At 40.1% G+C, this 114,593-nt stretch overlaps 2 protein-coding genes across 3 annotated transcripts; one reads left to right on the top strand and one right to left on the bottom strand.

The window, feature by feature from the left end:
* The first annotated feature begins 6,082 nt into the window (after positions 1 to 6,082).
* melk (maternal embryonic leucine zipper kinase) lies at positions 6,083 to 19,180 on the top strand. 2 transcript variants are annotated; one of them, XM_084715410.1, is made up of 19 exons: positions 6,083 to 6,238; positions 6,520 to 6,636; positions 6,719 to 6,804; positions 8,061 to 8,177; positions 8,274 to 8,417; positions 8,557 to 8,625; positions 9,520 to 9,612; positions 9,877 to 9,975; positions 11,572 to 11,640; positions 11,955 to 12,053; positions 12,396 to 12,482; positions 12,668 to 12,799; positions 12,989 to 13,153; positions 14,375 to 14,666; positions 16,685 to 16,781; positions 17,862 to 18,018; positions 18,111 to 18,214; positions 18,302 to 18,496; positions 18,928 to 19,180. In XM_084715410.1, exons 2-18 carry the CDS (start codon positions 6,558 to 6,560, stop codon positions 18,477 to 18,479), a joined length of 2,067 nt encoding a protein of 688 aa, XP_084571536.1. In that variant the 5' UTR covers positions 6,083 to 6,238; positions 6,520 to 6,557; the 3' UTR covers positions 18,480 to 18,496; positions 18,928 to 19,180. The 2 variants fall into 2 exon arrangements, with proteins under 2 accessions (XP_084571536.1, XP_084571535.1); XM_084715409.1 differs by having other exon boundaries at positions 18,302 to 19,180.
* Positions 19,181 to 41,584: 22,404 nt separating this feature from the next.
* pax5 (paired box 5) lies at positions 41,585 to 102,518 on the bottom strand. The gene is made up of 11 exons (XM_084715408.1): positions 101,248 to 102,518; positions 89,571 to 89,736; positions 83,972 to 84,169; positions 83,240 to 83,304; positions 78,224 to 78,349; positions 68,613 to 68,713; positions 57,229 to 57,361; positions 51,928 to 52,029; positions 46,639 to 46,725; positions 44,807 to 44,893; positions 41,585 to 42,537 (listed from the first exon to the last, which is right to left on the bottom strand). Exons 1-11 carry the CDS (start codon positions 101,288 to 101,290, stop codon positions 42,455 to 42,457), a joined length of 1,191 nt encoding a protein of 396 aa, XP_084571534.1. The 5' UTR covers positions 101,291 to 102,518; the 3' UTR covers positions 41,585 to 42,454.
* Between the last annotated feature and the right edge of the window lie 12,075 nt (positions 102,519 to 114,593).

Raw genomic sequence — 114,593 nt, 5'->3', positions numbered from 1 at the left:
CTGAATGTTTTAGTTCTGGGCAGAGGACTGTTTTAGTCCTCTAAACACACAATGTAGTGCAGCTTGCCTGGCTTGACTTTCCACTGTTTTATGGGGGGGGAGTGAGAAGAGATCAGAGTTGTAAATATCAGAAACTACTACAAATGTTATCTGTGACTTAGTGTCTTATTGTGGAGAAAGGTAGAGGGATGGAGCAGAGATGATGTGTTTTTACTACCTGTTTTGTGTTTGTATGGAGTGGCAGAAACCACATTTTAGATCTCAAACAGCATTTGATTGCGAGCTGATTGACACCACAGCTGTTCACAACATGAGTGTGAAATTACCAGGGCTGAGAATTTCACAACTTTTCTCAGAACCTCTGTTTCTGTCTGATTAAAGGGACAGTTCACCCCAAAATCAAATTAGGTATTCTTCCCCTTACTACTATATATCCATCTCGGTTGTTTGGATGTGATTTGCTGAGTTTTGGAGATTTCGGCCACAGAGATGTCTACCTTCTCTTGAGTGCAATGTAACTAGATGGCACTTGGCTTGTGGTTTGAAAAACACAACAGCAATGTTACTTTCCAGAAGCGTTATGCCTTGGTCAAGGGGAACCTCTTGCATAACATGAGGTATTGCTCCCCCATTCTTCCCACTCCCAAGGAAGGCCAGCAGCACAAGTGAGCACAATTCAAAGCAGCAGCTTTTATTTTAAACTCAGAGAGAGCAGTGCCCAAAACAACAAACAGAGCTTCCTTAATGAACCCTACTCTTTCCTGTGCAAAAAACAAAGAAAGCAGGAGAAAAGGCGGACCAAAACAAAAAGGGCTTTTCACTCCTACTAACTGCTAATTTTAAATACAATATTTACAAGGTACCAGTGGTTATTTACGTTACTTACTTTATCAAGATCTCAACTGATCTATCTAACTTAAGTTACAAAGTATATCAAAAACGTCCACAAAGCTCTCCTAGGAGGCTTTTTACTTTACTCACATATGTCAAGCAATCTACAAACAACAAGCTCGCACTTTCTTTCACTTTCCAGCGAATGCTGGAGAGGAGACAGAGTGCTGTAAGCTGGAGCCTCAAGTAGTCCTCCCCCTGACCAATTCTATGGCAGCCATAATGCTGGATGGGCCCATCATTGGGCCCCACCTGTTCATAATTTCACAGATGCTCCTCAGTGCAGAGAGAGGAGAGAGAAAACTCCAGCAAAATGACAAACATAAATTTACAAATGATGCAGGATCATAACAGAAGTCATGACCTGATTACTCAAAGCCATTTCACGTAGGAACAATTTTATTTCTACCGAACTACAACTGCCAGTCCTGTAACAGCAAGTATGCATCCACTCACGGAAGAGAGGATTTCATTAATGTTTACATCCTGTGCTGTCGTAAGCATGAGCCTCTCTTCCATGAGTGGATGCACACTTCCTTCTGCATGGTGAAAGAAGAAAATAGAAGAAAATAGTTACAACCTGAAACTGCTCACAACAAGGTCTGTGGATGATCTGAATTAACCGGGTCATGATTTCTGGGAAGAGCAGCCTGTTCTCATTGTTGTTCTCATTCTCAACTTGTTAAATACTTGTCACCACCCCTCAGTAACTCATACAACACACACAATAACCGTTAGCGGCTGAAAGGGATTTACCAGGCTGTTCAAGTGACTTGAATGTTTAACCACCCACAACTGTATGTGGCGCACCAGTCTTTTGACATAGGATGAAGAAGGAGAAGTCTGCATTAGGAGAAGGAGGGGTGGATAGGTGGCCCAGACAAACACAGGACTTTCACCCAGGACAGTGAGGTTCATGTCCCATGTGAAAACCTAAATGTTAATAAAAGGTTTAAGGTACATTGCATTACATGCATCATGTGACTTTTATCATGTGACTTTTGTCTTGCTAGTCCCTTCAGTGGCATCATTTGACCTACATAAAGTACTTATTGTAACCCCAAACATGGTCTTATCCCAAACCTACCAACGTAGTTTTAGTGTGTAACACAGTGGTGCCCAAAAGCTCATCATCAAGCCTCTGCAGAAGCCTGACAACAGCCTGATCATTTGATTCGGTGTGTTGGAGCAGGGAAACATCTAAAACATGCAGGACAGGGGATCTTGAGGACCAGGGTTGGGCACCACTGGTGTAACACAATGATTATCCAGGAATGGGACGTCTGTGCCATGGTACTGATCAGTCCCCCATACTGAGAGCGTTTTGTCTGTGCGATTATGTTCACTTGCTCAGATTTTGTTGATCTGGTCATTTTTCCTTGCTTTTCGTGCTTCTACTGTTGGTAGGTATGTTATGTATTAAAATTGATTCTTTTTTGTCTGTTTTTATGATTGCAGGTCTGCATGGGGTGTTGTGTTGTATCTGACTTCCTGCCTGGTTGATCTGAGCAGAATGGACGGCCATTTCTGGGACATGCTGCAGTGTATCTAGTGGAATCACAAGCATTGTCTAGAATGGCTGCAATCAGCTCCAGTGGATGTGGTGCAGCTGTGATGCGATGCAGCCAGGCCTGGTGGAATCAAGCTGTAAGCTCACGCAAACCACGAAGGTTTCACAATGTTAACCACGTGGTCAAAAGGCTTCCTGGCAGAGCCTCACACGGCTGCTAAAGGCTACCTTGTGCATCAGTATGAGATGCTGAGGAACAGTGACAAAACATCAATATGTGACAAGTTGGGATGAGAGTGGGTTAGAGAGAGACAGATTTTTAAAATGTATTCTTTGGCCCGTTCAGCACCACAAGCTCAGTGCCAATTCTTCCATTATATGGCTGAAATCTCCAAAACTTGGCAACTCGCACAAAAACAATCTAAATAGATAAATAGCCCTACAGGTAAGAGGAAACATATGTATGGTTGAGTTTGGGGAGAACTGTCCCTTTAAGTGTGTGTGCTTGTGCATGTGTTTGTGTGTGGACCCCACAAAGATATATGAGTCACATATGTGTGGATAAATGATACAATGTCCTTAATACACGGTGAATCAATGTCACCGTGAAAGCAGCATTAATGTGAGAGAGACAAACAGACTGTGATCCCGCAAAGCTGTGAAGCCTCATGAGGACGCTGTAAGCCGTAAGGAGAGGGATGACGCCAGCGTATCGTTTCCTCTGACTTTATGCCTCTGTCTGCGTCTGTCTGTCTGTGTGTGAGTGTTTGGCACTGTGGCCTTTGACCCGACACAAAGAAACACACAATGTCCTCCAACACAACCCATTATTATGGCATAAGGCAACATCTAAACACACTAAAACATACATGCTTCTCTCTCTGGCACACAGCCAGATCTAAGACGCCGGTCCCCTGCAGTGAATACCCGGTAGTCACTGAGCTATGACACAGGCATTCTGGGAGCCTCCAAAAGTCTGTCAGGGAATACTGGGAATTCTGTCCAAGACAGACGCTGTTAGGGCTACGACGTCTGTTTTCCACTGTGACAGCTTAATAGCTGCCATGTCTGATTACAGACACACTATGAGTGCATGAGAGCGGCTGGAAATGGCACAGCAGCTCCTTAACACACAAATCTGCTCAAGCACTGACACCACCTAGCCAGTGTTCCAGTTATCATCTTTTGCAGCTTCTAGTGCAATTACACTGGGATTTAGGGTAATGACGGTGAGTATGCCTGACCACTATGATTCACTACTGAAGCTTGTATATATGAAACTTAACTGGCAAACCCTCACGCAAACGCAGGCTGGCCGTGGCTAAGGAAGGCCTGTGCTGTCTGTTAAACCCATTGACTGTAACAGAACTTTCCCTCAAAAGCATTACAACCATTTTTTTGTTTTTTATTCACGACAGAAAAAAAATGTTTCTCTTGAGTTGCATCTTATAAAAGGACCCAAAAGGGGGGGAACACCCACTGGCTTACAGTATGTTACAGTACATTGAAAATATGTTTTAATGTGCAGTAAAATTGTGAGCTCATGCAGATTTGGGAATGAAGGAGCCCTTACTGATAGATTTCCTGAGAATCAACCATATGTGACTATTTAAAATGTGTTTTAGTCAGTCTTTCTCTGTATTGTCAGTAATCCGATGTGTGTGTGAGCTCTAACCGGCCACATTGACCACAAAAAACAAAGACAAAAAGAAGACAAAATGGTAAAAGACAGTGAGGATGAATAATACAGTCGACAGAAATTTAGCTCAACAACGAAAGTAAGACTTCTCTCCCTTCTCCATTTCACTCTCATCATCCTCTGCTCCATTTTCCCCTCTCCTTACACTTGCCTTCCCCTCTCTTTTCCTGCAGCTGTGGGTTGTTTGATGTCGCTCTATCCCGTCCTGGCCAGCTGCCCCAGAAGCGAAATGAGGGGTTCTGTCATCCCGCTGACACCTGGACGTCCCCTAACCACCAGTTACTTCCCTAACGACCAACTCCTTCCCTAACGACCATGAGAAACATGGGGCGAACACTGATCAGTCACAGAAATTCTTCTGCAGATGTCTGTCAGTCTTGGCTAACTGTTAGGGTGTAATAGTTTTACTCTGTAAACATGTTTTTCTTACATTTTACAGGCTAATGCATGACTGGGATGACCTGTTACAAGAAGTGTAATGTCTTGTTCCTTAGAGTTTTTAGCGCTAAAATGTCCTTAACTGACTAGAACAGGTGCAGCAAGCTGTCATTTTCTAATGCATTTAATGTAGAACCAAGAGAGAAATGGTTAGTGTGGCATACAGCCCAACAAGAAAGCTGCGACAGTGAGAGTGGTTGTATACAGTCATTATAGAAGTAGACAGGGGTCTGTTAAAATGCATCCAGTGGTCTTTGAGCTCACCTCTCACCTTTTCCTAATTACAGGCTTGAAAAGTGCAGGTGAAGGCACACACAACTCCTGACACCATAAATACACCTCTCTGGTCAGCTAATGCAACCACATACCTACGGGGTCAAGCAGAATGGTTTACACACGGGATGTTTTCCATCCTAAAGGTTGCAGATACCTGCCCATGAATGCACATGAACGCATGTTTGCAGGTAAATTTCACAGCTTGCTACTAGCTTTCAGAAAGGTGTTACCGTACATGTACGATAGTCACTTCATTACCTCACAAGGATGAAACAGTTACTGCTTTCACAATAAACCATGATAAAATTCACAGTGATTAGGATTACTTTAAAAGTGTTTGATTACTGAACTTTGAAAAACTCTCAGCCAATCCTAGAGATGTTCCAATACAGAGCAGTGACACAATACCAGTGTGTTAAGAAATGTATTAACAGCTGTATACTACCAACTAAAATCACAATAATATACTTTTTCGTATTTATAAATGGAAAAAATGGTGTTAGGTCATAAAAGGGCTAACATTTCGTGTCTGAGCTCCAGATGGAAAAAATTATGCTAAAAATAATTTTGTATGTGCACAGACACTATGCAGTGGTCAGCAAGAAATGAATTGCAGTATGTAGTATACAGATGAAGATGCAATTTCGTTAAACATTAGATGTTGACAAAGAATGATAAGTCAAAGCTCTGTTGTTAAAATGGCATTTTGTGAAGATTCTGACTTGTTAAGAGTTCCAAGAGACTTAAGTGAAAAGACTTTAGCAAGGTTATTAAAGCTAACTAAAATTAAGCTAATAATTAAAACCTATGTGAAAAAACATTTTACATAAAAATAAAAACTAGACAAAAATGAAAACTAACTGAATTATATTTTTAAACAATAAACTGGAAGGAGGAAATTTTTAAAAAGGAAATAAAAATAACAACTCAATAAAAATACAACCCCATAATAACTCTGGACTTGATACTTACTTGCAAAACAATGAATGACTTGGTCCCACCTTAGAAGCTCAGTTGCTACTTAATAAAAACTTTTGACCGCAGATCAAAATCAGTCCTCTTTGGTTGCTTGTCAAAAAGTTTTGCTTTCAAGTCCAACTGGATGTAATGGGGCTGTTTATTATTGTATTAAAAGACATAAAAAATAACTTCATAAACCACAGCCTTCAAAATATCTATGAAGTTGTAATCAACTCCTGTCTAAAACAGCCATGCTTTTTTTAAATGGCCGAAGTACTAACATTTACCACAAGGGGGCGCAAGAAGCACAAAGCGGAAGCAGGAAGTGAAGTCGACGTCATGACGTTGACGTGCGAAATTCAAACTTCTGTAACAAAACATCTCTGCCACGGGGGCTTTTCTATATGCCATATGGTTGTTAACTAATTTTACCTTCTTCATCTCCCAATTTCATACAAATTCAGGTAATTTCCTAGTGTCGAGAGACAGTTAACTCGTAGCATCGCAGGTTTTATTAAATTTCCTGGTATGAGTTTTAATCGTTTTAACGATTTTTGTGGGCTGCGGTCCTTTTTTTTTTTTTAGCCTTAATTGAGGTTAGCATAGCTCGGTAGAAAATGTTAGCGACATACTAGCCTTAATTTGAACTCCGAGAGAGTTATATGTGTTATATAGTTTGGCTAGTTGAAATTTTAGCGAGTTGAGTGTTACGACTCCTGCTGTAAACGACTTTCTGTCCCCGCAGGGAGGTCCATCATCGTCCAGGCGGCTGAAGCAGGGAGGATGCCTGTGGAAAGAAGTGAGCACCGCGGAGCCGACGAGCTCTACAAATACTATGAAGTTTATGAGACCATCGGCTCAGGTAATGACAGTGTTAATGTTTTTAATAAACGAGTCTCTGTCAGTGCCAAACCCTCTCTGATGTGTGTTATGAACCTGTTCAGGAGGCTTCGCTAAAGTCAAGCTGGGTCGACACATCCTGACAGGAGAGAAGGTTGCCATTAAAATCATGAACAAGAAGGATCTAGGGGTGAGTCCGTTGTAAATGTTTGCATTAAACAGCAACCTGACGCAAAAACTTTGAAACAAAGTCATAAAAAATGTTTATATCAAAGCAACAGCAACAGTTATTTTCATCATCAGCAATCAGTTTGATAAGCCTATAAAATTACCGCTGCAACTAACGAGTCTATTAATTATCTGTTCCTCGATTAATTAGTTGTTTGGTCAATCAGTAAATTGTAAAATATGTTGATCAGTGTTTCCCAAAGCCCAAGATTTCATATTCAAATGAATTGTTTTGTTTGCAACCCAAAGATATTCAGTCTGCTGTCATAGAGGAGGAAAAAAAAACAGAACATCTTCATATTTAAGAAGATGGAATCAGAAAATTTGAACTTTTTTTTCCCCTAAAAAATGTACTCATAATGATTAATCAATAATAAAAAATAGTTGGTTAATTACAATTAATTGTTGTAGCTGGTTGTAAAGTGTAAAACGTATCGTAAGTTACCACACCCCATTGTGATGAGTGGCTAAACTGAGGAGTGCAGTGATGTGAATGATGAAAGGCAAACAAATCCTGAATTTGAGAAGTGACTGGCTATTATACCATATAAATGTTCAAAATTGTCCGCTATTATTTGTGTAGGATTTATTAGTATCTAGTGGTAAGTTTGAAGATTGCAAATGCCTCACCTCATTCCCTACCAAGCGTGGAAAGAGGCCAGAACTTACAATATAAGGCTTCTGCGTGTTTTACCAGGAAATCCTGTAAATCTTACACATTGCACCTTTAACGCTGGATGAAATCTTAAAATCAACATGGCAATTACAACAATCAGCATTTTCTCAACATTGCTATAGCTTGTATATCAGCATATAGCAAATGGATACAAGATGACACTGTATGATCAAAACAGTTAACAGTCAGTCCACTGTTATGCATTGCATCAGACTAATCACAAATGGTTAAAATATAAACTTGAACAAAACATTGTTTTAGTTATAGTTCAGTTTTGCCAAAGCTTATTATTTGCATGACAGAATTTTGTAAAATGACTTAATATGTTCATATCATCACAATATGATTCCACTGAAAGTTGATAATATCAAATATTCTCCAACCTTTTATGGAACTACTTACTCAGTAATCGTACTTGCCTTTTGTTTTGTTCTTTATTTATTGTTCTTTATACATCTGGATGCCCACAGAATTTAAAACTTACAGAGAATAAATTAAAAATTATAAATCAGAAACCAATATCAAACTGTTTGTCACCCCAGGATGACCTGCCCCGAGTGAAGGTGGAGATTGAGGCCATGAAGAACTTGAGTCATCAGCACGTCTGTCGTCTCTACCATGTCATAGAAACCTCCACCCAGATCTTCATGGTGCTGGAGGTAAGCACACATGCACAGACACAATGTGTGAATGTGAATTTGACATTGTGACAATAATTTGCATCTTTCTCTCCCGCTGTCCTTTCTTCTTCTCAGTACTGTCCAGGCGGGGAGTTGTTTGACTACATCATAGCAAAGGACCGTCTGTCAGAGGAGGAGACCAGAGTGTTTTTCAGACAGATAGTGTCTGCGATGGCCTACGTCCATAGTCAAGGATACGCACACAGGGACCTCAAACCGGTAAAAACAACCACTTGATTGCACATGAAAGAGTGACACATGAGGCAAACTACAGTAACTACAAAACTGTGTTCTCTTGTCTGTGATATTGTTCATATTAATTTTAATGTCTGCTGCAATGCTTGTCTCTGAACTGTAGGAGAACTTATTGATTGACGAAGACCACAATTTGAAGCTCATAGATTTTGGATTGTGCGCCAAACCAAAGGTACATCAACACATTCCCTGTCTCATTGTGTTTGTGTCAAATGTGTTAGATCTTTTAGCTGTTTTTCCTAGTAATGGGGGATAAATAAACATCTTTTTTGGGTCGAGACAAATCCTTTTTCAATTGTGAAACACTGCATTTTTATTTTGTTTTTTTTATATTTATATTCCAAATGTTTAAGTTGCTTACGTTTAAGTTGTTGCCCACCACAAGAACGATTACAATAACAATAACTCTAAATATATCATTTTAAAAGTTGTTGTAACTCAAGTCGATGGTGGAGTCTGCATGACAACTATAATGACAATGTCAGTGACTTGTATTGTTCACCTTCAGAGCAATTCGATAAACGATAGGAGTTATTTTCTGACACTTTCACAGTGATTATGGTCAAATCACACTAGTTTTGGGTAAACTTAAGCTGTCAATTTGTTAAGTATAGCCTACAACTTTAAACACTTATATTAGGCTGCAGATTACACGCATACATTTTACCTGAGACATATTGCCAATGTTCTGAGGTGCTTTGTCTCTCAGGTTTGCTGGTCCTTACTGATTTCCTTTTTGACAGTCATCAGGATACCATTAAATTGTTGTTAACTCATACTAAAGTTTGAACAAAAACTCTTCACAAGACAACAGAAGTATTTGAACTCCCCTCATCTTGAGTGAACCCATGTGTTTCTGGTTTTCTTTTCGTTTCTCTGTGCAACGTACAGCAGATAACAGCTGGAGCACACAGCGAGTACTTGGTACCGCTGTTTACAGAGCAACAAGTTATTGATCATTGGTGTTGATGCTCACATCCTTATCACTGTTGTTACAGTCATCGTTTTTGGTGTGGGTGAACTTGTGGTTTTTGGTCTGACTATCATGTGGTTGTCTCTCTCCCAGGGAGGTTTGGGTTATGAGTTGATGACGTGTTGTGGGAGCCCTGCATACGCTGCTCCTGAACTCATCCAGGGAAAAGCTTATATTGGTTCAGAGGTGAGAGATCCGTGCTGCTGTGAGCTTTTACAACTCCTGGAACCATCAGGGTTATGATTTAAAGATTTGTCCTTATTTAAACCCACAAAAGTTTGCATTTGTTTTTCAACTAAAAGTCATGATTACCTGCCTGTTCCACAATTCTGCTTTTTCATGCTGTCCTGATCATATTCGCTGGTGCATGACTCAGTGCAACTGAGCTGTGAAATCCCAACTGTAACACTTGAAGCTGAAATTCTGCTGTGCGATGTGTGTAACCTCCAGGCTGATGTGTGGAGTATGGGAGTGCTGCTGTTCGCTCTGCTCTGTGGATACCTGCCCTTTGATGACGACAACTGCATGGTCCTCTACAGGAAGATTTCAGTAAGACATTTTCCCAGCAGCCTTGTGCTTCTGAAAATGAATTGTTAGATTCTGATCCCCAACTATGTAAAGCAAAGCATTATTTAATTCTGTTTACAGGGTTTGTACAAAGTCTTTAAAGTTTGGAAAGCACTTAATTTTAACTACTACTGTTATGTTAATAAGGTTAGGAACATGCTTGTATTTAATTACACTCCTTGTGCTTGATGTTCAGCACAGTCCGGTGTTTCATCTACACAATCACTCATGGAAACCAAAAATCTTTTCATATTTGAAATGAAACAATCCCATCGTTATATATTTTTTTGTCATTCACAGTTAGATAGGTCCTCTCTTGATCACTAACTCTGGGAATTTACAAACATTAAATAATCATGATTAAAACAGACAATCAAAGTTCATACGAACAGCTGGTAAAATAAACAAAGTGACAATATAGAATGGTTGCTATAAATACATTCTGCGAACTTTATTTTTTGCATTCATAGTAATAATTTAGATGTGATAATAAAGGCCTTGAGAGTCTGGAATTTTTTTTTTGAGTAACTTGAAATTGCTTGGATTTTACTCAAAAAAGCCGTATGAACCATGTATTTATTGTTTTATTACATTCATCGTCTTGTTTATTTGAATGTTCATAAAACATATTTAAGGAGAATAATATAATAGTGCTGAGGTACAGACAGATAATTAGAGAATACACAACTACAACAGGGCTCAACAATAAGGTTTGCCTACTAGCCCAGGGCAAGAAAAATACCATGTTGGGCTATTAAATCTGGCAACTCACTTGCCCAACTGGGCAAGCTGTGAAAAAAACAAACAAACTGAATATCATTGAGTTTTAGACTGACAAAGTGAGACATTAAGACATCACCTTGGACTTTGAAACACTGGCAAGGACATTTTTTACATTGTCTTCTTTTTTCTTTTTTTTTCCCTTTACATTGCAGCCCTAGATCACACCTGACAATTACCATTAGTCTTTCTCATCATTTACTAACTACTGATAAAACAATTTGTACAGGGGCAGTAAAAATTGACTTCAGACAAGCAGATTTCTGACCCACTTGCCCCCCTGGGCAAGTGAAAAAGAAAACATCAATGTTGAACCATGTAAAATCATCAAAGCAAGCTCGGAGGTGGGAATAAAGGAAGGATGCAAGACTAAAACAAAGTGAAATTAACAATGTTTAAAGGTAAAGGTGCATGAATTGACAAGACAAATAAATAAACAATAAGAGCAATTAAAAACTTAAAAGCAGTAACCATTCCAATCAATAAAATTGGCAATTAAACCCTGGAATTGTCTTAGCAGTATTAATGAGGACATATTTTAAGTCTTTTTTTTTTTTTTTCAGGCCAAGAATGTGTAGCACAATAACACACAGCAGATCTTCCTATAATCTGACCTTTGAAAAAAACTGGATACTATATGAATTTGTAAACTATGTTCCTAAGCTGCTCTTAAATATCATGTGCTTTTTCTCCATTTCTCTTAATGTGATAATACTGCCATCTAAAACCAGGGATCCCTGAGAGATGTTTGTTTCTAATGTATTAATGTTTCATAATTTGCTTTTTTGTCTTCTTTAGAGAGGTAAATATGATAACCCCCGGTGGCTCTCTCCAGGCAGCATCCTTCTCCTCAACCAGATGATGCAGGTACATAAACAGTACTGTCTTCCCTCACTCCCTTTGCCTTCCTTCTAGTTACTTCATTCAATAAGTAACCAATTAATTACACACTGTTTCTCATTGCACAACAATAGAACTCAGTTAGCTTTGGTGTATCTGTCAGATCAACTTATCATAATACAACAGTCAAGGAAAATTTGAGTTTGTGATAAGATGGAAAAAAACTTGATTAGAATATTATTTTAATCTGTACAAAATGTACAATACTTTAGATACACTGTAGATTGTTTCATGTGTCGCCTCTTGCATCGTGAGTTGTAGTTTCCGTGTGTGTCCTGTAGGTGGACCCCAAGCGGCGTGTTAGTGTTCGACAGCTGCTGGACCATCCCTGGGTGATGAAAGACTACAACAGCCCCGTGGAGTGGCACAGCAGGCAGCCGGTATACACACACACACACACACACACACACACACACTCACACACTTATACATGACAGAACTGTATTACAGACACAAAGATAAACATATATAAACAGAACTGCAACCACCACATTGCCCTTCAACTGTTTATGGGCGTTATTTTACTTTGGCATGTTTCTGTTGATTTCAAACTGCAAATCTGAGGATTTTGCTATCAGTCACCACTCATTTCCCTCAAACAATTCCATAATCCTTGATAGGAAGATTGTTTTTTAACAATTGTTGTTTAAGTGTTCAAATATAAACGTGTTTTTAAAGAAGAATCATCTGTCTTAGATTTTGTGTTGTTTTTTTTTTTGTAGCTTGGTCACATAGATGTGGACTGTATCACTGAGATGGCTGTCAGGCTGAAGCGATCGAGGGAGAGCACCACAGCGCTGGTCAAGGAGGTGTGTGTCTGTACTCACATTTCAGTTTTTGATATTGATGTTTATTATGCTGATCAGATCGTAATCAGTTGTTTCTTGTGTTATGCATATGTCAATCATTGTTGTGCCCTTTGTATTTTGTATAAATATAATATTTTCCACACCGCCTATTTGATAGAGAGTCTAACACATCTTAACTCCTACAGTGGCGGTATGACCACACCACAGCCACCTACCTGCTGCTGCTGTCAAAGAAGCAGAGGGGCAAGCCTGTCCGTCTGCGCCCTGAACCAACAGTCTGTGAGGACTCCTGCTCGCCACTGCACCAGGGAATACAGGTCAGACTCAGGACCACAACTCCCAGAAGGCTTTGTTCTTTGTTCTGGGCTACTGACTGACTAACCCTTTAGAGCTGCATGTTCTGGTTTGGTCTTTACCCTCGTTCCTCACTTACTGTTTCCCAGTGTTTTTATGAATCTTTTTGTCTTCTTGTTTTTTTCCTTTCTTATTTTCTCTCTCATGCTCAGACCAGGGACACACTTCACTTCAGCGAGGATGAAGACGCTGTGATTGTGGGTTCTCTGGACCTTTGCTCAGAATATATTGATGATTGCCCATGGGTTTCAGTCACACAGTATACACCTCAGGGGGTCAGAGGTCAGCCAGATGGATCCGCAAACAGCAAAGACACAGTATGTGTAATTTTTGACAAATGTATATTTCGCCAGTCTTATACATCCTTACTGTTTAAGTTTGGATTAAAAACCTAGAGCTGGTTGCACAAAACACCTCAACTTTTCTTCTTTACTATGACACTTAAGGCTTAATTTCTCCTGTGCTGAGCGACTTGCCGAAGGGTGTGGCACATAAACCTTTGAAAGTTTTCTTTCCCTAAGAAAAATTCTCAGTTTTCTGTGTTGTAAGAGATTTTACAGCGGTAAAATTCTACAGTTACCATGCAGACTGTTCGTGTGCTTGTGATGTGCGACCTGTTATCACCTCAATCCAGGAGGTCCAAAAAATTACAACAGCAAGTTGGTTCTGGCCAAAAAAGAGATCACCAATTACAGGAAGAAATTCAAGAAAACTGATAAGAATCACTTTAAGTTAAGTTACAGCTTACTTAAAGTAGCCATGAAGGTTAGGCTAACTGTCATCTTATATATGGTCGACAGCAAAAGAAATCTCTGTATAGAAGTCGTTCTTAAAAAAGATGACATCTTGATCTAACAAGTAATTTATTAGATTAGATATAAACTAGACACTGACTGTACCGTTAGGTAATGTTTTAGCCAAGGCTTAACTAGTCATGTTGTGGATAAGATAGAGAAACGACTTGATTCCACCCGACACGGCTGTGGCACTGTCTCACAGACGCCAGACAGAATCTGGTCAGTTTTCAAAATAAAACCCTATGCAGACTCACGATCATAAAAACAGACAAACAGTTGAACTATGTAGCAAGTCAACATAATCAGGCACACAAAATGCTGCTAAAATGCTGCTGTTGGGACATTCAGCTGTGCGGAGGATGGATCAAAACTGAGGGGCAGACCATCCGTGCCCAGTGGAATCAACTAAATCTAAATGTAAAATCTGTTGTATCAGCTCCCAGATGTACGTCGCTTTGGATAAAAGCGTCTGCTAAATGAAACTGTAAGACTGTACTTAAATGAAGATTTTAAAGACACCTAAAGGAGAAGACTTAAGAGTGTTTGTGGGAACCAATTTTATTTTTTCTGTGTTTATTTAAGTAAAACCTTAACTCAGACTGTAAGGAAAATCTTAAATTCAGGTGTTTTGTCCTGTGTCTTTGTCTTTAGGCTTGTTAGCAGCAGTAGGTTAGGGCCATGGCTCTTGTCTTCCAGAGAAATTCACTCGTTCCACATTTGTCTCTTCTTTAATTTCTAAAGCGACTGATCTCTCCATCAGTGGAGAAAAGATGTGCTTACAGCCCGACCCCAGAGAGGGGGCGAACAACGACGCCACACCGCCAGGAGAGGAGGGACAGAGACCAAGAACGAGCCAGTGAGAACAAGGAGAATATTACTGTGCAGGACAAAGATGTTGACATATTTGCATTGCCTCCACCTCGAACCCCTGTGTCCAGTAAGAAGAATGCACGGCCCAACAAGAACGTCTTGACCACACCCAACCAAAATGCAAGCGTCAATGGCACTAAAACCAACGCAGTCACACCTAAAGGTAAGAGGATTCTCTCAGTCTCTCAACTGGAGGTGCAGACAGTGCAGCATTTCAGTCCATCATACAGTTTATTTGTATACTGTAATTGTTTTTTGTTCCAAACAAGGGCTTTGAAGTACAATCTCTATTAGATTATTTGCATTAGCCAACTGCCCCTCTCCACGTTGCTCTCTTTCATTTATCTGTCCCTCGCTCCGTCTTCATGCTGCTCTCATAATCACAAGTGCCACATCCACATGCCACACATTTGCAAGTAAATTGTCTTCTGGTAATAAACTCATTTACTGGGCCTGTTTTTATCCCAAAGCCACTCATATTTCTATGATTTAGCTGTCATTGTGCCACTGAAAAATGGACATACACACACACTCACTCACATACACTCTTATTATCACTGTCAACTCAAAGGTGAGGTTATTATCAGAAAGCTAATTCTGTTCACTTATCTATAAATGAAGGACACTAATATGAATGGAGAATCATTAAAGTCTTAATTATTTGTCAAAGTGAATTCTCTACCCAGACGTCCGGCCTCATTAGTTTCCTCTTTAAACTTGGCCACAACGTGCTGCAGCTGACCCAGTTGGTGTTAAACCTTTTGGAATCTGGCTCGGTCCTACTCCCTTTACAGCCCCTTGTTCTCTAAGCTACAGTGCAGACATGCTGCCTCTGACACACGCACACACACACACACACACACACACACACACAGTGTGGTCTGTGTGTGTCTGTCCCTAGGCGTGTGCTGTGACAGGTGTAGCTGTCTCTTTCCTCTGCTCACTGTCCCACGTGGGCTGTAGTGACATGTGTTCTCTTGCCACTAAAGCCTAGCCTCTCTCTTTGTGTGTGTGTGTGTGTGTGTGTGTGTGTGTGTGTGTGTGTGTGTGCATGTCAGGCTTCTTGTTTCTGTGTATACCAAAGCCTTTGTGTTCATAACTCCAATGTCAAAGCCAGCCACTTCCATGCATAAGAGCACAGGGATTTACTGGTCACTTTCTCATTTAACCCCATCCGGTTTTCCCATTTTATTTCCTCTCAAGAGGCTTTGAGGTTTGGAAAAATCATCTAATTCCATATCAGCTGGATAGTATCACCTATACATTTTCCTAGTTTATGTTGAAGTTACAAGGGTCAGAGTGACACTAAGTGAAATATTTAAACATGCTTTTTGTTTTTCAGTTGTTACACCATTCCATCAGATAGAAATATGCTGTTGGGCTTCAACTAACAATTATTTTTGTTATTGATTAACCAGTTCATTATTTTCTCAATTAATCAATTAGTTGTTTGAATATATTGTCCCTGTCTTGTGCACCATCTACTTAAAATTTTACTGCAACTAACAATTATTTTCAGTTAATCTGGCGATTATTTTCTTGATTAATCATTTGGTCTAGAAAACATTTAAAAACAGTGAAAAATGCCCACTGCAGTTTCGTAGACCCTAAAGTGACCTCATCAAATGCCTTGTTTTGTCCAATCCAGTCAAAACCCAATGTTAGGCCTCCATTATAATATATAGTTATAATGTTAATTATAATGTAAGACCAAGCAATGCAGTTGAAGCTTATCAACATAGTTGCTAATCCATTTTAGTTGATTGATGAATTGACCTCAGGGCTGCAATTAAGGATTATTTTCACTGTTAATGAGTCTATTGAGCAGATTATTTTGACAATCTATAAGATGTCAAAAAAAGTTAAAAATGCTCATTACAATTTCCTGGAACCCAAAGTGACATCTTCAGATTTCTTCTTTTGTCAAATCAAAGTCCAAAACCCAAAAACTCTTTGTTTACTAGCATAAATGACAAAGAAAAGCAGCAAATCCTTACATTTAAGAAGTTTGAACAACCAAATCTTTGACATACATTTTTTTATCAACTAATCATTGGAGCTATAATAGATCAGTCATACATATTTACATATTAAATATCTTTAAGTATGTGTGGGGTGTATGAAACGACTGTGTGCGTATTCATTTTTGAACCAAAGTGTGTATTCCTGTGTGTGTTGTAGGTGGAGGCAGTGCATCTAAAGAGCACAATAAGAAGCGAGCAGCAGAGAACAAGGACCCTCCAAACATTGAAATTCTGGCCTTCAGTCCTGAGCGAAGGTGAGTGGCCTGCAGGACGGCCGGAGGTCAGGATTACGTTTTGGCTAAAGAGACTGAGCCCCATTTAAAAAGTGATGGGTTTCACTCCAAAAATATTAATGCTTGTCCATTAACAGCTTTGCTCACTTATTCAGTTTAATAAGATAGTAATTTAGATTATTAAAGAATTGTGTAATAATTGTAAATGGCACATTATAGTTTATTTTTTGTGATCATTTTTTATTGAAATTTAAACAAAGTTAGCATTTAGTCCTCCAGAGACATCTGTGGTCCAAGTTAGAGCGGACATTAAGTCACAAGACTTCCAGCAAGTAAGGAATTGTTTTGGATTGATTGATCGATTGCAACTCTGAAACCCTCTTTCAGAACTCTGCAACCCTTGACTCATTCACCATGTGAAAAAAGGTACCCAGTGCATTTTTACTGCATAGGGGGCAGTTTGGTGATGGTAAAGCTTTCATTGTATGCAGTGTGTGCAGGGTGAGGTATGTTCTGTGTATCAAATTAAAATGTATAACTTGATAGTTGTGGTTCCTGGAAGGTAGTTGCATGTTCTCCCAGATTAGTTTCCAATTAGAGTTTGAGCTTGTTGGAGAGAAGTCTGCTTTCCACAGTCTGTCAATAGGTAAAGGGCTTACAGGGCGCCTTATGTTAAATAGAATATACAGTCTGCAGTGGTCCGCAGTGGTTAGCACTGCTGCCTCACAGCAAGAAGGTCCTGAGTTCGAATTCCCCAGCCGGTTGGGGCGCTGGGGAGTTTGTGGCTTGGGCAGGGAGTGTATGGAGTTTGCCTGTTCTCCTTGTGTCTGTGTGGGTTCTCTCCGGGTACTCCAGCTTCCTTCCACAGTCCAAAGACATGCAGCATAATGGATTAACTGTGACTCTAAATTGCCCATAGATGTGACTGTGAGAGTAAATGGTTGTTTGTCTCTGTGTGTCAGCCTTTCGATGAACTGGCAACTTGTCCAGGGTGAATCCCGCCTCTCCCCCAATGTCAGCTCGGATAGACTCCAGCCACCCACGACCCTTCAATGACAAGCTGTTGCAGACAATGAATGAATGAACCTTTTCTCATTCAAGGTCTCGGTCTCTGGACATGGCTGTAACGGGAGACAGCGGGAAGAAGAAGAGAGGAGGAAAGGTGTTCGGTTCCCTGGAGAGAGGCCTGGATAAGGTGATCACCATGCTCACTCCCAGCAAGAGACGAGCCCTGCGGGACGGCCCACGCAAGATCAAGGTATACAGAGGTCACACACCTCGTCACCTGTTCTATGTCACACCTGAAGTATTTTACACGTCACAACGTTTGTGTCTGTCTCTTTCCTGTAGGCGCAGTATAACGTTACTCTGACCAGTCAGACAAACCCAGACCAGGTTCTTAACCAGATCCTCTCCATCCTGCCAGAGAAAAACGTTGATTTCACACAGAAAGGGTAATAAGACGCGTCTATTTTCCATTCTCTGATAAGGCAGTCCAGTCTCTGATCCGATTCTCATTGTCTTCTCCACCCTTCATTCAGGTACACCCTGAAGTGTCAGACCTGGGGTGACTTTGGGAAGGTAACCATGGCGTTTGAGCTGGAGGTGTGCCTGCTGCAGAGGCCGGAAGTCGTTGGGGTCCGCCGCCAACGGCTGAAGGGAGACGCTTGGGTCTACAAACATCTGGTGGAGGACATCCTCTCCACGTCCAGTATCTAAATAATGCACTTTTCCAGGCAAGTTAATGGACACTGGCCTTTTCATGTCAGCAACATGATTCTATGTCCAAGAATAAAGAATGATTGATTAGCAATTGACGCACAGATTCAGACATAGGATCGTGTCTTAGCCAATTAATGATCGGTCCTTCATTATTCATTGTGAATATTTAAAGTTGCCCATAGGCCAGGCTTCAATCCCCTAGAGTACATGTTACATTAAATCTATGAGCTTTACATGTCAGAATCCTATACAGCCTATCTTGTTTTATGTAGAATATTGTTTTTTTACTTCCCTTCTTCAAAGGCTGAACAGGATCTCTGTCAATCCTCTGGAGATGAATGTGTGTATGTTTGAAATGTAACTATTAACTATATGCTATTTACAGCATTCCTTCTGGCTACTTATTAACATATTTATGTCTTGATGTTGTTATTCTCCCCTGTAGGTGCTAAACTTGATTGAATAACATAAAGAAGAAGCAGAACATTATTAATTTACTGTCATTGTTTTTTTATGTACATGTGTTTACAATTCTTCCACCATGATGGTTTTTTTTGCATGGTTGTCTTGTATGAAGTGTCTGCTTTTATTTCTTATCCTTGCTTTTTGTCTAGTTTTAAACTGTCTGTCACATTGTGTCCGTAAGATTTCCACTGGCATCTAAAAGGAGCAAAATAAATGGTTTCTGGTTAATGTAATATGTTTATGTTTATGGGGACAGATGATTGAGATGAATTTATCCACTTCCTTGACATCAGATTTTTTTTTTTTTATTCATTCAGCAGTTTGATGAAGCAGTGGTGTGTTTTACACTCTGTCAGCATCCTTCTGTTCGTCTTCTAGAGGCTTCACTCCTCTTAAGTACAAAGATTGATGGTGATAGTTTAGCTTAGTGACAGCATTCCCACCAGTATAATGACTGATGAAAGGTGTCAAATATCTATAATATTTCATCATCTTAAATACTTTAGGTTGTGAGCTGTTCTTACATGTTAAATAGACTCGTTTTGATCTTAGAAGCTACAAACTATTCAAGTATTCAGGGTTCAACGTTGTTCAATGTATTTTTTCACATGCCCAGTCTGACGAGCGGGTTAGAAATCTACTTGCTGAAAGTCAGTTTTTACTTTCCCCTATACAAATTGTTTTTTATCTACTAGTGGTTATCAAATAATGCCTTCAACAAACCATGTTGCTGTGGTACTGTTTACCTGGGTCAATCCCATTGTCTCGAAGAGCAGTCACGCTGGAATGTGATTTTTTTTTCATGATATTCTTTGGTAATCAGTTTTGTGACTACCTGAATTATCTCGGTGTTGATGTTTTGTACAAGCACGTGTCAGCAGCCCTCCTAGCTGAGATGCTGTCAGCACTTGTTATTGTAATTCAGAGACTTTTGGAAACTGGATGTGCCCAGCAAATTTTGCACTACCTACTTGGTGTTTCTCATCCTCAAACATGACCTTCTAACTTCCTGTTTCCGGGATAATTGAAGGCTCGCTGGCACTTGAGTTAACTAATGTTTTCTTTCCCTGCTGGAATTTTCTCGTGAGTGCACTATCGGTACTCCACATATGCAACTCTCAACAGAGATGAGAAGAAAGCAGGAAGGCTCACTCCCTGGTATTTTACTTGCCCAAGGTAAGCAGGCAACCCATACTGTTAAGCCCTGGTATTGCCAAAGCTATGACATATTTTATCCTTGTGTTAAAGCAACAATAAGAGAAACTGTTTGCTCAACCCAAGGATTACATTTTAAAGCAAAATGTTTTTATTTACAGTTGATGCAATATGTTAACCAAAACTATGAGAGTCTGCCATAATGAACAGAAGGATGAAGTCTGGGCCAGAGATAGATTTATTTACTATTATACGTTACAGTTGTACAGCAAGATTTAAATGTAGTTCCCTCTTTACTATTTACTACTTCACTTCACCCTCTCCTTTCAAGCATGTAGAAGAACCTACTGGGGCCATGAAAAACACGAAAGGCCCACTTTACAGCCAGTGTTTGGTTTGTCCATTCTGGGCTACTGTAGAAACACAACAGTGCAACATGACAGCCTCCATGGAAGAGGATCCATGGCCGATGTTGATATAAACGCCTCATTCTAAGGTAAAGAAAACAAAAACATTCATATTTTAAGGTGACTATAGACTGGACCTTTATACTGGATATACTGGACCTTTAAATATGGAGCAGGGCCACTAATCATCCCAATGAGGAGCACCTGAGAGGGAAGGGAAGACGGAGAACAATACAAGAAGGGGGCGTGTATAACACCTTGAAAAATAAAACTTTTCTTCATTATTCTCAAGTAAATGCAATAAACTAATGAAGGATAATGATTCAGCTTTGATGCTCAAAATGGTGGATGATCATCGTTATGGCAGAAATGGCTGTAGGAGCGTGATTGTTATGACTGACTGAATGACTAAATAATGATGATCATTGCCGGCAACATCTGAACAGGGTAAAACAGGAGAGTCGAAGGGCTCCTCTCCCCTCCCTGTTCCCAGACAAGATGCCACTTAGTCAAACAGCGCTGCAGCTGATTGGCATTTACTTCTGGCAGGTTCTCCTTGGCGTCTCAGCAGGGAAGCGAAGGGTAATGGTGGGTTGAGAGGATGATAAGGGGGGTTTAACCTTAATAGAGTCTGAGAGAGGATGGGTGGTGGGGATGATAATTTAAGACAGGGGTGAAGGTTGGAGTTGGAGTGATACAGAAAAAAAACATCCTCCTCAGCCCCGTATCATCCACATTATTCCAGTGGTGGTAATGACTCCTGCTGGGCTGAGGTTGGAGGATCAGAGCTGTGTGTGTGTGTGTGTGTGTGTGTAGACAACAGCTGGACTTTAAAGCCAGCTGTCACCTTTCTCACATATAGGAGAGACTCTCCTCTCCTTTCTGGCCATTCCCGATTTTCTCCTCACAAAAACAGCCACATGAGCTGGATAGACATTTGATTTTTCTATGAAATATTTTGGTTCTATGTGATAAATTTTGTTCCTCATATTGTTTAATTTTCTCCAACCTCAGGAGGAACAGAGGAGGTTGATGATTCAGGGTTTTCTGCTTGTAAAAAGAACCTTAAAGGGATAGTTCAGGTTTTTCAAAGTGAGGTTGTATGAGATACTTTTCCATACTCAATATATTTATCTACAGTAAGAGTACAGTTGTAGGAAACTAAGCACTGTACTTCAGTGGACGGGGTCTGCAGCAAAATGTATTTACGACACCGAAAAAGGCTTACCATAAACAACAATATCACTTTATGTGCATGCTATATTTACAATATTTTCACTACTTTGGGGTGCAGATGGGCTTTTCCACTGGCACTGTTGGCGAACCGTGCAGCACTGATTTGCACTTCTGTTACCATTTATGTGCCAATTCATACCAGAAATGGAGCCTCTCTGGGGTGGGGCCAAAGCTTTCAGGTATCTGCTGTATTTTACTGTCATGTTCACTTTCAGCTTTATAGAAGTCTTGTCAGGTTACCTCTGATGAAAACTGAAAATTTCCTGGTTCTGCTGCTTCATAATAAAAACCTTTGAATAACACCATAACACAGAACTTTTAGCGTGAAGAATTTCTGCAAAGTTCTGTTTTTATTCACTGTTTTACAACTGCTGGACTTAAGCTGAGGTCTTCTTCGGTTAAAAACACACCTTCAAGTGAGTAGCTCTGTTGTAATGGAATTACAAATCCCTGCCAAGCTGGGCTGACGTGCTGAGTCAAACTGAGTCAAGCCGAGCCAGCACATGAATACAAGGAGTAAAACAGCCTTTTCCAATGGGAAACTGCTGCCGTATGAGCCAAATAATGCTCTCTCCAAACAAGTCAGACTCCAATGGCAAAATCAGTATTTTTGCCTCGCAAAAAGAGTTTTTGGTCTGCTGCTGCCTCGATCAGATATTTTGTCTGTGTAATTGTGTGACTTTGGTGGTGTAAAAGGTCATTTTTAGGTGGTTAAAATACATTTTGCTGCTGACCCTACCTACACCTGCTGCTTCTACAAACCGGGGGCGTGCTGACTGCCATCTCCTGTAGCTAATACACTGACTGTGGATAAGTCCCTCATACAGCCCCAGTTCAAACACTCTGAACTATCCCTTTAAATCCTGTCATGATCTTGTGCATAAAATGATTCTTGTCATTGTCCTGCCACTCAAACAGGTGGCGCTGAAAAAGCCTCACACTCTTAAGCTGTGCAGTTCAGTCCACTTTGATTTGAAAACTAGAGCAACAGAGCAGCATGTCTTGCACAACGTCCTGAGCAGGATTACTGAATTAAAGCTGAGACATTTAGCAAAACATAGAGCAGTGTGCAGCAAAGTGAGCTAGCACTCAGTAAACACAGTTTGGGAGCAGTTTTGGGTAAGTAAAAATGACAATCTATGATAGACTGCTGTGATCAAGTTATTAAAATGTGCTGTTGTTGTCACTGAATCATGTGAATGCTGGAACAGATTAGAGCAGCTCAGTGTTTAACTGGTTTGTTTGTTTGTTTTCAAGTTTGTGGGTGCAAAGGCGTTCAGGAGAAATGAGGCTTCTGCTGGCACTTGCTCTCAGTCTCCTTTTCCTGTGTGAGTTTATGTTTCTAGAGAAATATTATTATACCGATATGGTCCAACAATTTTGCTTGCTGTTTTTTTTTGTGAGGCAGCTGCATGACACATCCATTTCTTTTTGTTCTTCTGTCTGCATATCTGTACATTTTCAGGGCTTTACAAGGCGCAGACGTCTCATGGCACCTTGCATGGAAATGCTTGTGAGGTAGGTTGGCGCAGTAGTCAGTCACTTGTGATATGATACGGTGCTTCCCTGGTCAAAAGGTGGATAGGATAATTTAAAAAAAGATTAGACTTACCCACAGTTTAGTTTTCTCTAAATTTCTTTTTTTATTTTTTGTGAAATACTGGACACTACTAAAACCTTGCTGCACTTGCAGAACACTATGAGCACAGTCAGTAACTTATATCAACTATTTTACAGAGAAGAAGTCAAAGGCATAGTTCAACCAAATTGGAAATTCAGTCTTTATCTACTCACCCTCATGCCGATGGAAGGTTGGGTTCAGTTTTTTTGTCCACAACACGCAGAAAACAATGTCACAGAATCTCAGAAACAACGTAAGTGAATGGTGACCAGTTTTCAAACGGAAAAAACAACCAAAAAAACCCAAACACTGAATGCCTCTGTACTACTCGTCTGGTGTAATCTGAGTCTCCTAAAGCCCTGACATGCCGTTCACTTAGGCACATGTGTGGTCACACCACACAAACCCTGTTCAGACAGTGTGCGTTAATGTGACTCCAAGCTGAAGGATCTACAGTGAAGATTTAGGCTAAAAGCATGAAAAATGACATCTTTCAAGTCAACTTGGCTTGTTGGGGCTTTAATAGACTTGAATTACACCAGATGAGCTGTATGGAAGCATTTCTTTTTTTTTGTTTTTGGTTATTTTTTGCGTTTGAAAACAGATAATGGTGCTCCATGTCTGCTTGATGTCATAGATAGGCAAATAGTGTGCAAACGTACTTCATCAACGTTAAAAGGGATAATATGTTGGTGTTGGGTAAGCCTAGGGTTGGTGCTAATGGACGATGGCCTTGCAATGACTAACAGTCATCAACCACTTCGGTCTCTACCATTGTAACATGGTGATTTAAAAGCCTTCTGTATTTGAGGTAGTGTGTCCCCTCAAAATTGCCATAGAGTTGTTGCCTGTTTTAGGTCGGTGAGAAAATAAAAAGAAGCTGTTGCTGCTGTTCATTGCACTGTGTGTTCATCTTGTGTTTATTATTTTCTTTTTCAATTCAGCTAAGCCACAGACAAGCAGTGACAAGATGAAGACTATTTTAGACCCAGCAATGATATCGTCCATCAGCCAGACATAGCCCAACCCTAATTTCCATGTTGGATTTTTATCTTTTAGGCAGTATCCATGAGCGAGGCAGCAGCGTCTCTTCTCTTGTCTCCTCTGTCTCTGTACATCTGGCTCACCTCCACCCTGCTCAGACTCGTCCTGTCCATCCCAACTCTTGTCCTCAGCTCCGCCTATCACTCCCTGCTGCTGCTCCTGGCCTGGCCCTGGTGCATTGCCTGCGTCTGTGTCTCCCTGCTGCTGACTTGTCTCCACGTAACCCTGTACCTGCTTCACCTGGCACTGGTGGTTGGGGTCGTGGCCATTTCGACCCTCACGCAGCACAAAATGGCTAACAGTGGCACCACCAGTAAGAAAATGTTGTACTATCAGAAGAAAGTGGAGAAGCATCACCCGATAACCAGGCTGAGGATGTTTGGTCGTAGAGTTGGACAGCAAGGCTGAGCTCTGCTGTAAAATGATCTTACTGTGCGTTTCTTTGAGTAAAAATCCACCTCAATTTGTTTGGAGCTGCTTTAACCTTCATTTATTTAATGAACATACGACTGTGGTTGATTTTTACACAGATTCTGTGTTTAAATTGGCTTTGTAGGAATCAACAAGAGAGAAAAAAAGACTGATTAGTGTGTGTCCTCGTGATCTAAATGAGGGTGAAAATATATCTGCTAGTTCCTACTTTAACAAACAGCACGCAGTTGTCCATTTATCTTTCTCTCTCATTTCCTCTCTCCTTGTCTTTAAATGTGGCCGCCCAATTATCTGCGGATTGTTGTGCTGTTTTCTTCCCATCTGAAGATGTTATCATTAGACATGTCTGTCAAATGGAGATGAGCGGATAAGAGAAAAAGAGAGAGAAATAAGAGAATATTTTCTGCATTCATTGTGCCTCTAAATGTGTGTTTATGCAGTGCAGTCCAGCAGCGCAGCGCATGCAAACCACATTCCTGAAAAACACTAATAAAGGGAGTTAACAGGGAGAGAAACTACATGTGGTATAGGCGTTGAGCCAAGGCAGCGAATGCTTGGCCAACCAGTAAACAGTGTGTGCTGACACGCTGTGGCTCTCAGATCTCAGGGAAGCATTAAAAATTGCATGAAAAAACAATTTTATCAAAACTATTAACACTCCAGCCTAAGGGTGCAGCCATAAAAAGTAATGGTTGAACTTTCTGTGCCGTTGTAAATGTGTGTGAGTGTGTGTGAAAGAGACAGACAGAGAGACAGAGGGGAAATGAGGCTGGATCATAGAGATTTATTACATGGCCGTGGCATCCTAATTAGCATAAAGACTGGACCGGCCCACTCAAGCAGAGAATTAAAAACCTTAATTGTGCTGTCAGCCTTCCTCTCTCTTTCTCACTGTTGACTCTACTTCATTCCACTCGCATTCGTCTCCTCCCGCTCTCCTCTCCGCTTATGAAGTAGCCTCCGTCCATGCTGTTTAATTGTTAGTGATAAATGGGAAGCGGGATGTTTGTAATTGTCTCAGAGATGGGGAGAGGACGACAGAGTAGAGATCGTCTGGAGGAAAGAGAGGTGGTGTAGAGGAGGAGGAGGAGGAGGAGGACAGGGAGAGTTTTCCTTTTTTAGCAGAGGAGAGTCAGGAGGAGGCCATTTATCAAATGTTTGTTTGAAGGAGGAAAATTAGCTTGGCAGACACAGCCGAGGAAGCGTTCGTGGGATTTGATCCCAGGCCAGACTGGGCCAACATGGGCAGCCAAAGTTTTCCAGTATAATGCAATGATCACATCATGTGGAATGGATGGTAGTGATGGGAAAGGGTCTCATGTTCATGACTTCCAAATGTTGCAGTAATCAGACCCCTATAATTTTGGGTTTAATTCCCTCAAACAGCTATCTAAATGTTATGTGTGAAATGTTAAAGTGGCAATTAACAAAATATGTTGTGTTTAGCAGACAAAATAGTTTGCCAGGATAATCTTTTTAAGTTTCTTAACTTCTTTTGAATCTGTGAAATGGTTGGGAGTTGAAAAAACATTTTTCCAGGATCATTTTTCTGTTACTTTTTTCATCTGTGAATACAGGTGAAAAAGGTTTGGCAGATGAAATTTCTTGTGTTTGCTGTTATTATACTTATGTCCCAACCCATGTCCTAATAGCTAGCCACTTGGGCTAATGCTAATGGTAGATTAACACCAATTAAAATGCATTTCTAGCCAAAAGAAGACATCAAAATAATGTTATATAACTTGGTTAGACACAATAAATATACCATGTGTTTAGTGTGCATGGAAATTGCATCAAGTTAGCATGAATTTACACTAAACTCTTGCCTTGCCTCTCAGGTTTTTTGTATGTACCACCTGCAAAGAAACACACAAACTATCTTAACCCTCAGTGCTTTTTCTTATTAGCCAGCTAATTGCTTGTTAACACGACAACTGCCTTGCTTTATTAAATAGCTTACTCATGACCTGCTTTAGTTCAGTATCAGTTTTCTGTTGGTGGGGATGTGACACTGAGTGATGAGGAAAGATGTAGCACTGCCACATTGTGCCAAGCCAGGGTTGCCAGGTCTGTGAGAAAACCAGCCCAACAGCAGATCAAAACCAGCCCAAAAGCCAACAGCACATCATAATTGTGTGTATTTATGTGTGTGATATGTGCCAGTTCTGTGCATTTTCACGCTTATCTAGTCAGTTTGGTGGGATTTAGATATGAACAATATTTCATTTAAAATATGGATGTGTATTATAGATATTATTAATGTAATTTGCATGCAAAATATGTTCATCTCATCAGCAGACAAAAAAAAAAATCATCCTGCAGCAACACTTCAAAAGTCGCAGACCTGGCAATCCTATACCAAGCTCATGGTAAGGAGTACATAAGTTTTCTTTAAATATTTTCTATTTCATTTTCGTTTTCTTCGCAGGTTGACTATCAGTGCTAATGCTAACTACACTGGCCTTCCTCTATTGATATTGCGGCCAGAAACAGAAAACATGACTGGATGCCAGCAGATTTTATCCAGCAAAGACCAATTAGAAACAGAGAAGGTATTTTAAATCACTTCTTGTTCAATTAAAGCTGGGGCAGTCACTTTATTGTTGGCATCACTGGGTAGTGAGTTGGTAGCTGCCATCCCAAAGTGTCAGTATTTGACGACATAATATGTTATAAGATGATAAAACACAAGTCAATAACAGTAATAAAAAAGAAAAAATAACATAAAATGAAATCAAATGACATGTACCATTTTCCACACTCTTTGATTGAGGAGATCTCTGGGAAATGTAGTCTAAAAACACAACAGTGAAAGCCAATATTAGCAATCATCCAGAGAGGCCTACAAGCACACGTTAGTCCATTTATTTATATTAAAAAGTATCACTTAAACTTAATGTGTTAGTTCAACTTGGTGGACAAAGGATCTGGGCTGTTAACACAATCAGGACTAACAGAATAATTAGCTGGAAGAAGGAGGGATAAGGAAGATGTGGAAGAAGGAGTGCAGCAGTGAAAGGTTTCTCTGGAGGAGGAGGAGGAGGAGGAGGAGGAGGAGGAGGAGGAAGTGTTTTGTGAGGGTCAGTCCTGTTTGTGCGTCTCTGCTGTCAAAGCCTCTCCTGCAGCAGAAGATGAGGTTAAGACTTAAGAGGCCAGCCCCTCTCACACTGCCTCTCCCTCAGCACTGACAGCTCGCCCCCTCACACACACACACACACGTAGACAACAGTACTCCCAACATACATTGTCTTAAACTTTCCTCTTTACCCCAATCCTCCTACCTCCTTCTTAACCTATCTGCCTTTCCTCTCGATCTCTTCTTTCCCCTCCCTGTCTCTTCTTCTCCCTCTGCTTCAGTTTCTCTCATTGTTTTTCTGTTCCTATCTTTTCTTCTTCTTTTTCTTCTTCTTCTCTCTAATTGGTCTCTGCTAGGTTAGCTGAGACAGGCCTATTCATCATAGCACCATCCTCAGAGACAAACCCTCAGGGAGCGAGGTGGAGATAGACGGAGTCAGACGGGAGGGCGAGAGGGTCTGCCGCTTGTCAACGCACTCTTCTCCCCCTTTTTTCCCTCCTCTCTCCCTTTTCTGCCTCCCTCCGTCCTCGGTTCATAGATGTCAGTTTTGCGGAGGGAAGAGGGGGTGAGGGAGGTGAGGGGGGAGGGAGGGAATGTAGACACATTAGTTAGGCTATTAGTTCAACAAGCTGCTTCCATGCCTGTCAATGGTCCGACATCCACACACTGACACACATGTACACACACGCACACACACACGCACACACACACACACACACACACACACACACCCACTATACTCACGTCTGACATTTGTTACATGTAGTATCTGTGTGGGGAAATGATTGTGAGTGACGGGCTGAGGGCGGGAGAAAAAACTTTACATGGAACTACATGTCTCGTCATTTCTGGTGTCCGGGGGGCTTTAATGACCGAAACACAGCACATAAGCACTCTGCACAAGCCTCGCTCATCTTTACCACTGTCACTGTGTAACCATCATCTCTGTGACTTCAGTGTGTGTGTGTGTGAGAGTGTGTGTGAACACGGACGCTGCTGTAAAGGGCAATGAGAAGCATGTAAAGGCTGATTCTGTGAGGTCCAAATGTCTTCTGTGATAAGGTCAAACCACATTTTTTCACTGTGAGTCTGTCAGAGAGTTTCTGTTCATTTGATGAGCCAACCGTCAGACCAGCAGATGACTGACTTGCTTCTCTCTGGCTCTGAATTTTTAACAGACTTGCTAGAGTTGCACGTAATAAAACCAAATGATGAAAGGCGATGATAGAAACTGGTGGCATGCAATTACCTGCAAAAGTCAGATTAAGACTTCCTTGTGACTCATTAAAGCTGGGATAGGCAGTTTATTTTCTGTGTTATTTGGCAAATTCCGTTATAACCTTTCAGCATAATGTAATTCAAGTGGTCTATGTGAAAACTAGACTTCTGCTCCTCCTCTTGGCTCTCTTTTCAGACTTTAGAGAATCTACCCTGTGATGGACACTTGGGGAAATCACCTGTCGGTAAAATTTGGTCAGTAAACTGATTGCTGAATCTCATTCCCAAAACATCAGAATTTCATGATTTGGGAACGTGGCTCAACAATCAACTGTCTTTCTCAAGAATCGCTTACTGCATCTTTTAAATGAAGCAATGTCAGCTGCAGTCCCTCATCGCTGTTTGCAAATGTCAGTGGGTGATGGCTAGTTCAACAAGAGTGATTTTTTTTCTTCTCAGACTGTTTAATTCCAAACTTTTCAGTGGTTTTTGATTAGTATTGATTTATTGGCACTGATGTTAAAAAATTAAAAATTAAAAAATAACATTATTTTGACCATCAGGTTGGATACTATTGCTTTAAAACATTATAACATTTCATCTCAAAACTAGGAGATCTTCATCAGGCAGCTTGAAAGGAATAATCAGATGTAACCCCTTTGTAATCACAAACATTTTGATTAGTTACTGCTGTTCACACATAAAACATAGTTTTTTTTCTCATCTATAAATTATTAGAATTACATTTATTTTGAAATTTATTTACATGGAACTTATTTGTAATTTAATTAAATTTGCCTAGTTACTCCCCAAACACTGCCAGTAGATCTATGTTATACTGTATGCATGTTTTTCAAGGTTTTTCAAAAACTGAGGCTCGCCAGAACCACGAGAAATCCTTAAGCTTTTTTTTTTTACAGGGGAGTACAGAAGACTGATAGAAAGCTGAACATTATGATGTCACAGTGTAGTTGACCTTTGACCTTTTGGATATAAAATGTCACAACCTTATTATTTTATCCTTTTAGATATTTGTGTTCAATTTGTGACCTGCAATTAATATTTGCCTTCTTATTAATTGTAACCACAATCTATTCCGAACCAAGTGTTTTAGTTGCCGAAAAGGTCCATTGTGTAGCATTTATAGGGCTTTATTGACAGAATACAGCAGAAATGGAATATGGTATTCATAAGTATGTTTTCATTAGTGTATTATCACCTGAAAATAGGAATGGTTGTATTTTTGTTATCTCAGAATGAGCCGTTATATCTACAGAGGATGTGGGCACCGTCATGCTTCTACCATAGCACAAAACAGACAAAACAAACACTGACTCTAGATCTGGCCTAGAGACAATGGGCCTAATGCTACTAACATTAACTATTAACACTTTCACACGCCATGTCAAATGCAACAAACGCTCGTAACTTCAGATAACTGTGTAAATTATCCACCGGTGCATATTTGAGTGCATGTGCATGAAACTTGTAAATTAGCATAATTAGCATCCAAATAATACCATATATGGCTGTGTTTCCTGCCCCATATGTCAGGAAGTGTTCATTTATAAAAATGAGAAGAAGATGAGAAGAAAAAATAAAAACTTAGTTTGGAGTTTGACTTTCTGCTTTCAGAGATCTATAAAGGAAAATCAGTCATTTAAACAGCATCAGCAGAAGAATTAAAAGACTTGCTAAAGCAAAGAAATGGGAAAAGCAAATGGTGTAATGTTGTGTTACCGGAGGGTCAGACTGTCAGAAATAAAGAAGAAATGTCACGATATGAAAATGACTTAGAGAAAAAACACTCGCCACAGCCACAGTAAGGAGGAATCAATAACTGCAGCAAGAGGAGAGGGTTAAGTCTTCATCACAGAGACAGAGGTCAGAATAAGTGAGAATGTTCATCTGGACAGACTTCATAAACCTGCATGAGCAAATATACGGCTGAAACACCTGACAGCATGTGATAATAGATCATTGAATGAAGGACAGGTTTATATGTGAATTTACAATTATATTATGATTTCAAATGAAGTCAAATGAAGCGTAATTTATTTTTCAAACTCAAAATATCATCAAACTAATAAAATGTGCAGTCATTGCTGAAAAACTTCGGTCTGGATACCAGCAGACTGACTGCATATGACCCTATGACAGGTCTGGACTACTTGGAAACTGCGTTTGTATGTGAAAGAAAATTTAAAATCTGAGAAAATTAGCGAATGCGACACATTCGCCTACATCACTCGTATGCACCACTTAAGAACAAATCTGTTTGTGCGAGTGATTCTTGCATGAGGCCCAATTAGTTTACAATATGCAAGATCATTGCTAGTATATCTTTATTATTATTATTATTCGCCAGGGTGGAAATTTGTCTTTGGCTCATCAGACAGAGGGAACAGCAACATAAAAAACATCTGTTGATGTGGTTGTTAAATTCTGAATGATCATCTGTACGCTTGTGTTTCTTTCTCTGTCTGACTTCTTCATGAATGTTGCCATGTTCCCAGATCTCAACAATGAACTTACTGAGTACAGTATTGTAACTACTGGGAATGATGGGAAGAGAGGTTTAACAAGAGCAAAAGCTTTCACACGCCAGTCATACATCTTCAGTGATGTTTCCACTCCTAAACACAACATCTGAATACAAGATAAATACACTTGTTGCAGTAAACAGTATAGAGTAGAGAAGGCAAACACAGCAGCAGTCATGAATATGCAGCACCTGCATTAGCACACTCTCTGCTACATCCTTTTCTTCTGTATGTTTTGTCAGTTTCTCTCTTCTTCTCCTCCTGTTTGATTCAAAGGCCCTGCTCTCTCACTTCTAATATCTCCTCAGCATCTCCTCTTCTCATCCCCCTCTCTCTCCTGCATGAGCCCCTCTCCACTAATCAGCTGAGGCCCAATTATACTCAGTTGGCCCCACACCTCCTCCCTACAGGGGCTCTGGAGGGCCAAAAAATACTGATGCTGACTGACGTTAATTTGCATGACTTCTTGGCCTCCATAAGTACCACTGTTGTCTGTCTCCTGCTCTCATATAAAAAGGAGGAGGAGGAGGAGGGGTGGGGGAGGGGAGGTAGAACATGTCAGTACCTAGTCATGTTATGTAATCTGAAGCAATAGGAGGAGAGTAAAGAGGGCAGAGGGTGTGGCACTGTTGTCTAACTAACTCAACACTGTCAAACCCTCATTCTTCTAGCAGACATTGATCTGACAGATGCTACAGCAGCTCTGCACCTGTCAGACAAACACTGTTACTAACAGTGAATGTTTGGCCAAATTTCAGCATAGCTTTATTAGGTCCATCTATACCTTAATCGTCATCCTACCAACATATTTAATATACAAGGACTACTGACTGGGATCCCTGAGAACCTTGAGAATGACTAAGAGACAACCATCATTGCAAAACTTATTTTTTCTCAAAACATTATTATTTGTGCAATTGCCATCTGAAGAAACACTATTATCATTTCAGGGAAGTTACAGTTAACAAATATTGTGTAAAATGAAAATAGGTAAAAAACAAAAACATGAAGAAATGTGTCTGTCTCCTTAAAAATGACTAACAGAGGGACTCTATACCCTAGTGTGTGATAGTTTAAATTAGTACCCAATGCAAACATGGACTTAATAAATAAATAGTTCCCCCTATTAAAACTGTATAGGTAGGTGGGTGATTTGCTGAAAATCATTGAATCTCACAATTATTATAATGCAACTCAGTTGTCAATGAGTGGGTTTTTGATTATATGCCTGAAATAAGGACTGTGGTTAACACATAATATTTTGTATTTTGTATTAAGTATGTCAGTAAATACCCTCTTGTTAATTTTGAGGCTTTTACATGTCTTAAAATAAGCAGTTGCTTATAAGTGGCTAACTCAGACTGCAGAGGTTGTTGGGTACATTAAACGCCATCACGCAGAACACTAGTCACTTACTGGTGGTTACCAGCGGTGTAACATTAGCTATACCGATTTCATTCACGCTTCAAAATCCAAAAAAAGTGGTGTTTGTAAGTGAAGGGTGATAAACTTTTGCTTGTCACAGAGTTTATTTTCTGCAATAATCCAAAATCCAATCTAGAAATCCCATTTTCTTTTTGTGGAGGGAACCATGTGAGTGATGCTAACTTCCGGTTTGGTCTGCAAAAATGTCATCATCCCTGCAGCAGCCCACATCTTTCAAGCAACATCCTCCACCAGTGTTTTTCAGACCTGGCAAAGCTTCCACCAGAGGTACAGATAACATTTTCACAGATGATTTCGCAGGCTGTGTTGTACCTCCCATGACCAGTAAATTGACTTCAACATGTACAGTAAAATTGGAGAAATGTCCCTTTAAATAAGGTAGTTTGTAATCAAACTGTTACAAACTAACTGACAGTGTAAACCTGTGAAATGGAAGTATGTCAGTGTGGTAATACTGGTTAGTTTCTGGAACTTTAGTTGAACAAATGGGATGGAGAAATGTGTGTGGACGGGCCCCTTCAGCAGGTTAATCCAGCCCTGATTACTGGCATAAAACAGTGATTGTTAGCTTTCAGCAACTGTTTATACTTACAATACGATTCATTCTTAAACAACCTTACCGGGCTGTTTTTAGTTGGCAGGTAACCAAAAGCTTGGACACGCACACACACATGCACACACAAAAGCACACTGTGGCATTCTTGCGTCCTGGGCAGGCACCCAAGCTGTGGACAGCCCGGCCAGTGTCTCAAGCTGGGTTTGTGCTGTTTTCTGTGTGTGTGGCGTGTTGTCGCCATGTCGTGGCTTGTGTCCTATTATCACCCCTCTCCCCCCGTCCTCCTCCCCCTTTCTCCTCCTTTTCCTTTCCTCCACACACACGCACACACACACACGAACACAAGCACATATACACACACACCTCTGCCCCCTCCTAGACTCGGCCAGCAGCCAAGACTGCAGCACTGGGACACTCACATTCACGCAGAGTGGTGGGGTGAGGAGAAGGAGGGGGTTTAGTTGTGTCCCCCACCTCCTCACCTCCAGACAGACGCTCGAGATGAGATCAGTGTCCCCAGGATAAAAGCTGCGCTGCGGGGTCACACTGAGACACAAACAACCTCCTGCTCTGGAAGTCTCTGGCTGTCCAGGATGATGCTGGATGCTGAGGAATGTGTCACCAGTGATAAATGTGTGTATTGTTAAAGGGGCAATATCCAACAATTCTACCTCCGAAAATTAGTACTGCAGTCCAAATAGTGAGTCAGAGCCATAGATGGTATATTAAATACATCCTCTTAAATATATGACCTATGGTTGAAGTAAGTTGTTTCCCCCCTGCCCCCTCCTCCCCAGACTCAAGGAAGCTCAGGCAGGCTGCAGGAACACTGCAGGAGTGCAAGACAAGTGCAAAATTACAATTTAACAAAAAACAAGCAATGGCAAGTTCTACGCTGTAAGCGGATCAGCTGTGTCAGTAGTCTGTCGATGTAAAATTCAGCCTTATCCTAAAGACCCGCTACTCTGAAAATACACACTCGGGAGTTCAGCGGCTGCCTGTCTCACTGCCTGCCAGACTCCATTAACATATTGCTCAATTTAACTGCTATAAATTTCTACTCCTTCTAAAAGATTATCAATGATTTCTTATGACTCATAAACAGACACTTGCTCATTCGAGGAACATTCAACATTCATTTTAGCTCTAATAAACATGAAACAAGCAAACATTAACATCTGGATTTGAAGTTTCAAAGGAGGACACTGCAACTGTAGCATTATTGTCAGAGAAGCAAGTATTTTAACTTAGTACGTTTCACACATCTGTGATCATGGTCATTTTATTGTTTAGTACAGTAAATATATTAGATATTTTTCCTTTAAGTGTATAAGTACTGACACAGAACCTTTAACTTCCAAAAAATTATTTTTTATTCTGAAGGACCAATAAAATTATGGCAAATATTTACAAATAATTACTTCTTAGCTTCACATTACAGGTACATAAATGGAATAATTCACCAACAACAGTCACTCAGGTGGACGGATGGACAGGTACACAGACTGAGTATGAAGAGATGCATCAAGCAAACTGCAATTTAATATTTCACAGTAAACTCAAAACCAAGAAAATAAAATATCAATAATATTAACAATAGAAATATGAAAAATAAGCATAATATCAAATTCACCATTTATTTCCAGTTTTCTGAACAAAAGTTGGTCACAATTCAGGAACAAAAAAAGACAAAGAAACAAAAAATAAAGGAGAGAAATCAAGTGATATGATATCTTTGGCAAATTCGCACTGCAGTAAAATACATTCAAATATTAAGACAACACACAACACACAAAGAGAAAAAACACCAAGTTTTGTTTGCAACTACTAGAAAATCGAATAAAAAACATACACATTTTCTTAAAGAAGCATTTCTTTTTACTTTTTTTTAAATCCTCCCCTCCAGAATATTTGAAGGCATTTCTTTATCTTCATTTTGTGTTTGTATCTGTAAGTCTTTTCTGCTATTTTATATGTTTTTGTACAAGAATCTATCATTTAAAACAGGCATCACAGGCTTTGGTGAATGTTACAGATATGTTTTTCTTTTTGTCGCGTTTTGATTTTGAAGAATAGAGCAAGCTGAATTGTTAGAACCTAATTTTGTCTTTGCATCTGTCTGTCTTTGCATTTCTTTCGGTCTTGTGTTTGTTCATTATTTTTTTTTTTTACCAAAACATTACAGATATAAAGATCTCTTCAACACCCCAGATAGGAAGCCATGGACACAAAAAAACTCCAGATTGTTACACGAAAGGCCACAGTAAGGTGAAAAATCATGTTATCTTATTTTTTTTTTCCTCTTTTGATTGAAACATCTGCTTAAAAAGCACAGTTGATTTTTGTAGGCTGAGTCCTGTGTGTTTCTCCTCTTCCACAGTTGAATAATATTAAGATGTACAGAACATTGTAACACTTCAGTATGAGATCTGTCGAGAGCCTAGTTATATCAGCAAGCATGAAACAGATTGTGCCACTAATTGCTGTCAAGATGTGATGCTGAAATCCCCTCAGGTTTTACTGAGGCAGTAGCCATCTTCATGGATTCATATTGAGATACAGTCAGGCGGTGCACACTTGGTGAGAAATCATAATAAAGGGAAAAAAAACTCATTTGCATTTATTTCAGTTTCCTATTTGATTTGCTGGGATAAAAAAATCATGATGCAATTGTATTTTCATGGACAGTAAACTGTAGCGAAGCTGGAAATGAAACGTCTTTGTTTGAGCTGAAACTCGCGCTTCTTTGTGTTTTAACTGCAGATACGATGTGATACGATCTTGCAGAATATTCGTGGCCAAATAAAGATACCGGCAGCAATATTGCCATTGAAATGACCTCGCTTTGGCACAAAACACCACGGCTTCATCTCTATGCAGGATTTCTGACAGGACAGTGAGCATCACGTCTGAATAGTCAAAGAGAAAAGTAAGAATAGAGAGGGGGGGAAAAAGGATTAATAATAGGGCTGTCTGAAGAAAAGAGGGAGGACTTTTTGAGGAAGGTCACAGGCCTGAAATCAACAGAATAGTTTTAATATTCTTAATCCTGGTGGTGTGGCAGTGCTACAGGAGAGGAGGAGGAGGGAAGACGAGTGCGTGAGATATGATGAGATTAGGGCTGAGGGAGGGGGAGAGAAAAGACGGGATGAGCTTCTGATGGCACAGCAGGTTTGGCCTCCCCTGGGGAACACAGGGGCATGAGAGGAGGGGCGATCACCACTCCGCAAAGGACAAAAGGAGGGAGACGATGTGTGTCTGTGTACTTACATTTATATGTGTGTGTGTGTGTGTGTGTGTGTGTGGCCTCTGCCCACCATGCTTCCTACAGTACCACCCACAATGACAGTCCCCCCTCATCGCTGCAGTCAATGTCACGGCTGCCAATCGAAACGACTACGGGCCAATAAGAGCCCATTCTCTCCCCATGTGAACCAATTAGGTCAAAGCAATGGCAAGGCAAGCTGTGTCACTATGAGATGCATAGTTAACAAATAATCCTGTTAATGTATCGCTGGATTCTTGGCTACGCTGGAGAACGGGTGTTTGAATTCGGCCAGTTTGGTGGAGGCACGGCTGGATTCACCTCCTCAAGGAGAACGACTCTCAATCAATATTTCTGCATGTTTACAGTTGTGTGTGGGGGTGGGTGGGTGTAAGGGTGTAATTCATTTATAGGACGCTCTGGTTGAATAAAAAAAGCAATATTAATGAACAGACTTGTAATATATCTGTCACTTACTTGGCTTTTTTTTTTAATATTTTGTGCCTTTTTTCAGTGTTCGTGCATGGTCAAGCCAGTAGGTCCTGTTTTGCTTTGATCTAGGGCCTTAAATCACATATCACGGTCCTGCATAGATGTCTCTCAGAACATTTCAGCCAACGAACCATTCAGAAAATGTGCTGAATGGTTAGTTGCATCAGGGGAGCGTTAATCTCAGAATGCATCGGCTATCGTCTGACAATGATTTAGCCTCTGGGCGGAACAACCAAGGTTTTGGGGCTTCCGGTGTATATTCAGTTGACAGCTAACAGGTATTCGTTCCAAGACTTCCTCTTCGGTGCACCAGTCATTGTTTACAGTCCGAATAACAACTTGAGATGCGAGATTTCTAATCTCTATAAACAGATGTCTGCGTATGAAGGCAGAAAAATTTGAAAAAGCCAAATCATCGGGTACAGGTTCTGAGATTGCATTTCAGCTAATGTGTTCCGCCTCTTTGCACAAACAGCTTGTCACCAAACTGCTCGAACGTGATTAGTCAATACTAGTTGGACTACAATGTAAACTTCTGATATCAAAACCTTGTCCCTTCTCTACAAATTCTGTATTTATATACAGATATCTGTTCAAATATTAGGGGATCATGAAAATAATTTTCTGGGAACCATTAATGTCAGTATGAAACTTTATTCCAATCCATGCTGTTGTTGTAATCACTGGATCAGTGCAAATAATGACCTTCCACTCAAGGAAAACTCAGGGTATCACCACCTAAGTCATTAAGATTCATCCTCTGGGGACCATGAATGTTTAGACCAAATTTCATGGCAATCCATGAAATAGTTGCATGGCTGAACATAATTTATTCCATCAGAGAGAGGACTCAGAGTTGACTGGAGTGCACAAGTGATCAAAACTGCAGCGTTAATTTACACATATTCAGGCTCTTGTCTTTGATTTTACATTACTTATATTGACATGTTGACACTGACTAATGAAACAGACCTGGCTTGAATTTTTTTTGTTATTTTCCAGCCGTCTCATGTCATCTGTGGATTGCTAAGAGGATTTTCCTTCAGGTGAGTTAGTTTTCAACATTGTCCCTGTTACAAATTGCATGAGTGAATCTGTGAGTGAAATATCCATGTTATAGAATAAATCAATGCAGAACCGTGATGTGTAAATACAGAGGGGTTGATCAGGGCTAAGTCCTGTTATCAGAGGTGCATTGTTACTGTTGGTACAGTATTTAATTATTAACTGAAGTTGTTATTGAAATTGCTGACTGCTACTTATTTGTGAAAGGCTTTAAATAATCTACAACCCTGTGTTTGCATGGGCAGATAGGCAGAGTTTAGTTTAAGGAGTTGCTGGGAGGGACGCTAAATCTTGTTTTAGTGATGCGTGGTCAGGTCAGGGGGGTGTGGACATATAAAACTAAAGGCACTGTCCTTGTTTTCAGCTGGTGTGGTTCAGGTTCAATAATGCCTCAGAAAGATCAAGAGAGAAAGACAGAAATAAGGAAAGGCTCCTGCTGCGGTGCACGCCAGCAGCACAGCAGGCGAGCCGTCATAAGGATCTTCTTTAGAGTTGTGTGCGCACAACTTTTAAGGTCTACAAATGTAAAAGGATCCACTCTATCACTATTTCAAAACCCAGAAACAACAAAGATTGAGAAACTAACAGCTTTGTTCAGAGTTTATAAGTATATGTTTATATAGCTATATTTTATGTCTCACGCTGCAGATTTGGTGCCTCCGAATCTGTTAGCTAGTAAAACTACACAGTAGCAATGAAGCGCTACGGTCAGCCACGCACACCCCAAACAAACAAACAAACAAACAAACAAAAGATATGTAAACACTTGCAGACGATGGCTAAAACAACACCACACATCTCTTAAGTCTTTTTATCGTAAAGAAAGCTTCATCACTAAAATCTAAATTTAAATGTGAATAATTGAAATTGCTATTGACATTGTGACTTCTCTTCTCATTCACTGATTACTGTACAAATCTTGTATGGACAGAAGTGAGACAGGAAGCTACGTACAGGTTTAAGGAAGATGTTGCCCCCTCGCCAGATCAACACCGTGGGCCCCTCAAGCATTTGAGAGGGACAACACTGATTTTAAGATCAGTGCTCGAGGGCAACTCTGTCCTGCTCTGTCTGATCATGATGGGTAAGGCCTCGACCCTGGTGTCATACATTGTCACAGCGCAGAACTGATGCAGGAGACAAATAAAAAATAAGAAAACAGTTTTGTTTTTTTCACGAAAGCAATGTTTTTATAGAAATAATTTCAAACAGCACAAGGACAAGCACTCAAAAGGGGGAGAAGAAGAAGAAGAAGAAGAAGAAGAAGTAGAAGAAGTACTTGATGGTTCTGAAAGGAAGTCAAAAAAGTAAAATGGCGCCTTTAAATGATGATTGAGTCTCTTTGTGCTTTTGTAGTTAGTCAGCCGATCCACTTGGGGGGGCCATCTTTGGGGAGTTTAAAGAGAGAAATAGAAAGAGAGCGAAGAGAGAGAGGAAGAGAGGGTGCCGCCGCTCCCTGGTTCTTCTTTTCAATATTCAGGAAGCGGATAAAAATGGCGTCTTATTCAGTGGCACCTGTGTCAACTGATACCAGGCAACAAACTATAAACAGGAAAATCGCAATCTGATCATATTTATAAACAAAGACTTCTTTTCATATTGAAAGTTTTTAAGATTTCATATTTCACTGCATCATCGTCATCATCGTCATCATCATCATCATCATCAACACTATTCTAGCACAACAGCGTGACACATATTATAAATCATTACAGGCATTCACTCTCATCACGGAGTGCAGCGCAGAAAAGCTTCTTAATATATTACTCTGTGTCTCCTCCATTATAAATAGCTCTTGATCAGGACTAAATCTTGGCTGGGGAGGTTGGATAGCACCTTCCTGTACAATAAACACTCCCTGGTGAGTTTGATTTTGGTCTGATGTGAACATGTACATTGTTCAGTTTACAGTAGAGGGCTCAGATTTTAGGCTGTGCTTTACTGAAAGGCCTGTCCGTCCATCGGTCGGTCAGTCAGTGGCATTCAAACCAGTTTGAATGCAAGTGTGGATGTGAGGATATAGTTTGGAACACATTAGGATCTGGCTACAATTGTTGAAATTAACCGTTTGCTAAAGCCCACCCCCAAACAGAGATTATCCCGTCACAGCGTAGTAACCGTAACTACGGGAGAACTGTCAAGCTTTGGATTTCTCCTCATGAAGCAGTGTGCATGGGGCTGCAGTGAGAGTCATACCCCTTTTCCTCAAGAAGCTCTTGCCTTTTGCAAGATTTCCACTGTAAATAGGAATTTGTTTTCAATGACTGGCTTGATTGAATAAAGGTAAGATTAAAAAAATAAATAAATAAAAACTCTGCATTTAGGTGGTCTGAACGGTGGTTTCATTTATCTCAGCATTAACATCCATATCAACACCATCTCCGTCTCTCTCTGTGTCACCGGTTGCTGTACTGTGTACCTGGTGTATATTTTGTGTGCCTTTAACTTCTCTTATTTTTCATCTTCTTTTTGTTTACAATTAACATGTTTATTGTCCAACGTATTAATAATTAGACAGATATAATAATTTTATGATTAAAAATAGGGATAAAAGTAATAGTTTTTCTCAGGTGGAGCCGGACAAAATAAATATTTTGATCACTACGTTAGCATTTCTTCTACGAATCTTGCCATATTTATTTGCTCTAACATAACCTGCAAATGTTAGCATGTCCAGCAAACTACCTTATAATCTACAGTAGTATCCAAGTGTTACTTCCAAGTCCAAGACCACATGTCCTGAATGCTATCGAGTTTGTGGCTCTGTCTTTTTCTTTATTGTATTTGGGGAAGTTTGCACCACTGTAACAACAGCCAGTGTTCAGCAGGATAATATTAAATTTGCCAAGCATATTGGTCAGTCCTCATCCTCAATTCCAATAGTCCAAAAAATATCCCATTGGACTGATTATTGGGATAACAGGATTGCCCATTATCCTGAAAACAAAGGACCATTGCTCTGAAAATACACTCTCTCTCCCTGCAGTTGTTAGTTCAGTGATTAGCAGATCTGTCCATGGTGCTGAATCAGCTGAGGTTTTTGCCCTTAGTGGTAAGATGTCAGCTGATCAAAAACTGCCTACAGTCTTTCTGTCATCTTGGCTATTCCGACAAAATCTGTGACTGTTTAAAATCAAGAACCAACTGTTTCCTAAACCACTACAGTTTTGATGGTAAATCTGCCACTGTTATGACTGTGAACCTTGTGTGCCGTGCAAAAACAGAAAGCTTGACAGGCGTAGCAACAGTAACTAATGGGGGCAGGACTTAGCAAACAGTCAATCATGAAACTGAAGACTCCCATTAAAAAGTAGAGTATCCCGTTTATTAAGCATTGTGATCCCAGGGGAAATGTGTTGAATCTACAGCAAAGAGACTGGAATGATAATGATATGGGTGATTTTGGTCATTTAAAGTTATGAGAATCGGATTGTCTTTACTTTACTGCAGCATGGCATAGAAAATTGATTGATGTTGGGGCATAAAAAGGCTGTTTGTTTGAAAAGGTGTTTTTGCTCTAATCAACTCAAATAATTTAATCAAAAATATTCCCAACCTGAAAACACAACATTTTACCCAGAAGATCACAATACCGTTTCGATCACTGCTCCACTGAAAAACAAGAGAGGGATACCAAGCCTTGATATATTATGGGAGGGTCCAAATTTACTTGCTTACAAAATCTTCTGAATTGGTTATTGACACTGCCATACCTGTGTCACAGTATCGTAACACCCATACAGTTTGTATGTGTTGCAGCGCAGCAGTGCGTTTGTTGGCTTAAATGTCAATCAAAGAAAATTTCAAACTGCATTGACGTGAAACATTTGAAATCTTCGTCCTCACTGTCATCCATGTGTAGGCAGTTTTGTACTGAGCGGTGCTGGTGCTATCCGTCCCTCCCTCCCTCGTCTTCTTCTCCTCATCCTCCTCTTCTCTCAGTAGGAGGGGTCAGTGGCGATCGTAGGCAGAGGCTGTTGCAGTAGCAGCAGGGCCCGCCCCCCGTGATGTTGCACTGTAGTAGTACGGTGACCCTAGAAAGAAACACAGAAACAAATGGTTCATTCATTTTTTCTAAATGAGACTAAAAACCGGGATATAGAATAAAAATGAATTTTGTCAGAAGACGAGGACTGTTTACTACAACTTGGGTCTTGTTTGTGTCAGGTTCAGGTTCCTGCTACATCTGGAAATGAGGTGATGAGAGTGAATCAAAGCAATAGATGAGGGCCAAAAAAGCAAAATAATCTGTTAAGAAATGCTAATATCCTCCATAGATCTGATGGCAGCTATGAGCCACGTGGTAATTCTCTGACTATGTTATTTTGAATAACTTCTTTCACCACACGTAGTAATTTTTATAGCAGCTTATCCTGCATATATGTGGTGTCAGAATAATAGGAAATGCGAGTTCCACTGGGAACCCTCACACGAAGGCCCCATCAAGTTGGAACAATATCTTAGAAAGTCTGCAAAAATTTTGGTGTACGTCTTGCCAAGTTGTTGACGTCACATACACAGAAACATGGCAGACCAATTAAAATGCTTGGTTGATGGTCGGAAGCATCCTTATTTCTTCTTAATTTACATATTGTATATCAAATTTTTGCTAAAGTGTCATTTGTAACATGGTATTAGGTAATAATCATTGCTGTTCCTGTAGAGTGACCAAGAATAGTTAGAAAAGTTATTTATTGGCATTAATCCTGATACTCTGTCAGGTAAAGCAATATTTTAGTGGTTACTGGTGCATCAACAAGTCTGGGGGGAAAATCACTTTGTGATATAAAGCATGCTATAGTTTGATAGCACCATGAATCTTCACTGAGAGTCTCAATCTTCACTCTCAGCCGTCCTATACTGAGACTGTGGGCCCTCAGCAGCAGCTGTAGGCCTACACACACACACACACACACACACACACACACACACACACACACACACACACACACACACACACACACACACCTTACAACTTACCAACTCAGCAAATGGGACCATCTGAGAAGCGTGTGAATGCAGCATTTAAACCACTTTTTGAATATAAAACCGTCATTGTAGGCAATAGTCCCACATCAGCTTGTAATTGATTTTCCATGAGTTAATAATCATCTTCTTGGGAGCATATATTCAGTGTACGCCTTTTCTTTAGAGATTGTTTTTGTCTTTTTGTCTACACACCCAATGTTGGGATGTACAAACACTATCTTAAAGCAACTGATTTAAAACTTGTCTGACTGTCTCACACTTCTGTTCATATATCTTTTACCACTGGACTTCTGTAGCAATGTCGTCACATTCACATATCTGAGCAATTAACTCGGCAAGCGCAATTTTTTTTTCATTACAGATAGGAATGATGGCTAAAATGACAAAAAAATAATACCCAAGTTGTAATAAATCTGAATTATCCTTTGACTGCTTGGGGTTACTGAAATACAGTGTAAATGTGGAATGAGCAGCTTCAATTTAAAGATTATATTTTACTTTGAATGTGAGACGTGAAAGGAGAGGGATGAGATGACATGAGCTGATGAAGCTAATGACAGAAAAAATTAGTCTCCCTGTCGTGTACAACCAATAAAATGAACTCAGTCTACTTCATGACACCCTTCTCTTCATCACCTTCACTCATTCTTTCTGTCTCTTACACACACATACACACATAGACACACACACACACACTATATCTAAGTGACAGTCTAAGCTGACACACTGAGTACAGCTCTACTACTGCTGATCCCTTGAGTCTATTCTCTCCTCAGGGAAGAGGTCAATTCAATACTGCAACCCCAAAGACACACAGAAACCCACAACTGCACACCTTAATACACACACCTCCACACACACACACCTGTCTCTGTCACTTCCATCAATCAGTCCGAGCTGTGTGTTGACAGGTTATGTCTGTCCACAGTCCAGGTAATCTCAGGAGGTTCTTTGGGGAAGTGAGGCATTAAGCCGTCCTGACAAACTATTTAGTCTCAGTCGAGACTTCAGACGCCCTCGCTCCCCTTTTGCTTCTTTTTTTAAACTCCCTTTTCTTTCATTTGTCACCTCCACTCCGCCTTTCCTCTGCATCACAGCTTCTCTGCTCCCTTGCCATCAATCTTAAACCTTTCAGTGTCTCCTAATGTGCATCTTGTCCTCATATTATGTGGCTGCTCATCCGTTATCATACTGAAGTTCTTCCCTGCCAGCGTTTTCCCTCACCACTGCAGCTCCGTCTTTCTGTACATCGTCACACATGCTCTTTACTTTCACTTGCTTTCTCTTTCTCTCTGTCTTTCTTTCTCCACCTACCTTGCATCTGTCCTGCCTGGCTGGTGAAGAGACTGGAGGAGCAGCCGATTTCCGTCCCCAGGAGAGACCCATAATCCTGCTGAAACACTGGGGACAGAGGGGTGGAGGGAAGACGAGAGGTGAGGAGAGGAAAGGGGTGTGGGGGGCACACTACAGGTCAGGTCAGGACGGCACTGACCCCTCTCACCTATTGACCTCTACACCGTCACCCCCTGACCATTTCACCTTTAAACGTGACCCCTAAAATGGCTCCCTAGACAATGACTTTGACAGTGACTGAGGGTTAATTTTTCCTCTTTAACACCGATGCAAAGATGAGAGGAAACTTTCAGCGTAACATTCGCAATAATGGTTTTTGGTGGGTAAAGTTTTACTTGTCTCATCTTAACATAGTGATGATGGATTTTGTCATGAGTTACTTACTGTAGAGGCACCAAAGCACTGACGATAATTAGGGCTATGAATCCTGAAATGAAACATGCTCTAGCTTTTGGTGGGTGGAAAAACTGATCATTATGGATAAAATCCTCCTTCACGGGATATGTAATTTGTATCAGGATATATATCTTTCAATCTAAATGAAGAAATTATTAATGGACTTTTTGTTTTTGGCTAATTGAGTAAATTAAATATTTAACAAATCAAGATATTTAATTATGTTGATCCAAAAATCCAATAACATATTAGATATATGCGCATTGATATACTGCCCATTGATTTTCAAAATTATTCACAATGTCCTAATACCCCTATAATAAAGGGACAGGGAATGCAGTATAACTGATATGGCAAAATCTCTGATGATATATATGGCCATGTTTCCTACCCCTCATAGAAGAAACTTTTTAGCCACAAGGTTTTAATCATTCAGCATGAGGTTTACAAAAGCACGCACATCCAAACACGATAAATACTAGGTGCTTGATAGAAGTATGTGTCAAAAAGTAAAAACAGAGTCTGTACATTGGAAAATGCTCCCATGAGACACATCTTACAAGTACCTGTCCAAGGGGTCACTTTACAGGTCATGCGATTACAAAATGTAAAAAGTTGCGTAAAAAGTGGAAAAAAGTGGAGCTTGTTACACTTTCTTTGTGTGCAGATTCGTATGTATTGTAAAGGATATGCCCCTTATTATCTAGTGAGCAGAGTCTATTTTTCCTTTATTAATTTAGCATAAGACATAAACCACTTTTTGTATATTTCTGGTGCTGGACTGTGCTATCACATTTCTCTCCAGATTGTTTGTAAACATATTTTTAAGACATGTCATGTCACGTTGCCTTTCAAAGTGAATTAGTGTGTATACAGTAAGCTAATGCTGCCTGCTAGTCAAGCAGATCACTGCTGGTGGCCGTTTGGTTCAGTGTTAGTCGTGAATGTGAGGGTGACTGAATGAAAAATAAAACAGCGAGTGGCAAACTTCCTCCACAATAACTGTATAACATGAAATCCCACAAATCCCAGAGTGCAACACTGATGATTTGTGCAGATAAATGCCTGTTAATCTGTTTCTTCCTCTCCGTCTCTCTCTGTCTGCCTTCCCTATTCTTCAAATCCATTCACACCCTAAATTGCCAGTCTTTTAAAACATCCTCCCACAGAGCCATTAGTATGTCTATGATGTATTGTACTGTACGGTACAATACAGACAGAAATGTAATATAATGAAAAAATGAACAGTGGAGCATGAAAAGATACAGCATATTACAAGAGAGTATTAGAGAGACTAGAACTAGAATGTGATGTAGAATGAAATGAAATTCATTGATACAATTATTGATCCGGTTCTGGTCAGCAGAACTGGGTGCAGAGATATGAGATACACCTACCTAATAAGCTGGGGTTAGGGAATCTCCATGATTCATTGTATGTGGAATACTGGGGATGGGAATATGGACTTCCAGAAAAATCTCCCCCTGAAAGAAAACACAAAACAAGAAAAGAGCTTATTAGGGACAAGATGGAGGGAAAGAGAAATAGTTTTACTGAGTCCTTCACATGTTGAGCCTCCACAGCCTTTCCTAAGATCAGTTAAGTGAGTGCAGTTCTGGTTTGGATCATATTCAGACTATTATGTTTTATATTTATATATTTACATGAGACTAACAGTATCCAGTATTTACTTTTGGTAGGCATGCCTTTGATTCCTTAATACACAGCTGTCTGTCATTTCTCTCATTTCAACTGACTGAGTTACCCCTATAAGAGCCTAAACTCTGCTTAAGTTACCAGTTTGATAGAGTTGTCTTTTCCCTCTGATCAGCAGTAATGGATGATGAGAGCAACAAGAGACAGACTTCAATTTACATTTCAGTGTGATCATCATATTTTGTCTTTCACTGACTAACTGATGTGTAAATCATGTTCATGATGCACTTTGCAAACAGTGATCACACATCCATATAAATTGATCATATGCTTGTTTTTTGTTCTATTTGTTGCACTTTTTGAGCACTCCAGCTATGATACTGGGGCAGGCTAAACCAGGATGGCGCCTGTATGTATAGTTAAAGCTTTAAATAAGGTCAACAATACTGTATTTTGCAAAGAGGATGTTTTTTTCTCTGAAAAAACAAAGCTCGTCTCATTGAAGACTTTAACTTTACAGTAACTTCAGTCTCTCAAGTTATTTTCCTCCAGAAAATAACTGCAAAACTCCAAAAACCCAATCATGTCTAGGTTACAAGTGTGCATGTAAAAACACTGTATGACTGTTCTCATCCGGGAAATGAAAGAATTACATTACAGTCATTTTTCAAGCAAAAATGTCAAACATTAGCTGGTTTCAGCTTGTTAAATGTGATGAGTTGCTACTTTTTTGTCATTTATGAGAGTAAATGAAAAGTTTTTGGGATTTTGCATTATTGGTTGGACAGAAATTTGAAGATGTCGCTTTGGGCTACAGGAAATTGTGATCAGCATTTTGCAATTAATTGATTAATGGTGAAAATAATCGGCAGATTAATCGATAATGAAAATCATCCTTAGTTGCAGCCCAGCTTTAGTTGTTAATTTAAATGCCTGCAATGACCTTTCTATCAGAAGCAAAAGCACAAGTTATCTGATGTTATAGTGGAGAGGCCAACAGAGCATGTGACTTTGAAATGGGGGACTGCTGTTTGTTTCTCATTTCCTCCCGACAGTAAATGATATATTTAATAAACAATGATTGTGATCTTTCCCCAGCAGTGGGAAAAGTACTGAAAATCTGTACTCAAGTACAACTACTGTTACATTACTGAAATATTAATCAACTATACTGAACTGAACTGTTGAACTGTTGATGTTTAATGCATTATCAATAAATGGCAGACATTCAATTAAAAAGGGGTTTCTCTAAATCTTCAGTCTGCATTATTCTCTCTCTCTCTTTTTTTTTTATCTGTATGTCTTGGTGTTCACTGGCCGATAAGCAATCAGATAGGCTTACTGGTTACAAAAATGTGGATGAAAGGTTTGGATATGGCTTCAAATTGTAGGCCTGCTCAGTAGTGAATTATGACAGTAACATAGTGAATGCAGGGGTCGGCACAGGTTGTTGACCACTGGTAATGCAAATTTATGTACAAGTAAATTTACAAACTTGGAAAAAACTACTCATGAAAGTACCCAAAAGTGCCTTAATTACAGTAATTTGAGTATTTGTAATGCATTCCTTCCACTCCTGTTTTTCCTAAGCAATAATAAAGTAATTTCAACCAACCCGTACCACAGTGTTGGTAGAGAAGCTGTTTTTAAAGGCAATGACAAACAATGATTCTCATCATTTAGTTTGAAGGACTTCTTCAGATTTCTCTCGGTTACAGCAAAGCTTTAACCTGCCCTTCGTTTTCAGCAGAATGGTTTGCAGACTAGTTGAGAGTGACTGAAGTGGAGATCTCAGCGAGCCTGTAGTGGTGGATGTACAGTGGATGATAGCATAGCTTTTCTCCCTCATTTACTACTTACTGTCTGGGGTCTACTCTTCCTCTTGTCTTCCCCTCCCACTCCCTTCCCCTTCACCCCTCTCTCTTTTTATTTTTCTCCCTCGTCCTCTGGCCCGCCTGCCTACAGCCCGCCCGTCACCCTTCACATCAAAACAACATTCTTCCCCATTTCTTCTCCTCTTTTTTTTTTCTCCCCATCTCTCCGCTGACTTGCTCTCTTTTTTTTTTCTGCTCTTGCTCTTTCTTTCGTTTTCTCCTGAACCTTCACTCCTCCCGGGGGATCCCTCTCCCATAGCTGACAGTCACAGACCCTGATGCCCCCCCTCACCCCCACACCCCCCACCCCATCCCTCCTCTCTCCCTCTCGTTCTGTCGGTTCTGCCTCACTGCTTCTCTACACCCCCTCTGAGTGTCAGCCCCCCTGCTGCAGAGAGAGACACAGAGAGAGAAGAAGAAGAAGAACAGCAGAAGAGAGTTGCTTGCTTAATGAAGGTATGATATTAGACAGAGCGGACAAAAAGGAGGATAATTTGCCTGAGAAGTGCTGAGATAAAACATGGCAGAGAAGCCGGAGAAGCAAAGTTGAGAGATTATCTCCTCCACTCTCTCCAGTCGGTGCAGGGATTCAAGCGGCGTCGAATATTCACTGAGAAAAATTTAGATGTCGGCACTGTTTGTGTGTGTACAAGTTTTCTTTCTATCCTTTGTGTGTGTGTGCTTATGTTTAGCCGCGTCTGTCAGGTGGGGTCGGGATGCGGTCTCCATGGCATCCCTGGGTGCGAACATCCTCCCCTTGTCATCACCGTAGTGACGGCAACGTGTCAGGTTGTTTTGGAGACGAGGGGAGGGAGGAGGGATGGAAGAAGGGGGAGAAGAAGCTCAGGGGTCTCCCTTGTGTAGCTCGGTGTCAAGGTCGCGCACACACACACTGTCAAAAACAAACACACACGCACACAAACAACCACATGCCGACATACACCAACCCAAACACACACACACACACACAAATATGCTGTCAAACCTGAGGACAGGACGGGGTGAGCGCAGGGGGACAGGGCGACAGGGTTACCCATCTTTAGACGTGCTGTTCCTACATGTCCACTGAGAGAAAGTGTGTGTGTGAGTGTGTCACAGACTGAATGATTGGGAATACACAGTGACAAGAAGTTGTAAACAACATTGTTTTGACTTTGTATTACTGACGTTGTTGCTTTTATGTCTCTCCCTTTATCAGTCCCTCCAGGAAGTTGTGAACAGTGACCGCCCACTTTTTAAACAGCTCCAGCTCTGGAAGTGAATTTTGCATTTATTCACTTCACTGATTTATCAAATCCTTATATAAATAGTTTTAACCCTGGAATCAAACCAACCAACTACGACATGAATTGTGACCATAAAACATTTGATTTGGAGCAAAAAAGAAGGAAGGAAACTGGATAAAAAGAAGGCAAAGACTGTGAACAAAATTATTTTAAGCGTGAAAGAACTACACCACAAACCAGTATGAAAGACAATGCTTCCTGCTTCCTAAATTTAAGGTTTGTCATTATTATAACGTTTATATTATTTATAATGGTGTTGCAATATATTGTAGATTGTGTTTTGTGTATATATAAATGATACTCACTGTGCTATAACAACATTATTAGTATGACTTGTGTCAGCTACCAAACTAGCCAACCTCCTAGCAGATGTACCCATTCAGGGGTACATATTTCCATGGTAACACCGAGCTCCACCAATCAGAGAGCTCATTGTTGCACTTTAGAATTGCGGATAGTGTAGTACTTTTCCAGGGTATCATTAATAAGACGTATTTTTATACAGATTTGTGACTTATCCAGGATCATGTACCATCTCATAGCTCATGGTCAAGTCTATTTTGGATAGTTATTATGACTATTATTATGATTAATTATCAAAATCCTAAATTCGGAATATGAATAAAATTTTCACTTCTGGAACCTCACTGTTCAACTAATCCTGTGAATTCTAATTATGTGTATTTAGTTTAATGATTGCAACTTTCAAATTTGAACACTCATCATAGCAGTCCCCTGTACCAACATCATACATGTACATCTTAATGAGCTTTATGTTACTTTATGTTGTATTATTTATTATGTTTTTGTACCACTGTTTGTATGTTATACATTTTTACTTTGTCATGTGTGCTAGAAAGAAAAAGTTTGCCATTGTTATTGACACTTATCAGCGCTCTATGCACTTTTTAAGTTTGTTTGCTGGTTCACTGAGTTTGAGCTCCAAAAAGATTTTGTGTCTTTGTAGAATGCCCCTCCTGCTGCACTTCGCCACTTCAAATAAAGCAACAAATACTTTTTCCTGCAATTTCTTTGCAAAAAAAAAAAACCAGCCTAAAACATCACCACATCCATCACAATTTGTTTTTAGAAAAGCTGCCATGAAATCAAGCATTTTAGACTGCAACAATCCCCCCAAAAGCCTGTGAAATCCTGAAGGGGGCTGCTTTATTTCTCTGCAGTATACTTCACACTGACCACTGCGAGGCTGAGAGAGCGAGAGGGAGAGAAGAAGAAGAATGGCGGTCCAGGATTGAAACACAAAAGCGGTGTAGAAGGCGGAGTGGAAGGGAATGAATGAATTAGTCGTGGGTCACTGGTGATTCTCATTAAAAACAAATTACTAATGTTGAGGAGGGACAGCTGTGCTACTGTGGCTGGTTTCTAATGATACACAGAGACACACACACACACAACACAGGCACAAACACACAGACTCACACACACACACACACACACACACACACATAGGTGCACACAAACACACACATACACACTACCCCCCTGGGAGCACTGTCAGCCATAGTGTAGACAGACAAGAAAGAGGAAGTGGCAATGCTAAGTACACCCCCTGAAGACACACACACATTTACACACATACATACACCCAGTGGGAATTCAAACAGATATGAAGGTACAGTTACAGATCTGCTCAGATGAAGGGTAGCAGGAGGTGGCATAATTTATTACTGTAAAGGAAAGTGAAGTATGATGGGACTTTTGGTTCTGACAAAAGTTTAAATTGTTTGAGTGCATGTGTATATATGTGTGTATGGTGTGTATGTCACTGTGTGTGTGTGTGTGTGTGTGTGTGTGTGTGTGTGTGTGTGTGTGTGTGTGTGTGTGTGTGTGTGTGTGTGTGTGTACTCACCAGGTACCATGCCAGTGAGGGAGGGGGTGGAGTAGCTGCCCTGTCCAGTGGGAGGAACATGAGGAGGGTAGCCTGGCAGGGTGGTGCTGGCTAGATCTCGACCTGTAATCACACACACACACACACACACACACACACACACACATACAGATATATGCTTTTTTTATTGTCACCATATTTATATTTCCTAATTCAATTCTGTCTAGTCCTGCATGCAACTTGCACATTATTCTTTACATTTTAATTGTCCTATACTGCACAGAACCAATTATGTAACTACAGCTGACAATTATTTTCATTATCAGTTCATTATCCAGCCAAGACGGTGTCTTCAGTGCCTTGTTCTGTGCGACAGACAGTTCAAAACCCAAAAGATTTACCTTTCTATCATAAAAATATAAGAAACCAGATAATACTCCCATCTAGCATTTGAGGCATGTTTTTACTTTAAAAATCATTCATTCTCACTGTTGTTACTGTTGTTCTATGGTCCATTAACTAATCAATTCATGGGCTAATTGTTGCAGCACCAAATTAAAATTTTACATAATGGGATTAATAATATAATATGCTTCTGAACAATGTGCATCTTGTCACCTTTGCATCATGACAATATTGCCTTATATTATGCTTTCACATGAACTAATGTTAGTAAGCCTGCTAACATATAGGCAGTAGCCTATATGCATTATAACTCCTCAGTAAAGACCATCACATTAAGTGTATGTTCTGTAGAGATGCAAGAATCTGACTGGTTATGAATGCTGACTCATGCTAGATTAGATATTGTTTATAGTCAATATGATGCTATATGTTGTGAGTGAAGCAAAACAGTCTAACAACACACTGGCAGACAAACAGACCATGTTTGCTTCTTCAGCTTGTGACATGAACAGCTAGCTCTGTTCTTGAACATGCGTCATTCAGGCTGTGAGAATTTTAAACCAGCGAGAAGTCATATAGCTGATAAAGGGCTCTATTTTTTCCTATTTTCAGGTTACAGCAAGCAGCCTGTGAAAGAGACAGTTTACCCAAACATCAAAAATGGCTATTTTTCCTCTTACCAGTAGTAAGAGTACTAGGAAAAACCTGTCATAAATATGGTTGGAGACCACTAAAAAACTCAAGTTATGCTCTGAAATTGGTCAATAGCTCTACAGTAATAAGTTTTTATTTGTCCTATTTGCTGCTTTCCACATTCGACAGTAATTATACTAAATACTCAAAATGAAAGTAGCAGCTTTTTACTGTTTAGCTTTTTCTTATTTTTAAAATGCTACAAATATCACCCTGAAAACTCTACCCCTTATGCAGGATCTTTACTGAAAAAATCATGCAGGAGCACATTTTGGATGTCCCTCTTTCTTTTGTTTCTTTCCTCCTTGTTTTCCCTCCGCTGTCATCTATTAATTTATCAACTCCCCCTTCTCTCGTTACCACCAGCTCCCCCCTTCCTCACTCTGTCTGTCACTTGGTGGATTGGATATATAACTGCATTAGACTACATGACAGTGTGTCGGCCCAAATCATTTCTCTATGTTTGCACGCAGTAGACATTGGGAGTGTGCGGAGAGGGAGCCCTCCATTCATCATCATCATATACACACACCCACAGCCACATGCACACACACACATGCACTCACACCCTCCTCTTTCCCCCTGCACACACACATTTATCATCATCATAAACAGCTCAGATGCTAACACCATCAATCCCATTCACTTCCCCTCCACTTAACCACCACTAACTAACTGAAAAGAGGAGCAGGAGGAGGAGGAGGAGGAGGAGGAGGAGGAGGAGGAGGAGGAGGAGGAGGAGGAGGAGGAGGAGACGAGAAATAGAGAAGAGAACATAAAAAACAAGGAGAAGAGAAAGATGGAGTGACACAAAAAAGAAAAATCACGGAAAACACAGAGGAAAAGAGGAGGTGTCTGTGGAAGAAGAGAACAGTAACAGTGATACAAAAAGTATTATGAGTGAAAGTAATACTACAATATAAATATACTCCCTTAAAAGTGAAAGTTCTTCATTCAAAATTATATTTAAATAAATGAACATACTGCACATATTATCAGTTAAATTAAGTCAAGTGTCAAACAGAAAAGTATTAATTATGCAGAATACTATATTTTAACATTGAAATACTCTTAATGATGAGTACATTTTAATGTTGTAGTCAGCTGACTTGGAGCTATGGATGTATAATATGTTTTGTATATCAAATATAAAATCAAGCTTTGTAAAGTAACTTTATCTGACAAATAAATGTGTAAAAAATTCCACCGCAGAGGACTAGAGCTAGTTTGATAAATTTGGTATATACTGCTGTAAAATTTCCTGCTCAGAACTAATTTCAGCCTTTCTGCCAGGAAATTTTTAGCAGAAAAAAAAATCATGATTCTGGTTTAGATAGTGAGATTCCTCACACAGGGCTTTCTGCCAGAAAGCCCTGATGGCTAATTTTTCCCAATAGCTATTTAGGTACAGTGGTGCTTTAAACTAATGTCAGCATGCTCACAGTGGTAGTGCTAAAAACATTGACATTATGCAGGTTATAGTGATTACAGTGTTCAAAATCTTTTACAGAGTCTGTTTAAGGAAAGTTTATGCCGCCTTGCTATTCTATATAAAACGCACAAACACCTAATGAGGAGGGCATTGTTGTTCCAGCTGGAAATGGATGTAACTGAATCAATATTGATTTTTGCAGGTATTTGGCCATCGACAAAAGTATTAGAAACATTTCATTTTTTACACGATGATGTTGCTAGATGAAAAGGTGAGAGATCACCAACGATCTTGTGAGGGAGAATATCGGGATATTTTGCTCAAAATCAGAAGTGTCAACCTCATGGTGGTGTTAGAGACCAGCGGATTTCCAAAGTCATAAGGACTCATCTTCTGGGGAGCAAGAATGTACAATGTCAAGATATTGCAGAACGGACTAAAGTCGCAGAATGACCGACTGACACTGACATCTTCAGAGCCGTGCCTATAACACGGCTGAAAATCACATTTAAGGGATCCTTAGCAACAATGTCTGTCTATGTTATGCGTTACTGGTCAATTCATTGCTGTTGAATCTTTTTAATTCTTATACATCAATATGTTATCAACCTCATGAAGCTGGTATCAGTTGCAGTTTACTGAAAAAAAAAACAACAAGGAGAAATGGAGTTGAGGAACAGGAGAAAGCAAAGAAAAATGTGTGTGGTTGCTAACCAACCAAGGCTCTAACATCTCATCCTCTCATATTCCTGTCCTCTTCACTTAATATTTGCCTCTTCACCTCCCTCCCTCCCTCACAGACTCCCTTTCTACTCCTCTGTCCCTCTCCGCCTCCTCTCTCCTGTCTCAATGTAGTAAAGTTTTTCTCGGTGTTTGACGCGACAGCGAGGCATTAGTGCAGACGGGCTACTCATCCGCTCAGGGTCAGTGCACAGGGCAAGGAGGGGAGGGAGGAGAGGGTGGGAGAGAGGAGAGATGGACTCTCTACAGCCCAACTTAGAGGGGGCAGACAGGGCCAGATCCACTGAGGTGTGTGTGTTTGTGCACGCAGCGTGTTTGTGCATATGTATGCCAGTTGTGTTGATGTGTCTGTTCTCCACAGCTTTGCCGTAGAGGTCAACCAACAAATACAAGTCTCCTCCGTGCTCGCTTACAGCTACAGACCAACACACATCCTCTTTTATCTAACTCCTCCACATCAAACAGCCATCAGAGCAACATATGTCAAACCTGGAGGGAATCGAGGGTGTACAGTGTGTCCCTTTGCACTCGAGTGGACTAGGTGGAGTTCAGGGGAAAAAGGAAAATGCCCTACAGATTTAGGAAGGCCTGAGGAAGGAAGATTGAATGTGTAAATGTTGCTCTACAGCATGTGTCCGGAGTATCAACACTTCAAGGATGCAATAACATTGCGTCAAACACACAGACGTTTGATCCCCTAGAGGGAGCTCTATTCTGAGGGAAAAGACAGACAAGGAAATGCATGCATAATATTCACAGGGTGTGTGTGTGTGTGTGTGTGTGTGAATATGAATGTGTGCTTGCATGCATAAGCAGAAATGGAAATTTTATCTCTCTCTCTTTTTCTCTCTGTGTCTCTGTCTCTCTCTCCTGACTCAAGCAGGTAATATTCCTCCGTGGTTTCAAAGGGCAAAAAAGAGCCCCTTCCCAGATATCCCAAATTCCCAGCTCTATGATTCCCCTCATTACAGATGGGAACGTCGAAGCCTTGTCCAAGTGCTCCCTGGTCTGCTCTTAATTAACCGCTGCCTCTCCTGACGCCCCTAAATGGAGACAGAGGAGGAGACGAGGCTCTCACTTTTCCTCTATCCTTCCACCTTTCTTCTCCTCCTTTCCTCTGGGCCTCTCACCTCTCCTGAGATCCAAAGCACTGAGCTCTTTAAACGGGATCACTTAGAATCCATGTAGCTTCCTTCACTGCTGAGGTAGACTTAAAGACGCATTTGGCTCACTGTGTTTGGAATACGAATTACTGTATATTTTATATATACATATGAAATACTGAGGACAGACCTGTGCACTAGGTTTAATTTATTTTATTTTCTATAGAGTGATAAGGAATAAGTTGTGATCCGACAGCCAGATATATATATATACACACACACACATATCACACTGAGCATAAAAACAGACTGTATAAAACATTTACATAGTCTCTGTAATGTCACCCATCGATGAGCTCACAACTCATGTTAGCAGTGCCTGACCCCAGTTAACTCCAAACTTATCCAAAAATGTGTAAAAGTAAAAATCTGTAAAAATCTGTAAAGAGGGTGAGTGTGGGTGGAGCTGAAGCAGTGGCTGGCCATCTGTGAAGGTACCCACCTGTCACTCAAAGCAGCCACACCCTTAATTATGTATGACAATAAGCCTTAATATAATTTAAAGGTACAGTTGTCATGAACAGGGGAATTAGCTATGTAGAGCAAAACGTACCAGGATGTAAACAGTTTTATTTCTGCTCTTAAGTCAATATGGGTGTTCATGGGATTGACTTGCTTTTGGAGCACCCTCAAGTGGCAGTTATTGGTTTCATTTTTCACTCCTGGACATTGCCCCTTGCATAAAACTGATGTCACTGACTAGACCCCACGAATAAAAAAAAATACAGGCAGAGACAGGGTCTCTGTAGATACAGATACCACCAGTGGGTCATAAGTGATGACTGAGAGGGATCACTTTTATACGAGTCTACATGGTCATTTAGATAAATTCTGCACAGTTTGTCTTTAAGAGCAGGAGTGCAGTTATTAGTTAGATGTCTTTCTTACCTGGAACAAGTGAATAGGACTGTGGACCGGACACACTGGCTCCTAACTCCGCCCCTGTACCAGGATTGGCCAAACTGTTCTTCATCTCGTCCAGTCCACCAGTTAGCGAGGCCATGGCCGAATAATCTGATGTCTGAGCAGAGGCAGGAAGTGGAGCGAGAATAAAAGAGAACAAAGAGAACAAATCATGACATTTCCTGTTAGATACAACATGAATATACTGCACTGTAGAGCTGGATGTTGCTTACAGCTGTTTGTTATATCCTGATACGTTTCCAACATGCTGCCCCTTCCTTATAGCAAAGAGCAATGAAGCTTTACTATGAACACGCACACATGTTCACACACACACACACACATGCTCACACACACACACACATAGAGAAACACACCTACAGCTGAGAGTTTATTGATCTGTTTACAAAGACAGGGATTTACTGTACAACCAAGTCCAACTGTCTATAAACCACAGGATCAGCTCGCTCTTCCTCTCCACTCTCACCCTCACACACACACACGACTATACACACATCATACAGTACACATCCTATACATCCAATACACACACACACACACACACACACACACAAACACACACACACACACACACACAAACACACACAGTGGAATTGCACAGACCATGGCTAACACAAAGCCTCTTGTCTCCCCAGATACCAACAACAATAAGAACTGTGATCATCTCAACACACGTACACACAGACTCCCAGTGCTCTTAACACACACACATACGCACGCACGCACGCACACACACACACACACACACACACACACATTACACAAGTGAAAAACAAGAAGAGGAGAGTGAGGTGACAAAGCAATATTGGGTCGACGTGTGTTTTTTATTCTTAGGGCAAACTCTCTTGAGAGAAGTAAGACCATGAAGTTGCAGTGCAAATTAAAGGGCATCAAAAAGAAACAGAGCTCAAAATATTACAGTAACTTAACATGTAAATAATTAGTTTTTGCCAAGATTTTGTTTTGTTTTGTTTTTTGTTATTTACCATATAATCATTTGAGTCAGCACTTGAAAGATGAGACCTCTATATAATTATTTACAATGACAGAAATCATCCCTAGTATGAGTGCCAGAAACTACTCTTGTGCCACAAATTATAAAAAACAAATACATTAGAAAACATAGTAAATTTTCATGTAACATTTAAAAAAATTTTTTTAAAGAGTCTATCATATTTCATGACATCTGGACCAATGGAGATTATGCAAACAAAATTTTGAAGCAGCCTCTATAACAACCTGGTTGAGCTGATGCTCTTGCTCACTCTCCCAAAATGCAGACAGATAGATGGATAATGGAAACTGTCCCGTCACCTCCGCCTGACCTGAACACACCACCATGACCCATCCATCCTCATCACTCTGCCAGAGCATGTGTGTGTGTGTGTGTGTGTGTGTGTGTGTGTGTGTGTGTGTGTGGTGATTTAGAGTGATGGCATTGACACTGATGACCAACTATATATAGATTAACCACCGATTCTCAGGGCTGCGACACTCATGATGGGCAAATGACCTGCTGCTGACTTTGTGTGTGTGTGTGTGTGTGTGTGTGTGTGTGTGTGTGTGTGTGTGTGTGTGTGTGTGTGTGTGTGTGTGTGTATACATTTGTATATTTGTGCATAAACAGAAGCTGTTAAAGCTAAGGCATCTTTACCAAAACCGGTGTTCATACAAAAGTGTGAAGCTTGCACCAAATAAATTAAATTAAACTACAAATCAGTTTGCTCATTTGAATTGCTTTGTACAATTTAGCTCAAAGATTCATACTTAGTAAATATATTTTTTCACTTTTTGCTAAGCTAACGGATTGATGTTCAAATTCTCTTCAGTACATGTAGCAGGAAGTGAATGTATCACCATTATTAACACTGCAGCCCTCATTCTGACTGTCTTCAGTTCAATTGTATGTTCACATTCATTGCTGGTTTAAACTGTTCAATTCAGAAAAAAATCTAGACCTACATAAGAACTATTTATGAGGTTAATAGATCTGCAGCTACCTATTTATAATAGTTATTACATCAAGATTGTGGCTTTCACAGTGTTATTAAGCTTTAAACCAGGAAGTCAGTATGATTGAGATGCTCTCAGTCACCACTCAGCTTCACTGTTAAAAACAGCTGATTAGGACAGTGACAAAGGTAATGATGAAAAATTAGTTTGTACATGCAGCAGGTGATTTGTTAATTAAGCTACAAGACAAAACTGGCAAAAGGCCTAGTGTCAGGAAGGGTGGGACTAAAGAAAAGGTCACGATTACAACTTCAGCACCATGGACAGCGCCATGGATTTATCAATACACAACACAGCTAAGGCCTTTACACACCAACAGTGATGCAAATTAAACGGGAAATTACAAGTAAATCAGAGGCAAAATATTTTGATGTGCTATGCACACCAAGTTTGACACCATGACACAGTTTTGTGAATAAATTGTTAAGCTTCTAAAAACAATTGCATCATGGCATGATGTAGTCAACATCAATGAAAATGACCCAGGGCTCATTTTACTTGGTTCACTCATACTTTTCCACAGGAGTGGGCTCACCCAAACATTTTCTTCACATATTCAACTAAACATCCCCTCTGTACCTGGCAATAGTCTACTTTGTGCATATACTAAACACATATCCATCCAATGGTAGCCAACTAATACAAGTTTTTGGTAGAGAAGATTGGTATTTCATTATATTTCTGCAAAGGCTACAACTTACTTTATGCACAAACTGAACAAGTAAAATTTCTCACTTTCCTGAATGAAATGGATCTGCTCCTCTTTTTTCTACTGCTTACTTGTGTGTGTGCGTGTGTGTGTGTGTGTGTGAGCGTGTGTGTGTGTGTACACTAATGACAGCAATCAGAATTTCCTTTAGGTGATGAGGTGAGAGTTTTGCACTGACCCTTTTAATACCTCTGCATCTGTGTATGTGTATGTGTGTGTGAGGCGTAAGTGTAGGCGTGTGTTTGTGCTCACTGACCTCTTAAACACCCCTGTGCTCGTCAACACACAACACAACCACTGGACTGTGACCTGCCAAATAAGAGCTTACCCAGTACGCTACACACACATCTTCCTCTGTCTCTTTACACTTCAGACACATTTTTAAGCCCTCTTTTCTCTCTTAACGCCCTCCCCTCCGCCCTCCTCTCTTCCCCCTCACACATCACACCTGTAGTTTTTTTTCACTCAATCATACATGCTCTCCCTGCGCCCCCTCCTCCCTCTCTTGGCTGCTCTCTGTCTTATTATAATGGTGTCTAATGTGTCCATGTATCCATGTAGATGGGGGCCGGGCAGCAGCAGCGGCAGAGAAGAAGGGGTCTGCTGTGGTAATTGGCCATGATGAAGTTTGGCCAGTGGGGTGACAGGCCCGCTAAGGAAGATGGATCATTCTCATTCGGCCCCGTAAATGTTGTCAATTCCACCGCTCATACAGCGCCATCAGCCCTCATCAAAGAGGAGGGACGCAGCTGCCAGGCCATAGAGGGGTTGGGGTTTGGAGGGTGGTGGAGGTGGTGTGGTGGTGGTGGAGTTGTACAGGGCAGGGTGGAGGGTTAAAAGAAATGGTAGCAGGTGGAACTAAACCTGGGGCAGCAAGTTTTAGGCTGAGAGAAGGATGAGAAAAGATGTGGAGTTAGGAAGGAGGGGAGAGACGGGATAGAGATGGCAGAGAGAGATGGATCCATGTAAGAAAGATGGGGCTTTTAATGGAAGGGAGAGAACAATGTGGAAAGAATTCAACAAAGAAAGCGAGCTTCATTTGGGAAACTCTAAAAGGATAAGGCAGAAAAATACAGACACTGTGTTGCCACAGTGCATGGAAAGCTCCTGCAAAATAAAAAAAAAAACAGTGTTGTCCAGAATAAAAGTTGAATGTGGCTCAACTTTTTCTGCAACACAGTATGACATCCATACAATCCAATACAATCAACTGGCAGTATGTATCACATAAAAGCTAAACTTTGAGCAATATGCCATAGAGAGAGATGTGTCACAAGTAACAGATTTAAATTATTAATTTTTAATGTTTGAATGATCAAAATGTGTCTGAAAGTTCTCTCTGTGAAAAAGAAATAAAAAAAAACAGCAGTATTGCATAACTGAGACATGTTGTGGTTTATTTCTTCCTTCATGGGAGAGGAATATTGGTTTCACAGTTTGAGTATTGTGTTTTTAGATGGCTACGTTAAGCAAAGTACATTCATACAAATGTATTATTAACAGTTTGGTTGTTAAGACGGTGTCAGATTTGTATTGGCATCAGCAGATACTCAAGGCTGCAGTATTGATATTGGCATCAGACATGAAAAAAATGGTATCAAGCCATCCCCATTACTACTATTGTTTTCTCTCTCTCTCCCTCACTTACACACAGCAGGTTGGTCTACTGACTCAGATCTGAGAAGGTAATGGTTTGGTCCAAATTTCACATCAATAACAGATGAGCCCTAATCGGCCCTCTGATACAAAAACACACACATGCAAACACACACACACACACACACACACACACACACACATAACACACACACACACGCTGGCCTTGTTGGCTTGCACCATTTGCATAATAGTATTTCCCTTTTTCTCCACTCCCCAAATAGCTCTGTATTTCTCCATCTCTCTCTGGCTCTCTCCACATTGTCTTGTGCACTCCTGATGGAAAAAAGGCTTGACTATAAACAAATACAATTCCCTCAGAGGCCCGCAAACTGAGACAGGGATTGTGGGGAAGGAATTCATCTGCGCTCAAACTGAGCGTAGCAGCAGTGGGGAGGATATTCATTTCCTGATCAGCCAGATGGACCTCAATTCTGGGGAGAGGCTGTAAAAGTTCATACATTTTGAATGAAAAAATTGGCCTAACATTTCTATTTTATGAATGATTTATTGATTTAAATTTAGAAATTAAATATTAGTGTATTGGTGGTCAGTGCCTATTTTGTTGTCCCAGAGTAGTGATCACATCAGAAAACTTAAAGGACAAGGCTGTTTTTTCTTACAGTCGACAAATTTCATGATAAAATCAAAACCAAAATTAATTTTAGAGGCTGTGCATTTGCATACAAAGTCAACGGAAAAACAAAAGCAAAGATGCATTGACATGAGTTGAAACTTTTTGTGCCCTAATCCATTTAGCACTATGAATCTAATTCATAAACACCTAGAGATGACAGAAAACAGGAAAGAAACTAAAGAAAATGAAGTTTCTGGTGAGTTCTGAGTTCAGATGGTGGCTGAGCTGAACATGCTGAATCTGACTCACCAGGAAGTGAGAAGTGAATTGGATGATTGATTGCAGAATTTACGGGTTTTTTTTGTGATTTTATTTTGTTTTTCCGTTGTTACCAGCAGAAACTCTGGAGCTCTTTCCTGCGCCTGCAGGCTGTTATAGTGATGACTACCCAAAACAACCCAGACGCTGCTGGAGCACGCAGAGAGTTACATACATGTTCTTCTCCTAGGCTTGGGTGGTATCAAGGTTTTCAGAAGTCCCAGTCATCTTCAAGACCGTGATAAATACTTATGCTTGTCTTTATATCAAACCGATAATGCTGTATTGTAGTGTGCAGCATGCACCACCAGAGTTCAGTTTGTCTGCTGGTGGACAAGACAGCACACCTGAGTCACGAAACATAGTGCCTGGGAGATAAGAAATGCAAGAAAACTGTCTCTGCCCAAGGTATATGTTGGGTTTAGTCACGATTTTAAAAGGGAAGCCAGCAAACACTGCAGACTGCTGATTGGTCAATGTAGTGCAGCGTGTTGAGAAAGAGAGCAAGTGGCAGAATGATTACACTTTCTATGGTGGGAGAGTAACCATGAATGAAAAGACCACGAGATGAAAGGTGGCCATGCTCTTTTCCAAAACCTAACCAAGTAGTTTTTGTGCCTTTATTTTGAAAGTCTACCCATACGTTGCATATTCATTATTGTTAAATTGACCGCGGAACTGCATGTGCAAGACTTATGTTAGAGGGGTACCTACGTAATTATACTTTGACGGGAACGGGCCACTGACCAAGCTGCTGTAGCTGACGAACTACAGCGTACTGGTTTTAAAGATTTACACTTTCTGTAGGAACAAACTGAGACTGAGAGGCACAGTCAGGCTTGGGAAGTCTGAAAGTATTGAGAGATGGACTAACATATTCGGTTTGGTCTTATCATGAGATTTGTTGACAATAAGAAATATACAGAAAAACATGAAGTTCATCCTGAATAATGTTTGTTTGTTTTAATGCTTTTACGTTGAAACAGACAGAAGTAAAGGGTGTAACAATCCGTTTATAGAACAGCACTAGCGTGGATTATGAGTCTGCCAGTTTATCTCCATACTTCAGAAGAGATCACATCTCAACTTCTTTCTACGCTTTTTGGATGGAGAGAATGGCACAGGATTTTTTCTTTTTACTTCTATATCTCAGTGATTTGCTTGGTGCCGGGGTGGGCATTTGGACCCAGGGCAGCATGAATGGGTGGGGGCTCCGTCAGCCCTGCTGATTTATCACCTGGGTAATAGGAAGTGATTGAAGGGAAATTCAAATGAACTCTCTCTGACAGGCACACATGCAGACACACACATACAAGCACACACACACAAATTAATAGTGGGACTTAATAGACTACAGGGAGAGGGGGAACAAGAGCAGGAGAGGGAGATGAGATAAAAGGATGGCTTGTTAGGGAGGAAAGATAAAGAAAAGGTCTGAGACAAACAGGATAGGAGAGTAACTACTGGTGACAGATAAAATAAGATTTGCTTGTGAGGAACGTGAGCAATTTTACTTTTTTATCTATTCCAGCGGGATGACGGAAGAAGAAATAATGAATGAGGCTCGTGTTTCAGGGCAAGAAAGCGAAAAGATAATGAGGAGCTCGAAATAACCGCTGAAATTACAGTATATTAGTATACCATTATAATATACTGTTGGTACCTGAAATTGAGCCACTCATACCACTGTTTCTCTTTTACATGGGCTTTGTCCTATTCTCTTTCTTTCACAAAGATGTGATGGATGGAATAGTGTCTATTATCAGCAAAAGAGCAGTTGACAAACATTTGCTAGCCTCATATTTACTAGACTGAGCAGAATCATGTGCTGACCGGTGCAGAGAAATGAGTTTCTGGTGTGTTATGACTGGCTGCTGCTTCCTCCAGAATTGATGTGACACAGCACTTCACAGCACCTCTGCATCCTGTGTCTCCCTGAGGTAACACCAGTAGCAATAAGTGTAGTAGTAGTTACCAGAGGGCTCAACTCATTGTAAGAGTTAGTGTGTGCTACATTATTTGTAATGCTGAATGATGTGTATTGTGAAGTAATGAGGTTAATAATGTGACGATCAGCCATGCTAACTTCATTTTTCTCTATACGGTCTTCCTAGCCATTGCAAAATAGACTGTTTTCATGTGTAGTGTTGGGATATTTTGTATTTACTCTTCTGAAACGTCCGCATCCTGAGTGAACATACTTGTAGTGTAAACTATGAATTGCAGTATGTTCTCAGAAGTAAGCCAAGTATACTTCGTGCATCGTAGGGTTGAGTGATTGGACGAATATATTGCCTGTCAGCGAAAGGCTGAATCCATTGCCAGTTGGTTTTGGGGGCGATTTTTGGGGCAATTTTTTCACATTTTATTTTACTAGTATAATGGTCTGGATGTATTTCAACCATCCAAAAGTTGGTGATTGTTGGAAAAGTGGAAAGACTAAAAAAGACACTTTTGGTAAGTTTTACATGTTTTTTCTGTTGGGTCTGAATGAAGTGTGTTTTACAATGAATAAATGAGCCAATTTAGCTTGTCTTATTTCTGTAAAAGAGAGAAACTTGAATTGAGAAGGTTTATGGTTATATTTTTCTTTTTATTAAGGAAAATAGGAGTGAGAATGGTTCATTTATACATGTGTAAGTTTATTTTGTTTATTCATCGTAGCAAACATACATAGCATATGTTTTGAATTCGCTACTTGCACACATCTACCAAATACTCCCCCTTTCAGGGCTTTTACAAACACACACACACACACACACACACACACACACACACACACAGGCGCTCACACTCACTCTATCAAAGGCCCCTCCATATGCTGCAACAGCACCGCCATCAAACGCAGGACCAAGTATATATCAGGCATCTTTTAGGAATGTCAGTCACAACACAGTGTGACCCTCCTTGACCAAAACCCCACCAGCATCGCCTCACACACACACACACACACACACACACACACACCTCAGCCCACATTCCAGAAAGGCTGAGCTGTAGCTGTCAGTGTGTCAGCGTTAGTGAGGGTATGACTGTCAATCATTCCCTCTGGGAAATGCAGGGGGGTGGACTAGACAGGATGAGAGAAAGGAGCGGAGGTAGTGGAACAGATAGTGATGTAGATTTGTGTGTGTGTGTGAGAGACAGTGTGTGTGTGCGCGCGCGCGCGCGTGCGTGTGTGTGTGTGTGTATTTATGTGTGTGCGTATACCTCTTTGTAATCACAATGGAGCTCCGGTTTGACCCCAGGGCGACCCGCAGTTTAAAGCCCCTATTCCCGACCCCAGTGGCTTGACCGGGCTCAGAGAAGACACTGACCTATGAATCATGGGTATTATAGTCTTGAGTCGTAGTCTATAGAACGACTAGAGCCAATCCCTGTCGACCTCTCGCCCTGTGCCACTCCACTCCCCATGTCGGTCAGAGGTAAGTGAATGGGCTAAAAGGCGAATCTCTGCCCTATAGGTCTAAGGCTGTAGCTTGTATGTGACTCCATATACTACTACTCCTTTAGTGTGTGTTTGTCCTCTTGCCCTTGACACAGACTGAATAAATAAACCTGAAGTAGGGACATCTTCAGAAACAAAAGTGTCATTTTGGGACATTGGCAAAATATTTCCTTAATACTGAGCGGAGGGCTGCAGATTAGAGGACATCTGAGAAAAGGTAGAGAGAATACAAATGCTCGCTTGTTGTCGTTTTGTTATTCAGCGTACTACTTACACCTGTCTATTCCACTCAGATTTACATTAACACGCTGCTGGGAAAGGGCAGGAGGTCAATTTAGACGCAACATTAAGACACAGACACACCCTTTTTCCCTCTTTTTCTCTCGGATGCAAACAACACACACATATGCAGCACATTCCCAAGATGCATCAACATGCGGACAGCTCCATCGCCGTCCCCTGAGCAGCAGGAAGTGAGGTCATAATGAGAGCCAGGTCAATATGCTCATTAACCCCTGCAGTGTATCTAGATTATAGCAACATCAATAGGCCAGGCCTGACTGGGTCTCAGTACCAGAGCACAGTAACTCACAGCAGTCTGTCAGGCTCGCAGAGAAACATGGCTTGATTTTGACATTTTCACATCATTCAGTTGAGGGAAAAAACAACATGAAAGAAGCAGGAAAAATCTATCGGTGTGAATGCAAATTAAATTGGATTTTCATTATGCAATCTGAGTAATTTCTTCAAGATTGACACGGCATGGCATGGCATAGCAGGCAGGACAGGCTTTTAGCTAAAAGCAGAGGCAAGCATTTCATCTAGCAACAATGATGAAATATAGGGCAGCAAACACTACAGTGCACAAGTTCTGTTGAATATCACTTGGTGTATGGAAGTTGTCTTAAGGAAGTTGCTTTTCCCTATAACCTTGTGGCCACACGAGTTTTTATGCAGGTAGTCTTATAGACAAAACAAACAGAAGAATAACGAGTAATAATATCACTCATAATTAGCAAAGCATAGCTATGCAAGCATGTGAAATTTGGCTTATCAAACCCCAAACAGGGGGTTGGGGTGGAGAAGCAAAACTGGATGCATGCACAGCCAAAAAAATCCCTGGTGGTGCTGTGGCAATGCAGGACTGGTTCCACAAGAAAAAGAAATGAGTGACCCTAAAGATGGTACTGTATGATACCAAAATAAGGGCCGTCCACACCAAGAACAATAACAATAACTATAACGGTGTGAGCATCCACACTGATCAGTAATAATGTTCTGTAAACAGAGGAGCCAAGCATGCAGTACATGCTTCTATTGTATCGGCATCTTAATGGATATTGAGGGCCTGTTATTGTTGTACATCGCACAGAGAGACAAAATGAAGGAAACCAGAGGGATATGGGTTCACAAAAAGTTTTTCAAAGATGATAGAAGTTACACCTTGATTCCACTGGACGCATCACATCTGCAACACGGTTTTGATCCATCCTCCACATGGCTTCATGCACCACCAGGAGCATTTCAGAAGTTTCCTGTCCACCTGATTTTGTTGACTTGCTCAGAATTTTATTTGGTCAGTTTTCTTTTTGTGCTTCTACCATGGGTAAGTAAGCTATCTAGATACATATTTTCTTTTTTGTCTGTTTTTATGATTGGGATTTTGCACAGGGTCTTTTATTTTGAGAACTGACCAAATGCTATATGCTGTTTCTGTGTCTGACTTTCAGCCTGGGTCGATCTGCTCCACGTGGCTTGACACAGCATTCGTCAAAAATAGACTTGGGGTGTATTCTCCACATAGCAGAGCAGAGCGCCACTTCTGGCGGAATCACAAGCATTGCATAGAATGGTCGTGATCAGTTCCGCGGCACAGACGTAAGGCGATGCAGCCATGCCCTGTGGACCAAGCAGTTAGCAGAATCCAACACCCTATTATCAGAGCTGTCATCTTCTAAAGACAATGTTTATTCATACTATAGTATGAGGACAGGATACCATCAAACTAATGTTAAATCAGTTTGATGGTATCCTGTCAAAGAGAATATGAGGACCAAACGTTTGGCAGTGTGTCTCAGATAAAATGATTATTTCTATGTGTAATTTTGCAGCCTAATATTACATTACATAAGTTCTTAATGAGTTGTAGTCTATACCCTGTAAATTCAGGTTGATTTTGATTGGTTGTCAGTGCTTCTATCATTTTACAAACCACTCTGAAAGTGATCCCAGTGATATTGTTTGCCCCTGTCACTGTCGTAATAGTTGTGATGTGGACTCTGGTATCCACCTGAGTTTTAATGATTTTTAAAACAATATATTCTTGGTGTAGACGGCCCTTTAGCCAGGCCATAGTCTGTGGTGGCCATGGCCGCCACTGGCAACCTTGACTCTGCCTCTGCCTGTCATTCATCACCTTTTAATGTAAAGTTTTCTCCTGCATTAGTTGTACTTTTCATCAGTGCACCCTACAGTCTTGCTGACCCTTGACTTGTTCCCAAACTCAGCCTGAGCCCAGAGCCTGCACGGTGCCACGCCCTTACCTTGCCAGAGTCAGGGCTCACATAGAGGTCAGAGCTGGATTGGATTGGACAGGGAGGCTGTCTGTCAAACAGACGGTCCAATACCTCGATCTGCTGCGGCGAGAACAGCTCCCCTCTCATCTGCTTCCTGAGGAAGTCCCGCCCACTGTGGCCGTGCCCGTTGGCCAGCGGCGACTCCTGCAAACCTAAACAGAGAAAGTCAAGAGAAAGGAGTGAGGTTAGATGGAGGATATTTAATGAATAGCAATAAGAGAGGGAAAGGAGAGGTTTAAAGTGCATATAGCAGAGGGAGTAACCAGATATAAACGATGATGAATGAATGAAGGGAGGAGTGAAAGTGTGGGTTGATAAAATAAATCACTGAGGCAGATGTGCAGAGAGAAGTCTGTACTCAAATGAACCTCAGTGAGCTGATTTAGCACTGAGTGACTTCATAGATTGTGGAGACTCAGAGAAAATGCTATACAAATGCAATCCATTACCAAGCACACGCTGTCGCTCCTTCTTGATCTCTCAAAAGTACACTCTCGCTTCTCACATATACACACCTCTTGTCGTATCAGCCATACACACACAGACACACAAATATATATTGCTGTGGTATCAGTATTAGACTGTGAGCTCTCGTATCCTGCAGTTATTGCAAGGCTGAGGGACTGAACGAGACAATTATAAGAACTCTGAAGAGTCGCGGCCCACAAATGATTAGAAAGAGAGAACGAGAGAAAAAGATAAAGAGAAAAAGGGGATGAGGGTGAAAATCCCCCGCTATAGAGCCAATTCATTGCTCCAAACCGCTCCTGAGAGCCTATTTTAGTCCTGGGGGTCACTGTGTGTTTGGTGTGTGTGTGTGTGTGAAGTGTGTGTCCAGTGGCAGGGGGGACTGATATGACAGGCAGGTGGAGATGGGGAAGGGGCTTCAAATATATATATTTTTCCATTTGGACTGAAAATACAGATCCATTTGTGCCGGACCGTGATTCTAAAGAAAAAACAAGGAGTGAAAGAAAGAACTGAACAAACTAGAGCTTGGGCTTTATGGCATTTTACCACATACAAAATTAGAGGATATTTCTGATTTATTGTCTTTCTGTAACCTTAAATGAGTAGCCACCTCACTGATTTAGCATTGAATTAATATATATTAGTACCAGGTTATTATTATTGTACTAATATCGTAGGACAGTTGAACAAAGGATCAGAAGAACCTAATTTAGCCATGGGTTGCTAGTCTGAAGTAGAGATGAGGAGCAGGCAACAGAACATGGCTGCAGACTGAGGGTGGTAAACACACGTAAATGTTGCATGTGTAAAGCTGCTGACCATGGAAGCTGAGCCTGCCCGCCTGCCCGGGCATCACGCTGCTCATCACTCGGCCTGTTTTATTTCTCTATGTAGGACTACACAGCCCTCCAACAACTGTTTACAAATGTTGTCTTAGTCTGTTTAGTGGTGCTTGGTGTCAACTGGCACTGACTCAAAATACATCGATTGAGGACACGTGAGTGGACACGGAGTGTTTATTTAGTTATTTATTTTTTTGTTGTTGTTGTAATCACAATGTTAGATATTGTAATGAGAATTTTGCAAGTTATCCTGGGTTTTGCAACATGGTATTAACATTCTTGTTTAGTGATAAGATTGAGCTGTCAGAAGATAAGACACACTAGTATAGCTAGATTATCTAAAGCACTTTTTTTCAACGTAAGACTGGAAGTGAGCACACTGAAGAGTCAGTAATAATTCTGCCATTACACAAGTTCACTGGGTCAAGGTTGAAAAAGGAAGGGGCCAACAGACAGTTTGAGCATTAAATTTATTTGTATCAGTTCTTCCTAACAATTTTGGATAACCTAGGGGTTTCTTTACAAAGTCTTTACATCATCTGAAGCTGGTAATATGCCTTGTGTGAGTGTACAAGGGTCCACTGAGGTCTTTTTTTAAATTTTTGATTTTACCTTTATTTAACCAGGCAAGTCATTAAGAACAGATCCTCATTTACAAAGGCATTTGTCATGAGAGGGTGTACACATAAACAAATGTGGGGACATCCCATGTGTTGTGACCGTGTAGACTCCTCTACTCACTGATCTACTCTTCATGTGTGAAGTATGTTCAACAAGCAGACTCCTGAAAGTATAAAATTAACTAACAGGCATCCGTGTGATCAGTATCTGTCCATTTACACGTTTGTTTGGGACTATAACAGAGCTCCAACTGCTCATGGGTCTTGTCCCCATTGGATTTTATGTTGGTGATGGTCCAACATTTTAGCAAATGCGTTGTGTGTGTGCAATGTTATTATTACAATATGAACGATGGCCAAACCCTAACCCAGCTTGAGAGGCAACCTCCAGAAAACTTGATAAAATTATAAATATAGAATATTGGCACAAGGAGTATTTTTCAGTTAATCTCAAAGACGTCAAATCAGGAGACAGTATCTAGCAGCTAACACACTAACACACCGCTGCATAACTCACAAAACCTCACTGCACCTTTTCAGTACACAAAACCTCTTTCACCCACTCTCTCACAAACACACTGCTTGATCATAATCTCTCTTTCTCGACTATAGTCACACACACACTCATATACAGATGCTGGGAGCAGTGTGAGTGTATGGTCCAGGTCTCTGGTGACAGACCAATCAGGGGGGAGATAAAGCCGGTATGATGCTTTAGCCTGGTAACCCACGGCGACCCATTTAATCCCACTGGCCAGTCCCCATGATGGAATTCAATTGATCAATCATGTAGCTCTGATGGCACCATTTCAGCCAGCTTATTGCTTTCTGCCTTCTCTCTGTCACACACACAGACACACACACACACAAGTACACACTGAAAGGCTGACCCAAACCTATCATGAAGGAGCAGCACCCACAAAGGAGCAGCGAAAGACGGAGAATGAAGGAGATGACAGAACCTACTGTAATCGAGCAGTAAGAACAAAGCTTTTATTTATGATAATCAATATTGTCCATTCATGTGTATGAATGTGTGTGTGTGTGTGTGTGTGTGTGTGTGTGTGTGTATCTTGGTGTGGATGTGGGTGTGGGTGGGTAGCTTGATATCCGGCTGGTCTCATTGTATCCTTGGATGGGTAAAGAAACTCATTGCCGTGACGGGTTAAATCCTATTCACTGTCGGATACACACACACACTCACACACACACACACACACACACACACACACACACACACACACACACACACACAGCTGCCTCTATCTCTGTGAGTCAGTCTCCGAAGGGAAGCGCTTCTCTTCTCTCTTTTTCAGAGCAGAACAAAACAAACAATGAGCCCTTATTGTTCTCTCCTTTCTGCCTTTTTCCTCTCTCTTCCGCCTTCTCTGTCTCTCTCTTTTGCTCTCCCTCTGTCTCTCTCTCTGTCTCTCTCTTTACTCTCTTTCTGTCTCTCTCCATCACCGTCTCCCTCTGATTCGGCCTGCAGCCGTTGCCATTTATTCGACAACCCAGGAACAGTTGAATTATTAAATCCAAATACCTTTGAGAGTTAGATGGGTTTGTCACCTGTTAGTGTGTGTCAGTGCACATATTTTGTGTATGTGTGTGTGTGTGTGTATGCCTGTGTGTGAGTGCGTCCGTCCTGTCTGTATGCAGGCGGTAGGTAGAGGTGGAAAGTAACTAAGTACAAATATGTCATTATTGTACATAAGCAGAGTTTTCAGGTATCTGTCCTTTAATTGAGTATCTATTTTTCTGAATACTTTTTACTTTTATTTCCTACATTTTAACAGAAATATCTATATTTTTCTACCACTTACATTTTCAAAACATGGACATTACCTCAGTTTTAATGCATTTTGTTGATTATTGTTATTTTGCGTCATTGCACACTGCCTTCCCAACATCAGGATCGATTTCAGCCATAATGGATGTAAAAGACAAAAACAACGAAAGATGAAAACAACATTAAAGATGTAACAAGACAAAAATGATGTAATAAGACATAAAAAGCTGTAATAAGACGCAACAATACATACCAAGCTGAAAATGATGTAACAAGACGTAGCAAGATGCAACAAGACATAACATGATGAAAATGATGCAACAAGACGTAATGAGACAAAAACATAATAACAAGATGTAACAAGGCATAATAAGACGTAACAGATGAAAATGATGCAATAAGACAAAACAAGACTTAAAAAGATGTGATAAGACATAACAAGACTTAACAAGGCACAAATGATGAAACAAGACATAACAAGATGAAAATTATATAAGAAAGATGTAACAAGATGAAATTAATGCAATAAAACATAACAAAACATAACAAGAAGAAAATTATGTAACAACACGTAGGAATATGTAACAATGTAAAAAGACAATAGCAAAGTAACAAGATGTAATAATATGTAACAAGGCGAGACAAAACAAAACAAGACAAAAACAAAGTAACAAGACAGAACAAGACGTAAATAGATGAAAATTATGTAAAAGACGTAAAAAAGATGAAAGATGTAACAAGACGCAAACAGACACAGTGGGGGACTCTACCGTGAAGAAAAGGTGAGGTCCAGTTAACTTTGAACAGAAACAGCTGGTAAAAAAATGTCCTCAAGATGGATACTTTTTACTTTTATACTCTGAGTGTATTTCAGTGCATGTAATTTTTCAATTTTATTTGAGCAAAGTAGTTGAAGTTGAATCATTTCTTATACTTTTACCAGAGTCTCGTTTAGTAAGTATCCGGAGTCAAGTATCTGGACTTCTTGAGTAAAGAATGTGTGTATTTTTGTCACCTCTCGGGGGGTAGGACACCACCAGTGTGCATCTTTTTGCACTTGACATAGATTATCATACTGATAGGACAGGGGTCGTAAGTCTGACCTCACTGCCCCAGTCTGTGCATTCGTGTATGTGTGCGTGTGTGTGTGTGTGTGCGTGTGTGTGTGAGTGTGCCCGATCTAAACTCCAGAGATCAAAGTTTTGGGGGGGCGGGAGGCACTGAGAGAAACTCAGGGTGAAGGGCGGAGCTCCCCTCCCTCCCCTCCTCCGTTCTCCATCTTTTGCTCACTCCCAGCGTCTTTTATCTGGTAAGCTGCTGCATGTCACAGTGGATGCACAAGGGGGTGAGAGGTCATCTTGGCATTCTGGGTAAATGCCATTGACAAATTTTTATCTTCGTGCAAAAGAGAGTTTTTAACACCAAATTTACCCCCAAGTACAGCTTTTCTTGAAACACACTGAAAGTGTTTTTCACTCAAGGAAAGAAACTATCTATCGTAACAAACCCACCTGTCCATATATTTGACACACACACACACACACACTCACACACACACACACACACACACACACACACACACACACACACACACACACACACACACACACACACACACACACACAGTTTCTGTGTGTGAGAGAATAGGTTAAGATACAATAGTCCCCTTTTGGCCCCACAAGTCAAGTTCTTCCATTCACTCCCATTCATCTACATTCTGCCCCCAGTCACCCCCCACTTCCCCTCGCTTTGGCTGGGGGCACAGGTCACCACAGGGCTTTACCCCCACACACTCCTCCTGCCGACACGCACACACTCAAACACACAGAAAAACACATGCCATGATCCCGCCTTTCTGTGTTCCCATCACTTGCACAGCTGCCATGTCAATGCTTATTGGTTACAGGAGAAATAAAAGGTTTCCTGCACACATGTCCATTTATATGTTCATATAATATGTAATATGCATTCAATCAATTTCATAAGATGACAATAACAAAAACATCGGACACTTGCTCATAGGCACATCAGCAGGGTGGACGCTCACTCAGTAACTTGAACCTGGGTCCACTTTTGAACTTTTGAACCACAAATATGAACAAAAAGATATAATATTATTCACTTGAACGAATTAGGCAGTATTTACTCCACTTTGAGTCCCTAAGAGGAAACAGTCGCACTTGTCTTGAACTGAATTTAAGTTGGGTGGTCTGTCTCATCATAGGCCATTTTTACAGCTGACATTTTGAATTATGTTGCATTCACCTGGTCCTTGAATGGTTACAACTTAATACAATATTACAAATTCCATTTGGGTTAACGTCCTATACACAGGAACATGGCGGACAAAACTATATGTTTGGTTAGTAACTTTATTAATTTATGTATTGCATATCAGTTTTTTGTTCACAAATAATTAGGCTGTAACCGTAGTTACCGACCACACAGAGTGAACTGGATTAGTTTGATTAACTGAAAATTGATTTAGCAGCATATAACATATCCTTCCCCCCACCGTACTTTTTGCCCTCATACTTGTTTCATTTTATATTGTTTACTTGTTTGTTTTTTGTGTGTGTTTTTGAGTTGGTGGCAGTAAGGCACGATTTGACTCAGTTATTTTGCTTACTTCTCCAAAGGTATCAGTTTCCTACTCCCCCCCCCCCCCCCCAACACATACATCTTAAAAGCAGATGAACACACCGAAATCGGAATAACAACTTCCAAAGTCTAGAAATGGGACCCTATGAAGAGCGTGTGAATGCACTATTATTTCAGATTTTTTGATTTTTCTGACACCACATAAATGCAGGATTACCGTACCAAGAAACACAAGCGGCACTTCTAACAGTAACGCTAGCTCAGCTCCGCTGCCAATATTTTCCTGAATATGTTCTGGGGAAACAAACGTTTTATCACAGCAGCCATTTTGACAGGAAATAGTAGGGCAAACACAGGTGTTACCAATTAATGAAGGTTCATGGGGAATACCTACTGTATACCTGCTGTGAAAAAGGTCTATTAACTGCTTTCGTCATACATGGAAAGTCAAGGTTTGACCCCTGTCTGATGCACTGAGGTACACGAAAGACACTGTAACTGTCTCATTACTGCATGTGTAACATATTCACCTGTACTGAGAGATAGATACAACGACAAAGTCAACAGGAGTAAGCAGTGTGATTGTTGGCCTTGTGTGTGTCTGACTTGTGTATGTTTATGTCTTTTTCCCCTCTGTGTACAAATGTTCATACTGACAAGCATATGGGTGTGAGTGTGTGTGTGAGAAGCTTGCATTATTGTGTATCTGTGTATGTGTTTGTCTGTCCATGTCAGCGCATGCTGTTCCCCCTGTCGCCCCTTGCTGTGTGTGTGTGTCATTATCCAGCGGGGGCTGCTCTAATGGAAGCTGTGATTAGCAATGCTGTTAATTAGACCACAGAGCCAACCGCGCAGACCTCTGCCACAGAAACACTGCAGATAAAACGTGACGCTGAGCGACACAATGCTCAAATGGCGCTTTCTGGATGCTTCAGTGAAACGCAAAGTGATACAATATTTTTAATATAAATTATGACACACGAGGTCCAGTCATAGTGAAACAGCAGACAGACCACACATGTAGCACACGGTGTAGCACGTCATGCACATAAAGAACAAAGTGAGACAATAATGCTGCTAATTAGATTACAGAGCTTCTTACTTCAGCTACAGATTCAACCACAGAGTCTTTGCCACAGACGTCAGAGCACACATAATTGTGTGATATATCTGTGTAATTATGCATGGCTCATATTATTTCTGACTATGAAATACGACTTTATAAGAAAAATGAACCCCGGATACATTTTGACTAACTGGAAAAACCCAAGTGTAACTTGGCCAGCAGGCACAGCACCAGAGCCCTGGAACAAGAACGTCCGAATGAAACAGAGCCAGCATTAATGTTGCGATAGTTACACCTGTGTTTTTTACCCTATAAATAGTCAAAATGTCTACTATGAAAAGGACATTTGTAGGTCAGTATTACATATGACACTTGGTGAAAAGCTCCAATCTAATTTGAAAGTAGCCACGTAAGTCAAATTTAGGACAAATTTTAAGTTAAAAGAAAGGAAAATGCAAATTACTGCACATTTCTATTAGGGGTGTCACAGTTTCAAAATTAAATCAAAAATCAATCGAAAGACCAACGATCTGTTGATCTTTACAAGTTAAGACTTGATAGTCTAATGGCAGAGCCGTCATTGTTAAAAAAAAAGTTTAAACCAAACAATTTGACAAAGTCGTGACCTTAAACATTAAAACTCAAAATGCATTGTGGATTTGGAGAATTGTGACACTGATAGTTTTGATTCAATTCTGTTATGTCAATATTAGAAACTGGACACATCGAGATGAACGGCTGGCGGTGCTGATTAAAGCACTGCAGAAGAAGAGGGTGCAACGAAATGACATAATTACAGTAAAACAACACCCATGAGGAAAACAATGTAGAAAACATAATGGAAATGTGGTATTTCTGTTTATTTCACGTATTGTTTTAAGGAAAATATCCTCATGGCTCTACACAAATCTCTCGTTTTTGTCTTGCATAATTTTTCATCTTTTCCTTTGGAGCAAAGCCTCAGTGGCAAGTAAGTCACACACTTCATGTATGTCACGATTTCTTCACGTAGGCTGTTTCCATTGCTTTGTTGCATTTTATCTTATTTAACTTCAGCCAAGCGTAAAAACTTTCTCACAATATTCTGACGTTTTAATGAATTTCTGGTATTTCCACTTTTATTTGCTTTGCAAATTCACTATAGACCTTTTTTATGAGCCAACATGCACAACAGCAGCATCCTGACTGTGTTTGACCTGAATGGAACAAAACCTTAATGAGTATCACTGGTAACACCTGTGTTCACTCCACTATTTCTCATCAAAATGGCTGCCGTGAAAAAGGTTTATTACTGATAAACACTATCAACTTCATGTAATAGATAAACTTGGATTCAGTGTGTGTAAATCTGAATCTGACACCACAAACTATCAGCTACCATTAGAGAAAGTGGAAGCCAAGTAGAAGAACAATCGTCATCATTATTCACCTGTACTGTGTGTGCATGCATGTGTGTGTGTGTATGTGTGTGTGTCAGGTCTAAAGTCTTTGTGCTCTGCTGATGGGTAAGTGGGCCGTATCCAAGCATATCAGAATGCTCAAGGTGCACCTGGGATTCATCCTGGAACCTGCTGGAATGTTTTTGGAAATTCATCAGCGGTGGGGAAAGGATACTGTATGTCTGTGTGTGTATGTGTGTGTCCGTGTGTTAGAAAGAGAGAGAGAGAAATAGCCCCCAGTGGCGTTCTGTCACCCCCCTTCGCTCCGACATCTGGTCCTGTCTCATTTACCGCAGGAGACTGTCTGTGTGATGGCTTTTTAATGCCACTGACACCGCCACACACACACACACACAAACATGCACACATGTACGCACACACACTTGCACATACATATACACATAGTACAGTATGTGAGAACCCCCTTATGTGCTATCACACACACAGGCCCACACCTCTATTAACATGCATGTAACATTGATCCAGTATGACAGCGTACATGATCAATAGTGCATGCATAAACTGACTTCTCAGGTAGCTCTCCAGTGAAGCACTGTTAGTAAACAAATAGGGCTTTCTGAATGAAGATGTTTGGTTTAGAAATCCCATATTGCACATGCACACACACACAAACACACACACACACACACACACACATCTGTCATTGATCCTCCTGCGCTGACTTCTTTTCATCTGGGCTTTTCCACACTGGAAAGGTAAGGAGGGGGTCCTGCAGCTGTCCGTCATCATATAATGCGTTTATGTTTTCTACATGTGCCATTACTACCAAAAAAAAGCACACATACACACACACACACTTATTCTTTTGCTTACCTTCATCCCTCTTCCTCTTGCCCACATCAGCAGCTGAGCTGATACCCAGAATGCCACTGATGGAGTACGAGGAGCCGGCTGAGTCGCTGGTCACTGCTGACACTTGTGTGGCAGCCACAGACGTCGCTGCAGACAGAAAACATGACAACACAAAAGGGATGAACTGAGAAATCATGAGACAAGCAAGAGAAATGAATAATCTTTTTTTTCTTATGAGTTACGTGTGTGTGTGTGTGTGCGCTTCCTTTTTTCTCTGAGACAAAATTTTAATTCAGTCAAAATTTGGATTCACGCACATATTGAGAGGCTGAATAAACAGCATGATTATTGCACATGTGTGCCTTGGACTGGTCACAACAGAGGGACACACCAACAAGTGGAGACTGAAAAAATACATTTACTACTTCACATAAGGCTACAGATGCCAATTTTCCTCCCAAGATGGCCAAGTCATCCCCTACTCTGCCTCTGATTGGCTGGTGCTTGTTGCCTTAGTTGGTTGGGTTGCTCAGGCTCGAGAAGTGAGTCCTTAGAGTTAAAATATCAGGGCGACCCAATCAGAGGTGGAGTAGGGCGGGTCATGACTTTGTCCTCCTGGGGAAAAAAAATTGTTATCTGTAGCTCTATGTGAAGTAGCCGTAATTCAGTACACAACCATCTTTTTTCAAGATAAAACTGCACATTTTTAAGTTTCCTTTTACTGTGAGCAGTCCAAGGCACACCTGTGATTGGACATGGATTTTAACAAGATTGTTAACAAAACTGTGAGTGAAATGAAGCTCTTGTGTCCATAGAAGAAGTCTTTTTTTTACTTCATCTCATGAAAAATGGGATCACAAACAAAAGTGTTGTAATTATTATTATTATTATTATTATTATTATTATTATTAGATAATAATTTTGTTGAGTGTAATAGCAAAGGTCACCTTTACAGGAGTCCAGTTTTTCATATGTACTTAAACAATGGTTTCATTGTGGTTTCATTATATGATGTTAAACAGACAAATAAAATCTAACTGCATGAAATTAGCTAGAGTGAGTGAGCCACATAACTTACATCACAGGTACAACCTGAAATGCCAGTAAGATCTAAGAGGTGGAAATCTCGTGTGACCAGAATCATTCACCCGCACAAAGTGTATGTAATGTTGTGTCATATGCTGCTACTGCACATAAAATGAAGGCTGATGAACAAAAACCCACTGGTGGCTCAAGATCTGTGTGCCACCAGCATTTATTGTTCTTTTTACTTGAAGAGCACTTACACTCAAATGTCTTGATTCAGTTCTGTATGACACCTTCACTTTCGAAAGATATAAAACAAAAAACTATGAGTGAAATCCTATTTTTCTCTCCTTAAACTCAACACAGATGCACTTTAATCTTGTGAAACTTTACTCAGCCATACAGGCCAAATTGAAGCTTGAAAAAAAAGTCACAAAGGATACGAGTCTGTCTGTGTTTTGCTCCTCATGTCTCTCCCTCTAATCTTTCCCCTGGAGGAGACAAGTTCCTCGCTGGGCGACATACTTGTCACCGCTTCAGTGACACACACACACACACATTCTGCAACCTCCTGACACACACACAAACACGCACACACCGAAACATACAGTCACTGATTCCTTGGTCCCTTATCTGTGCCCCTGTAAGCGGACGTGGGGTTGAGTGACAGTATGGTATCCCAGGAGGGACAGAAAGGTGTGGAGACAGACATCCTAATCCTCTCTCCCAGCAGACCCCCCAAACACAGAGAGACAAGACCGAAAAGGGAATAAAAAAAACAACAAAAAACGATAAACCAGGCGATCAAGGTCCCTTCCAGCCGTTACTCCTCCGCTAACGACAAGGAGACTATAATGAATGCATATCCCTCCTTTTCCCATCACTTGATTTAGCACTTCAATTATCTGATTTTCCTTTCTCTTTCTTTTCACTCTTTTTTTTTTATCAGAACGTAACGCTTTTATTCTGCAAATCCAAATGTTCAATTTTCCGCCTGGGAGTGGGACCCATTTATCTGTGTAATCTGTAAGCGTGCAATTTTGTGTGTGCGTGTGTGTGTGTGCATCTAGGTGTGTATGTGTGTGTGTGTGTGTGTGTGTGTGTGTGTGTGTGTGTGTGTGCGTGTGTGTGTGTGTGTATGCTAAATGTGTGTAAAAGGCAGGAGTCAGGGAGCAGTGTGTGTGAAATTAATTTAGATTAATAGACAATGTGCGATTATGAAGATATGAGAGACACCGAAACACAATCCACTGCAGGGCAAAGTGAGGAGCAGATAGAGAGGCGGAGAGATAGGCTTTCATATTTATTTGTACTCGCAGATATTCATCGAATGAAAGGAAATAATGTTTCAGTCAGAGCTGTAATAGATATATTGCTTCATTCTGTAACATGATTCAGAACTACAAATGGACAGCCAAACCATGTTAATTTGAGGGAGGACAGACGAAGGTCTTTTTCAAGTTCAAAATGTAACTTTAATAGACAGAAGAAAGAACCTTATTACCTGAAGATTTTGATGAACAGTCAGAATTACTGACTTCAGTAATTGTGCACAACAGCACTGTATGATCAAGAATATTAATGTCACTCATTCAGTGTCAGAATCTCATGTAAGACTGTCTGGTTTTTGCTCATTTACTCAAACTGCTTTACAATCTACTTATGTTGGCAAAACAAATCACAGCTGAATTAATCTACTATGGGACAGAAATTAGCTGTGGATCCCAGTTTGTGATCATTTGGATGACCACAAACCCATTTAGGAAGTGGCACCATGTATATTTTGGCATACAGCCAAAAACCCCTAGAGCAGTGTTTCTCAAATGGAGATACTAATACCCCAACTTTAGAGTAATGCAGGGGGTATGTAAGATAGTTTTATGCTAATTTAAAAAATATCAGTCATGTGTAATTCTGAAAATAATTATACTAAAAGTTCAATAAAAAACGTAAGTGTAAGTTTGATTATATCACATTTTATACTAATGTTCCTGTTTTTAATGAAATCATTAACTGCTGTAAATGATCTGCTTTAAAATCTCCAGAAGAAGAAAACACCAAACGCAATCAGGTTCACTGCAAGCAAGAAGCTGGGTTCTATAAGGAATGAAGGACCAAAATCAAGAAACTGAATTTGTAGGTTGACTGGCTAAGAAACTATTTCAAAGGGGGCACATTACTGAAAAAAGTTTGAGAACCACTGTCTGAGAAGACAGGTACAATGGACAAGACCAATAATAATACCGGACCATTATTATTACAATTGATTGCATGATTCAGTGCGGCAAGTTTCCAAACAAATGTGCAATTAATCAAATAAACCAACTCATGTACAATAAAAATGTACATTGTAGCACCTGAGTGTTGCCCACTGTGCCTGACTGATAAACCAGATTTGCTGTAAACAAGAATTTGAGACCATAAATCACAGTCACAATCATAATCTCCATATAGCAGATATTTCAGTGTTTATAATAACTCTCTTATGTGCAGTAGGTCGTTTAAAGTGCAACTCCATCTGCAGTCTTTTTGGAGGTTTTCAGATGGAAATTACCATTTAGCTATTAGCAAAAAGCAGTGATGTAGGTTACAGCACTGATGCCGCTCTCACTCAACGACAGAATAAAACAAACAATCAAAAAACATAGGCCCACCATTTAAGAGCCCTGTTTCTGAGGGAATTGCGAAAAAAGGTTACAGAAGGATTTCTTGATCGATTATTGTAATGCTATATCGTCTTCTGGCATGAATTTTGTTTTCTCTTTCACTCGTCTTTAGGGTGAATTTATTTTAAATATTGTTATCTGGGATATGGAACCTCCTACTGGCTACATTGTTGCACTTCATTATGTTACGAAACACTTCTGCGCTTGGTTGCAACAATGTTGCCAGTTTGCAGGCTGAGGAATGGTGTCTGTCTGACAAGTCCATGCAATCATTAACCATCTCACTCATGGATGACAAACGTACAGCCTGTAGGTCAAAAACAGCTCGTCAAAGGGTCAATCCAGCCCACTGGATGTACTGTGGTCATATTTAAAGATAATAAAGACTTCTATCTTCTAACAATACTGAGGCAATGCCAAAACCTTGGATTTGCAAATGGTTTGTAAGGCAGAGGATAACTTTCTCCTTCTTCCTGCAGTTGTTGTTGTTTGGTGATGCCAGGATTGCTACACAGGAGGGGAAATGTTTGGAAAATCAAATCATAAAGGAGTAAAATAGTATACTGTTCAGTTCCAAAATGCATAAATGACTAACTGAGTGTGGAAAGATGTCTCAGGCTGTTCATCATCTGATTTGTAAGTGGATGGTTCACTAATTGTGAACGTTTTCAGAATGTACTTCTTAATACTAAAAAAGGGAAAAACATAAAGGTGTTGGTATTTACAGGTTATTATGCAACCGTTTTACTGGTCCAGCCCACCTCTGATCAAATTGTGCTGTATGTGGTCCATGAACTAAAATTAATTTTAGACCCCTGATCAAATTGGAGCATTCATTCTGCTTAAGATTTTTGAATTTATAGTGTTAGGGTAGCCTTGGAGTATAAGATGACTGGATGCCTATGTTGCATGTTACCCTCCCTCATTTGCTATTCCTTTTTTTTTCACACTTGACAATGAGGGCAATAAGTACTTAAACAACTTATTAACTCCAACCATGACTCACACACTGTTTACCACACACATTAATCTAACAAAATCTAAATGTTCTTATTACAGTAAGCAGAAAAATGGACAAACCAGGAACACAAATTCCATTAGCTAACTTAAATTTTGAACTCTTCATCTTGGGACATCTTGATTAAAGCATTCAAGCAAAGAAACTGGCACACAACATTTCACACCGTGTTTTCTTTTCTCTGCAAGTTGAGGTCCAGAATTTCAATATGTTTCGTTGTTCCACGTACGGCACACGGGCTCGAATCCTGAGAGACTCGCACAAAAACGGCTCTGCTGTAAAATCTGCTTTGACAGTTGGAAACAGGATTTTAGAGCTGCGACCTACCTAAGTTGTGAGCCGACACTGAGCCCGTTTGGCCGGGCGGCTGCTGAACCTTTGTCCGAATGATCCTGCAGGACGAGAGAGAAGATATTAGTGTGTGTGAAGTGGTCACTTGTGTGTATGTGTGTGTGTGTGAGAGAGGATGAGTGACAGAGAGAACATGACCATCGTGGGAGCAAAACCGTGTGTGTGTGAGTGTGTGTGTGTGTGTGTGTGTGTGTGTGTGAAGTGGCTGAGGCAGGCTGACATGGCAGAGGGGCCTCACACTTCCTGCTTGGCTGCTCATGCAAGCCCTTTTCTTCCTCTTTCTTTTCCTTTCCTCCCCCTTTTTCCTCTCCTTTCCTCTCCTGCCCTCTCATTTCCTTCCCTTCCTCTCCCCTTTCTTTCCTTTCCTTTTGTGTCTGTCTCCTTTCCTCCTCTTGCACACACCTTCCTTCCCTTTTGTCTGCCTCTTTTGCTCTCTCCTTCTCTCTCTTATTTCACCATCCCTCCCTTTTCTCTGCCTCTATGCTCAGGGGAAAGGGTTGTCATTGTACCATCGTGTTGAACCACTGAGCTGCAGCCACTTCATACATATGGAGACCGGGGCCTCTTTGCCATTCTCTTCTCCGCTCCCCGACACACACACACTCACACACACTCACACACGGTATTATATTGCTCTGTGCTCTTCACTCAGTACCTGTTGCCATAAGTTGATACTCAAACACACACATAATACAGAGACTGTGGTACCTGTTGATGGAGCTGACACTGGGGACGCTGTCGTTGTCACACACTCTCTCGGCCAGGAGCCTGTCCCGGATCTCCCAGGCAAACATGGTGGGGTTTTGGCGTTTGTAATCGGCGATCTTGTCGACCACTTTGGGAGTAGCAACCTTTGGTTTGGATCCCCCGATTACCCCGGGGCGAATGCTGCCCGTCTCATAGTACCTGCCAATCAAAGCACAGGAGAGGCACACGTCGGTCACAAAGGCCAACACAAGACGAGTGTGGAATTTTCCAGGAGAGTAGCGTAAAACGCTGTTGGCAGGTTAAATCTAGCAATTAATTTTTTAGTCTTATGTTGTTTTGAGTTACACAGGGTGTTGTAATTTGGTGGAAATATACCATGTCATATTTAAATCTAAAAGACCCGAGTTATAACCAGGTTAAAGTTTATGCATTCATGACCTTGACAGTGACCTAATCAATCAACCTGACATTGGTGCTCTTATTTTGACATTAGCCTTAGCTAACAAATAAACTTATAAAAAATAAATCAGACAGGGCAAATCCCAAATCAAACCACATCGAAATAAGAATCAGAGCAGGTTTACATGTTTTTTAAGGGCTGTTCTATACTTTTCTTATTGTCAGTGATTGTGGTTCTCTATTTGTTCCTACTGAAGCCGTACATCTTTAAAACTGGCTCACAAATCTATAGTTTAATTTCTAATAAAGCCAAGTAATTTCCTTTAAAGCTACGCCACTCATGACTCTTTACAACAGCAGGATGGTGTATGTGTGATTGACTCATAATAAACTACAACATGTCCTTCAGTCCAACAGTGTGGGCAACCCTGTCTCCTAGAAATTAAGTTTGAATATTGCTGAATTGTTTTCATAACCATACTTTAGTGAATTCCATCCTGTTATGTTCAGAGACAATGTTCCTTAAAGTTAATACAGTTATACAACACACTGGAGTCTCAAGGAGGTGATTAGAGTGGATGGTCTGCATATAAAGTGCAGCATATCACAAACTTTACTCCTTTAATTAGACACCTGAGACACCTTTTGTCATTTGATTGACCCCCGATCTCTACTTGTAAAAGCTGAGAAATGGGACAGGTGAAATCACATCATGATGGACAGGACCACCTAGTTGACAGCATCAAATTCTGAATTGATTATAATGATTTCTGCTTCATTAGTCAATTCAGCAGTTACACACTGGACCCCAAAGAACTGGCATATGAAAAAAAACACCTTTCAGTTGTTTTACTGGCCCTTTAGTTCACCCCTCATGTGGTGATTTATACATTGTTCCACTCAGTCTCAACTGTCTCCCCTCCTGGCTCTCCAGTGGAGGAATGACCTTCCCACTGCGGTCAGGGCTTCTCTCTCTCTGGCTCTCTTCTAAAATCACTTCACGTCCCTCAGGCCTGTCCCCTGCCCTCCTCCTCCATTTGCACTTGATCTTGATATAAGACGATCCTCCTGTCTTGTGTCTCAGTTCTTATAGGATAGTAGGGTGTCTTAAAACAATACTCACTTGTCTGACTGAAGGAAGCAATCATGGACTATTAGTGTTCCTATTGTCCATACTGACAAAGTGATTTGAAATATCCATGGGATGCAAAATCCACAGTCCTTATCCTTCTTAAATTTAACTGAGGCTCTGATTTAGTCAAATCAAGTGGTTATAATGAAACTCGCTCTTTGTGGTTATCCTTCCACTGCGGTTCAGCAGAGTAACTGGGGAAACATCAAGCTGGAATTTCACATGATAAAAAACAAAACATTGGAGGATATCCACTTGATTTGTCTAACTGACTGCAGAATTCCCCTATTAGGTTCTGTTGAACATGTAGAGAATCAGAACTGTTTCATTTCCCACCTATTACATCTGCAAGGAATCACTTCATGGCTGGCCAGTATGGACAGGAAAAATAATAACCTTGCATCACTGGGATCTCTCAGTTCATTTTTGATTTCCACAGGATGCAGAACAGAATGCATCTGACCACAACTGGATAGACAAACAACCAATCAGAGCAATGATATGAGTGACATAGTGCTGAGGGACAAATGCAAGTAAATCCATAAATTAAGGATGCCATTTAAGCATACAGGTTTTTAGAATTAGCAAAAACTTTCTTAACCACAAGTTTATGAGGTGGTCTATGAGGACATTGGTAGTACAGGGTAATTGCCAACCTGGTAATTCCCCGTCTATATGGAGAAAACAGCTATCGCCACTCAGTCTAATGCGGGCCCATCAGTAGGTGAAGGTTTCCCGGCCTTGCTAAATGCAAAATTGACCTGGCCTTTTCATTCCTGTCAGTTGGAGTTGGCTGATTAAATCCAGGTAAAAAATAAAAAACCTCACTATCAGTTGTTTGTAATGTCACGGTCATTAGAATAAACCACGGATAACGGTGTCAGCTAAATGATTGAACGCAACGCCCAAAATGTTTAGGATGACTCCTGGCTGTTGTTTTTCTTTGGTAATTTCACATTGTGACACAGTTGAAAGAAGACAGTGGCACTGATACACACGCACACACACATACACACACCAATGCAAACACACACCCTCACAGATTCAGGCGTTTCGTGTCCACCATGGCTATTTCATGAATGTATTTGCATGCAGAAGGGGCATGGGGGGCAGGGGGTGGGAGGACAGCAAATGTGCTACACAGCTTGCAGAAAAAGGGGGGATGCTGTGTGTGGATGCAAGCTGTCAGTCAGTCTTAAACCTGCTGCTCTCCCTCCTTCTCTCTGCACCGCTGTACGGTAGAGTAATCCCTTCCGTGAAGATGTGTGTTCCTGTAAATGTGCGTTTCCTTGTCTTTCTTTTAGTGTGTGTGTGTGTGTGTGTGTGCGTGTGTGCATGAAAATGTGTGTGTGCTGCACATTTCGACTATTCACAGCTGGAGTATAAACACAGCTAAAAGGAAAAACAATCTATTTCCAAATGGAAAACTATTTAAATTATTCACAGCTGAATCATTGGTGAATAAACGAGCGTGGTTATTGATATCCGCGCAACGATGAGCCAACACACACACACACACACACACACACACACACACACACACACACACACAGAGTGGTAGAGTTGGTGTTTTTGTTCTGCTGGCACCAGAGAGACAGAGAGGAGAGGATAAAACAACCCTCCCTCCCTCCTTCCATCCCTCGATCCCCTCTCCTCCCCCTCCCCTCTCCTCCCCCCTCACGGTAACGCTTCAGTGAGTTGAACGGCCAGGACAGGGGAGAGGGAGGAAGACAGAAAGAGAGGGAGAGAGAAAGAGAGGCAAGGGAGAACAATGAGCAACACATTTTTTTGATATAGCTGAGGGTCGCTGTAGCTAATCCTTCCCCTTCGTCCCCTCAAATGGTCTCTCTGTCTCTCATTTTTTCTTTTTTCCCTGCACTCTTCTTCTTTAACACGCCTTTTCCCCTTTTGATTGTGTTTCTTGTTCTTGTCTTTCTTCCATTCTCCATCTCACCCTGTCTTCTTTTTTTTCTCTTTTTTGGGTGCAGAAATATGGTGCCACTTTCATTTTGATGCTAATTCCAAAAAGTGATGAATCTTTTCCCTTTTGTGCCCTTTTCTTCTCTGGGGGACAGAACGAGCAGGGATTTACTCTTGAATTTAGCTTTGAAAAGGCAGAGAGGGAAAGACAGACAGAGAAAAAAGGGGGGTGAGGAGAAACAGAAATATTGAGAGGGGTCGGACGAGAAATATAGGATACAGAGAGGGGAGAGGAAGGTGAAAAAAAGCAGAGAACAGTGAGAAATACAAGAGATGAAGAGAAGGGGCAAGCAAAAACTAAGGAATCTTGTGCATGCTGAGTGGATAGAAGAAATGGACACTAAATGAGCCAGTGTGACCTTACAGGAGCTTCAATTTGACACCATCTTAACCAACACTGAACCCGCCTTCCCTTGATAATAAAAAGCTAAGATATTTTCAAAAGATGGTGTTAAGACAGGAAGCTGACATGTTTATACACCTTCGCCGCTGCATGTTCAAGGCGTGCCAGATCACAACCTCACAGTCTGATGTCACATTCCTTTGTGGAAAAAAATCTGTAAATTACTTTGTGAACTTGTCACCATATGGTCATAGATGGTTGACAAGGAAACTTAAAAAAGGAAGGGTCATTGCATCATTAACCAACATTCAGTGCTCTTATTGGTGCCAGACCTTGGCGTCAGTTCTACTGAAACTTATGGGAGATGCACACTAAAATCCAACATGTGTATGTTGTACATCCTTTGATGAAGAAACGTCTTCAAGAAGAAGGCAAATTTAAAAAAAAAAAAGTTTCAACTGAAGGTTCTCTTGGAAATCTAAAAAATATTATAAATAAAAACTGTTAATAAAATCTTTATTATTCCTTCTCTCTTCCTTTTATTTCGATCTGAGGCTGAATGCTCTGCCATGATTACAGACCTAATAATACCTCATGTTATATACAATTCACAGTATGCAGGTTGTTTTAAGGGTTAGCTTATAGCCACTGCACAGTTAATAATCAGAGGTAGTTTGTAAAAATTCAATTTGTAAACATAAGAGTTCCATAACTTTAGCTGTTATTAGCTTTGTTAATCATGGTAAAACATGCCGGCTCTGGATCAAAATAAAAGGAAGAGAGAAGGAATAATACAGATTTTGTTAACAATATTTACTTATCCTAAACTCAATATTTTCAAGGAACACTTCATTAGCAACTTTTTTTTTAATTTGCCATGGCAACCACATTAATTTGACTTGCCATGAGCCCTGTAAAGTGTCCTTATAGTCATCTTCAGAAACTATTTGGAGACCAACAGCAAATAAACAAATGTGCACATGTGGAAAAATCAGTCATCATGTTTTAATGCTCATTCAATGCTCTGCTTGGTGCCTGTTCTATTGAAGCTTATGGGTGATGCATGGAGAAGCACACTAAAGCCCAAAATATGTGCGTAGTGTGACCTAAGGTGAAAAAAAAAATCTAATGAAAAAACACACTTCAAAGAATAACATACTGACTGATTTCTCTAAATGTGTGCACTCATTTAATTGCTGTTGATTTCCAAATAGTATCCAGAGATGATTATAGGCACATTTTACAGGGCTCATAGCAAGTCAAACTAAAAAACTCCCCATGGCAAATTAAAAAAGTTTGCAAGTGAAGTGTCCCTTGAAAAAATACTGAGTTTTGAATAAATAAATATTGTTAACAAAATCTGTATTATAGCCTCTTGATCGAAATAAAAGGAAGAGAGAATGAACAATACAGATTTTGTTACCAAAATTTATTTATCCTAAACTCAATATTTTCAAGGGACTTCTTTGGATACAATTTGGAGACAAACATCAAATAAACTAATGTGTACATTTGGAAAAAAATCAGCCAGTATGCTATTCTCTGAAGGGTGTTCTTTCATTTGTTAGTGACATGTCTTCATTATAGGTCATACTATGTAGATATGTTGGATTTCAGTAGCCTTCTCCATGCATCTCTCATATTCTTCAATAGAACTGGCACCAAGCAGAGCACTGAAATGTTGGTTTATTACATAATGATGCTTCCTTCTTTTTTGGCTTCCTTGGTGCTTGTGTATCTTTTACCTGCCCAGTATCTTGCTGACACATCCATGGCTGACTCGTAGCTGGCGTGAGATGTCGCAGGGCCGAACCCCTTGGTGGGCGAGTTCTACAATTCGCTGTCGCACTACATCTGGGAGGGGCCTGCCATTTACAAACACACCTCCAAGCTGGTTCACCCCGCCATGTCCTGCGAGAGAGAGAGAGAGAGAGAGAGAGAGAGAGAGAGAGAGAGAGAAGTGAATGAAAAGAAAGTCAAGGATGAGTGGATGAGAGAGGGAGAGGAATGTTATGGCCGCCTCGCTCGAACCGTTGAGAAATTTAATTAGGTTACAGGCAATGAAATGAAACAAAGATAAACTTATTCAAATGTGAGTGACCAAATGAGGCCATGATGAGACGAAAAAGAATTTTAAAAGACTAAACGACTGTGGATTTAGCTGCATGTGCAACTAATAGAGAGTACACAGTAATCTACAAAATCTGTGATAAAAACTTATGTTTTCACTCCATAATTTTTGTGTAAAGTACACTCAAGCTTCACCGTTGCTGAGTGCTGAACAGTTCCACTGATGCAGTTAAGTTAAAATACCTTGTTAAAAGACTATTCAGATGGCCGTTTATTGGTCATGTTTACATAAACGTTACTGGTCATTCATCACAATCTGCCTTTTCCAACATCTGAATTAAAATATTTTTATCTTATTTGCTTTGGTTTAATGCATGTTGTCACACATAGATTTCTCTTGACTAAAGTCAAATGATAACTGATTGTAACTGATTGTATTCACCAATTTGTGCCTTTTCTGCATCTGTAAGGTTCTCAGGCAAATGGTTTGTCAAATTAAAAGTCCTCTGCTGCTTTAGTGTTTTTACTGATGCAGATAAATGCATGTGTTATAAATATGGAGGGAACATCTACATCTATGTAGATGTGATTATTGCTCTTGAAGTCAAGACATGTTAAATTAAGCAGAGACGAACTTTCTGAACCAGCTGAACCCACAGCTGTTTGCTTTTGACTTGAGTCAATTTACTATCTCAAACACATCTGATTGCTCTGGCTCAGCATAAAAGCACCAGTTGGACTATTCTAAAGTGCAAACTTTGCCCATTTTCACCCGGGGCGGAGTAGGCTAAGATCTTAAGTAAATGAAGGGATTTCAATTAATTATTGACCAAGGCCTGGCTCTGGCCCCTTACTGAAAGATACCACTAATATTCCCCCTGAGGGATGAAAGTATAAGAGGAAATGAATGAATAAGACACGAGAATAGACTCAAGTAGAACAGAGGCTGAACCTTGTTATAAAGTGTTTTAATCCTTTGCCCTTCTAGCCCTGTCTCCTGAAAATTACGTTTATATACAGCTAATTTGCAACAGCAAATACGCAGAGACGGGATTGCAGCTACTGTAACTATAGGACAGAGAAAATCATAGCTGCATGTTAATTCAAACTTTCATTTTTGATCGACAGATTTAAACAGCAGCAGCAAAGGAGCACGGACAATAAGTAGAAAAACTTCTGTGAATTTGGGCAAAGTATTATGAAGCAGGCTGATTTATAGGGATACAGTTTGCATCTAGCTTGTGAGTCAGAAAACACAAGGTGACATCTTTAGATTGGTTGTTTTGTCTGACTAACATTTTGTCTGCAAAAAATGCAATGATATTCAGTTTACTCTCATGGAAGTCTAATAATTAGGGATGCACAATATATAGGCAAATATGTATTGACCCAATAATGGGACATTTATATATTATTATGTATTATTTCAATTATATTATAAATAAAACTGATAATTCAATTACACATTACTTTCATTAACTTAAATGCAAAATATGTAAATTCTGCCGGTAGTAGTCTCTCTCACATTAAAACAATGACAAAAGACGTAGACTGATGACATCATGAAGTAGCATGGAATCATGGGAGTTAATTTATCTTCCCTTCTGAACAACCACCAGAGCTGACGAAAATCTAGCTGACATGACTGAGGCAGAAATTATGCTCATGGATCACATTCATAAACTTCCTTCCTCACTTTCGGACATTTCTGACATATCCCATGTTTTCCAAGAATTTACAATAACTAGCAACAAGCCAGAAACAGCTAGCAGGGTAACGCACCATTACTCTGAATACATTACAGCTTTCTCTACATTTGAACATTGTTGGAAACATTTGGACTAGTGTAAATACACGACTTAACAGAACATGTTTTTTTGTCAGTTTTTAGACATTTTAATGCAGTAATGTCACATATTATAGTTTTAATAAGTTTAGCATCTACACATACAGTAGGTGGCAGTATGCAGCATTAAAGTTGGTTTGCGATCAGCCAATAAACACAGAGAACAGGAACAAGCTCAGCACACCGTTGTCGCACTCTTGATGTCAAACTGCTGGATGTTAGTAGAGCCATGCAGTGCAGTCTATTTTTACAGTTACAGATGAAGACAACGCAGCATGTCTGAACATGTCTTTCAAAGCATTTAATTTGAATTCTTCGGGAAAATGCTCAATAAAGGCCAAAGTACGTTTGTGAAGTTTTTGATGAAAACTACAACCATAAACTACAGGTTCTTTTTTAAAATACAAATTTTTGAAATTACCAGGTATTTTATCAGTATTGACCATGAGAAGAAGGTAAATATCAGTTATTGTATCGGCTTAAAAAGTCCATATCATGCATCCAGTAATAATCATTTTCGAGAAGCAGAAACCAGAGAATTGTTGAAAAAAAAATTTCACATGACTGAAGCAACAAATCGATGGTCAAACTTTTGCCAATTAACTCTCGGTTGACTAATGGATTAAACACATAATTGTTTCAGCTCTAATACCAGACCTGGAGCGTATCCCAGCATGCACTGCAGGCAGACACATTCACACCTCTCATGACACTCACTACACTGAAAGGCTCCAACCAGCTCAGCCAGGTCAGAAGGCGTCTCTTGCTTTGAGAATCAACAGTGTAACCGTTAACCGCTGCATGAGACGGTACAGTCAGCAGTGTTAGGATACAGTACGAATCAGAACACCCTCCCAAATACTGTGTATGTACTGTATATGTATATATCTCGCCAAAAGCAGAGTATAAATCAACCAGATTTTTTTTCTACCACATAATCCACTGGCTTTTGTATTACCATAGTGATTACGTCTTTAGGGGAAACACACACACACAGACACACACATGCACACACCCTCACACACTAATCCTAGCTGTGGGGGTAATAGATTTTAAACACATTACCCCAGCAGGGATACCCCCTTAAACACAAAGCTGTCCCCTGAACCTGTCCCCCTGTCCTCCTCTTTCCTCCATCAGCATAAAATAAAGAAACACACACACACACATACACACACACGGGCTCACCTCCTCCAGCTCAAATATAAATAGATCCACACATGAAGGATAAATACAGAAATGTGAAGTCTAGAGAGTCTCAAACAAAGCTATTTCCAAACGGCTGATGTGGATGGTCACTCTCTTCCTTACTACTTTATTCTTTGAGATAGAAGCAGACTCATTATGCAGATGTCTGCTGCAGACAGCACCATTTGAAAAGCAATCGCTTTTTTTTTTTTTTTTTTTTTTTTACAAAAGACAGCAATATATAGACAGAGTCATATTTATGCAACGTCCATGAAATCCGGGGCTCAAAGTCTGAAAGGCATGAAATATAATAACCAGAATGAACTTTAAAAGACAATATAATCACATCAACTGCACCAGCCGCATTTAGCATCAAACCTGTTCAACTAAAAGACCAATCCACCAAATTAAAGACTTTGTGTTTCATTTTTTTCAGGTTTGTGTTGGCTTTGCTGTGATGAGACAGGTGCGTTAAATGGTCAAAATCAGTTTATTCATCATGGGGAGCACCCAGCTTATAAAAACAGTTGTATAAAGCATTTTGAAACTTTGGAGCATTTGTCAAGAGAAACTTATCTTGGTTGGGTATAAATTACAAAAACTCTACTTTACAAACTGAGGGCGTGGAGTTTCAAAGACATGGACATTTTTCCAGTTTGGAGTGTCTAATGCAGACAGTTTTACATCATGGGAAGTGTAGAATCCATCATTTTTTAAGCTTGACCTCTAGTAGGGACTAAACATAAGGACCTCTGCTCTAAATCTCACCCCTTTAATAAATCAAATGTAGCATTTATGGCTGAGGTAACCTATGTTTTAAGTAATATGTCTTACTATTTCTTTATGCCCTGGGTATGTCTGATAGGTCATAGTGCAGTAATATCGTGTGACACACAGTCACTGATTGAAAACGTAGTGAAAATCTGTACTCGAATAGGGGTGCCATTACATTACTGAAATATTACTTACCAAATGTGAAACTACTGGGCTTTAAAAAACACTTTAGTAAAAGTACAAGGTATTCTTTTCAAAAACTTCCCAGAGTATTAGTTAAATTTTACATGCATTATCAATAGCAGACATTCAATTGAAAGGGGTTTCTGTCGCTCCAATTCTTCAGTCTAAATTACACCCAATTCCAGCGCTGCTCTGGTCAGTGCTCATGGTCGCCTCTACAAACCTGCTCCTGCTACTGTTTTTGTTTTGTTTTGTTTTGTTTTTTTTGTTTATTTATTTATTTATTTATTTATTTTGTCTATTTGTCTACAAAAATGCAGATGAAATGTTTGAATATATTTATTAAAATTGTAGGCCTACACAAATGCACCACTGACAGATGTCCCCTACTCCCCAGCTCAACGAACGAGCTAGAGTGAAAAAAAGAGAGGAAGCGGCGTTAACGAGATCAAAGCAATGAGTCAGAGAAATAAAATGTTATTTTCTGATTATTTCACGGTGGTTAGAGCGTGTGTAACTCTGCTTCCTACATACAGACCTGAGCTTTTCATAAATACACGACACAGACAGAGAGCTGTGGGAAGAGACGGGGACCGCAGTGTAACCTGGTTGCTACGTTTTTATAGAGTCCCGACCTGAAAACCTGCACACTGGTGTTGGCTGGGAGTCACACACCACTGCCCAAAGGCTGACCCCAACAAATGTCCCGAACACAGCAACATGAGAAAATACGGACAGGGTCTCTGCAGACACAACCACACCACAAACTTCTAGTCCTGCACAGTATACCTTTAAGTACGAATAAAATACAGACTTGAAAAAATACTCATAAAATAAAAAGTACACAGTTAACACAGTTCGCTGATATAAGAGGATCATTCATTGGGAAGTGAGGAAACCCAATCGCTTCAACTCTGTGAACTGAGTTTGGGGTATACACCCAGGGAGCTATTTTGTACTGTGTGCTCTTTGAAATCATATTAAATATAGATTTATGAGAATGTCGAACTCACTATCTCACATTTTTCAATGAATTGTTGGCTTTCCTGTGTGTGAGCCTGCTGGTGGTTTTTGCTGTGCTCCTCTGCACTCTCTGCTCCTGGGCCAGTGCAGGCCAAAAGAGCTGTACAGTCTGTAAAGTCCGTAGATCCTTGACTCACTGGAAATACTGGGAACCACTATAGGAGACACCCTACCACTGCTGAACCCCACTGGGTTTTATTTTGGGAAAAACAGAGGAAAGAAAAGGACTGAAATGTAATAAAGGTCCCCAGCTCGACTTGAACGAATACGTTGTGGTTCATGGTGAGCACCTTAAGACTTCGCTCATAGTTTCCCAAAGTGTGGCCCATGGGCCCTCAAGGGCCCTCAAAAGCATTTTGTGTGGCCTTGGACTATAACATGAAATGCATGTATTATTTTGTTTTGATCATCTATTTGAATTCTCTCATTTTCAATCGCCTACATTTAATACACTAATGCTGAATTTTTTGATCAAGAAATTTAATGTTAAAATGTCAGAGCCACTCAAGAGCACAGATCTCATTATTACTTAGGGGGCAGAGGTGTTAAACCAAAGTACATTCAAAAAGCAAGTGTGTTATGGGAGGGGCATGTTTTTTCACAGAAAAAAAAACTTAAGTTACACCATTACTAAGAGTCTTTTTGGATTTGTTTCAGTCTACAGGCACCACTGGCACACATGTCATTTACTCAGTAACACCATTAGCTAACCTGTGATAAAGTGTTCGCTACAAATGTACACCTGTGGACTTCATTTCAAAAACAGACTCAACTTCTCTTAAATACATATATATATTTTCATATTAAATTACATAATTGATTTAGAAATCATTTATCAAGCGGTACAACCTCATGTTTTTTCAAAAGCTGGACAAAATTCGTCCCCGTCTTCCCCCTCGGGATCTGAGCTCAAAGACCAATCACAAATCCTGTGACAAGTTCATAGGTTTTTCACACGTTGGCTCCCTAACTTGGAACTCAGTCACTACAACTTTGAGAACCTGTACACTTTCCACATCAACAAAACAAAGAGCTACAATCTTAACAACAAAACAAAAGAAGACATACAACAACAAACATTTACTCCACATGAAGCAACACAAACTCAACATCTGTATCTTAATTTCTGAAATATGTTAAATATTAATAAATATATATAACTCAAACATCAGTCCTCTTTCTCAGGTACAATCTTTTAGATTGTGACCACTCAATAGTTATGTCCTATAGGTGGCATTATTGTCCACCTGTCCTACATTCAAACAAACTGTTCTTGTAATTTTAGTGTGTATTTGTCTCACTTTAAAGGTGAAATCGGTAGGATTTGTCTGAGCTGCTCGTAAACGAAACAGACAGACAGATGATGGCTGAGTATCATTCCCAGGACATTTTGGGTTGGTAACGTTCCGAACACAGAAAAATAATGAGAAAATAAGGAAATAAAAGCAGAGGGCTGCATCTCTGCAGATGACTGAAAGGGACTGCGACAATGTTAAGTTTGTTTTTCTTTAATTAAAAAAAGCGTAATCTGCTGATTTACTGTGACTGATTCCTGTGATTTTACTGGAAACCATCACTGTAACATCCCTCTGGGTACTGAGATGCAAAGAGAAAACTCACACAAACACATTTCCAGATATTCCTCACAGCAAGAGCGACCCTGCTGACCTATATGGACATTTTCAAGCCTGTCACACACTCTGTGAATGTTTTGTGTGGTTGTATTTGGAAGCATTATTCCTTCCTCCTCTATTATTATGTCCTGAAACCTTTTGCTGAATAAAAGCACAGTTTTTGCAGCAAGAGTCGTTTATAGAAGCCTACTTGTCCTCCTCCTCACCAGGTATCTGCAGAGAAGACTCTCTCCCCCCTCTCTCCCCACATTTCTCTCCCTCTTTCTCAGATAAGAGTAAATGAAATGGTTCCTTTCACCCTTCCTATCTGGGCCAGGGCATGAAATACGCCTTGCTTTGTAAAGAGATGGAGAGGAATGACTTGTGACCTACAAAAACCTCCAGATAACTATTTATTCACTTATCTGTGTATTTACTGTTGGCATTAGGCGTTCAGGCTCTCACCATTCTTGGGGTAGGCGATGGGGATTATGTGTTTAAAATTTATTTCCCAAGCCTATACTGATAGGCACAAACGCAATAACTTACACATTCTATAAAGGCATTTGTTTATCGGCTACTGTGGCATAATTCTTAGAATAAGTGATATAAGATGCATTTTATAGGCTGTATGCCATGTTTTTACACAGCTATAGGCATTAATGTGAGAAAGGCTGAGAGACTAAATTCGATTTTGCAGTTTTTTATCATAAAATTGCATTTTTGGGAAGGAATCTATTCCCTTTCTTGTGGACAGATGCCAAAAAAATAAATAATAATAATAATTAATTTAGAAACGGAAGAATTTGTTCCCTCACAGCTGTGTGAGTTTAGTGACAGACGTCCAGTAATTCATCACACTGACCAAACAAATTAACCACTTGCTCCCAGAAATTCAATCAACATTGGCCCAGCTCAGCTCAGGGAGGTTTTGTTGCAAATTAGATACAAAGATTTTTTTTTTTTTTTTGTCAAATTAGGGCTCCTGGCTTTTAAATGTGTCTCTATTTAAAAAAAAAACCCGCTGAACCTACAGTCTCTAGAGTAGGGAAAGTGTTGGCAGAGGCAGGCAGCTTCATTTCCATCCTGGAGACACAGAATAAGAATCAGAGAGGGACAGACAGAGACAGCTAGCCAGGGGACCAGGGGTCATTATGCATCCCCTGTTGTATTTTATTTATTTACCCTTTAAAGGAGCTGACTTAAGAGCCCAGCACCTCCTTAAATGTTTGATTGATTCACTGTTTCCGGGAGTAAAAATACAGAGATAAAGCAGAATATATTCGAGCTCCCCCATCCAGAAAATAAGCTCCATTAGGCTCTCTATGTCTCTCTTCCCGCTACATTCCTCTATGTCTCTCTGTCTGTCTCTCATCTCTCATCTGCCTCGTCACGGCCTGACGACTCAAAAATAAAGCAAAAGAGAAATCGCAACAAAACGCCACCGGTTCTCTCTCTCTCTCTCTCTCTCTCTCTCCTTTCCCTCGTGAAGAAAAATAGGGAAGTAGAAATTACTTTTGGCTGGAAACCTGTTTGGAAAGTTGCCCGCGAGAATACAGATGAAGCAAATTTCCTTGAGCAAACAGTGAATAGATCTGTGAGATGTGCCAGTCTGGCGTTTTGGACGTGTAGTGTTATTTTTCTCATGAAAGGTGGAATAATTAATATTTTGTCGGCGAAGTGGGACTCAGGGGAGCTTGTTAATAAACGGCTAGATTTATACATAGTAAATTTATATCAGAAGATGTCTGTTTCCCGGAGATTCGCGTAAGAAAAAGCGTGACTTGATTAAAAAGACGTGTATGTCAGCGTTAAAATGATTAAATGAAAGCCTACTTCAGCCTTTAATTGCTATTTCTTTACTTTCGTTTTTTCCAGTGGACAGTGCTCCGGATAAATAAGATTAATGTAGTTTTATTATCTGTTTTTGTTCTTTTTTTTATTTCTGCCTTGTTCCCGTTTCTTTAGGCTACCCACCCAAGTCAACCACCAAAGGTAGGCCACAGCCTCGCCTACTTAATATTCAGCATGCCACTATTACCATTACAATACACGATTATGAAATTCAGCTCATTATCATCACAATTACCTGGTATGGATTTTTAAAACATCACTGCAAGCTATATGTTTATGGTGCCAAACACTCTCCAAAGTTTGCAAAGTTGTAGTGGTCATGGTGTTTCAGGAATGATATAAACGATTTACAATTTTCTTTTTCTTTTATTCTAGGCTAAACATAGATGACTGTCACACCAAAACGGACATACCGAATGCGACGTGTAATCCAATTATTAACGAAACTTTGTAGGTAAAACAATCTGCTTTTTAACCAAAAAAAAAAAAGAAAAAAGAAAAACACTTAGAAATAACTGTCAGCTTTCATGACGTGCACCCACGCAAACAAAATGCACGCTGTGAAACACGTAATAACTTTTGCTTTACAACGTATTAAACATAGAAAAAATAAAATAAAATAGTAAACAGCATTCTGATGCTGTTAAATCAGTATCATAACTCTCAAACACACACATTCAACGAATTATAACGTTGTGAACTTTAAGCAATTTATTATGAATTTGTGTTACTGTGTTACACACATAGTGCACAGTGACACACACACACACACACACACACACACACTGTGGCACACACTCGCTCCACAACATTTCCACGCGTCACAGTCGATTCCTCCTAACCTCTCTCTCTCTACCTTTGACATTTTTTAGGTGTAATCGTTTTAAAGCGTCTCCGGGCTTTGACATATATAACTTTAGCTCCGCTGTTACCGTCAGCACCGCGGATCATTGGCTTTGGTGAAACGGCGGGGAAGAGGAAACATGATTCGTTCTACTTTTTTGTGTATGTGTGTGTGTGTGTGTGTGTGTGTGTGTGTGTGTGTGTGTGTGTGTGTGTGTGTGTGTGTGTGCAGCTTTTTTTTTAATCCTGCAGGATAACGCACCGTGGGAACCTCTGTCAGTCACGTAACACTGGTAACCTCTGGTATTAAACTGCAAAAAAATATATATATAATGCATAATGTATTACACGCTGAAATGCCGTAGGACGCTTTTATTCTGCTTTTAAGCGCAGAGGCAAAAATATTTCAGGCAGGGCTACCGAATATGGAACTTAAAAATCATTTTTAAAATATTTATTTATTTATTTATATTTAAGCTTGTTGAAAGTGCGGAAAGTAAAGTTCTTAATTTAATTATTCCCTAGGCCTAAATGTGGGGGCTTTCATAGGACCTATTGTTTTGTGTTTTTTCCATTAAATGTCAGTGGGTTTTGTTCTAAAAAAAAAATTGATGCGCTGTTTTTCAGTTGTTATTGGTATTAAAACTCGTGCAGACTGCAGCTGTGTAAAATAAATTCCATGTGAAGGGAGGAAGCTATTTGGGGAAGCAAAGTGCACTGAAAAAAAAGCAAAAAACAAAGCAGTGCCCGCCATGTCACGACTGAGTGAACAAGTTGTGTCCCCCCCCCCCCCCATTCATGTAGCGTGTCCCCAAGCACCTTGCACTGCTGCTGAAGTGTCCTTGAGCAAGACACTGACTGCCTGGCCTGCTGCCTGCTGTTAGGAGGCTGAACCTGAGTGACCTGCTGCTGCTGCTGCTGCTGCTGCTGCTGCTGCTGCTGCTGGGCAGTGAGAGGAGGAGAGTCTCCCTGCGGGGGATCAACAGAGTCTCACCTTGTTATTATTCTATAAGACCTGAGCAGATCTCCTGCCTGCACCTGAGTGTGTAGAGTGCAGCGTAACCTGGTTATAATGTGCAGAAACACACTGTTACTGTTTGTGGATCAAGTTCAGCTTTTAGTCATGCTTTGTTACCCCGATCTCTCTCTCTCTCTCTCTCTCTCTCTCTCTCTCTCTCTCTCTCTCTCTCTCTCTCTCTCTCTCTCTGACCCCTGCATCTCATCCTCTTCCTCCCTTCAAAAAGGAAAACACAAGCAAACCATCTCACACAAGGCACCAGCAAAGACAACAAAATAAAGCCCTGCATTGCCTGGATTACAATGCATTTCACAATATTTAAAAAAAAATCACCACAGCTTCATTTATCGTTCCTATTTAATCAATATACAAGTATCATATAGCCCATAATATTGCATAAAAAACACACTGAAAATCAATAGATAGGTAAATAGATCAGATCAGATTCACAAACGAAGGCAGATAGTACTATAAAATGATATAATTTGAACCTAAACTTTTGCTTGTATCCAGATTTAAAACACTGCAAAAAATGTCCATTTCTGCGGAAGGCATGAATTGGAGAAACTCACTGAATTTAGCCCTTTTTAAAATCGTTTTTTTAAAGATACGTGTCCCGGTATGGAAAGATAAAATTCACTTGCACAAAAATTTGAAAAGTTTCAGCCAGATTGTTAAATCTCTAAAATTAAGTCATATTAGTTCAATTTCAAATCGTTATTTGAATTTATAAGAGGCTGTTTTTCAATGGCGAAGTTTAAGAATTTATATTATTTCAGCACTGTTTGAGACTTTTTCATGTCGTTTTATTCATAAAAATACAACAAATAATAATACTAGATTTTAGGACACGGTAGGCAAGGACGTTTTTTTGCAGCGTGCGGTGCAACTCCGCTGTTATTATTGCATATGCACACGGAGTTGGTTGTTGATGTGGGGGGTGGTTTCAGTTGGGGGGCAGATGGGACCATGCAGATGAAGGAGAGGAAATTAAAAACGTGTAAACTTACTGTGCATTGCAGCAAACGGGTCGTGCTTACAGTGAATCTCCATCGGTACGACAGCAGGGCTGGAGGGCCCCAGAAATCAGGGGTCTTAAAAAATGCCACCGGACGCCCCGCTTCAGTCGGCCACTTTATACTGACAGACTGTGACCTCCAATTAATGAAGAGGGGTACCAGTTTCCTTCAAAAAGAGGATTTTTTTATTTATTTATTTTTGCTTAATTGGGTCTAAATAATTTGTTTAATTGGTTGACAACGTGACACAAGTTGTACTTTGATTTGAGCTAATAAAAAAAGATATTAAACATAAATGAAACTGGGAGGTTTTCAGGCGGCAGGGAGGAAAGAAATGGCGTCAAAAATATGAATTAGAGACGGGCTCCCTCCTCATGGGGACGGGACACCACCGGGTCTGTTCTGGCGTCTCCAAAACCAGAGGAGGGAAACGACAGCAGTAGTGCTCATTCCTTCAGCTGCTCGCCTCAGTCCAAAGAAAACAGATACAAAATGTGGCAAAAAAAAAAGAAAAGAAAAAAGAAATATGGAGAGCAAACAGGGTAGCCTCCCTCCCCTTTCTCTCTCCTTCTCGGTCCGCTGGCCGTGACCCCTGAACTGCGACTTTAACCGATGGGGGGCTGAACTTTCTCCTTTCAGTCTGTTAAAATATTTCAAAGAATGCAAAAAAGAAAAAAGAAAACCCCAGTTGGAAAAATTAAAAATACTCTTTACAGATCCAAGGTTATTTTTTCTTCCAAGTTATTTGCGGCACATTTCTTCTGGCAGACTCGTTGCTCTCACATTAACACTTGGTAATCTCCCATCAATAAAGCGAGTAAGAGCGGATGAGTGCTCACATCTTGAAGTCTCATATCCACCGTGTCAAAAGAAGAAAAGAAAATACAGAAAATTACAGAAGAGAAATAAAAAAAAATCAGCACTCTCTAGTTTGGGTAAAAGCTGTAGAAGCTGACGTGGGAGTTGTTATCCTGTTTGTATGAGCAAAAGGCAGTTCTTAGCCACTCTGTTGACCAGGACTCTCTGCTCAAACGTCGCTACTGGACTCCCGGTTTGTCTGTGAGAGTTTGGAGACGCATTTCTTCGCTCTGAAAAAAGAAAACAGTCCTGTCCCAAATTCAAAAAGGTAGTTTTGTCCACGCAGGGAACGCCACAGATTGTGATGTAAATACATACATAAACAGGCTTCTTTAACTACACAGAGAAAGAAAAGCTGCCTGCCTGTCTGCGCCCTGCGTCCACGGTGGCGCACGCCGCGTTTCAGGACCTGCTCTCGTGCGGACAGCGCCCGCGCTCCCAACCCCCTGGAACCCTAACCTACACGCGCCGGCCAGCTGCCCGTCACTCACAGCGAATTCGACCTATCACAACGCGAGCGCTGCCTCCACGTCACCGCCAGCCCCTGATAGAATCGGGCGGGGGAGCGCGCTGATTGGCCGGCGCGAATCCCGTGGGCCAATGACGCCCCGCATGAATTGTGCGCCCGCCAATGGGGAGGCGCGGCGAAGCGACGCAGGGCGCGGGGAGTAGATGATCATATGTTTAATTTCAATTAACGAAGTAAAAAACTTAATGCCTTTATACCCATTTGCGCTCAATTTATTCATGTCAATATTAAATGGCTAATTAACTGAGTATTACTAAAAATGAGGCTTAGTTGCAGCAGCAAGGCTTTAAAAATGAGGGAACGTTCAGGAACTCTAACAGTAAGTGTCCATCTTTCAAGGAATAAAAGCTTTAAAAAATAAATGTATGACCAAAAAAGGCCAATTTTTTTCAGGGAAACACTGAAGTTAAAAGAATTCTCAACCACCTTTGCAGGCCTGTACAGGAGTGTTATGAAAACAACTGGCCTTGCATAATTTCCCTCCTTCAACACACAATGTTATAAATCTTTAGCTTGGGGAGAATTGAGGAGAAAACATATGAAACATGCATTCACACTCATTACCTAATTGATTGCGGATCCAAACGGATGTCGTTTTTTCTTTTTTTTTTAATGAAATGCAATTGGCGAGCTCCGCATTTACGCTCCAAACTGAGAAAAGAGAGAGAGGGGGATTCATTACATGTTCGTCCCACCTGATTTGAGAGGGCATATCTAAGCCTCGCCCCTGTAATATTAACCACACAAATAGCCTAAAGCATGAGCCAAATTAAAAAGTGTTATTTCCCCTTTTCCTGTTTCTAGACATTTAATCATTTCCAGCTCCACGGTACTTATACCACACGCATTTGGAGATCTATAATCATGCGATTCCTTCCTATATAACAGTATCATCAAAGTTTATACCTACAATATCGTATAGGAAGCTGGTAATTACAGCGACACACTAATAAACAACAATAACATCAGTCTTTACCTTATTCTTATAGTTTTCAGGTTTATCCTCTAAAGACTTGATGGACGCCAAGGCAATCAATCTGATCCTGAAAAGGTCAATGTATGAAATTACTGAGTTTATTTAATTTCTGATTTTTACTAGGGGGTTTCTTGCTTTCAGTTATTGGTTTCTAGTCCTGTCAAGACATACGCTCCTTCAGACTGGTAATCTGGAGAGCTCTCACACACTCAGTTTGTCTTCATTAAAACACACACACACATCTTCTTATTATACACATTATTCTATGTAAAACCGTGTCAGAAAGTGAATCTTGCTGTATTTCTTTGGGTTTTGCTCTCTGTCGGTGGCTTCTTTTGATGTGCAGGATGAACCACGAGGGGGCGTTCAACCTTGGGCGATGTGCCCGTACGCACACGCGCGTGCACACCAGTAAACACACGCGCAAATACAAGACATACAGGAACTTTACCATCAACACTCTTGACCTTAAAGAGTCTTCCAGTCAGTCCAACAGGGGCCTTAAACTGACCCAAACTATATCCAGCCCTACAAGTACATTAATGCACAATATGTGGATTTTTAGCTGTTAAATAAATCTTCTCTGTTCACAAACACTAAATATGGTTTCATTAATCTTCATTGTTTCCACGTCCCTGCTCTTTAATCCACTGACAGTAAAGTCCTGCACCCTGAAACATTCACACTAATCCTCATTCATATTTCACATCTCTTTACTGAGGATTCATGAATTAGAGGCCTGATACAAATCTGACAGACAAAAAAACAACATTGATTTTTTTTTTTTTTTTTTTTTTTTTTAGTTTAGTTTTGTTTTTGTTTTTGTTTTTTATCCACAAAAATGACAAAAACAAATTAACCAGAATGCAGGCACTGAAATTTAGATATTTAGACTTGGAGTATGCAGCAAAGATCTGGGCCTGTAATTTAGGCCACATATGAACGAAAGGAGGCGAAATTAGACAATGAGAGACACTGCTGCGAGAAAATATTCTGGCAACCTGTCTGTTATTTGCTATTTTTATATGCATGTTAGAAGGCACGGATTATTAAATGTTTTATTTCTATATTTTTTGTATTTCTTTCATTTTCCAGATAAATAAATAATTATTTTTTTGCACTGACAGAGTAGAGTATTTGGCTCTTGAGGTCTCCAAACAAGAGCTCCCAAGCATAATGATATCACATTTAGCGTATTTTTTTCCACTCCTTTTCATTGTTCTCGTTCTCCCTCTGCAGCCACAGTCTGTTTTTATTTATTGAGATATAGTCACGAGCGCTTTTCTTCTTCCCCACAGAAGTAAATTGCAGCCGTCGCCCTTGTCTCTCCGATTTGCAAATTAAATACATAAGCAATTAAAAAATCCAAACACAATCAATCATGTATACAAATTGTTGTTGCTTTAGGGTTGAAAATTTGGAGAAAACTTCCATCAGGGTGGGACGACTTTAATCCGGGGGTCCAAATCCATTACCATATTTCATTACCTTGGAAATGGGAGGACGGGAGGGAGGAGGAGGGGAGGGGGAGGAAGAGAGGGTGTGTATACTTTTTAAACATTAGTAAGAATGTGGTGGAGTTGTGATAATCATTTGGAGGCAAATTGGAGGCGACGCTGTCGTTTAAGTGTTCCCTCTTTCTCTCTTTCTTTCCTTCCTTTCCTCTCCCTTCCCTCCATCCACCATGAAAAAGCCTCGGCTGTTTTGCTTTTTTGCGCCCGAGCCTCGAAACGAAAAAGCAATGAAAAATTAATAGCGCATGTTAACTCCACCAGCTCGTTTATTACACGCCCGCTGACTGTAAACATAATGAGAAAGCTGCCGTATCTCTTCTTAAGTTTTCATTTGCTTATAAAATATAAAAGTCATAACTAATAAATAAAATATATGGACTGGAGGAGAGTGAACCGTCTTGGACTTCCTGGAGCAGGTGAATCACACTCAGCTGCAGCTTCTCCCGCTCGTTCTCAGGCCTGCACGATCAAACGGATCTATTTGTAATCATTTGGCTCGATGATAACGCCAGTAAAGAGCAGTCTGTCATCTGTCAGGTGGAGCACACGGCCCTCGTGGCCGTATTATCAGACCCTGTTTTGCGTTATGATGGGGCACTTGAGGTCAAAACGAAAGTAGGCTATGCCATGTGAGGTCATCTCTCTCCTTCCTTCTCCCCTCCCTCCCCTCACTCTCCTCAGTCCTCCATCTCTCTCTATCGCAGCTTCTCTCGCAACATCAGACGGCGTATTTGGCTTGTAGAGTATGTAACGTCCGTTTAGTAAGTGTTTTGGCAACGACTTTCAAATGGAGAATCATAAATGTTCTGTATGAAAAAAATACAATATATTAATGTAGTGCGGAGGTCTGATGCCAGGGCTTCGTACCGTTTTGTTATTAAGCTGAAGGGTTGCATACACAAAAGGGCTGGCTGACAGTCACACAGTATCAGTAGTGGAAGAAATACTCAGATCTTTTACTCAAGTAAAAATAGTAATGCCATAGTGTAAAAACACTCTGATACAAGTCAAAGTCCTGCATTAAAAATCCTACTTTTAAAAAGTACACTATAAAAGTTTTAAAAGTTAAAACTACTAATTTTAACTCATAAAAGTTAGTGCCAAACCTGCTGATCATGTTTTAATTTAACACTGTACACTACATTCATTCAATTCATCATTTCAAGTCAAAAAACTTCAAGTTAGATTCTGACGGGTTCTGAAAATAAATACAAGAAATGTTCAGTTCAATTGACTTGAATAAATTAAAAATGTGCATATTTGCATCAAGATAATGAGGAAATATTAGTTGACTCCGCTGTCAGATTACTTACGTTTAAGTACCAATACACAGTGTAAAAATACTTTGTTATAAGTAAAAGTCCTGCATTGAATCTCATAGTCTCACCATAAAAACAAACTACTTGTTTTAACTTCAAAAGGTTAGTGTTGTCTGAGCTGTCTTAATATTTTAAGTTGACTGGATATGAAAAACAAGTTGAGATAATTCTGTGGTGATTGAAAACAAACTTCTAGTCAAATAAATTTAATATTAATTCAGTTGAGAAAATATGTTCAATAAGCTCACACTGATGGCAGGTGCAGGAAGCATCACTGTAAAAATATAAACTAATTAAGTGTGGAGACTAACTTAAAAGTTTAAGTTGACTGATTTTGAAAAGTGACAAATCAACTTTACAAGTCAAATAAACTTAATATCAATTCTATGCTTACTTGGGAAATATTTTCAAGATATTAAGTTGAACCAACAACTGTTCAGTCACAATGACGAACATTACAAAGAAAGGTGATTTCTTTTATATTTTCTCAATTTAAAGGGTCACTTCTTCATTTCACACATGCAGCTGCTCCTGCTGGAGCTACTTTGTTCAATATGTAAAATGTATTAAGTTTTGGGTGTATGAATGTACTGTAAAAATAAATGGTTTGTTTTAACTTATAAAGCTAGTGACCAGGCCAAAATTTTAAGTTGACTGAACTGGGAAAGACAAGTTCAGGAAACTTGATATTAATTCTGTTATATGTTAGAAAATATGTTGAAAAAGATCAAGATCTTAAACTGAAGCATCAGCTGCTCAGTCACAGTGAAAAACATTACAAAGAAAATTGATTTCCTTTTACATTTGCTCGGTTTGAAAAGTCAGCTCTTCATTTCACACAAAGAACTTCCAGCTGCAGCTGGAGCTACTTTGCTCAATATATGAAACTGCTTCCAGTGAATTAATTAAATTTTAAGCGTGAGGGGATGGGGACTGAATTCAGCACTAACCTTCATCATGGTTTACAGTGTTTTCATTTTTGTGAAACAACCATGACTTATCATTAAGTGTGTCAGAGATGCACAACAAGTTTTCATCAAGTTTTCCTCAAACCATAAAATGAAGAGTCTCAGGAGACTTTAAACTCTTGTACAGTGCATGCTGGGAAGTCTGCTAAAGTGCTGATCATGTTTCTTGATAGAAATTTATTGAGTTGATTGAACTCTGTGAAGTACATTCATTCAAATCATCATTTCAAGTAAAAAGACAAAGTTATAGAAGAACTAATGATTTTAAGTTCTGAAATGTTCTGAAAATAAATAATAAGTATAGCATAGTAAGTTTCATTGGCTTGACAAATGAAATTTCTTATATTTACACTGAGATGACGAGAAAAGATTAATTGATTCCTTTAAGGTTGGCTGAAAGTGACAGTACTTGTGGTGGAAGAAGTACTCAGATCTTATACTTAAGTAAAAGTAGTAATACCACACAAATATAATAGGAATCTTGTGCATTTAAAAGCCTTACTTAAGTAAAAAAATATATATTTAATTAATTTAAAAAAAGAAAGAAAGAATAGGATTAGAATACACTTTAAGTGATAAAAGTAAAAGTGCTCATCATTATGTTGAATGGCCCATTTTAGAATGCTACATATGATATGATATGATATGACATATTCCAGGATTACAGTTAGTTCTGCATTCATATGTCAATCTCTTTCATGTTGCAGCTGGTAAAGATGAAGCTAATTTTAGGTATTTTACCAGGCAGTTTCGTCTGTAATAACAATACAACATGTTTTTAGTGGATTTTTATTTTGTATTTATAACCCGAACACGTGCTTTAAAATAAATGTAGAGGAGTGGAAAAGTACAATATTTTAACGTAGTGGAGTAGAAACATAAAGTAGTATACAATGGAAATACTCAAGTAAAGTACAAGTATTTCAAAATTGTGCTTAGGTACAATACTTGAGTCAATGTATTTAGTTACTTTCCACCACTGCGCAGTATATGTGGACAAAAGCTGGAACCTAAATTGAGTCTTTCAGCGATGATCAGACAATACTACGAATTCATTTTTCCTGTGTGAGCTTTTATTGTTGTAATAGAAAGGATGAATATTGGCACATATTATATTAAAGTCATAGGAGATTCAACGATCAAAGATTTGTATACTCGGATAACTGATCAGTCTTCATTTTTCCTCATTGGTAAAATAATAATTTAACGTCAGACTTGTCGCCAGGCAGTGACTGAAATGGCGGCCCCGCTTATTGGAAAGAACCGGCCTTTACGCACTTTTACGCACGGCCCAACCTACGGGGCGGGGAGACAGGGGGGTCTCATTAGATCCATGTTCAACTCCTTTGTACCCCGAGCACGTATTTTAAAGTGAGAGGAAATGGAGAGGCAGTAGGTATAGGCCCTGGGCCCTAAAGACTTGACACGCCAACAGGGGAGGGCCTCCTTTAAACTCTGATTTCCTCCGCGGTTAAAAGGTTATTATCCAATTGCTACAAATCCCATTGCTTTCAGCGTTTATCAGGGGCAAGGCCCACTCCACAAAAGACTGCAAGGGGGCATTATTTGTCTTACACACCATAGGCATTCTTTGATGACAAATTTCCATATAGAAGGCCGGGCACAAGCTGATGTATTTCTATTACAAGACAATGAGACAACACACATCCTTGTTACAAGATTGTGAAAATGATTATGAAAAAAAGACTCTAAATGCAGTCTAAAAATGTTCCATCGTAACTGTCTTAAACATCTCCTCTGCATGCATTAACATATTCTTTCCAACAGGCAACCAGGAGCATCACTAAAGCAGATCTGTTGCTCTTCTGGAGAAAAGCATTTCCACGAAGCACAGTGGTCTTTCAGAGAGGATCACCTGCCCACCGTTTCTTAATGACAAACGACGTTTTATCAATGCAGACACAGCGGGCAGCAATATGAAATGATGTGATACCCATTGGGTGCCATAACAAGGTCGATGGCCTGATCCATTGCTGTACCAGACCCCGCTGTTTTATGAATAGGCCTATAGGAGATGAACCTGTTGAATAAACTGATGGAGACACGCAGCAAAGAATCAAAAGCCCCCTCAGACTCCGTCAGAAAGAGACTGAACCGGCCTGCAGCTTCAACTTTTGGTCCACAAAACACAACAAGAAGCTAAAAGCTGTCATTGATTGACACTTCACTTGATCGCAGGCCTCTTAACACAAATTGCAAACGGAAAAGAATCGATAAAGCTGCATTTAAGAATTATTTGAGCAAATTTGTCGGTGCGTAATTGTGTAACCCTCCGTGTCTTTGCCACACCACCACGCATAAATCACCTCAATCATGCACAAATCTACCGTGTTTTCTATTACAAGCAGTATCCACCTCTCAGGTGACGATGAACGGACACAGAACACGTGGAACTGACCTGACTCAAAATGTGGTACCAACACAAACCAACAACTTCAGACACCTTTGTCTCTCAACGAAGTCCGAAGAAAATGTCAATTCATAAATTAATGATTAAACAAATCTATTACGTCACATCAAAATAGACTAACAAACTATAAATCATTTAGAGAAAAAAACAGGTTGAGTACTAGCATCAGCTAATTAAAACTTTCATCACTTGCCCACAAAAGTCACTAACTTCAGATAAAACATTTTTATTAGTGTCCAGGTAACGAGGCTACTTGAAAAAGCAGTTAAAATCCCAGCTTTTGATCTGTTTCGACTACTTCAGGAAACTTTGCAATACTTCTAATAACTCAGGACACCGAGAAAAAGTTTTGAAAAGAAGCACTTCTGGTTATAATAACTTACACTTCCACAGCCAACTTCCATCACTTGTATTTATATGTGTCGTATTAGCAAAAAAAAGAAATCAGTCAATCAATAAAACACGTCAAAACGTGTTTCACGCGGAGCAATACTTTATAAAAGTGAAATGAAGCTTGTGCCGGTGCGACCTTACCTGCTCTCCCCAGCCGCAGTGCAGGACTCTTGGGCCCCTGGTCCATGTTGCCCGGTTAGAACAGGGGGAGGCGATGAAGGGAGAAAAAAAGGAAAAGAACAAAAACTTTTTCCAGTGTCCCCCTCTCTCCCTCTCTTCCCCTCTCTCACTCTCTCCTCCCTCACTCTCTGTTTTTTTTTTTCTTCCGTCCTACAGACAGTACTTTTGGGGCGAGTTGTAGGTTGAAATAATTCGACCCTTCCGCTCCCTATTGCACTCCCTGCAAGTGCTCAGTCAGCTGCAACTAAACGCTTTAGGTGGAAAAAAGGCTTCGGGGGGAAGCGTGAAATGATCACGCCGAGTAAAAGAGCCGCTCTCTCAATGTGTGCTCATGTCCTGTCCTTTTCCTGCACGAACTCGCACACACAAATGCAAGGCGCGTGCTCGTCCATTAACGCACACACGCGCATGCATACACACAACATACAACCTCCATCCTCCTCCCCTGCAGGGCCGCGCCCCACTCACTCGCATCTGTTACCAAGTTCCACTTTACTAAACTTTCCCGCCCCCGCCCCACTGCCCCCTTCTCTTTCTCTTATTTACCCCCTCTTTTATGTTGCGTTCATTTCCTCTGGGGCACCAGATAGCTATGTAGGCAGGTAACGTTTTAAATTATGTGCGTAACGGCAGTGCAAGTGCAGGTTTTGTTGTTTTTTATGAGTCGACAAACAAGAACAAGTTAGTTCTTAAGAGCATTTATGTCCAGCGTCCTTCAAGCAGCTTCCAAAGGACCTTTTACATGAGTTTCTCTAAACTTCTCTCCTCCTCTGCTCAGTATACACCTGTTACGCACGGTGCTCTTTACGCATTACGCACGGACTGAAACACTGTGGAGCAGGCGCACTACACAAGGCTACAACTTCAACTTCACCGCTCTGCTGTTGGAGAGTGCAGCAGTCTTCTTCTCCTGTGTGCAGAGTGTTTGTTACTAAACGGATAGTTCCGCTCCTCGCCTCTGATTGTTCGCAGACGCACACCTGTGGTCGCATGACGTGCCATTTAAATATTAATTTGCCAACTGAAAATTTCCACTCATACTGATACTCACCGCTTTGTTTGGTTCTCATCGTTAACTTTATTCTCTGGCGGAACAATGACATTCAAGATTTCCTGAACATGTATGCTCCGTTTTATTAAAGCAAACATCCACTGAAGACAGAGTTTTACTGTAATGTTTAGAACAACTGAGAAGTTTTTAATTCCACTTTTGTTATAGACTACCTGCTCTATGTAAGCCAGGATCAATTTTGGCTTATCGCCAACCTGAACAAAAAACAAGAGCCCATCGAAAACAAAAAACAAAAAACAAAACACAAAACGTACTATTTCCATCCTTTCCCTTCCCGTTTCACACTTTTCATTTACCAAATTATCTTTTTTTTTATCAAACCAATAGTGATTACACACGCTCGCACACAAATATGAGAAAAATACATTTTAAAAATATCACTTTTTCCCTGTTAAATGAAATGTAGCAAAACAGCCCAACATGTATAGGCTATTTAAAAAATGCAAATATTTGAATATCTGAGTTGAAGACAAAAGTTGAAAGTATGAGAGCAGAGGAAGTCTCTCTCTGTGGGAGAAATTATACTAGTTAAGCATGAGTGCGTTTAGATATGCTAAAGGTTGAGCTGGAAGTCAGGGGTCTCTTACACCAAAAATATCCCTGTTTTCCTGTTGTGAGATAACAGATTTAGCGTAATGAAATGTTAATGCACCAGGTGAAATGTGTTAAAAGGACAAGCAAATCAAAATTAAATTTTGGCTAATGCAAAAATTGGAGAGACGAAGGGCACTTTTCTTCACCTCAGTCAGTCATCTCTGTCAATGAAATAAGAAAACATATCAGAGATTTCACCACAAATTCCTACGAAACTATGAAAGAGAGAAAATAAGATTTAAAAAGATGTTTGAACAGTTTCTGTGTCTCTTTACTCTAACTTGTCCCTCTGTCCCCCCGGTTTCTGTCCTCCAGACAGCTGTGGGTCTCAGGGTTCACGCGCAGCCTGGAGACAATTGAGTGCGGAACAAAGCGCGAGACAGAAAGCCTCGAGCCTTTCTGCTCTGCTTGTCGCCTCGCGCTCCTACACCACGACCCTGACCTCCGGCTCGCGCCCACAATATCACAACATAAATACTGATGTTAGCCCGTGTGATGGCGGGAAACAAGAAAAAAAGGAGGTCCAACTACAGGCCGAGAAACAGACACCAATAAATCGATTAGAGACTGGTGTCAGAGGGAAAACTATTTATGCTTCAGCTTGGATCAGGTGATGGTGTCTAGAAGAGAATTAAAGTAAAAAAAAGATTAATGCTGGAGTGGGTAAAATGTACAGAACTGCAAATATAGAAGCGTGAAGAAAGTGAGAGGTTTAAAATCTACTCTAGACAAAATTCAGATTCACATTTATTACTTATAACCCCAATTAGATTAGATCTTTTCAGATGCATTGATGTATATCTACTTTTGTCAGAGAACTAGAGTTTTATATAGACCAGCACAGAGTTGCAGCCTCTCTGCTCTCTTGCCTGCAGGGGAAAAGATCTTGAATCCTCGGCAGACTTGCCTCGTCCTTATCTTTTTAGAGGCCCCAAAAGTTCCATCTGTATGCATGACCATGGCAGCGGATTATTCAGTGCATTTCCTAAACGTGTGAGCTCGCAGAGAAGACTGTACAATTATCTGCCATTGAGCTATTTGAAAGAAACCCAATTATTATATATTCTACATAAGTTTTAATTTAGGTTACTTTGCCAAGCTGTGCAATGAGGGGCAGGAAGAGCAAGTCGACATAAAAAAAATAAACATCTAATGTATAAAACTGACATATTTTGAGGGAAATCAGATGAATAAGATCTATTTTATTTGAGGTTTACCTGATTATTTAATTTTAACTGTGGTGTAAAGGTGAATATCAGACATATCAATATCTTTTCTTTTCTTTTTTCACATAGACAACACAAAATTATCATTCAAGGACAGTGTATAATAATAATAATAATAATAATAATAATAATAATAATAATAATAATAATAATGTCATATTATTTACAAACAAAACAAAAATCTATTTATATATTAGTTAGCCATTTGTAGAGCTAATGGGTCAGTTTATATGTAAACTATCAAATACCTCACCCCTTAAGCCCTTTAGTAAAATCTTAATATCATTATAATATCTACTAATATTCTAAAATCAGTTTTTATTATTTACTGCCTTGAATAGTTTTTCTAATATCCTTTCATGTCACTCCACATTTGGTTTGCCTCCAGGATCTCCTGAAACAATTCGCCGTAGTTTGGATATTAATCATCACTTGTTTGTTTTCCATCCCCGTGCTAATTAATGTCATTAATCAGAGAGGGAGTAGTTGGATCGGTGACCCGCGCGCTGACCGAGCGGAACCGGAAAGAATCGCATTAAAGCGCGAGACAGAAGAACTAAAGGGACGATTAGAACAAAAAGTAAACACGTAAACACACGAGGAGACGCTCAGTGTCTCTCTGGGACTCTTTGGCTTTCAACAGACCGTTTAAATTCAGTGTAAACTACAGGGAAGGACAGTTCAAAGGCCCCACTTCTGAAGGGTGTAGATGTTTTAATGTATGTGTTGGAGAAAGACAATGATGTGTTAATGAAGAATTACATCTGCATGACTGATCTTTCTGGTGTTATAGCTCATAAACAGTCGTGGAAGAAATACTCAGAGCTTTGACATATAACCTTCAAACAGAAATACCACAATGTGAAAATATTTCAGTACAAGTAAGAGTCCTGCCTTTAAAATTTTACTTTAGCAAGAGCACACTGTAAGTATCATCAGCAAAATTTACTTAAATTATCAAAAAATAAAGGCACTGATGCAGAACGACCCATATCCCATAATTATGTTGTGTATTATTTAGCATTTTATCATAAGTCTTATATTATTATAGAAATCATGTTGCTGGACTGATGCATTGACATACAGAGTAAAAAATTATACAAGAATTTGGGGGAATCAACGGTTTCCTTATTAACTCAGCATAAATATACAAGATTTATTCATTAAGGTTAATTCAACTTGAAATTTCTGGTCTTTATTTTCACACTTAAAAACTTATGAACATGAGTTCTTCTAACTTGAAATCCTTTGAAATGATTAGTTGAATGTTTAAAAAA

Source organism: Lutjanus erythropterus, chromosome 3 (genome assembly GCF_056507025.1).
Source record: "Lutjanus erythropterus isolate fLutEry1 chromosome 3, fLutEry1.hap2, whole genome shotgun sequence".
Taxonomy (NCBI): Eukaryota; Metazoa; Chordata; class Actinopteri; order Lutjaniformes; family Lutjanidae; genus Lutjanus; species Lutjanus erythropterus.
The sequence above is the reverse complement of the archived record's forward strand: the minus strand, read 5'-3'. Positions and strand labels throughout refer to the sequence as shown.

Bases quoted from the DNA above. Each gene is read 5' to 3' on its own strand.
- melk (XM_084715410.1), top strand. From the start codon at position 6,558: ATGCCTGTGGAAAGAAGTGAGCACCGCGGAGCCGACGAGCTCTACAAA. The intron at 9,976-11,571 runs GTAAGACATTTT...TGTCTTCTTTAG, and splicing joins TCCTCTACAGGAAGATTTCA to AGAGGTAAATATGATAACCC. The intron at 18,215-18,301 runs GTAATAAGACGC...CCCTTCATTCAG, and splicing joins GTTGATTTCACACAGAAAGG to GTACACCCTGAAGTGTCAGA.
- pax5 (XM_084715408.1), bottom strand. From the start codon at position 101,290: ATGGAGATTCACTGTAAGCACGACCCGTTTGCTGCAATGCACA. The intron at 89,737-101,247 runs GTAAGTTTACAC...TCTCTCTCGCAG, and splicing joins CCCGTTTGCTGCAATGCACA to GACATGGCGGGGTGAACCAG. The intron at 84,170-89,570 runs GTAAAAGATACA...TTTGATTGGCAG, and splicing joins GTCAGCAAGATACTGGGCAG to GTACTATGAGACGGGCAGCA.